Source organism: Chrysemys picta, chromosome 1 (assembly GCF_011386835.1).
Source record: "Chrysemys picta bellii isolate R12L10 chromosome 1, ASM1138683v2, whole genome shotgun sequence".
Classification (NCBI taxonomy): Eukaryota; Metazoa; Chordata; order Testudines; family Emydidae; genus Chrysemys; species Chrysemys picta.
In genome coordinates this window covers 95884913-96007663 of record NC_088791.1, presented here as the reverse complement: position 1 = coordinate 96007663, position 122751 = coordinate 95884913, and the positions used below count along the sequence as shown (strand labels likewise).

Sequence of the window (122751 nt, the reverse complement as noted above, 5' to 3'; positions counted from 1 at the left end):
ACCGGTCTGCAATAGACAGGATTGCCTCTGAAGTCTTATTAAAAAAGTTAATCTTCCAGTCATCTAGTACGGAGGCTGATTTAAGCAATAGGTTACATACCACAGTTAGTAGATATTTACCTCCTTTGTAAAGAGTTTTGAGATGCACTGATGAAAAGTGCTTAATAAGAGCTTATTATCAATGACCTTTCCTCCATCAACTTCCTGCAATATCTGGGTTTTCCTTAATTTTCTAATTATTCTTCCCACTACCTACACTACTGAATTCTTCAGAACAGTTCTTCCAGTACTTTAGAGGACATATGTTGATCTCCTTTCTCCTCCCAGTCTTACCTGCTGAAAGGAGTGGAGAATCTCCACATGGTATAAAAACCCATTGTTTATGTTGTGCAGGCACTTGGGATTATGCTCTAATTTATTCTGCTATTTTTGTATCCCTTGTCATAGCAATAAAGTTTATTTAATTTAAATCATTCTTTCCCTCTCCTCTTAGCTACTTGAAGGAAAATATGTGGGGGTCTGGCTTTTGACTAGTGCTCTAGTAGTAAATTAGTCCCATATATTCTTTATTATCTCTAAGGTGTTGGGCACTCTACCTGATCAGCACTCAGCTTACCCTCTGATCTCAAGAAGATTGCTTTTTGCACTGAGGCTTTTCTTTATAGTACCCAGGGCACCCTTTTCTGTTTAAAATCAAACAGAACAAAGAATGCTGATCCACTCTTCTTAATAAAATAAATATTTTATTTATTGTGTAACTTGTGTAACCCTTCTGCCCATCAGAGTTGGCAGCAACAAAGGCTGGGTTCAGTATCTAGGGGTTCCATTTCAGTAACACAATGCAAAACCGACTCAAGCCCCCACCCAATGACCTGGGACAATTACATACCCCCCCCCTCCAGGCGCCTCTAAAAGGCAATACTTCCTCTCTCTCAAGCACAGAGTCTGAGTGTAGCAAAAGCTTTTTAATAAAGAAGGGAAACAATGCAACATTATGTTGGGGAAACACCACAAACAGGATTCATAACACAAACCATGAGCAAAAGACCCACCCCCAAGTAAGTTTGGCAGTGTCCTTCTCTCCTCAGGGTCTTAAGTCCAGCAACCCAACAGTCACCCCACCCACAGTTTCTGACATTGGTCAGTGCAGCCCCAGAGGGGTTCTTGAGTCCAGCAACCCAAAAGTCACGCTCCCACAGTTTCTGTTCTTCATCAGTGCAGCCCCCAGAGTTCAGAAGTTCATCTGCAGAGTTTACCTCCCAGCCTGGGTGGAAGTATGGGGGCATCTTACATGCTCCCCTGCTCTGGTTGACAGCCAATTGCCACGCCTCTCCATGGGATTCAGCTGCAGTCTTCGCCACCAGCTGCCTCTCTACACTTGCCACGCCTCTCCACTAGCCATCCTGCTAGCATCTCACCAACTTGTCTTCAGGCCCCCCCTCCCTTAACACAGCTCTCAGTGATTTCAGCTCTTAGTAACTTCAGCTCTTAGTAGGGGGCCTCAGTGCTGGTACACTCAGAACCAATAGCCCAAAGTAGATCTAATGGTTAGACCTAGGAATCAGTGATGTCAGCTCTGCAGCACCTAATAAGACCCCTGACTGAATCAAAATTAGGTCTATTATTACACTATGGAGAGAGAAGCACTCAGAAGGGCAGTGACACCACTCCTACCAGATACACATACCTACACCCAGCCTCTCTCCATTTATTAGGTTTTGGAACCCATGTAGGGTGACCAGACGTCCCGATTTTATCGGGACTGTCCCGATATTTCCTTGTTTGTCCCGCGTCCCGACCAACGTGCGGTCGGGACACTGGACAAACAAGGAAATGTGCTGGAGCCCGGAAGGGGAAGCCCCCCCCGCTCCGACTCCACCCCCTCCTCCCCCGATTGGCTCCCTCCCCGAATCCCCGTCTCTTCCCCAGGCTCACCATTCCTCCTCCCTCCGCAAGCGCTGGAGGGAGGCCCAGGAGACTCAGAGGAAGCGTGGGGCTGGGGTGAGTAAGAGTCCGGCCTGGCCCCGAGCAGGCAGGACTCAGTTGGGTGGTAGGGAGAGTAGGGGGGCGGCCTGCGGGGCCAGGCGGCAGCTGTTCTCCCCACCGGGCAGCGGGACTCGGGAGCAGCCGCTGCTGCAGCTCCCACTGCCGCGGGGGGAGGAAGCGGCCATGGCGCTTGGCGTCTGCGGCTCTGGCGCCCCCGAACCCCCCGAGCCTGGGCCTGCTGCGGGGACCCAGCAGCGCGCACACTGCGCCCAGCCCCTGGCAAGTCGCATCTGGGCTGCTGCCCAGGTGGTGCAATCCCGCGGCGGCCCCGGGGCGGAGGCATTGGCAGCCCAGCCCCGTTCGTTCCCCTGCGGGACCCAAGCGGGACGGGGGGGCTGGGGCCTGCTGCCCCCACTCCGGGGCCGCCGCGGGATAGTACCAGCTGGGCAGCAGCCCAGACATGACTGGCCAGGGGCTGGGCGCGCGCAGCGTGCGCGCTGCTGGGTTCCCGCAGCAGGCCCAGGCTCAGGGGGTTCGGGCCCGGGCGCCAGAGCCGCAGCCGCCGAGCTTGGCCATCGGCCGCTTCCTCCCCCCGCGGCAGTGGGAGCTGCAGCAGCGGCTGCTCCCGAGTCCTGCTGCCCGGGGGGGAGAACAGCCGCCGCCTGGCACTGCGGGCCACCCCCCTCTTCTCCCTACCACCCAACTGAGTCCTGCCTGCTCGGGGCCAGGCCGGACTCTCACTCACCCCGGCCCCGCGCTTCCCCTGCGTCTCCCGGGCCTCCCTCCAGCGCTTGTGGAGGAAGGGTGTTTTTTTTTTGCCCCGCCCCCTGCCACACCCCCCCTGCGTCATCCTCCCCCCCTGCCCCCGCGTCCCGATATTTGACTTGGGTGATCTGGTCACCCTAAACCCATGTCCCTTGCCTAGTGAGTGCTACTTCGTTGAGGGCGAGTCCCTCCATCATAAAATACCAAGTACAGTTCTAATAACCAGGATAACAACACTTTATTACTCCTGCCCCAATAACAAAGAGACTGGGGATCCCACAGCAGCCAAAGTGACCATTTGGGCAAGCAGTCCATCATGCTAGGCAGGGTGGGTGTGTTCCCATGCAAATGAGATCAGCCCCTGAAGTCCTTTTCCACAGCTCACCACCAGATGTGCAGAGTGCAGAGAAGGGCTACTAGGATGATCAGAGGAATGGAAAACCTGTCGTATGAAAGGAGACTAGAGGAGCTTGGGTTGTTTAGTCTGACAAAGCGAAGGCTGAGGGGGGATATGATTGCTATCTTTAAATATGTCAGAAGGATAAATACAAGGGAGGGAGAGGAATTATTCCATCTTAGTACTAATGTGGACACGAGAACGAATGGATATAAACTGGCCGTGGGGAAGTTCAGGCTTGAAATTAGACTAAGGTTTCTGACCGTCAGAGGGGTGAAATATTGGAACGGCCTTCCGAGGGAAACGGTGGGGGCGACGGACCTGTCTGGTTTTAAGATTAAGTTAGATAAGTTTATGGAGGGAATGGTTTAATGGTAAAACATAGTAGCCAAGGAAAACCAAGCAATGGTACGTAAATAGTATAATGGCCAACAGGGGTCAGGCTGGAGACTCTTGCCTACATGCTCGGGGTCTTACTGATCGCCATATTTGGGGTCGGGAAGGAATTTTCCTGCAGGGTAGATTGGCTGAGCCTCTGGAGGTTTTTCGCCTTCCTCCGCAGCATGGGGCAGGGATCACTAGCAGGAGGGTCTCTGCCGATTGAAGTCACTGAAACACAGGATTGGGGACTTCAACGGCAGAGTCCAGGGAAGGGTTTTGTGGCCTGCAGCATGCAGGGGGTCAGACCAGATGATCATAATGGTCCCTTCTGACCTTAAAGTCTATGAGTCTATGAGATGTCAGGGTAGAACTCATTCTGACTCTGCTTACACTTGTATAGTGCTCTCTATCCAATTATCTCAAAGTACTTTACAAATAAGAATTAGGCTTCACAATGACCCTGCCAGGCAGGGAAATATTATCCCCATGTTATAAATAAAGAAAATCGAGGTATAGACAGGTTAGATTTCCAGCAGCTCACACAGTAAGTCTGTAGTACAGTGAGGAACAGAATGCTGGTCTCCTGACTACATGTGTATCATGCAGTGTTGTTGTAGTCCTCTTGGTCCCAGGATATTAGAGAGACAAGGTGGGTGAGGTAATATCTGTTATAGGACCAGCTTCTGTTGGTGAAAGAGACAAGTTTTCAACCTTATACAGAGCTCTTCTTCAGCCCAGACCTGAAGAAGAGCTCTGCGGAAACTCGAAAGCTTGTCTCTCTCACCAAGAGAAGTTGGTCCAATAACAGGTATTACCTCACCCAGCTTGTCTCTCTCCATGTGTATCAGGCAGGGCAGCATAGCAAGATAAGCAGGATGGTCTAAAGAAGTTTTTCTCAACCATTTGGGGCTGATGACCCCTTATTCAAAGTAAAAAAATTCTGTGACCCTCTAACATTTACTATAGAAGATATAAAAAAATCAATAATAACTCTAATCCTATTTAGTTTATCTGTGTGTGTGTCTTGAGAGGTTGACAGAATATTTGACCATGAAGGGTAAGCATGTGTGGACTGTTCTCTCAGGATGGACTTCACCTGAGTAAGAAGGGAAATAGTCTTCTAGGATGGAGGCTGGCACAACTGATTAAGAGAGCTTTAAACTAGGAATTTGGGGGAAGATGGTTGGGAGATGTCCAGGTAATCTCCACGCTGGAATTTAACATTGAGAAGGAAGAAAACAAAGTAAGAAAGGATACAGCTGTAGGTTTGAGAATGGACATAAGGAGGAAGGGTAGTGTAGATACCAGTCTAATAGGTGATACTGGTGGTAGAATGTCTGTGCCTAATCGGGTAAAGAATATCAGTGAAGCCAAACGGCAAAAATTAAGATGTTTGTACACTAATGCGAGGAGCCTAGGTAACAAAATGAAGGAACTAGAGCTACTGGTGCAGGAAGTGAAACCAGATATTATAGGGATAACAGAAACATGGTGGAATAGTAGCCATGACTGGAGTACAGGTATTGAAGGCTATGTGCTGTTTAGGAAAGAGAGAAATAAAGGCGAAGGTGGTGGAGTAGCATTGTATATCAATGATGAGGTAGACTGTAAAGAAATAAGAAGTGATGGAATGGATAAGACAGTCTGTCTGGGCAAAAATCACATTGGGAAAGAAAGCTACTACAGCATCCCCTGAGATAGTGCTTGGGGAGTGCTACAGACCGCCGGGATCCGATATGGATATGGATAGAGACCGCTTTAATCTTTTTAATGAAGTAAACACTAATGGGAATTGTATGATCATGGGAGACTTTAACTTCCCAGATATAGACTGGAGGACAAGTGCTAGCATAGAGCTCAAATTTTCCTGGATGTGATAGCTGATGGATTTCTTCCCAAAGTAGTTAAAGAACCAACAAGAGGGGATGCCATTTTAGATTTGGTTTTGGTGAGTAGTGAGGACCTCATAGAAGAAATGGTTGTAGGGGACAACCTTGGTTCGAATGATCATGAGCTAATTCAGTTCAAACTAGATGGAAGGATAAACAAAAATAAATCTGAGACTAGGATTTTTGATTTCAAAAGGGCTAACTTTAAAGAATTAAGGAAATTAGTTAGGGAAGTGGATTGGACTAAAGAACTTGTGGATCTAAAGGCGGAGGAGGCCTGGAATTACTTCAAGTCAAAGTTGCAGAAACTATCAGAAGCCTGCATCCCAAGAAAGGCTCCCCATCCATCTTGGAGCTGAACACCAGATGGGAGCTGATAGATTGTCCGTGGTGGGCCATCTTCTTGTGTGTGATGGAGCTGTGTGCCAGAGAGGGCCAGAAGCAGATGCACCACGCCTGGCCAGGACCGGGCTAAACAACCTGTAATGCTAGGTGAGTCAAACCATGGCCACAATACAGACCCCCTCGGCATCCATGGGGACTGAATCTGGGCCCTTCATCACCAAGAGCACAGTTCATTCCAACTTGAGTCATGACAGTGGTGACCCCTGCCAGCCCCTCTGAGGGGGGTCAGTATTATCCTTGTTCGCTGGGGCATAGGGATAGAAAGCAATTGGCTGCAAGGTCACACATAATGTCCCTGACAGAGTCAGGAAAGAAGCGTGGGACTGATACCAGTCCAACTCCCACCACTAGACTCCACCCACTTCCGAAGTCAGAGAACCCAGGAGCCCTGACTCTGGCACTAGGCCTTAAATGACAAGACCAACCTCCCTCCCACTCAGTAAGCCATAGAAGGGACCATCTGCTGAGCTCCCCTTGGCAATGCCGCTGTCAGAGACCATTGCTAGTGGGTGCCAAGTGACTGAGCAGGGAACTCCTTGAGAGCCTCCTAGAGACTCGCAGGTGTTTCACTGTGACCCTCAAGGAGCCGTGGCAAGAGACTCTCCGGCTCTAACAAAGAGTTTCTGTTCTCCTAGACAGTCAGCCCGTGAGGCCAGTTTGCAGAATGTGGAAGAGCCCTTTGGTGATGGGGTGGAGGATTCACCATGAAGGTGCAGTGCCTGGGTCCCCATGGGCCAAGCCTCCACTCCTGACTCTGCAGGCTAATCTCCCCCTGCTCTCAGCGGGGCTTGGCTTTAGCTGCTGGGCCTGTGAGCCTAAACCAGGGGTCTCAAACTCAAATGACCATGAGGGCCGCATGAGGACTAGTTCATTGGCCCAAGGGCTGCATCACTGAGACCCCCCCTCGCTGTCCCCGGCCCTGCCCCCAGAGGGGGCAGGAGGGGTGTGGCGGGGACTCAGGGTGGGAGTTGAGGTGCAGGGGGCTCAGGGCAGGGAGTTGGAGAGGTGAGGCAGGGGGTTGGGGGCAGGGTGCAGTAGGGGCCTCTGGGCAGGGGATAGGGGTGTGGCGTGCAGCAGGGGGCTCAGGATAGGGAGTTGGGGTGCAGGGTGCAGGAGGGAGTGTGAGGTGTGGCAGAGGGTTGGGGTTCAGATGGGGCTCAGGGCAGGAGGTTAGTGTGTAGAAGGGGTGGGGGATGCAGCAGGGGGCTCAGGGCAGGGAGTTGGGGTGCAGGAAGGATGTGGGATGCAGCAGGGGACTGAGGGCGGGAAGTTGGGGTGCAGTAAGGGGTTGAGGTGCAGGCAGGAGGCTCAGGGCAGGGGGTTGGGGTCTGGGGTGCAGGCAGGAGTGCAGGCAGGGGGCTCATGGCAGGGGGTTGGGGTGCAGGACAGCATTGGGCTCTGGCCCGGAGCCGATTACCTAGAGAAATAGCCCCACAGGCCGTGTGTTGGAGACCCCTGGCCTAGACAGAGCACTCAGGTATTTCCATCAGCCTGCTCAATGGCAAATGCAGCCACCCAAAGAAGTGAAGAAGAATGGAAGTGAAAGAGTAAAGCTGGACCATCCGCTGAGCTACTGCAATCAAGTGAGCAGAGCCAGGGACAGAAGAGGGAGAACTTGAAGGTGGCTGGCGGCAGTAGGGAGGAGAAGCAGTTTGGGAGCCAGGAGAGGAGAAATAAATAGTTAATAACAAATGCTGCCGGCTTTCTCTCGTGTGGTGAAGGGTTGAAAAGGGGTCTCTTTACTATCAGGCTAAACTTTAAAATAACTGTGTATGATTGGGGGGAGGGTCTATAAAGGTAAGAGGTCACTCTAGGGGTTTGAAGTCCCAGATTCCGGGGCTATTGCCTCCTTCTACCAGCTGATCTCAACCCAGCAACTCCCTCAGGTGGTAGCAGTAGTGAGCTCTTGTCCTCCTTTTCTGGACGAGCCACCAGAAAAAGGACACGATACATGTGGCCAAGGAAAGAGAGAGGCAGTGTTGCCTGTTAATATTGCTCTTGTGGGGGAGCACGGCAGGTTACTTTGGACTAGGTAGGAGCCACATGTCTGCACATTCCGAGGCTCCAGAGACCTCTCTCCAGATCCCAGAGCTTCCTCAGAGTCCTAAAGTGCCAGATGGGATCTGGCCTCTCTCCCCCCACCGCAGCAGTCCAGAAAAAGTTGTGTAGACATGTGTCCTCTCTCGCCACACTCCCCTGTTGGCGACTAATGCAGTCACAGAGTCCAGGCTCGGTGTCATGCATTCCTCTGGGCTGGGACAAGCAGGAGGACGTGAGCTGCAATGGATCCTCCTGTGCATGGGCTGAGTGGGCAACCTCTCTCCTGCCATCTCTGGTTTCCAGCCCACAGACAGTAAGGAGAAGGTGATGCACTTACCCCAAAGGTGGGGGTGGGAAGAAGCAGAGTGAAGAGGAGATCAGAGCGCCATCCCATAGCATTCCTCCTAGAGTCTCTCCAACCACCACCTGGCTCTTTCCTGCCATAGACCACAGCCCATAGGTTCCACAGGGAATTTCTGAATTAACCCTCTAGAAAGCTGCCTCTGGCTTCCTACAAGCTCTCACACGGCCCTGTCACGAGAGGTAAGGAATAAGGTCCTGCCTCCCCCAACTGCTCGGGGGAATCCTCTCCGAGAATCAGTGCAGGGCTTTATGCAGCTCAACAAACAGATCCCTTTGTGTGGTGTTGGCAAGAAGCTGCATCCCCCTTTTAGAGCAACATTAACTCCCACAGGGATTTCTGCTCTAAATGCTCCAGGCCTGAGGGAAGAATTCTGTGGAAAACAGGCCTTTCCCTTGCTCCAATCCAGGCTCTGTTGTTCTGATGCTGCAGAGCCTTGAGGGTTCCTGGAGAGCATGCTGCAACGCCAGCAATCCCATGGTGCCTCAGCCCTCGGGATATGTTCTCTTTCTCCCCCACCACCTTGCAATGGAGGGAAGAAAGGGACACGGGAGATGGAGTCTCTCACTGCAGGATGGGTGATTTGTAAGCCAGGAACACAAGTGTGGACGCAGGGGAATGCTGTGCTGCGGTGTATGTGCCCTGCAGGATAGAACTCGTGAAAGGAAGCAACACCGCTCTTGGCAGCAGAATCTGGGCAATAAGGAAGAGGAGTTGGAAATTCTCCCTGGGGAGGGGAAATGGGGAAACCCGGGGGGACGATGTGTATGACTGGAATGTTCGTGTCGCTGGTTACAGCCCACTGAGGTAGCGGAGAGAGGGTACAAAAAGTGGTGGGCAGGGAGGCGGTTCTCAAACTGTGGGTCAGGACCCCAAAGTGAGTTGCAACCCCATTTTAATGGGGTCACCAGGGCTGGCTTATCCTTGCTGGGGCCAAAGTTAAAGCCCGAGCCCCACTGACTGAGGCCTCAGCCAAAGCCTGAGGGCCTCAGCCCTAGGCAGTCAGGCTCAGGTTGCAAGCCCCTTGTCTGGGGCTGAAGCCCTTGGGCTTCAATTTTGGCCTCCCCAGGCAGGGTAGGGGGACTCGGGCTTTGGCTTTCCCGCCGCACCTGAGGTTCGAGAGGGCTCAGGCTTCGGTCCCCCCTCCTGGGGTCATGTAGTGATTTTTGTTGTCAGAAGGGGGTCAGAGTGCAGTGAAGTTTGAGAACCCCTGCATTAGACACATCATTACCTGTTTTACGTTCTTGAGAACCCCAGGACCTCAAGTGGATAGGGATCAATAAATTAAGTAACACAGCCCAGCAGGGGAACCGGTGGGGGGCTGGCACAGTTCACTGAATCCAAACCAGAGAGCAGGAAATGTTTCTCCTTTTGCACTTGTCTGTGACTTGTGGGAAGAAATGAGGTTAGCACGGGGCACTTCCTATTGGGAGACAGACGGGGGAGGTCTCCTGTAGCCAGGAGTAAATCATCCTTGGAGATTTTGAAAAATTATAGATACTTTTCTAATACCAAGTTTTGTACCCAACAGGGCCGGCTCCAGCATTTCTGCCGCCCCAAGCAAAAAAAAAAAGCCGCGATCGGCGGCAGATCCTTTGCTCCTAGAGGGAGTGAGGGACCTGCCGCCCCCGAATTGCCGCAGGTGCCGCCCCTCTCCCTTGGCCGCCCCAAGCACCTGCTTGTTAAGCTGGTGCCTGGAGCCGGCCCTGGTACCCAACTAGGGGTGACTCTATTGTGGTCCTCCTTGTGGTGGATAAAGATGAACTGGTCACTGGACTGGATGTCCGTGGCTGCTCTGGGGCCAGTGATCATGACTTGACTATTCAGTAAGGACCAGTAAGGAGGTTTTGGAACAAATTCATAAATTAAACAGCAATAAGTCACCTGTCCTTTAAATCAGCTTCCGTACTAGATGCCTGGAGTATAGCGAATATGACACCAATGCATAAAAAAGGCTCCAGAGATGCTCCTGGCAATTATAGGCCACTGAAGCTAACTTCAGTATCAGGCAAATTGGGTGAAATTATAAAGAGCACAATTATTAGACACATAGATAAACATAATTTGTTGGGGAAGAGTGAACATGATTTTTGTAAAGGGAAATCATGCCTCACGAATCTATTAGAATTCTTTGAGAGAGTCAACAAGCATGTGGATAAAGGTGATCCCATGAATATAGTTATGTCCAAAAGAGAGTGCAAAGTGTGACAAAGGGATCTCACCAAACTGAGTGACCGGGCAACAAAAAGGCAGATGAAATTCAATGGCGATAAATGCAAAGTAATGCACATTGAAAAACATGATCCCAACTCTACATCGAAAATGATGGGGTCTAAATTAGTTCTTACAACTTAAGAAAGAGATCTTTGAGTCACTGTGGATAGTTCTCTGAAAACGTCCACTCAATGTGCATCGGCAGTCAAAAAAGCGAACAAAATGTTGGGAAGTCATTAGGAAAGGGATAGATAGCAAGACTCAAATGTAATATTGCCTCTCTATAAATCCATGGTATGCCCACATCTTGAATACTGGAACTGGTCCCCCCATCTCAAAAAGTTGTATTGGAATGGGAAAAGGTACAGAAAAGGGAAATCAAAATGATTAGGGGTATGGAACAGCTTCCGTATGAGGTGAGATTAATAAGACTGAGGGGAGTTTTCAGCTTGGAAAAGAGAAGACTAAGGGGGGATAGGATAGAGGTCTATAAAATGATGACGGGTATGGAGAAAGTAAATAAGGAAGTGTTATTTACTCCTTCTCATAACACAAGAACTAGGGGTCACCAAATGAAATGAATAGGCAGCAGTTTTAAAACAAACAAAAGGAAGTATTTCTTCACACAACACAGTCAACCTGGGGAAACTCTTTGCCAGAGGATGTTGTGAGGGCCAAGCCTATAACAGGGTCCAACAACGAACTAGATAAGTTCATGGAGGACAGGTCCATCATTGGCTATTAGCCAGGATGGGCAGGGATACAGAACCATGCTCTTGAAGTGTCCCTAACCTCTGTTTGCCGGAAGTTGGGAAATGGGTGACAGGGGATGGATCACTTCATGATGACCTGTTCTGTTCATTCCCTCTGGGGCACCTGGCATTGGTCACTGTGGGAGGATAAGATTCTGGGCTGGCTGGACCATTGGTCTGGTCCAGTATGGCTGTTCTTATGACCAATAGAGGGGAGTCCCAACCAGCAATATTTATATTGGGTGCACTGAAAGGGCTAACTTTCCAAAGCTGACCAAAAGGATTAGTGAAAGTGTTTTGGAGAAAAACACTAAACAGAACAATGTGAATGAAAATTGGGAGCTATTGTTTAAGGAGCTTGTTAGATGGGGCATAAGCCACATTGCATAATTAGCTGAGCTTGCAATGGCCTTCCACTCAACTCGCTGACATTTCTCCATCTGCAAATGTGGGAACCGTTTTAAAATCTAGATCCAATCAATTACAACACGTCAAGGAAGATTCTAGGCATCAATGATCTGATCATTGGGTTGATGGCGATAAACAAGAGATTCCCATAAGGCTCCCTCTCTCCCTCTTCCCAAGAGCCACCCTCATCCTCTCTCCCCTTTCTGCTCCCACATCCTCTGCAAACTTTTGAAGACGGATGCCTCATGATGGCCTTCGCTCGTGGGGATGTTGCCTAGTGGTCAGGGTTTCGGCCAGGGGGGGAAGGGCGCAGCAGATTGTTGGGGAGCCCAGGGCCTCCCACTGGGCTCTGACCCTGGACACTCTGGGAGCAACACAAGGGGGTGACACTTCCTACCACCCCGCTATTGTCCAAAGTTCACAGTTTATCACAGGAAGCTCTGAAGGGTGCTTGGCACCTCTTCGCGGCCAGGCGTGGCATGGTAGCTCTCTCCTTCTTGGGGTGGCAGCTGCCTCTGTAACGCTGACAGATCCCGGTCGTCGGTGGGTGGGATCGAACCGGGGACCTCTGGAGCTTAGTGCATGGGCCTCTACGGCATGAGCTAAAAGCCACCTGACTGTTAGCTAAAGCTGTAGAGAAGTCTCGTTTTATCTCTCCCTCCAAGTGGTCTTGGTGCCACTAGCTGGGACAGACCACCACACCCAGAAGGCGTGTGGGTTACATACTTCCCCTAGCTGAGGAAGTGCGTCCTGAGCTTCAGAGACTTCCCAGTTGTAATCCCGGACAACCCCTGTAAAGATGCGGCCTCTGGCGGGACGCTACTGAGAGTATCAATTCAGGACAAATTGCTTGGAGCAGGGCAGTCACAGCCCAAGGCTGGGTGTCCTTTACTATTAAAGCAACGGGGAGTCATGCAATGGGGCTGGGGGTTGCAATAGGTGACGGGAGTCGTGCAGTGGGGCCGGGGGTTGCAATGGGGCGAGGGGGAGTCATACCATGGGTCCGGGGGTCGCAATGGACGAAGGGGGGTCATGCCATGGGTCCGGTCCTCCCCACGCACCTGGAGGTGAAGACCTTGGAGCAGCTGACGGAGGGGCTCAGGTTGCACATGGCCCAGTACCCGGAGTCCCACTCCCGTGAGCTCTCCATGTGCAGTGCGTACACGGAGAGCAACAGCCCCAGCGCGCAGAGCACAAGCCGCAGCGCCAGCTCCCAGCCCGGCGCCGCCATCGCCTGCTGCCACCGCGCGCCAGGCACGGGCTCGGCCCCACTGGCCCGCGCGCCTGCCAATCACCAACCAGCGCCGGACTACTGGTTGCCCCTTCAGGAGGTGGGATAGGGAAAGCAAAGAGTTCTGGGACTTGTAGTTTTATGTACCCAGTGGAGGAGAAGTGGGAGCTATGGGGCTTATGGAAGAGGGGTAGGGTCTAGTGGTTGGAGGAGGGGAAGTGGCTGGGAGCCAAATGCAAGGTCCTATACCTAGCAACAAGGCATGCTGGCCACACCTACAGAATGGAGACCTAGGGGCAGAGCCGGGAGTAGGATAGGGAGGTGTAACGATGCTGGTTCTGGCGGGACCCAACAGAGAGTGACAATTCAGGACACATTGCTTCAAGCAAGTCAGTTAGAGCCCAAAGCTGGGGGTTTTCCACCTCTAAGGCAAACCAAACCGGCCAAACAGAGAATACATCAGTTTTACCCCACTGGCCAACCACAAGTCACACAAGCAATTCCCGTGGACACTGCAGTTTCCCAGTATCACCGCCAGTGCCACTTGTTATGGGGATGAATGGTTATGAAAGCCAATACCCCAGTAAAAGACAAAAGGTTCTCTCAGAGGACCCCAAGTCTCTGGAGTACATCCACAGCTGGGATGGGGCAGTGCTTCGTATAGAGCTTCACTTTGTAGCAAAGATCCTCCAGAGGTATGAAGCAGGATTGAAGACAAGATGGAGATGAGGCTAGATAGTCTCTTGCCATCTGGGCTTTGCTTTCTTTGTCCCAAGGACACTCTATCCAGCACGTTGCATAGAAAAACCTTAGAGTTCTGTCCATAGGCAGGTCCCTGCATACCTTGCTGAGTCACAAGGTGTATCTGCCTTCTCTCAATGGGTCGATTGTATAGCTCATGGTCCTTAGTGGGCCATCAAGCAGACTAGGCAGAACTGACACCAACTTGTCTGGGGTGTTCCCTGGAAGCACAGCACAAGTTTGAAATACAGACAGTATAGAGCCAATATTCATAACATCAACTACAAAACTGATACACATATACAGATAGCATAATTATAATCAGCCAATCAGAACCTCTCCATAGACCCCTTACACAACAACCTTTATACAATATTGGCTGCAAATATATCACAGTGGTCGCAACGGTGATCTATACAGTTACAGATTATGTCAATAACATCACAGGAGGTGACACGGCATCAGTGAGACTGATATTGGAATACTGCATCCAGTTTTGGTGTCCTCATTTGAAAAAGATGTTGTGAAATTGGAGCTGGGGCAGCAAAGAGTCACCAAATGTTCTGAGGGCTGGAGAAAAATACCTTCTAGTGAGCGACTGAAAGAACTCAACCTGTTTAGCTTATCAAAAGAAGATTGAAAGGTGACTTCATTGAAGTGTTGAAGTGCCTTAATGGAGAGAAAAGATTGGGTATTAAAGGGCTCTTTAATCTAGCAGAGAAATGCATAACAAGACCCAGTGGCTGGAAGGTGAAAAGAGACAAATTCATATTACAAATAAAGCACAAATATTCAACAGCGAGAATGATTCACCACAGGAACAAGCTACCAAGGAAAGTGGTGGATTCTCCATCTCTTGATGTCATTTAATGAAGACTAGATGCCTTTCTGGAATGTGTTTGCCTCCAAAGTAGCTATTGTGTCATACAGGAGGCCTGTGACATGCAGGGGGTCAGATTAGATGCTCTAATGGTCTCTTCTGGCCATCAAGTCTACTAATTTCTGAAAAACTGAGTGTAGCATTGGGAGCAGCGTCTGAGGTTTTACTGTCTAGTTGGCTTGCTTCCTAAAATGAACACTCCTTGAGTGGGGTGATCCACAGGGAGTAGCTCAAACATCCAAAGTGCCTGGCCAGGGGCAGGACATTAGCACAGCAAGGGAGGGGTGTGGCAGTGACATCACAAAGGCCTTTTGCAGCACCTCAGACTATTGGTCAAAGGTGGTGACCTCACAGAGAGATGCTGACATCAGCCAGGCAGGACAGGGGCGAGGGGCCCGGGAAACCTCAGAGACTCCTGTGGCTTTGTTTCAGCAAGTCTCTGTCTCGAGGTCTCTCTTTGAGGACTGAGAGAATATTTGGGTTCACGTACGTGAGCGGCAGGAGGAACCTCTTTCGAGTTTTCTCCTTCCCTTTTCGTGATTGTACTAGAAAGCAGACGTCCCTGTGTAGAAGGTAAGAGCCTCCTCGAGGTTTGAAACCTGTTCAGTCTGATCCATCGGGTGACAGTTGAATTCTAGGCATGGAAAACACGAGCTCGAGGAGGCAGAATTTTATTCCGCACCTGGGATTTTGTCCCTTAGAATCACTGGGGACATGGGGGTTTGTCCTTTTTGTTTTCCCTTTTCCTCCATCCCTCCCTCCTTTCTCTTATTCTCTTGCTTCTTTTGTCCTTTCCCCTGTTCCCCTCCCAACACCAGGGTTTGTGTGTCACGGGGGGAGTGCTCTGCAGCTCCCACTGTGGGAGGTCCACCCAAAAATGTGGGGCTGAAATAGTGCTCCGGCAGTGATCCCCACCAGTAGCATAGCTAGGGGGCGTGCAGGAGAAGCAGTCACTTCCCCTCAGCACATTTTCCAAAAGCGGCGCCTTAGTTAGGGGTTACTATGGCGCCAGCGGGCGGGGCCCACGCTCCACTCTGAAGCTTGGCCTGCCCAGCCGGCGCTGACCTCCTGCAGGCAAAGGGGAGGCAGCACGGCTGGAGGAGCCATGGGGGCGTCACGGGCACGGCCAGAGGAGCCATGAGGGAGGACCGCGGGGGAGGCCGGCGCGGCTGGAGGAGCGAGGAGGGGGGCAGCATGGCAGCCCGCAGCGCGGATAGAGGAGCCATGGGGGACCACGGGGCACGGCATGGCCGGAGGAGCCATGGGGGGGCCGGCGTGGCCGGAGGAATGGGGGAGGGCACAGTATCGCAGCCCACAGCACGGATGGAGGAGCCATGGGGGGTCACGGGGGCGGCACGGCACGGCCGGAGGAGTCAAGGGAGAAGGCCGGCGCGGCCGGAGGAGCGAGGGGGGGCACAGCATGGCAGGGGCGGTATGGCACAGCCGGAGGAGCCACGGGGGGCTGCGGGGGCGGCACGGCCGGAGGAGCCATGCGGGGAGTGGCGCGGCATGGGCGGAGAAGCCAGCCAAGCGGAGGGCGTGGAGCGGCTGGAGGAGGAGCCAAGGGGGGCGTGGCCAGAGGAGGAGCCAAGGGGGGGCGCCTTTTTAATGTATGCTCCCCCTGCTCTTAGAACCTGGCTACGCCAATGATCCCCACTAGTGACCTGGGCCATCCTTTGAGCTCTCTGGTGAGAACCCTCAGCCTCCCGTCCTCAGCCTCTACTCTGATTGGCTGAGCAGGGGGTTATTGACAGGGAGGAGACTCAGGTCCTTGTTGTTCTCTTTTTATACCAATTAAATAAGTCATAAGCGGTTATATGTTTGAGGAATTATGCTGCTTCTCTGCATTAATTGTCTCTGAGCAGCTCATGATTCTCTCTAACATTGCAGTTCTCCTAAAATACCTGCTGAATAATTACTGTGCATTGTTGTTGGTCTGGAACTCATCTGAGAGCACTTTATTCAGGTCATTCAATGTATGAAATTCAAGATCCGATGGTTAGTTTGAAAATCAGCGCTCTTGGGTCCTAGTCCCAACTCTGCCACTGACTGGCTGTGTGACCTAAGACAAGTCAATTCTCCTTTCTCAGCCTTAGCTTCTCCCTCTTTCAAGTAGGGATAATAATGATCCGCTCCTACCTACCTCACGGTGGGTGGAGGATGGGGATCCATTGGAGAGTATCACTAGGAAGAGTGCATAATATGAGGTGTCCTATCACGTTTACTCAGATCAGATTGTGACATAATAGAATAGCTGAAATAGTCAATTTTATTTGTATTTTTTTATTTTGAAATTGATAAGAGCAGCAACTACTTAGCTCAAACTGAGGCATCTTATCTAATTTTCAAGATCTAAGTGTCTCCTCTTTCTGTGCGAGGAGACAATTTAACACACTGTGACAAAGAGGAGATGCTTTTGTTTTGCAACAAAATATTTTTGCAAAGAACTTTCATCCCACTTGTTATGAGTTCAAGAAACAAACTGGTTTAGTCTGAATGGGATTTTCTGACAGAAACGGTTTCAATGAAATTTCTCCACCATCTCGATTCTTGGGCTCTATCCCTGCCCAGGGGTGAAAGGAACTTAAAGGATTTACTGTTACGCCGGAGTCCTGAGCGGGGCTGTGGCCTCAACCGGAAGAGGCGGGGCCTTTCAAGATTTAAAAGGCCCTAGGGCTCCAGCTGTGGCTGGGAGCCCTAGGGTCTTTAAATCACCCCGGAGCTACCAGCTGCAGAGGCGGCTGGGAGCCCCAGGGCTCAGGGGCGAATTATAGGGCCCGGGGCTCCGGCCACTGCGGAGCTCTGGGCCCTTTAAATCACCGCGGGAGCCCGGCTGCCGGATCTCCAGCGGCGCTTTAAAGGGCCCGGAGCTATCCACAGTGGCCGGAGCACCAGCCCTTTAAATCACCGCGGGAGCCCGGCTGCCGGAGTTCCGGCGGCATTTTAAAGGGCCCGGGGCTCCCCGCAGCGGCTGGAGCACCGGCCCTTTAAATCACCACCGCGGAAGCTGGTCCAGTCCGGCACGGCGTACTGGCTCTTGCCGCTACGCCGTACCATACCGTACTGGCTTACTTTCACCTCTGCCATGACTCTGGGGGGTTTGTTTTCCATTAGAACAGGAGTCAGGACTGGTGGCTTCTCTTTCTGACTCTGTCACCGCCTTGCTGTGTAGGCCCTTGGGTAGGTCACTTCCTTTCTCTGTACCTCAGGCTCCTCCCCATCTGTCCAATGCGAACAGGGACAATTCTCGAACTCTGTGCGGTCATGAGCCTGAGTGAGATAAGGGGCCTTAAAGCCTCTGTGAAAGAGAAAGGGGAATTTCTCGGTGTTTAGTACCAAGGAATTCTAAAGTTTGCTAAAATATCTAATCTGTGGAAACAAGAAATGGTCGGGGCCAAATTTTTTAACCATTGTCTTTTTAAAAGCCCATTCAGGGATGTGAGTCCCTGTCTTTTAGGTACCTGGGGTTCTTTGCCAGCAGGAGAGAAGAGGTTCCTGTCTCCATTTTTGTGGCCTTAACAAACCAGGTGTTGTGCCCCAGTTCTCATCTGAGATCCCTGAAAAAGAACATCTTCCCATCCATTAACAAGACAGGACCTATCTTTAGAAGGGGAACAAAGAGAACCCTGGGATTTACAGACTAGCCAGCCTCACTTCCATAGCTGGAAAGATACTGGAATACATCATTAAACAATCCGTTTGTCAGCACCTACAGGATAATTTGGTTCTTAGGACTAGTGAGCATGGATTTGTCAAGAACAAATCATTCCAAACCAATCATAGCTCCTTCTTTGGCAGGGTTACAGGCCTAGTGGAGGTGGGTAAACAGTAGATGTGATCTCTCTTGGTGTTTCTAAGGCTTTTGACACAGTCCCATAGGACATTCTCACAAACGAACGAGGGAAATGTGGTCTAGATGCAATCAGTGTAATGTGGGTGCAGAGCTGGTTGAAAGCCCAGACTCCAAGAGCCCTTCTCCGTGTCTGACTGTCCAACGGAGAGGGTTTGCCTAGTGGGTCCGGCAGGGATCAGTCCGGGGGCCACTACTATTCAATATTTTCCTTAAGGATTTGGAAAATGGAGTGGAGAGCATGCTTCTACAATTTGCAAATGACACCAAGCACTTTGGAGCACAGGATTGGAATTCAAAACGCCCTTAACAAATTGGAGAATTGGCCTTCTTGAACCAAAGTGCATGGCTGGGCCTCTCTCTATAGACTGGGCTGAAGTGAAACCCCAGAGCCAAACACTCCTCCTCCTGGGCAGTGCGCTCCCACCTTCAATGGGCAGATGCTGCTTAACACTGTCAGAGCAGCTTTTGCTGGGGGCTTCTCCCAGCACTTTCCAATAGCGGGAAAGTATGAAATCCCCATTTGACTGCTGGGGACAGAGCCAGAGAGCGGGGAGCAATTTGCTCAAAGTCCCACAGGAAAAGGAAAACAACCAGCAATGGAACCAACAGGAAACCCAGCAATGGAACTCAGGAGTCCTGACTCCCAATCCCCCGGTCCAGTCACTCCAGCGGAGCACACTCCCTCTCAAAATAGGGGGAGCGGACATGGTGGCCTACTTGTAATTGTCAGCTGTGGGAGGGAGCGTGCAGCAGTGGTTAGCGAAGGGCCCTGGAAAGAAGGCCTGCTGGGTCTCATCCATACTTCTGACACTTGGTGTGACCCTGAGCCAGTAGCTTCCCCTCCCCAGGCCTGTTTCTCATCAGTGGGGTTGGGGTCGCAGTCCCGACAGCCCAGGGGGGTCTGGAGGCTCCAGGAAGGTGTGTAAAGTGCTGGGATGTCGGGATCCCGGAGGCGCTGTCACCCCCGCACTAGGGCGGTGTTCTGCACCCCCTGCCGCTGGCCAAGTTTCTCTGTCTCTTGACAATAAGACAGACTCTTGTTTTCACAATCGCCCCGTTCCATCACCCTGCCTGCTTGCTGGGCAGGGTAACTCCTCAGGTCACCACCACCCTCTCCAGCCTGCCTCGGGCTTGGGGAGTGAGGAGAAGGGCGAGGGACGACCCTGAACATCCTCCATCCATCGCTCAGTCACCAGAACAAGTGAGTGGCATTAGGGTTCCTCGGGGGCGTCCCCTGTCTGTCTGGGGAGAGGCAGAAAGAGGGGGAGAGAATCTCTCCCAAAGGAGATTGGATTTGCAAACAGCTCCCAGGAGCCCCTCGCTCTCAGACCAGGGAGGAGCTTCTCCAGAGCCATCTCCAGTGTGATTGGCAAGGTCCCAGCAATGGGGCTCCCAGCCCTTCCCTTGTGGGAGACTGTTCCCCAGGCTGAGAATCTCTGAGCTGGGCCAGACCCAGTGAGCTGCTGAGCATGGAAATCAATGGGAACCAAGGGGGCCCTGGCCTTGCTATGCCTAAGGACTTTGAAGTGGGGAATGGTTTCCCAGGAGAAGTCCGGACTCCTGGGTTCAGGGCCGGCTTTAGCAAGTGCGGGGCCCGATTCCTGGGGTGGCACTTCAGATTGCCGGCTAGGGGAGGTGGCCCCGCAGGGCTGCCGCGCTCCGGACAGCGCTCTGGCCAGGTATGCAGGGCCACGGGGCTTGCCGCACTCTGGCCGGCGGTCCGGCCAGGGTTGCGGAGCTGCAGGACTGCTGCGGTCCAGCCGGGGTGCAGGGCCGTGGGGCTGGCCAGAGCTCCAGCCGGGGTGGCGGAGCTGCTGTGGTCTGGTCGGAGCTCCAGCCGGGGTCACGGGGCTGCCGTGCTCAAGCCTGTGTTGCGGGGCTCCCGTGGTCCGGCCGGAGCTGCAGCCGGGAGAGCGGGGAAAAAATTCATAGGCAGGAGTTGTAGACCAAGCTGGATGAGCAAGCATCTCAGAGAGGTGATTAAGAAAAAGCCAAAAGCCTACAAGGAGTGGAAGATGGGAGGGATTAGCAAGGAAAGCTACCTTATTGAGGTCAGAACATGTAGGGATAAAGTGAGAAAGGCCAAAAGCCATGTAGAGTTGGACCTCGCAAAGGGAATTAAAACCAATAGTAAAAGGTTCTATAGCCACATAAATAAGAAGAAAACAAAGAAGAAGTGGGACTGCTAAACACTGAGGATGGAGTGGAGGTTAAGGATAATCTAGGCATGGCCCAATATCTAAACAAATACTTTGCCTCAGTCTTTAATGAGGAGCTTAGGGATAATGGTAGGATGACAAATGGGAATGAGGATATGGAGGTAGATATTACCACATCCGAGGAAGAAGCCAAACTCAAACAGTTTAATGGGACTAAATTGGGAAGCCCAGATAATCTTCATCCAAGAATATTAAAGGAACTGGCACATGAAATTGCAAGCCCATTAGCAAGAATTTTTAATGAATCAGTAAACTCAGGGGTTGTACCGTACGACTAGAGAATTGCTAACATAGTTCCTATTTTTAAGAAAGGAAAAAAAAGTGACCCGATTAACTATAGGCCTGTTAGTTTGACATCTGTAGTATGAAAGGTCTTGGAAAATTTTTTGAAGGAGAAAGTAGTTAAGGACATTGAGGTCAATGGTAATTGAGACAAAATACAACATGGTTTTACAAAAGGTAGATCATTCCAAACCAACCTGATCTCCTTCTTTGAGAAGGTAACAGATTTTTTAGGCAAAGGAAAAGCAGTGGATCTAATTTACCTCGATTTCAGTAAGGCATTTGATATGGTTCCACATGGGGAATTATTAGCTAAATCAATGGGGATCAATATGAAAATTGAAAGGTGGATAAGGAACTGGTTAAAGGGGAGACTACAACGGGTCATACTGAAAGGTGAACTGTCAGGCTGGAAGGAGGTTACTAGTGGAGTTCCTCAGGGATTGGTTTTGGGACCAATCTTATTTAATCTTTTTATTACTGACCTTGGCACAAAAAGTGGGAATGTGCTAATAAAGTTTGCGGATGACACAAAGCTGGGAGGTTTTGCTAATACAGAGAAGGACTGGGATATCATACAGGAAGATCTGGATGACCTTGTAAACTGGAGTAATAGTAATAGGATGAAATTTAATAGTGAAAAGTGCAAGGTCATGCATTTAGGGATTAACAACAAGAATTTTGGTTATAAATTGGGGACACATCAGTTGGAAGTAACAGAGGAGGAGAAGGACCTCGGAGTATTGGTTGATCGCAGGATGACTATGAGCCGCCAATGTGATATGGCTGTTAAAAAAGCTAATGAGGTTTTGGGATGCATCAGGCGAGGTATTTCCAGTCAAGATAAGGAGGTGTTAGTACTGTTATACAAGGCACTGGTGAAATTAGACAAAGGTTTCTAACCATTAGAGGAGTGACGTTCTGGAACAACCTTCCAAGGGGAGCAGTGGGGGCAAAAGACATATCTGGCTTCAAGACTAAGCTTGGTAAGTTTATGGAGGGGATGGTATGATGGGGTGGGATCTGAGTTACTACAGAGAATTCTTTCCTGGGTGCTGGCTGGTGAGTCTTGCCCACATGCTCAGGGTTTAACTGATCGCCATATTTGGGGTTGGGAAGGAATTTTCCTCCAGGGCAGATTGGCAGAGGCCCTGGAGGTTTTTCGCCTTCCTCTGCAGCGTGGGGCACGGGTCACTTGCTGGAGGATTCTCTGCACCTTGAGGTTTTTAAACCAGGATTTGAGGACTTCAGTAACTCAGGCATAGGTTAGGGGTTTGTTACAGGAGTGGGTGGTTGAGATTCTGTGGCCTGTATTGTGCAGGAGGTCAGACTAGATGATCATAATGGTCCCTTCTGACCTTAAAGTCTGTGAGTCTATGAGTCTATAAGAGGAGGAGCAAAATTTTCTTTGCTTTAGGATAAAATTTTGAAAGCTGATGGCACTCCGATTGCCTTTCCAGACCCTCTGGTTGAGCAACATTGGTCTAGTGGATAGGACACTGACCTCAAGAGACCTGGTTTCAATTCATGGTTCAACCACAGACTTCCTACAGAATCTTGGGCAAGTCACTTAATCTACCTTGTGACTCAGCTGCCCATTTGTAAAGTGGGGAGAGTACTTCTCTGCCTCAACAGATTTTGGGGATAAAATCTGTTAATGATTGTGAGGTGATTAGATAGAACAATGATAAAGGCCACAAGTACCTAAACAGATAGAGCAAGACCCAGTCCACTCAGGGCTGCAGCCCACAGGTTAAGATCCATTTCTTTTGAGATTTTCCACTGTAAGGTCACTTAAAAGATCCCTTAATTCAAGAAGAGTCCACACTAACAGCTTTATTCAGCCAGAGGCATGCAAAGTTTCTCCCCTACCTAATCCATCACTGCTAAATCCTTCCAGAGGAGAGGGAACAGAAGCCACATAAAAATAGGGTGACCAGACGTCCCAATTTTATCGGGACTGTCCCGATATTTCCTTGTTTGTCCCGCGTCCTGACCGACGTGCGGTCGGGACACTGGACAAACAAGGAAATGCGCTGGAGCCTGGAGCCCGGAAGTGCTCGCGCCCTCCCCCTCCGCCCCCGCCCCCTCCCCCTCCTCCCCCGATTGGCTCCCTCCCCGAATCCCCGCCTCTTCCCCGGGCTCACCATTCCTCCCCTCTCCACAAGCGCTGGAGGGAGGCCCGGGAGACTCAGGGGAAGCGAGTCACAGGGGAAGCGCGGGGCCGGGGTGAGTAAGAGTCTGGCCTGGTCCCCAGCAGGCAGGACTCAGTTGGGTGGTAGGGAGAGGAGGGGGGCGGCCCGCGGGGCCAGGCGGCGGCTGTTCTCCCCCCCGGGCAGCGGGACTCGGGAGCAGCCGCTGCTGCAGCTCCCACTGCCGCAGGGGGAGGAAGCGGCCATGGCGCTCGGCGCCTGCGGCTCTGGCGCCCCCGAACCTCCCGGGCCTGCTGCAGGGACCCAGCAGCGCGCACGCTGCGCCCAGCCCCTGGCCAGCGTCTGGGCTGCTGCCCAGCTGGTGCTATCGCGCGGCGGCCCCGGGGTGGAGGCATCGGCAGCCCAGCCCCGTTCGTTCCCCTGCGGGACGGGGGGGCTGGGGCCTGCTGCCCCCACTCCGGGGCCGCCGCGCGATAGCACCAGCTGGGCAGCAGCCCAGACGCGACTGGCCAGGGGCTGGGCTGGGCGCAGCGTGCGCGCTGCTGGCTCCCCGCAGCAGGCCCCGGCCCGGGGGGTTCGGGGGCGCCAGAGCCGCAGCTGCCAAGCGCCATGGCCGCTTCCTTCCCCTGCGGCAGTGGGAGCTGCAGCAGCGGCTGCTCCCGAGTCCCGCTGCCCGGGGGTGAGAACCGCCACCGCCTGGCCCCGTGGGCGGCCCCCCTCCTCTCCCTACCACCCAACTGAGTCCTGCCTGCTCGGGACCAGGCCGGACTCTTACTCACCCCGGCCCCGCGCTTCCCCTGAGTCTCGCTTCCCCTGAGTCTCCCGGGCCTCCCTCCAGCGCTTGCGGAGGATGTTTTTTTTTTTTTTGGCCACGCCCCCCGCCACGGCCCCCCCGCGTCCCGATATTTGACTTGGGTGATCTGGTCACCCTACATAAAAACCACAATATCCCCTCACCAGCCAGCAGCGAGATTACTACAACACCTGCTCAACCGTCAGATAATATGCCTATAGAAATCTATCCTATGAAACACAAGCAATCAGTAATTGTACTAGCCCAACAATCAAGCAGCCTTCACAGGACAAATGCAATGGGCAGATCCAGGGAACACATTTCAGTATGTTAGTAGTAACCCATTAACAGTTTGGTGGGAGTCTCACCAAGCCCAATTTCAGCTGTGCCATGGCAACTTTAATTACATACATTCTCTTGACTCTGCTAATGCACCCAATGAAGTCAATGGGAGTTTTGCCAACTGTCTTGAGCAGGAGCAGGCCCTACGGCTCTATGCAAGTGGCCTGATAATAATATAGCCCGTAACTAAGTTTTTTATTCCTATTAAGGATGAATGAATACACTTTACCTAACTTAATACTGTGGGCTAAAGTGGAACATTATTGGGTTGACATTCTGCATAGGAGAGAGAGTGGGGAAAAGAGCAAAGGGACGAGAGCCAAAGCAGAAAGACAGAGTGGGAAAAGGAGCAGAGAATGAGCAAAGCAAAAAAAGAAGAATGTGAAAAAGGAGCACAGAAGAAACAGCAATATCCTCTGTGTAGTGCTTAGGAGGGTGAAGCAATGATAATGGCTTCCCGTCATGAGAACAGAATGGGTGCATAATTTACTCCTGAGGGAATTCTGGGCCAAAAATTAAAAAAATTCTGTACACAATATTTAAAATTCTGCAAATTTTACTTGTCAATAAATAACATTGGAGGCTCCAGCACGGCAGTGGGGAGCACAGGCAACTGGCTGCACGAAGGTGGGAGATCACCCTGCAGCTCAGCCCCCCTAGCCCCACCCCCACCCCCGGGACATGGACTCAGCAGTGAGGCTGCACGCAACTCTTACACAGTGCAAGGACCAGGCCTGCCCCAGAAACACCCCGGGGGCCTGCCCCTCTATGCCAGGTGCACCAGGTGTGGGCAGGTAGGCTCAGCCTGGCAGGATCCAAGTTTGGAGGGGCTTAGTGTGGGGGGATCCAGGTGTGGGATGAGAGGGTTCTGTATGGGGCAAGCTGGGTGCAGGCAGCTCAGTGGGAGGTGTAGCGGGGATCTGGATGCACAGGGACTCATTGGGTGGGGGCTCCAGGTGCAGGTGCAATGGGACTTTGCAGGGGGGTCCAGGTGAAGGTGATTGGGGCTCTGCAGGGAGGGGTCTGGGTGTGGGGGGCTCAGCAAGGAGGTCTGGGTGCTGCGGGAGTGTGGCTTGGTGGGATGGGGGTCTGGGTGAGCTGGTTGGGGCTCAGTGGGGTGGGGTGTCCAGGTGTGTGGGGCTTGTTGGGGTGGTCCAGGTGCATAGGGGGTGGGGCTTGCTGGGGTAGGGATTCAGGTGGGGGGGGGTTCCAGATGCAGGAGGGTGAGGCTTGATAGAGGGTCTGGGGGGGGTCTGGATGCATGAGAGTGGGCAGATGAGGGGTGGGTGTGACCTGGTCCCGGATGGGTCTAACTCAGGACCGGCTGGTACGTCCCCAGCTTCTCCGCCAGCTGCTCCAGGTGCCCAAAAGGATGCACCCACACTGCTGTGGAGGGGCACATGACTGCTCTTGCGTCTTCCCTTTGCTTCCCCGTCAGAAAGTCATTTTTCTGTGGGGAAGCAAAGAAATCTGTGGGGGACATGAATTCTGTGCCTGCACAGTGGCACAGAATTCCCCCAGGAGTAATAATATAACCCAAATGAAAGAACGTGGAACTGAAAGAGCCCATTATACATGATGAATGTAGCTTGGGCTCCGCTACAACCTACGCATTTCCTGCTGCCAAGTCATTGTGGTTACATATCTTGCAGTACCAAGGAAATCTAAAGCCTCATCTGTTCTTGAAGAAAGTATGACTCCACCACCATCACCACATTTGGTGACCTGTTTACCCAGTACTCCATTTCTCCAAATGACTTGGGAACTCCTGATTGTCAACGTCCTCATTCAGGCTCTTTAGTCCCCTTGCAGGCCATGTCATTAGTACCATGTCAATGACATCTCAGGGTTATTCAGACTACAGAGTCACTTTCAACTGACATCAAAGCACACATGAGAAGAGCTGACATCATTTGATCCTTAGCTCCAAGTATGGCCCCATTGTTTCTTCCTAGAAGATGCTTATACATTCAGCAAGATTAAACTACTCAAGGGGTTTGTTTGCCTCCTTGTGGAATGCATCCTATACTTCTCTGGTTCCTGTTTCTCCATTTTTGGGGCTACAATGGCACTGACAAAGTCAGTGAAAGTAAAAAGTTTTGCTCCAGCACTCTGGGCACTGCTGCTCAATGATATACTTGTGGTCATAGTCTGTTATTCTCTTTGAAAGGCTCTCAGTCCTCCATGACAATTCCAGGGCTTGTACAAGAGCAACCGTTCTGCCAAACGGACTGTATGCCAAGAGGGCGTACACCATCAGGGCCGGTGGTCTTGCTGAGCTAAGTAGAATAAGGCAGTAACCATTAGAAGGTTACTTTGATTTTGTAACAGCCTCTTGAAGTTGTAGGCAATGACTCATCTCATTCACCTGATCCCTGACATCTTTTCAGGCTCCTTACCAGCACCCAATCACCGCTGTTGGGAGGCAAATGTCAGCTCTTCATCCCAGGAGGTCAACTCTGGACCACAGCAGAGAAACCACACTGGGATTAATCATCCACAAAAGAGGGCCCCCATAAAGTTCCATGGCTGACAACCAAAACGTAAGCAATGTAAATGCCTGAGCAGCCGCATCCCAGCTATCAGAGAAAGACTCTTTCCTTTGTGCCTTTTCTCACTCTCTGGTAGTTTCTCCCATCATTGTGGATGTACAATGCTGCTGAGAATCAGGCTTGAACAGAGGGAACAGAATCCAGCCTGACGAATCAGGCTTAACCTTGCCGTGCCTGTACGGCTCTTGTATCGAAGAATCATTCATTTCCCTTGACCTGATTGGAGACCACCTGGAAAGTTTTGGGTGAGGACCTGTTTCAGCCTTGAGGGCCACTAGTTCTCCGTGTACTCTTTCCCTTCATGGGGGAATGCTGATCTGACAGATGGGATGGAGTTGGAAGACTAGCCATCACATTACACAACCATGTTCCAACAGGTCCTTCCCCTCTTATTTTAAGAACTACATTAATAGCTGATTTTAAAAAAAGTAGACAACCCTCCTTCCTCCTGCTGAACATTTTCCGCCCATAGGGACTGTAATGCTGCTCATGTCTAACCTCTCATTCCTCTGCGCCTCTCTACAAGACCCAGAAACCAAGAAAAATAATCTTGATCTTAACTCCTCACCTCACCGCAACCCACCCCAAGTCCCATAACCATAGTATTTACAAAGTTACCCGGGTCATATTTCCTCCCAGCTCTCTTAAAAACAAAACTGCTGCCTCCCATGTTCCCAGTCCAGCCACTCTCTGCAATATACTCTCATGCCACAGGCCATGAGCCATCTGGCTGCTCAGCTGTCCACAAGCATTATAATCCACAAAACGTGCTCTGCAGCCAATGCCTCTTCGCTCTGCTGTTCATGGGCCGAAGCTACCCTCCACCGGCTTCGCAAATCAGTGCCTTCCCTGCCGCATCCCTCTGGTTGCAGCCGCTAACTGGCTACTCAGGATGTTTTGTCTGTGCTACATGCTTCCACTGCACTCTGATCTCCACTGCTGCATGGGGCCACCTTTTCCTACACCATCTGGAGCTGCCTGGATGGCTGCTGATCATCCTCCAGCTCCTTGAGCCACCAGCTTCCAGCTCCAAAGTTTAGCTCTACTGGCTGCCTCCCCAGCGCTGCTAGGACAAGGGGTCGCCCTTCCCGAGGATATGTAGCCCTGTGCAGTGTACAGGTTTCTCCTGCTGCTTATCTCACAGACTTGAGCTCCTCCTGACATCCTAGGCTTAAAACATCTTCCTTACCTTGGCCTGTACACCGTCCCCCGCGTCACACCAGCTAGAAAAAAGGTGGGCAGGAAGGTCCAGGCCCCATATGGGCTGGGACATGTGTCAACCCAACAAAACTTATCTCCTCCAGAATTAGTGCTCTCCACTTCCCTTCCCCTTACCTATTTTTATTTACAGTGGGCACCACGTAAGATCTCTCATGGGGATCTTTAACCTAAGAGGTAAGAGTCCAGACAATGTACATTATTCAGACAAAGCTTATCTAAACTCCTCTGTTCCTCAGCTGCTGAATTCTCCGCAGATTTCCAGAGCCTTCATCAGGGAACAGGGTCTGAACTTATTCACAACTCACTGCCCACAGACTCCTTGCTAGCTACCAGGAGGATCATTATTTTCAATCTGTACTATGCACTGTATTTTATTCCAGCAACCAGCAGGCTAATTACCCAAGTTTATAGCACATGGTTAAATTAGAAAACCAAGATAGGGATCCATGAAGCGACTTAGGTGTTGAAATGCTGATGCATCTCTAACTTTTAGAGGCCTAGAAAATCACAGGGAAAACACTGCAACCCACAAAGCCTGAGTTAGGTGCCCAGGCTCCTATACAATGAATGGGGAGAGACAGGCATCTTAGAATGTGATCCACAAAAGCTAGCCACCTAAGCTAGCCAATGGGAGACACCAACGTCAGGGTTGTGTGCTACGCCCCACCCCTCTCTTGGAAATAAGGTGCATATCTCTGCTTAGTGATCCACGAATGGGAACCAGTCTCTTGGAGCCAGGCAGCTTAGATGCTTGAGGGAATGAGTTAGGCGCCTGCCTCACTCCACATAAAACAGCTGGAGGAGGAGGTGTCCACTTGTAGCCCAGAGGCTAGAGCGCTCATCTGTGCTGTGAGAGACCCAGTCACTGGGCCAGAGAGGGCAAGAGAGTGGGAATGACTCTGTACTCCAGTGGTGAGGGCAGCCACCTGGCAGATGTGAGATCCAGTTCCATTCCTTCTGCTCCAGTCACTCTTTCATTATTTATCCACAGAGGAACAGCTTCAACAGGACAGACTGAGGGAGTCCCACATGAGAATATCCCATTGCTCAGTGGTTACAGCCAGAATTGCTTCTAGGCCATTGGGGGCAAGAATATTTTTGGGGCCACACAACAAAAAGTGAATGGGGGCCACCTTGAGCTGCTCAGGGTCCTAAGCAACTGCCTAGTTCTCGCCCCTCATTACACCATTCAGCTGAGAGGTAGGAAACCCCTGTTCAAATTCTTTCTCCCCCTCTGGCAAAGAGGGGAGAATTGAACCTGGGTCTCCCACATCCCAGACTTACTTACGTAGAATGTCGTATGCCTAGGGGCTCAAGGCAAGCCATTTTCCCCACTGCTGTCTGTCCAGAGCAACATGTTTGATTCCATTGTAAGTTGTCTCCAAGCTGGTCGCATCCATTTTGATTGTCCTGCAATAGGTCATTCTTTGTCCTCTATGCTTTCTCTTCCCTCCAGGTGAAATCCAATCTAGGACATACCTTGTGCTTCTGCCACTGGGTAACCCGATGACATGGCCAAACCACTATAGCCGTCTCTGTCTACTTATTGAGTCTGCAGTCTGCTGACCCATATGACACAGCATTTTCACATTTGTTATGCAATCTCTCCAATGAATTCCCAAGAGTCTTCTTAAATGCTAGTGGTGCATCCAGCTTCCTCCTATGTATTTCCACCAGCTGCCATGTTTCTGAGGCATACACTAGTGTGGAAGGACAATAGCATTGTACAATATCATTTAACTTTGTAGCTGGGTAGTCTTACTCTTCCAGATGTTTTGCAAATGGGAAAATAATCCACTGGCTTATTCTTGCCTTCACTTCTTTAGTGAGCTGGCCATTAGTGGATATCTAATTTCCAAGGTAAATGAAGTCATCAACTCTTTTGTACTCTTCTCCATCGTACATCTGCCAGGGTTGACAGCATTCACTCCTATCTCCATTATCTTGATCTTCTGCATACTCATGCGAAGTCCCCTTTAGCATAGGAAGAAACAATGGGGCTGTGATGTTTGCACTCCATATGATTTTATGAAAATATACTAATGGGTGACTATAATATAACTGGAATATGCTTCATGCAAAAGGTCTCTTGTAAGGTATCATTACAAAGCTTATAATCTACTGAGTGCGGTCATCCTATTTTTATAAATGTATCGTTCTTGTATCTGAAACTAGAAATATGAAATATAACTCTGAGGTCCTATTGTAATTGTGCAAAGTGTGGGCCATTAATGGTGGTTTGGAATCTTGATGGCTCCCATCAACTAGGACAATTGGTTGTAAATGGCTCTGTTTACTTGCAAGTCTTCCTGTGAGTCAGGCCAGGAAGAATGAAGGCTTGGGATCTCACAGGACGTGTGACCATGTCACCTGGTACTGGAATCCATCTTTAAACTGGTGCTTTTCCATTTAGAAGGAGGGGTGGGAACCCAGAGAGCAGGGCCGGATTAACTTTTTGTGGGCCCAGCGCCAAACATATTTGTGGGCCCCCCTGGGGAATGATTGTAAAAGGGGCCGGGGGTAAAAGCACAGTGGGGCAGGAGCTAGGGTTGGTCTCTGGAGCAAGGGAGGGGTCGGGGTAAACTGCAAGCCCAGCAGGGCTGGGGAGGAGGTAAACAGGATCCCCACCGCCCCTGCCCACATAGAGCAGGTACCTACCTGGTTCTAGCCCATTCTCTTTGTCTCTCTCTGCACTGAGCTGCCCCTCCTCCCACAGCAGCAGGACAGGTTCTCTGCCAGCCCTCTGGGGTGGGTGTTGGGAGTGAGAGGAGCAGAGGCTAATGTGGTTACTCCTATAACCGGACATTTAGTTTCCAGTCAGCACAGCTAACCAGACACTCAGGTCCCGTTTTCTACCGGAGTTTCCAGTCTAAAACTGGATACCTGGCAACAGGGCTGCCAGAAAACCCTGAGGGGGGAGAGGGGCAAGCAATCATTTTTAAAAGTAAGAGGGCTAAGCCTTAAAGGGGGGGGGTAGTAGTGGATGGGCTAGGGAGTGGAGAGGAGCTAGTGGGCAGGGCCATGTCTGCTGTACTGCCCAGGTAGGTTGGAGACTGTGGGGATCAGCTGACACAGTATCCAGGGCCGGTGCAAGGATATTTTGCACACTAGGCGAAATTTCCACCTTGCGCCCCACCCCCCTCCCCCCGGAGCATGGCTTATTATAAATTTTCAAAAACGAATACAGTGGAGTCACATCTTACGCAGGGGTTAGGTTCTAAGGTCAGCGCGTAAGAGGAAAATCACGTATGGTGAAAATTACCATAAAGTACAGTACACACAGTATACACTGTATACACTAGAACATGGGGTCCTCAACCTACAGCACGCGTGCCAAAGGTGGCACGCAAGCTGATTTTTTTTTTTTAATGGCAGGCTGCGGGTCCCGGCCACCGCTGAGCCTGCAGCTGGCCTGGGGTTCTGTTCACTAAGCTGCCAGCCGGGGTCCCCGCCGGCGGCTCTGCTCAGCCTCCTGCCATCACCCAGGCCAGCAGGAGACTGAGCGGGGCTGGTGGCCGAGACCCTGGCTGGCAAGGGGCTGACAGCTGGAACCCCAGATCATCAGCGGGCTGAGCAGGGCCAGTGGCCGGGATCCCAGACCGGCAGTGGGCTGAGCGGGGCCGGCGGCTGGCACCTCAGCCCGTTGCCAGTCGCCGGCTCCGCTCAGCCTCCTGCCGGCCTGCGTGAACGGAACCCTGGGTGAACGGAACCCCAGGCCATTCACCCAGGCCGGCAGAGGCTGAGCGGAGCTGGCTGGGATCCCAGCGGGCTGAGCAGGGCTGGTGGCTGGGACCCCAGCTGGCAGGAGCCGGCCCATTGCCGGCCCTGCTCAGCCTGCTGCTGACTGAGTGAATGGAACCCGAGGTCGGCAGCAGGCTCCGTGGCAGCCCGGACCTGTAGCCTGCCATTAAAAAAAAAAAAAAAAAAAAATCGGCTCACGTGCCACCTTTGGCATGCATGCCGTAGGTTGAGGGCCCCTGTTCTGGTGTATACTGTGTATACTGTACTTTATGGTAATTTTCACATACGTGATTTTCCTCTTACGCGGTGACTTTAGAACCTAACCCCCACATAAGAAGTGACTCCACTGTAGTGTAATAAAAAAATTTTGGGCACCGCTTTTTGGCGCCCCCAAATCTTGGCGCCCTAGCCGGCCACCTAGTTTGCCTAGTGGTTACACCGGCCCTGACAGTATCCCCAGCCCAGGTGACGTGACAGCCAGTGGTAGATTTATAGTTAGTGGGGCCCCCCAGCCCTGTGCTCAGCTTCATTTTTGGGGCTCCTCCTTGGGACCCAGCCAAGAAAAAGAACATTCTCTCTTATCTCCCCCTGCCCCCGTTTTTCATTCTTTTTTTCTTCATCCTCCTCCTATAAGTAATAGCAAGTAAATGAAAATAAAGTGAGGTACCTTGATTGTTTTTGTAGTCTAACTTATTTTTCCACAGACCACTTGAAAATCATAGAGAATCTCGACGGACCACTTAATGATCTTTCCAAATATTGTAAAAAAATGTTGGGGGAGGTGTGGGGGATGCAGGGGTCAGGGCTGTGGGAGTCTTTCTCAATAAGTTTTCTTGAGGTGAAAATCTGGTCTGAACACAACCTGAACCAATTTGTTCTTCCTTGAGTACTTTATCAGCAGCAGTTTTCATCCTATTCACAATTATAATGCAAAACATTTTTCCAGGTACAGATAGGAGTGTCATGCCTCTCTGGTTATCACAAATATGCTGACAGTTTTCAGAGTGGTAGCCATGTTAGTCTGTATCAGCAAAAAGAACGAGGAGTACAGTCTCTAAGGTGCCACAAGTACTCCTCGCTCTTTTTACAAATATGCTGGTCCCCCTTTTTAGGAATTTTACAGATGACACCTTCTCTCCAATCTTTAGGACAAATCTCCTTTTCCCAAACCTTTTTGTACAATCTGCACATGTAATTCACCAGCACTTCCACTCAAGCTTTTAACAGTTCAGTATCTATTTTATCATAGCCTGGTGCTTTACTACTCTTCAGTTGATATAGGGCCTCAGGTACTTCCTCAGAGCCGATTACTTCTAGTGAGATAGGTAGGTCCACTGTCTGCAGGGTTCAACCGGAGTTTTGGGGATCGCAGTGCAGCCCAAACTGGGATTTAGGTGCCAAGTACTTTAGTGAGCTGAGCCCAGGTACCTGCAGTGTTTCTATTGGCTAGGCACCTCTGAGAAACTAGGAGGGATGGTGCAGTGGTTAGGGCCCTAGCTTGGGACTCAGGAAACCCAGGTTTAATTCCCTGCTCTGCCACAGAGTTCCTGTGCGACCTTGAGTAAGTTGATTTCAGTGGGTGTTAGGAGCCTAAATATCTTTGAGGATGTGGGCCATATCCTCTATATGCCTCAGTTCCCCATCTGTGAATTGGGGATAATAGCACTCCCCTACCTCACAGAGGCATTGGGAGGAGAACTACATCAAAAGTAGTGCTGTGGTAATTGGGTGGCACATAATTATGTAAGAGGCACAAGATAGTAAGTGCTCTAACTAATGTTCTAGCCTGTACCTGTGTTTCATTAAGTACTCTGGAGACAGAGCTGTATAGAGAGGAGAGTGGTGGAAAGGCTGGTGATGTGATCCTTGCAATATTGTCTCTGTTTTAACAGAAGTTGGCCCTTTTGCTGTGGGAATCCAACCTGGTGCTCTGTGGTTCTTCAATACACAAGTTTACATCAAGTGATGTCTTGACCCTGCCTAGCTTGTGAGTGCTGATGGGATCACAGCATGATGTAATATGACTGCAGGCAATACTTGTAAGACACAGACTTTCCTGACTGAAACACCACCTGTCACAGAAGCATTCAACTGACCACACACATTTTTTCCCTTTATACCTTAGCATTAATCTCAGTAGTATTAACAGTAGCACCTAGAGGCCCCAGTCAAAAGCCAAGTCCCGTTGTGCTAGGTGCTGTACAAACACATGGTACGAGACAGCCCCTGCCACAAAGAGCTTACTCTTTAAATAGATGAGACAGACAAAGGGTGGCATAAAGGGAACAACATCCAAGCAGAAGATTGGAAACGGAGGCAGCGGGAGATGACATTTTTTACCTCAGGTCACAGAGGGAGTCTGTGGCAAAGCCAAGGATTGAATCCATATCTCCTAAGTCCCAGGCCAGTGCATGAACCTGCTTTCTGTACAGCTCTCTCTTCAGGATAATTACACAAACACAGGTTCAGGCTATAACATTAGTTGCAATACTTATCCTCTGCTGCGTAGTCCAAGTTGTTTCAACAGTGGTGTCATCCTCCTCCTCTCCCCCACCCCGTCCCACCTTCTGAATACCTTCCCTGCTGCCCAGTCTCATCATTCGCCTGAGAACGCACAGCTACTGCAGCACTTGCTAAGCCAGAGGTGGGTTCAAGAGTCTGTCTGGGGGAGGGTGAGGGGGGCCCCTCCATTTAACTCTAACCCTGCCCACCATTGCTCATCTCAGCTGGTGGTGCAACAAGCTTGTTGGCCTGAGTGAGGAAAAAGTGGAAAGAGGGTGCATAGACCCATACCAGCCAATGGGGCCCAGAACCCTGCCCTGAGAAGTTAGTGGAAGGAGTAGCCTGCTGCTTTGGGCCTGGGGGTGTACTAAGGCTTCAATGCATGTGGTTCTCAGGGCCTACAGCGTTCTGAGCCTCAGGGTCCCTTCTCTCCTCTTGAGCAGATTTCAGCACCATCTGCTCAGTTCCGTCTTTGGAGGAGTCACCCATGTGCTTTTGTCTCTTCTGGCAAAGCCTGACTACATATGTCCTCCATTAGGCCTCACACACCCTGAGGTAGCAGAAAAAGAGGAGACACATTCTCAGCCTTGCACTGCAGCAGCCCAAGACACAGCCCCCGTCTGGACTAACGCACTTCCCAAGGTCGCAGCTGATACTAGATAGAGGTCAGATCTGAGCTTTGCCTCTGAATTGAGACTACTTGCTCCCTGGACTGTACAGACAGCACCACGCAGGACAGCGCAGCGGGGGTGTCGATGGGCTTTAATATAGAGGGGATAAATTAGTCTGGGATGATGGAAAGGGGAGGTTTCCTGAACTCCCTGACGACTACAGCAGAACACCGCAATTGTGAAACATTGTGAGAGAGCAGCAGGGGTGGGGAAAGGCACGTGATCCCACATAGCTTCTAACCAGCAGAACTGGCGAGCGGGATTTTATTAGCATACTTGAAACGTCCCCAGACTGTGCTGTGCCTCCTGAACAAACCCCTCCCTCCTAGCCACCCCCTTTGGCCTAACAAGCTCAACATCTGCTGGGGATTGGAGCAGCTACAGCACTTAGTGGAGGGTGAGCTGGCTTGCTGTTGTGCTTGACTCTGCTTCTTAGGATACACCTGCCACCCAACAATTCCCCCACTGAGTTTAGCATAACAGTTTTGTGTCGGCTGTACTGCTGGCTGGCCAAACAGCAAACTTTAATTACTCATCAGAGTGCCCCTGCTAAACACCTGGCCTCCATTGCTAAAGCTGTACACGCTCACAGGCTGCCTGTATTGTGTCTTGTACAGCAGTGAGCACAACACATACGTAAATAAATAATATTAATTGTGTCCATGATGAGACCTCTTGCCGAGGGGAAGGGAGAATGCCAACAGCGAGCAGCTCCACTGGGAGAAGCTGGAAGGGAGAGCTGGGAGCCGTGCTTAACTGGAAAACATTCTTTGCAAATCTGATGGCAAATACAGGCTTCCCTCCTTCGTATGAGATAGTGTGGTCTAGTCAGTGAACAGGCACTGGACTGGGAGTCAGGAGATCTTGGTATATTCCCAGCTCTGACACTGACCTGCATTGTGACACTGGGCAAGAGGCTTCCCCGCTCTGTGCCTCAGTTTCCCTTCCCCTTTGTCTGTCTTGTCTATTTAGATTGTAAGCTGTCTGAGGCAGGGACTGACTCTGACTGTGTTTGTATGGTGCCTGGCACGATGGGGGCACTGAACTCAGTTGGTGCCTTTAGGTGCTACTGTAATAATAATTTTAATAAAATCTATTTCTTGCATTTCAGTTATTTACTTCTCCTCTTAATGACCTAAGGGTCATCTTAGATTGGAAGCTCTTCAGGGCTGTATCGCTAGCACCTGGCACATGGTGGGTGCTAGTGAAATATTGGGATGGGAGTCAGGAGGCCTGGGTTCTATTCTCAGCTCTGCCACAGGCCTCCTGGGTGACCTTGGGTAAGACAAATCCCTTATCTGTGCCTCAGTTTCCCCACCTGTAAAATAGGGATGATGGCACTGCCCTGCTTGGTAAAGCGCTTTGAGATCCATTGTTGAAATGCTGTAAGAACTAGGGGTTATTCGGGTAAGAGACGGATTGGAGAAGGGAAGCCTCTTCCTGCTATGCTGAGCTTATTCCACTGGATGGCACTGCCTCCTAAGGAATGAAAAGACCCAGCGCCCAACACTCTTTAAAGCAATCAATAAATACATTTAGAGAATTAAAAAAGAATGAAGAGAATGAAATGGTGGTGAAAGGTTCCGCTTGACTGGTCCCTGGAGAGTGAAGCCCTGTACTTTATTTCCAAGACTGGTACAGAAGGGGTAGGACCAGCCACAGAGCAAGCTTCCTACACACAGTCTCTCTTGCCAACCCCTTGCTACTGTCCTTGAGAATCCACCCCTAGGGGTGAGCTCATCTCCACAGCCACCTTAATCCTCGGCCTCTGTCCTGAAACTACCAGTGACAGGGCTACTTAGCGCCAGTGGCCGTAGGACTTTCCAAACCACCAGCACCCAATCAGTCCAGAGTGCACTGAGACCTCCCCACCCTCATTTTCCATAACAGTTCTCACTGTGATACAACTGGGACTGGGCCTCACTGGGACTGGGGACCTAGACGCTGAAGGCTCTGCACTCCATTCACACTCCCCTGCCACCCCAGCACTGCTGGGCACAGCACGTGCATTAATAAAGACCAGCAGGCTCAGACTGGGGTCACACACCCTTTGGTACCCAGGAAAGAGACCAGCTCCTCCCGTTGGCCTAAGAGTGAGACCTGCCAGCAGGATGACAGATCTCTCAAAAAGTTAACTAGTATCAACTCTGCTAGCGTCAGGAAATAGCTGGGCTCCACCCTAAACACAGGCTTGGCGAGAGCGCTGGCCTCATGATTAAAAGACCTCAGTTCAAGCTGATACGGGTCCAACGTCAAAGGCAGAGCTAGCCCTGATGAGCATGCGACAAAAGCCCATGCTGGAGACACACAGACAGCATGATCCCCAGCATGGGGGACAGATTCCAGACCCATCATTCTACTTCAAAACCAGAGTTCACTGTCTCTTGGTGAAAGAGAATCCGCATTCACTGACAACAGTAGCGGAGTTCTTACGATGCTATGTGAGGCAGTCACTAGAGGGCAACCTGACCCCGTGTTTAGCCAGTAGATTATAAATGCACTGCCTGAAGCAGCATCAAAACAGGCTTTAGGAAGTACTGCAGCAATAGCTGTGGGGTTGGCCTTTGTTGCTCACCTCTGGAAGAATGAGTTCCCTCTCTCTGTGATCCAACATCAGACATACTCAGCACAGTGGTGTTTAATGCCCTGGAATATTTTAATATCAAAGTCCCCAGGTTTCCCACATGCATGGCCGTTAGTGTAGATCACACAGAAATGAGAACAAACATTGCTCCAGGCTAACAGGACCACACTATGGAACATTCACACAGAGGGACATCTGAGGATGAGGAGAGTTAACATTAACATCAGACCCTTTGTAGCCAGAAGCAAACTCAGACACCACCCAGGGGCAGGTCTACAGCTGCTCACACTAACTTGCCTTAGTTGTGCATGCTCATATTGAAAGTGACCCTCAGTTCTCAGCTGCAGCTGCCTGGCTATTCAGGGAAGGCGATTGCTGCTTCTTCTTCCATTTGCACCCCCTACTAGAACTTGCCCTATATAACTTGGGGCATTGGAGTGGCTGCCTTTATGTGAGTCCTTCAGCTGGAAGGTCCATCCTGTTCCATGACCAGCTAGGAATGGTACACAGCACTGGGACAAGGGCACATTCGTTTTACATGGATTTTGTTTTCTCATGGTTTTGAGTGGGGCAGTGCCCCAGTGACATAGTTCCAGCTCCTCTTCCCTCCCCTACCCCAATTCAGAGCCCTTCCCACTTCCTCAAATTCCTCTGCCCACGTGATTGTACTGGGCAAGTGTAGCCTGGAGGCACTCAGGTGGTTCCCAGAGTTCCTCCTGTTAAAGGGCCTGTATGGCCCATGGCACCTAAAACTGAGGAAAAGAAATCCCCCCCTGACAAACCTTTCATATTGCAGTGCTGGGGGCATGGGAGCTCCCCATGACTATGTCCTATTGGGGTCAGGGTTAGCATATCACAGCTCCACTCCTCCTGAGTTATGAATGGTCTGCTAGCTCTTGACTCCCTGTTGGGGTGGGCCTTGAGACCTGCTGGGCTCACCAGCTGATACTACAGTACATTGATTGATCTCATAGTAAGGAGCCAGGCAGATTTATCCCTGCCTTGCTAGGCCAGGCATGTATCCTCAGAAGGGACTGCACCAAGCCTGCAGATGGAAGCTACCACGGGAAGAGGTAAGGAAAGCCGGGTAGATGAGGCCAATGCTTAGACAGAAAAATAAAGAGGAAGAGTAAAGCTGAGGACTTCCAGACCCACATGAGCAGCCACCAGTCATCTCCCCCAGGGCAATGCTGTCCCCTCAGCTTGGGCACCATTAACCCTTTGGGAGAGGCTGCAGGATCAGGACCCTGCATAGTGTGAGTCAGTGAGCAGCACACAGGGTAAAGCACAGCTGATTGCTGCCAGCTGGCCATCTGCTGCCAGCACAGGACCTAGAGAGGACATGCTTCCTAAATCCATGGTGCTCCCTCCTCCACTCCACTCCACAGATCACTTCACAACATGACCTGAGGGACAGCGGGGGCAGGCAGGCAGCATCTGGGAAGTGTGACTCTGATTAGGGTGGCAAGGGTAGCACACAGTGCCAGTGACTCAAGAATGTGGTGGTGGGGGGCCTTGGGGAGGGTGGTTTTGAGGGATCAAGTCCAATATAGTCTTAATCCACCCCTGAAAACAGGGGAAATGTGCTCACAGCCACCCATGAGCCATTTGCTTTCAGCTCTGCCCTTTTAAAACATTCCTTACTACGACATTCATTAGTTAATGTTTGGAAGTGCTTTGAACATGAACAGTGCAGTGTAAGTGCTCAGTTATTTATTATTATATAGAGCCTGCCCCTGTCTGCACCCCTTGAGGCCTGAACTGAATTCACAGTGTTTGGCCCCGGAACCTTATCCCTTCCCTGTCTCTCACTCTCAATCCCCTGTACCTTAAAAACACCTCTGGGGTTTGGGCAGAATAAGCATCCCACTCCAGAGTCCTAGGAGGGAACCACTGATCCACTGACCCCAGGCACGGAGATCTCTCCCTGGTAGAGAATCACGTATCCCTGCTGGACAGGCCACATCCCAAGGAGGAATCACTTTCTCCACAGTTCGGTAATGATGTGGCCTCCCACCACCATAGCATGAGTGCATCACACGCTGGAATGGATTTTAGCCTCCCAACACCTTGGGAGGTAGGGAAAGATTATCCCCATTTTATAGATGGGGACTTGAGGCAAAGGGTAGATCGGCCTGCCCAAGACCACGCAAGGAGTCTGTGGCCGAGCCAGGAACTGAACGCAGGTCTCGTGGGTCCCCATCCAGAGCCCTATTCACTGATCCATCCTTTCTTGCCATGATTGTCCCCTCTGGGAGCTGGTCCAGGGGCTATTTCACTCCTGACTCTACTTTCATATGACACTATTATTAATACCTAGCTCCTACCTGCTAGTGCTTTGCATAATTGCCTTCTTCTGTTCTCTTGCTCCAGGAGCGTTGCAAGGTGCTCCGCCACTCTGGTGATGAGGACCTTACAAGTCCCTAGCTTGGATGATGGCTTTTCCAGCCAGGGAGAATTCACCCCATCCTTCTCCCAGTCTGTCTCAGACCTGGCCATGCACAGCCATGAAGGAGAGGCCAGCAACTTCCGAGAGCTGCCCAGGGACGGGGCAACAATGCAGTGGGGATGGAGAGGCCACTGGCTCCTTCGGCACCTCCCAGTTGCATTCTTCAGTACTGGGGAGCTCAGGCCTCTGTGTCCTGGTGAGGCTGGCAGGAACCAGAAGGGGGAGGGGGACCATGTCTCACCCTAGAGGAGAAGCAGGTGGAGGGGAGAGTAGAATGGGAGGATGGTTATGCCCCAGAAAAGTAGGCCCATGTGCATGGCTGCCTTGTTCCTGGTACAGGTGTGTGTGTGATGCCCATTGTAGTAACAGGGCCCTCAGCTCTGAGCCTGTTCTCTGCTGAATGGGCTCCTGGCCTGCTCTGGAGCTCCATCCCTTCCTCGTGCCCTCGTTCTCCAGGCAGGCCCATTGCTGCTGCTTGTGGAAGGGGTCCCTGGAGGATGAGTGGAAATGGAACACCAGGCGTCTGTAATTATCTCTGGGATGAGGCGTCCCACTGGCTTGTTCTGGCAGCTTGAAACATGCAGATCAAAGGGCCAGTGCAGGCTTCCTCTGAGCTTTGATACCAGCCTGCAGGAGGCAGCAGTGCCCGCTGTGCACCATGCCAGCAAGGAGCAAAAAAAGGGAGAAGAGCAGCGGCCGAGAGGGAAAGGAAGAAAAAAGGAAAAGAGGAAGGATGAGGTCCTGGTGCCCTGCAATCAGCTCACTGCACTGCCAGGCCATTTCAGATCCCTGGCCCCATCCAATGCCAGGGTCCAACACAAGCTGAATGAGCTGTGAGATTAATGCTCCTGCCCTGCCATGTGGGACTTGGGAGATCTAGGTTTAGATCTCCAGATCCAGCCTCTTGTCTTCTGGGCTGGTGGGGGCCGGGCGTGTTATGGAGACAGCAGAGGGCACAGAAGGAAGTGAGCACCTATCTCCCATTGCTGACTAAGGAGTAGACAGCCTTGACTCCCCCAGACAGCTGCATCTGCTGGCTCTGTCCCCCACACTGGGAACCAAGGGGTAAGCTCTCTGCTATTCCAGCAGTGTCCTCTGCTCAGGGCATGGGGTGAGGAGCAGCACTCGGTCATACTCCCAAGCTCCAGGAGCCTGCTTCTTCACACCATGGGCTGCCATTGCCACCTGTTGCTAGGTGAATCCCATTTGGACTTGGTAGCGCCTTACACAGAAATGCCTGCAGGGCAATGGCTAGGCAGGCTCTGGAAATCTGGAGGATAGTTATTCAGCAGAAGGATCCTTGCTGGGATGAAAGGACAGGGCAAGTGGAAGGAGCTAGGCGGACAACTTTGATGGACTGCTGGGTGTCTGTTGAGAAGCAGATGTGAGGAGGTGGAAAGATGGGAGGAGGAACGGGACAGGCATGGATTGAGTGATGTCCAGAGCAGGAGGGAAAGCGAAAAGAGTTAAAGGGAAAAGAGTAAGGTAGAGGGGACAGATCTCACTGCCCTGGGGGTGAACCCAGAGAAGGTAAACTAGAGAAATGGCAATGGAAGCTCAGCAACCCCAGCTTGATACAACAGCTGTGACTCAACGTTGAATGAAGGGCCATATTCTATAGCTTGGTCATGTTCAGTCTCCCAGCACCCCAATGCAGCAATAGGGGGAAGGAAGAGGGTTGCGGTGCTGTAGCCTTTCTAACACAGCCATGCTGCATCACACCGTGGCTTTGTGTGTGTGGTGCTCCCTGGGGAGACACAAGCCATGCCCTTTGTACTTAATGGGAGTAAGTGACTTATATGCGGCAGGTTGGGGGAAAGCTTGGCGCCAGGAATGGGAAGTGGATGCTAATTAGGAAGACTGGAGGAGGGAAGAAAAGGAGTGTCAGAGAACTGGGGGGAGGGAGACAGATAGCTAGCGAACAGGAAGAGAGAAGAGAGCGCTGTGGCAGAGAGGGTGTTTACAAGTGACCAGAGGAGATAACTGTGGAATTTTAATGCAAGGCCCCAGTATTGATCAGTGCAAGATGCAGCAGGCGGGTGTGAGAGTCAGAGGCGAGAACTGCAGTGCTATTAATACAGAGGACATACTGTAATCCATCAGTGTCAGCCCGGGGAGAGCCAACCTGCTGCTTCAACCCCTTCATTCCCAGAGAGCCATTCTGCCTTTGGCCCAGTCGCACAGCAGATCGTGGCAGCTACAAAATAGAAGTACTGCAGCAGCAAGTGTCTTCTTTTGGGGGGGCTGCAACAAGGAAATTGGGGCTGGAGGGAAGTGTAATATTCCCTGCAGAAACCAGGAATTAGTCACCCTGGTGGCACCTACACTGTCAGGCACAGTGCACCGCCGACGCCAGCACGCTAACTCCTGTGCCGCCAGGTTGCGGGCACCGAAGCTCTGCAGTGTCCTGGCCATCCAGCCCCGAATCCATGAGCCTCCAGGTATGAGCCATGACAAGTCCCCTCTGCCCCCCCAGCGTTAAGGCTAGGACTAGGAGCAAATTTAATAGCCCCTTCACCTATGAGATCGTCTCTGGGTTTTTCTTACTGTCACTTTTTCTGCCATTTCCCCTGCCTGCCTGCCTTGCTACCCTTCCCCCCCCACAGCACATACATGTTGCTGTTAGGATCTGTTCCTCCCAGAGTACTGTTCCTCACCTCTCCCACCACAGGTGTCTGCAGCCCCCCCACTCCTCCTTGCAAGAACATTTCCTCCCCCCTCCCTGTGGGATTCTGAACCCCCTGCAAAGGCTTCCCCTTTGTTCATATGCTGCCATCCTGTGTCTGTGAGTCAGGGGTTCAGTTCCGCTCCTCCTGGTTGGGCTCTTCCACACAGTATGGCCTAGTGGTTAGAACAGGGGACTGGGAGCCAGGAGAACTGGGCTCTATTTCAGGGTCTGCCACTGCTTCACTGTGTGACCTTGAGCAAGTCACTTTCCTCATGTGCCTGTGGTTTCTTCTCTGATAAGGATCCTGACCTAGAGAGACTATGGCACAGGGAGGCTGGGAGTCTGTAGGTGTTACTCTTTGCAAAGTGTTTTCATGTCTTCAGATGGAAGGGGCCCGAGAAATGCAAAGTGTTGGTACCCAGCATCATCAGTTTAATATTAGCAGGGCTCTGGACGCACACTCCCTCCCCTCCCCATTGGTGCTATTCACGTACCTGAGGGGTTTTCACTGCTGCTCCTTCTGAGCCACCAGCACCATCATTATCCCTTGAACAGCAAACAGCAGGGATGTGGGCTTGCCCCCGCCTGCATGGCCTCTCAAGCCTGCCCTAACCCAGCATCTCCTTCACACCACCGTGCCTTTTTCATGCCGATGGATGTGCCGGATCTGCCCTCCGCTGACTTTGCTTTACCCACTCTGCCCTTTGTGTTGGAAGAGCAGGAACCCTGTGTCTCCTCCTCACACTTCTCACCACTGTCTGTTTAATTTCTCTGACTGGATTCTGCCCTTTACTGGGTTTTCTTCCCAGCTCTGGTATAATCTGGTATAACTCCCCACTACCTTTTGCTTCCATCCAGCTGCTCTCTATTTGCTTAATGCAGAGATTCTTCCTTCCTGTTCAGCTGTGTGTCACCTCGTTCCCTGGCAGCCCCTACTCAGCATCAGGCAAAGCTCCAGAAGGCTTGGTGGTAGTTCAGTCACTCAAAGCACCTCCTACTCTCCTGGCTGTGTCAAGTCCGGAACCCTCTTGTCAGGCCAGGTCCCCTCTCCATTACTTCCTGGTTCCAGCCAGGCCCCCGTTCCACAGACAACAACCTTTCCTTGCAGGGTTTTAAGCAGTGTTGCTTTTGGCTGGAACCAGGAAGCAAAACAGCCTGCAAAAGTGAAATTGAAAACAAATGACAACTAACTAGCCCCATCAAAGTTTTGTGTGTGTGTGTGTGCGTGGCAGGGGGAGGGAGATGTTGATGATATTGGGGGTTCCTTTGAGTTTAGGACAAAAGTTTGAGGATCCAGTTTGAGTTCTGGCTGCACATCAGGGAGCGGGGATGGGGTGAGTTTGAATTTTGGGCAAAGACTTGGTAACTCAGTTACGTTTCTGGTGTGCCAGTTCACCCCATCCTTGTTCCTCTGCCTCACTCCCCTCCAGCATGGAGTTTCTTCTCTATAGACACTGACTGCCAAAGGCAGCTGATTCCACTCACATGGGGATCCTCCCTCCTCTCAAATTGCCCACAAATATCTATCCCCATCTCTGCCCCAAATTTTCCAGTCATGCTTTGGACATCCAAAGGTGCCAGGATGTAACAGACCCAGACAATTAATACAAAGGGTGTATATCTGAGGAGGCTCCCCTTGAGGTCTGGTCCCAGCCCCATTTCCTAATTCCTTGAGCCTGCTTGCAGCAGCTTGAACCCTACTGCCTCTCTGCCAGCCTAGTATTGCCAGCTTCAAGCATTCAAAGATTATGAGTCAAGCACCCCAAAAATAATGAATGGTTTAAAATACATGAGATGTTTAAAAAAGTTGTGGTTTTTTTAATTTGCCTTCTGGTTTTGGGGCTGCATTAGCTTCATATTTGCAGACTTTTCTCCATAGCTACAAGAGCTAGAAACTTTTTATTTTGAAATGAAACCTGAGATTCTCCCCTGGACTCCAGGAGCTGGGGCTTTAAAATACATTACTAACATTCAAATATCAGAGGGGTAGCCATGTTAGTCTGAATCTGTAAAAAGCAACAGAGGGTCCTGTGGCACCTTTAAGACTTGCATCTGAAGAAGTGAGGTTCTTACCCACGAAAGCTTATGCTCCCAATACTTCTGTTAGTCTTAAAGGTGCCACAGGACCCTCTGTTGCTTATTACTAACATTGCGAGAGTTGGCAACATTGACAGATAACTGGCCTGTCATTGGGATGCTTCAGAAGAAGGGGGGAAAAGCCCACAATGCACCTTGTCTCATGGCTGCTATTCCAGAAAACAAACACACCAACAACTCCAGTTTAATTGCATTTAGTTCAAACATAAGGATGGCAAAACCTATTCCCCCTCAAGCCCCCCATGTCATCCTTTCTTCCTGGGCCGCAAACATGTGGGAAGACCAGACAAAGTGGCAACATCGGCTAGAACTCCTAACCGGACCAACGCTCCTCCAAACTACTCTGTGTCACTGTTCCCCCGACGGACTCCTCTGGCAGGCCAAGAATTCTTTTCTTCAAGACTTCCCAATAAAGCCACATAAACGAGGACCAAGTTATAAAAAAAAAAAATCTTTATTTCATGTACCAGGATTTTTTTTTTTGTAATTTTCTGTTTTTTAAATTTTTTTCTTTTTAACAGTCTGAAAAAAACCCCACAAAATAAAGAAAATGGAGGTTGGTTTCTTGAACTGGTTTGAGCTGGACATGAGCAATATCCTTAGAAAAAGCTTCCCCGCCAGTCCTAGTCCTCCCTCTTCTCTCCCCCTCTCTCACACCCAGGTGCTCACTCATCTTCTCGTTCCACTCTGCGAATGCTCAAGAACTTTGTGGGCATCAAGTTCTCGAAAGCAGCTTTGGATTTAACCCAAAACACCGTACTCTGTCTATGCCGGAGTTTGGGAAACCAATTTTAATTCAGTGCTTGGAGGTGGAGGGAGGGGGTTATTTTTCATCTATTCTTTTATATTTTCAAAGGCCTGGGGACCAGGTGGGGATGGCAGGCTGGGAGGTGACTGGAATTCAGCAGGAATCCCAGACACCCAGTACAGACTGAGGCATGCCACCTAGATGATCAGTTTCATCTAAGCTTTCTCTGTGCTTCTCCATCAGCGCCAGACCTTCCCCTCAAGACCTAGAGAGAATTAGTTTAACCTTGGACTTAAATTTCCCACATGCTGCTCCCCAACCCTGCCCTGGAAGGGACCCCACTTTCCTGTGCTGAGAGGGAAAGTAGGATAAAGCAGCAATATCTGGGGCCAGGAATCGTTTTAGGAACAGTGTCTACACTCCAGTGGGAGCTGAACCATGGGACTTAACAACCTTTAAAATTGGAACAGCAGGAATTGGAACAGAGTCAAGGGTGGGGCTGAGCAGCTGAAAGGGTCAACTGACCCACTCAATAAACCCACAGCCCTGGACCTGCCCCTGGATGCAACAGAAGGGATTCTGTTGTCCATACGTCCATGGAGAATTCTCTCAATCTGTGCTGGCCCTGGGCTGGTCTGTAGCTGACTGAGTGACACACGGCGGCATATTGATAACGCTCTCCTTCTGTTTGCTTTGCCCACTCTCCCCGCCATCCCTCTCTGTGTCCTGGTAGCAGCATTATAAAGGGAGCTGAATTACAAGTGGTTTCTAGGACCTCCTTGGCACATTGATTCTCCTCAGCGCAAAGCCTTGGCGCTAAATGTTAGGCCAAGTGCCCGGTGCGTGTGATAATTCCTGGGATGGATGGGTGCTGCAGGCATGGTGAGGAGGTTTGCAGGATTTACATTCTTGAAGGAAGTAGGGAAGGGAGGGCAGATGTCTGCAATGATGTGGTGGGACGAGTGCGCGTATGAGTGGGAGACTGTAGACCTGATTCTCCTCTCATGCGCACCAGTGTAAACCAGGAGTAACTGCAGGGGAGTTAACTGGGGTCAAACCAGCGGGAGAGGAGAATCAGGCCCAGAGTGTGTATGAGCAGGAAGAGGAGAGCATGTATATAGGAGTTCAAGGGCCTCACTGCCGTGCACCTGTTTTAGTCACTACCCTGGGACAGAATGAGAGTAAAATACTACCACTGGGGCAAGCAAATGGGGACCTCCAATCTGGTAGCACTTTGCACCTACCCTGCTGGATGTAAACGACTACACAGGGGCAAGGCAGTAGGGAATCAGGCCTTGTATGCGACGAGGTCCGTCCAAGCCTTGGGGCCCAATCCGATGCCCATTGAGGTCAATGGACAGACTCTCGTTGGTTTTAGTGGGGGTGGGGGTCAGGCTCTTGGTGACTAGGCAAAACTGACATTTGAAGATATATACAGCAGTAGGCATCCCATGTCTGCCTACCCCGGGGAGCATCCACTGCATGCATGATGGGAGTGCGCATGTGAATGCTAGTCTCCTTATTAGCATATAGTCCTTATGCTGTCTGTCACCCATCCCCCCAATAGCAGCATCTTTCTCTCCGCAGGGAGAGATGTGTGTCTAGCACAAAGCCCTGTGGCCAGCGGGGAGCCTCTCCCCTCCTGCCAGCCAGGTGAGCTCCGGCCTCTCAGCGATTTTCATTTTGTTAAAGGGATTCAATTTCCGTTTTCTCTTTACAAGCCCCCCCCTGCTAATTTGCATTTCCCTCCCTCCCTCCCCCCAACTCCCACGTTTTCACAGTTTAAAGCTGGAGAAAACAAAAATGAAAAGAAAAATACTATCTGGTTTTCTTGCAAGTAAATCCACTTACTGTATTTACATTTATTTATAGTTGGTTTGGTTTTATTAAAAAATTGCCACTTATTTTTTAGAAACTTTTTTTTTTTTTTGCAATGTTGCTGTTAACCACAGGATCCCCAGGGACTAGTGAGTCCAGGTTGGTCACCATTAACTCCCTGGGAGCCCTGGGGACCAGGGAATCAGCATTAACCCCTGGGATTCCCAAGGACAGGAAAGTCAATGTTAACCCTTCAAGGGCCCACAAGAGACACATGAATCACCTTTGATCTCAGGGTCTTGGCAAGTCTGAGCAGGTCACAAGTAACCCCAAGATCTCCAGGGTCATCACGAACCCCTAGAACTCCCACAGATACACTCATCACTGCTAATCCATCCCCCCACACTTCCTGGAGACCTCTCACCCCCGGAGCCTGTGAGTCCACGTCGGGTTAAAACTGAACAGAAAACAAACCAAAAAAATGAAAGAATGAAACCTGAAAAAATCCCAAGAGCTGCCTCCTCCTCCTCCTCCCACTTAATTTTTTGTTGTTTTTTGTTGTTGTTTCTTGGTTCCCTTTTTTAAATTTGTTTTTATTAAATGTTAAAATAATGGTACATGGGAAATCATGCATTTTCTTTTGAATTTATTTTCTATTTTTTTTAAATCTCTCTTGGTTTTTAAAGTTTTTTCTTTTTTTTCTTTTTTCTTATTTTTTTATACTTTTTTTGTCATTGTCGTTTCTTTTCTTTTGTTTCTTTTCTTGTTGTTGTTTTGTTTTTGTTTTTTGCTTTTGGAAGGTTTCCCCCATGGTTGCTTTCTCTTCTCCCTCCCCTGCCCGCCCTGGTGCCCCTGCTCCTCCTCTTCTGTTTCCTCCCCACCTCCCGCCTGCTCCTTTCCCATTTTCAGCTCCTGGCGGCGGCTTCATACCGGGGTGGTCCGGCGGTTGGCTGTGTTAGTGTGGATAGAGTCCTTGTTCTCTTTCTGGATACAGTTGTGAACCTGGAGGAAACTGTTATCCCTGTCGGAATTGTAGGTGGCGGTGGGGGTGGTAGCAGCCTTCAGGGGGTCCCTGGTCAGGGTATACATCGAGATCTCCGTTGATGGGAGGGTATTGAACCCTTTGATCCCGACGGGCGAGGCATCCCTGGAGTGTGAAGGCTCAGTGGAACGGGAGCTGGAGCGACTGCGTCTCTGATAGCGGTAGCGGTAGCTGGGGATGCGGGTGATGGCGGAGGACTGGAGGTAGTCCGTGGCACGAGCGTTGGCACGCAGCTGTTTGTGCCGGTCAATAAACATGTGGACGGCCAGAACTCCAACCATCTCAGCTATAATGAAGGACAGGGCCCCAAAGTAGAAGGACCAACCATAGGAGTAACTGTTCTTCTTGGAGTCGCTCTTGGAGGGGTCTCCAGCGTTGGCTGATATGTACACAATGATGCCAATTATATTACTCAGACCTGCGGGCGACGATAAGAGAGAGAGAGGAAAACATTAGAGTATCCTAGAGGGAAAGGACAGCAGGAGGTGCAAGGTTAAAGCCTAGGATCCCACCGGTCTTCCCAAGAGTAGTCCAGTGCTGGTGAGGGCCCGACTGCCTGTCTGCTCACAGCTCCCCAAACTAGCCTCCAACCCTGCCCTGCTTGGAGCCCTCTCTGGGGATTCTCAGGTGAGAGAGCAATTCATTCCACATGTTCACTGAATCCTAAACTTCACCCTGCTACTGGCACCCCAGTCAGTCCTGCCTGTCTCTGTGAGACCCGCTCCCTCAGCAGATGTAGAGAGGCGCTCAGTCTCCATGTACATCCAATTCTGAGATCCTGCCTTCCCAGCCCTGCACCCCAACACTGCTCTAACCTTGTCCTGGAGAAATTGATTTCCTATATTTCCTCCACCCAAGGTGGTTGCACCCTGTTGAGAAGTAGTCCAGGGACCCCGTGGCTCCATCTGTCTGATGTCAGAGTCTGTCCAGTGGTGGACGTAGCCATGTAACTGAAGGGAGCTGGGATTCTGTTTTCTGTTTACTGCGTTTGTACATGTAGAGGAATCTCTCTGCAGGGAGAAGCTGCCATTTGTGTGTCACTTCAGATGCAGAATGTCAGAGTGAGTCACTGTGTGCTCTCTCTCTCTCACACACAGAGAGACTTTATATTTACTCTTTCTGGTTGAATGTTTTCATTCATCTGAAATAAAGCTCATCTAGACTGAAAAATATATGTTGCCCTTCTTGCCTGTGCAAACATACCACCTCCTTTCCCTTCTGCCCCTGCTGCTCCATCACCTGGACAGCCTGTCACTCTCGTTCCCTGATGGCATCTTCCTCACTATTGCTCTTAGTCTTCCATCTCCCCAGCCCATTTGTCCCTCATCCCTTTACCTGCAGACACGAAGAAGATGCCGGCACTAAGGATGATGTTGTGTCGGGTTTTGTAGAACTCGCTGGCTGCAATGCAGAGTCCACCCATGAAAAGCAGAATCACACTCAGGATCGGGAAAATACTAGAGGCCCTTACAGCCCCTGTGAAAAAGAGAGGGAGAGGGGGAGAAATAACAGCACAGGTAGGAGACAGAGGAAAGGGAGAAGAGAAAACAACACAGGAGACAAAGAGATGGGGAGGGGAGGGAACAGATACAGAAGGAAAACAATAGCATGTATTGTGTGGGGGAGAAGGAGAGGAAACAGAGAAGGGAGAGAAACATGGAGAGGGCAGAGTGATTCAGGGAGGAATAAAGAGAAAGAAGGGGAGGGCGAGAGGAAACAGAAGGAGAGAGTGGTCACAAATGGATCACCCATGTGTTGGATTGTCATTGAGACTATCAGAAGCCAGTGGCATACTCAGGGGGCCTGGTGGCAGAAGTTTACCTGGGACTCTTTCATAACCTGGCTGAACCCTCTGCAAACCTCTCACTCCTGCTTTTGTTCACACCGTGTGCCTGAGTAGGGCCCTTCAGCTATTATTCCCACCTATAATGCAATGCAGTTTGGTTTTTAAAGAGCAGTGCCAGCGTCCCAAACGTTTCACCCCAAGAGTCAGTCAATTGCACATCATTTGGAAAGTGAACTCGCCTCCTAAGGAGAGATTTGTAGAGAGTTGGAAAGCAGTTACTGAGGCAGGGTGACAGACAGGGTGATAGGCTGAGGCTGCAGCCCTCACTGGCATTGGGAAATAAAACTCACAACCTAATCCTCTAGAAGCACAGGCGAGCTAAAGGTGCAACTTCACAACCTCATGCATATTCCATCCAGCAGAGAGCAGTGCACATGCGTGTGCAAACACACACACACACACACCGGGAGGAGCTCTCACTTATTTCAGCCACCAGATGGTGGTGGTGTGCGTTTGTGCCGCCCTCGCCCCTTCCCTCCATATTCTGTCCAGCAGAGAGCAGTGTTGTGGACTGGCACATGCTGCACAATACATCACAGCAGGTACAGTCAGTATTTTTATGAGAGAGGCCTGTCCTCTCTTCCCAGCAGAAAGAAAATGCTACAGAGTGAAACAAACACATGGCTGAGAAAGAACATGCCTCAATGCAAGAACAGCCCAATGCAAATCTTCTTTCAGTGCAAAGGTGGGAGAATCAACCTGAAAAAGCAAACAAAGGGGGTTTCCCTAGAAAGCAGGGACGGTTGGTTCACAGGCCCTGGGGGAGAATCTATCCCTCGTATCAGGCACTGAATTCTTGCTGGTGCTGACTCTAACACAATCCCTGCTTGCTATAAACCCAAAGGGGTGTGAGGAACCTCTCGCCTGTTCTCCAGTCCTACGTAGTTCTACTTCAGGGAATGGGATGGGAATAACCGTGCTAATGGTTTGGGGAAAGTAGGGGAAGATTGAACAGTGGGGAGCCAGGTGACAGCAAGCAAATGCCAAGTGGATGCCCGCTGTATGGAGGGGCCCTGTGGAAATTGTTAGCATCACATGCTGGGGAGAACACAAGGTCACAGTGTGAAATTGGGAGCAGAGGACACTTCAAGGGGTGCAACCAGGATTCTCTGGCCTTAATCTCAGCTCCGTTGCCTTATTCATTTCAGAAGTTCCACAGAGTCAAATGACCATGGAAGAGAGGGGCTGTCACTGAACCCATCGTACCCTTCCAGAGTCCAGTGCAGACCCAGGGCTGGCCTTACCATGAGGTGAACTGAGGCGGCTGCCTCAGGTGCCAGACTGTGTGTGTGTGTGTGTGCGGGGGGAGAGGGGCGCCACTAGTACCCAGAGTGTAGAAAATTGTGTCTGCTGCTGGTGCATATGTATTTTCTCTGCTCTAAATGCACAGAGATGGTGGAATGCTGTGCTGGAGGAAGGAGGGCACAAGAGACATAACAGGCAGGCAGGAGAAAAGGTGAGAGGGAATAATAGAAAGCAGCTGGAGCTGCAGGGAGAGAGAGGAGGAGGAGCCTCTTATGTACCTCTCTAGCACCCCCAGGAGCCTGAACTGATTAACACCAGCTTCTCAGGGAGCTTTCTGTTTCCTGCTGCTTCCCTGAACCCACTTGAGGAGAACAGGCAGTCAACTGAAGTAGTAGGAGCCAGTTAGGCCCTTAAGACGCTGATATCTTCCCTCACTCAGAGCCTGCTACCAGCCTGCTTATTTGTCCCCTTCAACTGAGTGTTGAGAGCCACTATAGCTGGCACAGAACAGCAGTCATGAGTGAAAGAAGAAAATGCCCCTCTGGGGCAGCATGCAGAAAAAGAAAGAAAGCAAAGGAAGCTTTTCTATCTAAGCAGGAAGGAGCTCTCCTGAGATACATAGACAAAAATGTTCATGGTGAGCTTTCCAGCCCCAGTGAGGATGTGAGTGGTGAGGAGATGCCTGATCTTCCAGTTAGTCAGAGTGCAGGTGACCTGGCAGCTACTGCAGCATCCATATCTCCATCTCCATGCACATTTCTGAAGAAAAGTGTAGATCAGAGAAGAGTGTGGTGGAGGCGCAAGAAACAGCTGCTGCTAAGTTTAGTTCCTTAAGTCTAGATGATCCAGGACTGTGGACCCACTTGAGCAGTAGCCTGAGGGACTTCCTTGTACTGCATGGGCCACAGCAAGTGAAAAACTTCATGTTTCCCCAAGACAATGAAAATAGAAGTTTCCATCTAACACATTACTGTTGTGAAATCCCCAATGGTGACGAAGTAGAGAGGCCATGGCTTATGTACTCAAAAATCCAGAATGCTGCATACTGCTTTTGTTGCAAACTCTTCCAGTCTAATGTTCCAGCCACATTGGGTTCTACAGGAACAAAGGACTGGAAAAATCTGGCTAGAAATCTAGCATGCCATGAGAAGGCAGCAAATCACCAGAAAGCATTCCATAAGTGGAAAGAACTTGAGATGAGACTAAGGTTAAAGGCCACCATAGATGATCAGCATCAAGAGAAGATTGCATCAGAGTCTCTTTACTAGCAAAATGTTCTGAAAAGGCTCATTGCCATTGTGAGAATGCTTGCTACCCAAAACCTAGCACTGTGTGGCACTTCAGGTCATTTGTATGTGCCAAACAATGCCATAGTTGCCATTATGGAGGATAATACTATGATAGGAACTGTTCATGGGAGAACAGTGTCAAGGGGAAATGGAATCACCAGAAACATACATAACTTCAAATTTCTGTTTGGCTTAGTGTTGTGGCATGACATACTGTTTGAAATAAATGTTGTAAGCAAAAGACTCCAAGGTGTTGACCTTGATATATCTGGAGCAATGGAACAACTGGATAAAGTCATACCTACAGTCTTACCGGCCAGATGAGGGATTTCAAAACGTTTTGAAGAGTGCACAGAAGTTGGCAGAGGAACTTCACACTGAAGCTATTTTCCCACACATTCAAGAATACAAGAGTCACCGAAGAAGAAGACATTCTGATTACAAGGCACAGGATAATCCCATAAGAGACCCCAAACAACAATTCAAAGTTGAATTATTTAACCAGGTGCTAGATTGTGCAATACAGTCAGTTGAAGAACGTTTCATGCAGCTCAAGGAATGCAGCAGTATATTTGGGATGTTGTGTGATATTCCAAAACTCCTCACTATACCTGAAGAAGACCTACACCAGCAATGCAGGGCACTAGAGACAGTGTTGACACATGATGACATGCGCAATATTGATGCGAATGATTTAGGTGATGAATTGAAAGCCCTTTCAAGATACATTTCAGCAGAATCAACTCCAAAGGCTGTTCTGGAATATATGTGCACAAATAAGAAGATCACCCTCTTTCCAAATGCTTTTGTTGCTCTGCGCATACTTCTAACACTTCCTGTAACAGTTGCCAGTGGAGAACGCAGCTTCTCCAAGCTGGAGTTAATAAAAACACATCTACGCTCCACAGTGACACAGGAGAGGCTGGTCGGCCTTGCAACCATCTCCATAGAACATGAGTTGGCCCAGACTGTGGACCTTCAGGAAGCAGTTCAAATCTCTGCAACCAAGAAGGCATGGAAAGCATCACTTCAATTATTCAAACAGATAAAAATGCCGGACAAGAAAAGTTACATTTGCTGTTCAGGCATTTGAAAGTTGTGTTACTTCAAATTTTTGAACAAGGCATTTTAAGTTGTTAGTTCTCCTTTATTGGGGTAGGTAGCAGAGCAGTACCATGAGAGGAGTAGAACAGGAAGAAGGCAGAATTGAGACCTTTCAAAGTTTTGGCCCCAGCGAGGGGGCATGGGGGCATCATTTGAGCTCCCTGCCTCAGGTGCCAAAATGTTGTTGGCCGGCCCTGTGCAGACCATGCCGTCTGAAGGGAAGGAGAGCTGGCAATGTGTTCGGAATGGCTTCTACCCAGCCTCAGAGTATTGTGGCAAAGAAACACACTGACATTCCCCCCCTTCCTCCTGACACCGGCCATTTGATTGCAAGGAACCCGAGCCATCTTATCTGAATGGTCAGCAAAACCAAACTGAGTTCTAATCAGGCTCCCTGCCATCCCAATCTCCTGCCCACTCTGATCGAGGCAACAATCTAATCTAAAGATCAGAAACAACCTCCTAGACAGTCATGCCAACACTACCAGCCCCAGCTCAGGTGAAGCCTCAACAAGCTCCAATTTGGCAGGAGTCCTGGGAGAACCTGTCCAAGTCAGGTCATCTCCAGTCAGGCCTAGCTCAGCATGAGGCTCCTTCTACCAGACATGACCCAGCAAGGATCTCATTAAGTCTGCCCAAACCCCAATATCCCGCTTCAGTTCATTGAACACTGCTCTTTCCTAAGGGATTCCACCTTGGGGATTTGCTTTGAAGGGAACATTGTCAAGGATAATAGACCTATCATTTGACCTACACTTGTCTCCTCTTGGAGGAGACAGTGATCTGGAGCCCTCTGTGGGCTCTTCCCCAAAACAAATGCTCCAAAGCTCTGTTTGCTAAAAAGAGACCAATGCCAGCAAACAAGTCTTCACTAGCAAACCTGTGCTCAGAGGTAACTCTACAGCAACAAACCAGTGTGCCCATCCCTCTGCTGATGAGTGTCACCCGCGTTTACAGCCCTGGCCCACAAGCTGTGTGGCAAGCAATGCAACAGAAATACATTTTAAGGAAACCTTCTCCAGGGGATTATTTAAAACCACAGCAGGTGGGCAAATATTTTAGAATTGATGATTAAATCCTATCACAGTTTCCCTCTTTCATCCACATAAATGATCTTGAAAGAATCCCAAATCTTTCTAACTCCACGGTGCTGCTGGGCCTCCAGCATGCTCCATACACGCACGAGTCGTAGTTGATGACTCCTAGAGATCCCCAGCCCTAGCAGATCCCTGATGCTTAGCCCACACAATTAAAAGCCACTTCTTTGGGGCTCCTTTAGAGCAAAGATCTCCTCTCATGATGTCAACAGGAACTGTGCTCAAGGAGTGACAACAGGACATAGAGGTAGAGATTAGCTGCTGGGACCTATGCATCTGTTGTAAAGGAAGACCGAGCCTCCGCTTTTGCACTGAACAAAAGTGTTCTCTTTTCATCAGTGAAGGTTTTACGGACCACACAGAACTGCACAGTTTTCCAGGCTGGCTCCATCTACCCATACATGGGAGTTGTGAACTCTGCCCTCATGTCCCAAGTAGGGCTCTGATCTCTGCTGTCTCTGCTTTCCACTTGTGTGCCCCTTCCAGAGACACACCATGCTCTAAGTGCAGCAAGTGGACCTGGTACATGCTCTTCAGTCTTTTCTGTGCTCCAAAGAGAAGTGTTAGCTCCAACAGGCTCTGTTCTTCCCATGCAGTTCCCTGTACCACCCGCTCTCCATCTCTTATCCACAGCCCACTTCAGTGAATGTTCTGTCAGCCAAAGGTGTCTGATCAACAACTCTGGTGACAGAAGCAGGAGCTCCTCAGAGCTTGCCCATCTAAGCACTGACCAGCACAAACCTACTCAGTTTTTGAAATCGGATATGATCACAGTATAAGAATTCAATATATGCAGCCCAACAGGGACAGCAGAAGCAGAAGAGGTGTAAACTTTTGTGCCCCTCTCCCCCAAGTGCACACACACACACTATCCCAGCCTCCCCACTAGTGTGCCTTCCGCCCCTCATGGAAGAGCTACTACATCTAAGGGAGGTTAGTCTTTATGGCCCATTCAGTCCTCGGTTGCTCTGCTGAGACTGCTACCAAGGCTACTAATTAGTGTCTCTCATGGTGATGGTTTCTGTGAGGTGACTACTTGCTCCAGAAATAGACTAAGACCACTGACTCATTTTATGTGGATTGACAATTATCAGAGGGTAGTGACTCCTGGTCACAAATGACCTGGCATGCATTAGATCCAGCGACTCAGAAGTGAAAGGCTTGCGACCCCATACTCAAACCCTCTAATCTCCTTGCCTGGGGATCAGATGGAACAAATGACCTGCAGTTTCTCTGCAAGTCTCGCTAACATACCCTCTATCCACAGGGTTACTCAGTCCCTCCCACCTGAGAGATGATTGCAACTGGTGACACAGTCAGTGCTTCTGTCGTTTCCCTTTCTCCTTAGAGTAATTTTCACTGGAAGCCTATTATCTGTTTTGCTTTATCTGAGAGCTAACGGGACACTCTCTTTGCATCTTGGAAATGCTTCCTTCTCCTTATCAATATTCTTCCAATGTATTTAGAGTTGGGGGTGAGGCTGAGGGGCTACAGAATTTTATCATAATTAAATACCTTTAATTAAAAAACCCTTTAATTGCCAGTGCAAGTTTGACTCTAGCAGGATCCGGTAGATTTGGTCTTGTGGAGGTGGGAGTGGATTCGTTAGTGGAAGGCAGGGGACCCACTGAGACAGATATTCAGAAGGTCTTAGGGATGCCCCCAGTCAATTCTTCCAGATTTTGCCTCATCTGGCATGTTAATCCTCAAGGGAACCAGACTTTGAACAGTGTCATCTACAGGAAGCAAAGGGCACCCAGCGCTCGCACCCACAATCAGTTCCAAGGAAAAGAGCCTGCAGACTTACGGAGGAAATATTCTGCTGTGTCAGCTTCATAATCTGTATCCTCAGGGAAGTGATCGATTTGCTTACACAGACCTTTAAAATTCCCTGCAAAACAAGAGAAGAAAGAACAAATGAGAACATCAGAAACCAGCCGAGGCAAACAACTCCCCTCTGGGTCATTCTTTCTGCCCTCTCTGCCTCCTTCGCAGGCAACACATACCCTCACGTTAAGCTCTTGGGCATTCTCTCCTATCCTACACACACACACACCTTCACATCCCCATATGCACATGGGAACATAGGAATTGCTGTGTCAGACCTAAGAGCCATCTAGCTCAGTATCCTGTCTGAGGCAGTGGCCAGCACCAGATGCTTCAGAGGAAAGGGTCAGAACTACAAAGTAGGCAGGTGTGGGATAATCTTCCCCTCACATTAGGTCTCATCCTGGTCCCTTACAGAGACTGGCTGAAACCTTGAAGCATGAGGTTATAGTCCCCTTCAAAATTTTTTGTTAGCATTAACTATGCTAACTGTGGATATTCTTGGTATCATATAAATGTCCACTCCCTTTCTGAATCTTGCTAAAGTCTGGCCTCAATGACTTCCTGTGGCAGTGAGTTCCACAGTTTATGTACACATTGTGTGAAAAAGTATTTCCTGTTATCAGTTTTGAGTTTGCCATTTCATATCCCCTTGTTCTTGTGTTACAAGTCAGGGAGAACGGACATTCCAGCTCCACCTTCTCTAGATCATACATTATTTAATGTATTTCTATCATGTCTGCTCCCATTTGTCCCTTTTCTAAGCTGAACGATCCCAGTCTTTTCAATCTCTCATCATAGGAGAGTTTTTCCAGGCCTTTCGTCATTCTTGTCAATCTTCTCTGACCCCCCCTCTAATTCTTCAATAGCACCCAATTACACATAAATGGAAAGGAATCTGGGAGCTACATCCAGATCTAACGGGCATTGGTTAAACTGCACACATGCAGCTTTGGGATGTACAGCGTGTGACCTTCAGCTTCAAAAACCTCAGGATTTTAGCACTTGAGCTAAAGGAGATCCACCCTTTACTGTCAATAATAGTAGGGCTCTTACCCTCGCTAGGCCAGCCATGAAGCAGCAGTGGTACAAGTAAGCCCTGGCCAATACATTACAACATGCACATGCACATGCACACACAGCTATCAGCACGTCCTCATACTTCCAACCACACACACTACATTTCGGTAGGTGGCGGTGGCAGTCCAGCTCCCTGACCCCTGCTGACACCTTGGAACAGAGTGAAAGCTGGGGCAGACTAGAAGAACCGTGGTTACAACACAGAATTGGGATCACTCAGCCCCTATCTTCTGGTATCAGGACATTCACCCGATTGCAAAACAAGACCACGCAGAAAACAATCTCATTAATCTCCATGGGTTCCCCACCCCCCAATGCAGTGTCCCTCTCTTTTCCTGGAATTTACCCTTACAGTGGTATCATCAAGGTAAAACTAATTGCCCTTGACTAGCCCAGAAGGGAAGTTGCTGTGTCTGCACAGAGACTGAGGCAATTGGGTTTGGGGGCACCTGTCCCTAGGGCTCCAGAGCAGGAGTTCAGCCAGTGCAGAGGCGTTTGTGTAGGAGACCTGGGCCCAGATTCTTTGACTTTATGGATTAGATGCTCTTGGGGGTTACGCTCCTGGCATTGGCACCCCCAAATTGGGATGGGCTGAAGGGAGGAGAGCTTTCACAGTGATCGTGGAGAGTGAGGAATCCTGGGAGAAGCTGGGGAACTACACTGCCTTACAAGGAACAATCCTAACAATGCCCAGAACACAGCGTCAGGAATGGAGGATGCGGGGTCCCTACAGCCACCGCAGCCCTAGCTGTTGCACAGAGGGAATGGTGTTGGTTGTGAGGAGCACCCAGCACACTTCAGCCCCAGCCTTTCCATCAAGAGGCCATGCAAGGAACAATGCAGGTGTCCTGGTTAGAGGAATATCCTGGGAAGATTCTCTCGTATTCCTGGACAGGACTTTGGGACATTTGAAGAAGAGACCAAGCACAAAGAATCCATCCCAGGTTTTACTCTGAGCCCAGACTCTGCCTGAGCAGAACTTAGGGCATTTAATGCAAGTTATTACCCTGTAACTGTCCATGCAGTACTGATAGTTATACTCCTCACTATCAAATCTCCCTGCTTTGACCCTATCTATCTGATCTGCTGATCTTTGGTATTTTTTAAGGCACCATGGTATCTAACAACCAATTCAAGAAGCTCCCAAGAAGCTGGGACACAGCAGAGGTGAGTCTAAGACCTGAGAATATTAGGAGATAGGAACAAAATATCTTTGGGTGCCTCCGAAGTTTTCAAGCCTCACGAATCCATATTCAGAGCAGTTGATTCCCTTCTGCAGGGGGGAGCCACTAAGCCCTCTCACCACACCGAGCCCCACATTCAGGAAGTACCTGCTCTGCAGCCACGGTTCTCCTAGAAAGAATGCCTCACGGCCAAGAAAATCTGCTGTATCTCCCTCCCCACGCCACTACCTGCACACACATCATCTGCATGGAAGGCAGGTAAAGCTTAAGGCTCTTGAGATGCCTTTGCCCAGGTGTGGCACAAACCCTTCCCTCTTGTTTTTATAGATGCCTGGACATAGTCCGTGAATGGCCAGGTTCCGCTGATTCACCCTTTACTTCTCTCCATGTGATGTGCTCCCGTTTGCCATGGGAGGGGCGTCCTTTCCTCTCCTTGCTCCTGACTGCTTGTGATAGCCAGCAGTCTATGAAAGAGGAGCACCTCTGGCCTAGAACCTGTCTGTTGGGCCTGTGGCTGGGGCTGACTTCTCTACAGCCCCCAACTCCCCTGTTTTCCCAAACTCCAGAAAAGCAACTCTCACCCACCACAAGTGACATCATTTTGCCCACAGAATTGCAGGAGACCAAGACTATGTTGTCCCCACTATAGTTATGTCTCTACTACCCCTTTCCATTTCCCTTGGTCTTAAATTGCCCACCTTCCACCTCTCGTTAGCTTGCAGCTCTAAACCCTTTAGCATGGCCATGCTCAGTGGCACCTCAGCTGGCCGTCCCCTTTCACTTGGTGGCACCAGAAAAGCCTCCAGCCGTAGCTTTCACATTTCCCACCTGGGATGGAACCGCCTCCTCGACAGGGAATGCCCCCTCCCACCACATGCAGTGGGGACAGCAGACAGAGTCAGTGCCCCAGCAAATGAGGAATAACAGATGGCCAGGAAAGAGCCCGAGACACTGTGTGCTTGTGTGTGGGGTGTGTGTGTATGTGTGTGTGCGGAGAGAACCCTATGCTTCCTGGCACACTTAGGCAGTTATGATTCCCTGCCCCTCCTCCCCACTCCATAACACCTTCCTGTCTTTTAGCTTGGTTAATCCCTGTGTGAAAATCAGGCTGCTTGTGACTGATGCTGCATCTTGTGTATGACAGTTTTCATATGACCTCCTTTGGGTACCCCACAGAGATTCTGGGCACTCAGAGTCTGTCTACACACTACAATTAGACACCTGTGGCTGGCCCACGCCAGCTGATTCGGGCTCGCAGGGCTCGGGCTCAGGGGCTGTTTAATTGTGGTGTAGCTGTTCGGGCTCCAGCTGCAGCCTGAGCTCTGGGACCCTCCCACCTTGCAGGGTCCTAGAGCTTGGGCTCCAGTCCAAGCCCAAACGTCTACATCTCAATTAAACAGCCCCTTAGCCTGAGTCCCACGAGCCCGAGTCAGCCATAGGTTTTTAATTGCACTGTCGACATACCCTCAGACAACAAGGGCAAACTTCAGTGCACCACATGGGGCAATACTTATTCTTTGAAAATCCACTTCCAGTAATGGGTGCCCAAGGTGTCTGGGTGCTCAGGGTCAGCAGGTGCCCAGCCACTGGGATTTTCAAACCTTCCCTGCTGAATGACACTATGCCCCCTCCAGGCACTGCTGTTCACGCTGTGTCTGCACCAGGCTTTAGTCTGAAAAATGCCTATGACTGCTGCCATTGGTCTAGCTCCACCACTGGCAGCAAAGCTGGGAGTGCTGGTGCACACAGGGCTCCAGGTGTTTGCTGTCATTTTAACCACTGTGCTGTCTAACCCTGCTCAGAGCATATCGACATGCCAAGGTGGTAAGAACGTTGCTGGCCATCACAACTTTGTCTTCCCTAGCACCGGCGGCGTATTATCGCCTAGGCCGACAAGGCCTAGGGCGGCAAATTTGCAGGGGCCGCAAATTTGAGCACCCATGGAGAAGCTCCCCTGCTCCAGCTCGCCTCCTCCACGAGCGCGCTGCCGTGTCCTGTTTCTCTCCTCTCCCCTCCCTCCCAGTGCTTGCACCGCTGTTTCGCGGGGCAGGGAGGGAGGAGGGAGGAGGGGGAACGTGGTGCGCTGGGGGAAGAGGCAGGGCTGGGGCGGGAATTTGGGGAAGGGATCCAATAGGGACAGGGAGAGGGCGGAGTTGGGGAGGGACTTTGGGGAAGGGGTTGGAATGGGGGCGGGGCCAGGGGCGGGCAGGGCGGCAATTATTTCAGGGCCTAGGGGCGGCAAAATCATTAATCCGCCACTGCCCAGCACCCCAGCTGCTAACACATCTGGAGCCCAGCCAGACGAAAGGAAGGATTCTGCCATGGTCAGGGCACAAACCTGGAGTCAGGAGACCCAGGTTCAATTTCCTGCTCTGCTACAGACTTCCTGTGCGACCAAGTCACTTAGGGTTTGCCTACACTGCAGTAAAACACCTGCGGCTGGCCTGGGTCAGTTGGCTTGGGCTGCGGGGCTATAAAATTTAAGTGTAGACATTCAGACTTGGGCTGGTGCCTGGGCTCTGGGACCCTCACCCCTTGCAGAGGTCCATGACCCTAGGGTACGTCTATAATGCAATGTAAACCCAGGATTTGAACGCAGGCTCAAACCTAATCCCCCTTCTCTCTACACACAAATTGTGCTAACCTAGAGCTTGAACCCAGGGTCTCAGAACCCCACAAGGGTGGAGGGGCCACGCCTGAGTCAAACTGGAATCCAGGGTTCACACCCTATTGCTTTGCAGTGTAGATGCAGCCTTACTGGACTCGTGCTCCAAGTATTCCAACAATCCCATGGGCTGGTTTTCTTAGTTCTCTGGACAGTCAAGTTTGGTGGACAGTCAAGTTTTTCCACACTGCACCACAAAGGGCTATAGCAACTACATTTTGGAAGGGTGCTAAGAAGTGTGGTCTACGGGTGGTTGGACGCAGGCCTGCATAGTGCAGTATAGATGTTGGATCTCCAGGTTGGGACCCAGGGTTCAATAATGCCTAACATGAGGTTACAAATGAGTGTAGATCAGGGATCGGCAACCTTTGGCATGCGGTCTGCCAGGGTAAGCCCCCTGCCGGGACAATTTGTTTACCTCACAGCTCCCACTGGCCGCGGCTCGCAGCTCCAGGCCAATGGGGGCTGTGGGAAGCGGCGGCCAGCACATCCCTCGGCCCACGCCGCTTCCCGCAGCCCCCATTGGCCTGGACTGGCGAACTACGACCAGTGGTAGCTGTGATTGGCTGAACCTGCAGACGCGGCAGGTAAACAAACCAGCCCGGTCCGCCAGGGGACTTACCCTGGCAGGCTGCGTGCCAAAGGTTGTCGATCCCTGGTGTAGATGCTCAAGCCCTAGGTAACAAACCCAGGGTTTGCTAACTCGAGTTCTACTAACTCTGTACTTATATTGCAGTTTAGACATTCACATAGGCCCACTAAGCCCAGCTCTGACTCAGGTTTGAATCCAAGCTCCCCTTCTGTCCACACACAAATCAGTCTGACTTGGGTCAGCAAGCACTCTGGTCCGGAGTCCTAGGACCCTGCTAGGGGGTTGATCAGAGGCCAGTCCTGCTGTGACTCGGGTCCAAGCCCTGTCATTTTGTAATATGGATACACACAGCTCAAGCCACAGACTCGAGTCAGAAGGTCTGCGTAATGCAGTATGGATGTGTTAGCACAGCTGTGAGACCTGGATCCAGCAGTTGTAAGCCCAGGTTTACAATGCAGTTTGGATGCTCAAGCATGGGCTTGGAAACAGCCATGACACAAGTCGGGTCCCACAGACCTGGGTTTACAACACAGTACAGACACACCCTTGCGGTGAGTGTCACAAAGACACGTAGGTGCCTAACTCCCATTGGTTTCACTAAGAGCGAGGTGCCGACATAACTGTGCAAATCCCTCCCTTAGTCCCTCTGTGCCTCAGGTCCCATCGGTAAAATGTACTCTGCCCTCTCTGACTGGGGCATTGCAAGGATCAACACATTACAGACTGTGAGGTGCTCAGAACGATTGGAATGGGGGCCAGATGGGTGCCTGAGATGGACTAGCAATGGTGGGAAATCTTTCAAAAAAAGCCTGGTGTGGAGAAGGCGTATCTGTCCCCTCCATTGCTCCAAGGTCACTCAGCGATTCTCTAATGGGGCACCTGTGGCCTGCTGAGACAGGAGAATGACCTCCCCTGCACCTGCATTGATAGCAAAGCCTCCAGTACACGTGGGGTGGGGGAGGGAATTGGTCACCAGTCTTCCCGAGTGCTGTTCAAACAGCCTTCCCCATTCTGCACTTAGGGGCTGCAGGAGTGGGATGCGAAGCAGTGAAGGGACCATTTCTCAACCCTGTGGCCAACACTTTCTGAAGGTACAAATAGCCATTTGGGTGCCTATCTGTGGGTCCAAGACCCTGTTAGAAGGACAAAGGCAACTTCTCCTCTGAGCCTGGCATTCCCTTGCCTACCACTTCCCTTCCCTGAGTTGTTGCATGAGAAGCAACCCTAAAGTACTGCCTCCTGTCTTCAGTGCTGTCTCCCTGTTCCCCAACCCCCCAGTCACCTGCCCCTTCTGAAGCCGTGCTGTGTGAGCCCCAACACTTTCCATGCCCCCCCCATTTCCTATTGGTCATGTCCCAATCCTGCCTCTCCTCTTCCTTTCTAATGTGAATCCTGTACACCGTCAATATATCCTGTCTGTCTCCCTTCTCCAGCCAAGGTCTTGTCCCTAAGAGATAAGTGTGGGGATCTTTATTCTGCACTGCCTGCCTTCAGGTGCACAGGCTGTGGCACAGCCAATGAGGGGCTCCTTCAACACCTAAACCCGCCCATCCTGGGCTAGTCAAACTTCTGATTTGACTTACTCTGGAGCCCCTGGAGCAGGCCTGGATTGCTCCTGGGCCTTTCTGGAAACGTTCCTTGGCCCAGACCATGCCCCCATCCCTGTCCCCACTCTGCCCCCTTACAGGATTCAAGTGACTGGGCTCTCATACAGCTTGGGCACAACCAAACACCAGCTTGGAATATCACCTGGGTTCCCACAGCAACGCAAATGGCTACTTTGCACCTGCTCAAGCTTCTGAAAATGGCGGCCCGAAGAACTAAGACTAGCACTCCAGGGCACCCCCAAAACGCACGGACCAAAGGGATAATATTTTCCAGTTGGGACAGGCAGGGTGGAGATAGTACGTGAGGCTGAGATTTGCAATGCTGCCTAAGGGTTTTGGATGGCCAATTCACATTGAAATTAATGGGAACTGGGCAGCCAACCCCCCACCCCTGATGGTTTGAAATATTCTACCCTTACTATATGGTATGAAATCAGTGGAGTTACACTGGTTTACACCAACTGAGAAGCTGGCCCTATGTTGTTAGTAACACAGTTTACTTCTGTACCACTTTGTATGGCCATGTCTGTTTAAAAGTCCTCCGTGGCTGCAGGAGGAGCTCCATTGAATAACAGTGAGTTCCTGGGAAAGAAACACCCCTTTCCTGCAGGGGAGGAGGAATTTTGAGTGGCCAAGACTGTACATCTGGATACAGAGAGCCTGAGGTAGAGGGAAAGACATCTGAGAGCAACAAGCAGACAGAGGTGGAGCCAGGGATGAAAAGCCTCCTTTCCCAGAATGCTTTTGGATATTTCCTTCTCAGCACAGGTTTTGGGGAAGAGGGCTTCTGGGGAGATGTACAAAGGGAGCTGGATGAGACTGCTTTCTTCACCAGAGAGGAAGGATGGATGCAGTGGTTAGGATGCCAGTCGTGGTTCACTTCCCTGTTCTGCAACAGATGCCCTGTGTGATGTTGGGCAAGTAATTTATTCTCTGTGCCTCAGTTCCTTATCTGTAAAATGGAGATAACAGCCCTGTCCTACCTCACAGGGGTGTTGTGAGGATAAATACATTGTGAGAATCTCAGATACTATGGTAGCAGAGGACATAGAAGCAAAATAAATAAAACCAACCAGGTTTAGACTTCCTGTTTTATTAGTAATCCTGATCTCTGATGAAACTGGTATTTAATATTTACCCACGAGAAAGCTGCCAGAAACAAAGTGTGAAAGGGGTAGGTAAATCATGTTGTGAGAGAGAGAGACATACACATTTCTGTCTGTTCCAAGTCCCCATCTCAGAGCTGAGTCTGTTTGGGACCAGCTGGCGAAGCGAGGCTCGGAGCCAAAGTCTAAATCTGCTTTCTGAAAATCAGGCCCCTTTAAGGCGTCTCAAATTGGGCAGCCCAGAATGAGGCACTCAAAGCCGCTAGTCACTTTTGAAAATCTTGGCTTCAGTTCCTAAATTAATATTCAGTCACCTAAATGAGTGGCTGGATTTTCAAGTGTTGACTGTCCATTAGCTCTCATTGACCTTTATGGGAGCTGTTGGGTGCTGTGCACTTTTGAAAATTAGGCCACTTATTTAGCTGTTTCAATATGGATTTAGAAGCCTAACTTTAGGGTTCTATTGTGGAAGGTCTTGGCCCTGGTGCTAGAGGGGGCTGAGCTGCAAGAAGTAATGTTGGGGATTCAGCAGTTGCGGCTCGAACATCTGAGTGAGAACCAATGTTCCAGCACGGTGCAAAGGGTTGCTATACTAGCGGAGGTACCACCTTTTAGGTGAAAGGTAGGTGAGGTGCTGCCCATGTAGTCCACAACTCTGCTCCTCAGGCACAATGGAACTTTCTGTCATAAGGAAAAGCTCATCTGGACAGGAGACAAAGCTTGGGAGTGGGTGGGGGGATGAGCCAAGACTGAGAAACAAGCTCCGACAGGAACCAAGGCCTGCGACAAATCTCACCGCCTTCCACTTCCAGTGCAAGGTGCACTTCTTCAACCTGGCCTTCTCTAACATAAACACACAGTAGTGTAGACATTCAAAACAAAACTAAACCCTACCAAACCAGGCAATACACTGCACACACAAATTCTCCCTCCAGGGATAGGATGAAAGAAGGAATGAACCAAATGTGACAGATATTAGTCACATCGCTAAATGCCATACTGGAAGGGGCTCAGATACAACAATGGTTAGCGCAATATAAAAACCTATAAAGGATAAAAATAGAACTTGTGATTATTAAGTGCACCCCATCCCCGGTAGGACTATTAGCCTGATTCTCCTTGCCACATTACAGCTGGACTAATAACATTCCACCACCCTAAAATTCAGTCATTCATTGGATATGGTATTCTTCTTTACTTCCTATCCTAAACTGTACAGTAATGTTGCTGTGAGTTGTTAAATAGGTGATGCATTCTACCTCAGAACTGGCTACAGTTATTTCTGTATGTACACGTATAGTATCCCTGGTAGCAAAACCTATCATTAACATATAGATGGAAATTTTCATATAAAAACACCCTCTTTCATAGGATCATAACTTTCTAAAACGAAAACGTCTTTGCTTGAAATTTCCCATCATTCGTCTCAGCCAACAGATAGATTTGTCTAGAAAAGTTGCACAAAATCTGTACATCCGTTTCTGATGTTTTAACTCTAAAAATAATTTAACTCAGAAATGTTTGAACTTTACAACTGCTAGTCTTCAGTCTGATTTAAAATATTAACAAGTAGCATGACAATAGAAGCAACAGAAAAATCCATGTTACACATGAACAGGACAAACTTTCGGCTCTGTGTAGGGTCATGACACTCTTTCTGGAGCATTATTCATCAAGCCTGGAGATGAATCTCATTTGAAAAAGCAGTGTAGAACCAAAAGGATTAGTAGGTTCACCAAAAGACATGTAGGACTGTTGCCCTTCATTCTGTATATGGTGCATTGACACAACGGTGATGGGCATACTGGAATTAGAGGTAGATTTCAAAGAAGGAGAGAAGAGCTATTAGATAGGTAGGTCTGGTTTTCTGCTGCTATTTCACTATGGAATTCCAAAGTTGTGACTATGCAATTGTGGAGGTACTCAGGGAAAAATCAGCAGAGAACTTAGCTATTATTTCTACAGCATTATAATGTTCTCGGCTTTTTACAGACATAAAAGGGAAGGTCCTGGAGTGGTTTGTGAGAAGACGAGAGAAGCAGACATCAAGGTGTGTTTTGAAAAGATAGGGTACATGGGAGAAAACACGGGCAACTAGAGAGAAGATGTAAGCAGGGGCAAAGCTATGCAAGGCCTTGAAGGTGAGACTGGAACCAGGCCAAATATTCAAGAAGTGGGGTGGCATAGCTAGATGGAGTGTAAGGAGGAGGATTTTAACAGCAGCATGTTGAATAGATTCCAGGGAAACAACATGAGAGCTGGGGAGGCCAGGGAGCAGCTTGCAGTAGTTAAGGCAAAAGATGACCAGGGCACGGAGAAAAGTTTCAGCAGTATAGATAGAGTAAATGAAGAATTTCAGAGATATTACAGAGGAAGTACACGCAAGATTTAGCAACAGCCTTCGTATGTGTGGGAGGGGAATCAAATGTGACACCAAAACTGTGAGGCTAGTAACTGGAAGGGTGGTGTAATTATCTGTAGTGAGAGAAATGAAGTGGGTAGGGTGTGGGGAGGAGATAAGCAGTGCTATTTCCACCATGTGTAGTTTGAGTTGGTGGCTGGACTTCCAGGAACAGATATCTGGGGGCGGGGAAATGCAGATGGCAGACTGGAGGGCAAGAGTTAGTATTTAAATGCTTTTCTTTTTCTTCTTTTTTAATTAAAAACAATAATACAATCAAGGAAATCATATTCATGTAACCATGTTAAGGTTACAATATTCAACCCTCAAAAGTTAGGAAATGCAAAAATTCTCATATGGTTATTATTAAGGCTCTGTGACTTCTGCAGCGGCCGGTGCTGGCTCAGGGCTGCCACAGCCGGGCATCTCATGGGCCAACAGCAGCAGCAGCAGTTTGGGTGTGTGGGAGGAGGCTCAGGGCTAGGGGCAGGGGGTTGGGGTGTAAGGTGGCACCTACCTTAGGGTGGGAGGCTTCTCGGCTCCTACCGGCATGTCCCTTCAGCTCCTAGGCGGAGGGGCCGGGTGGCTCTGCCTGCTGCCCGTGCGCACAGGCCCCGCCCCTGCAGCTCCCATTGCTGTGGTTCCTGGCCAATGGGACTGTGGAGCCGGTGCTTGTGGTGGGAGCAGCACACGGAGATCCCCATGGCGCCTCTCCCCCAGGAGCTGCAGGGACATGTGGAGTCGGGTAGGGAGCTTGCCAGGCCCGCCAACCCTTCCCCCCCAGCACCAGTGGGGATCCCAGGCCACGCACCACCACCCGCCCCCCACCCCAGCAACAGCGGGGGTCCCGGGCTGTGTGCCACCCACCTCTCCTCCAGCACCAGCAGGGTCTCTGGCCATCCCCCAGCAACCGCAGCACCCCACACTGCCCCCCCCGAACACTACGGCTCCCCCGCCCAAGTTTTAGTTAGGGGTATATAGTAAAAGTCATGAATAGGTCACTGGTGGTGAATTTTTGTTTACTGCCCATGACCTGTCCATGATTTTTACTAAAAATACCTGTGACTAAAACGTAGCCTTAGTTATTATTCATCCATACTATGATAGTTCTCAAAAGCCCCAATGAATAGAGCTGTGCTAGACTCTGGAAAAATGCGAGTTAGAGACCCCCAAAGAGTTTATACCATATTAGACTAAATTTTCTCCTCAGATCTATCTGTGCAACTCATCTGGGGTATATTTGAGAACAGAATTGGACCCACTCTATAGAACAGGGAGTATTTGAAGGACTTCATGTCACTATGGGTGACTGAAGATTGCTGTGAGAACTTTAGCTTTTCTGTTTCCCAACTTTTGAGGGTTTAAATTTGCAACCCTAACATTATGTTCTTGTCACTTTTCATATGAAATCTCCTTGATTGTTTTTTAAATTAGACAGGGAAAAGGAGATTAAAATGCTCATCTCCTCCATCCAGTCCCACATCTGCATCTCTCTCTCTCTCTCTCTTTCTCTCTGACCAGGGCCGGCTCTGGCTTTTTGGCCGCCCCAAGCAAAAAAAAAAAACAAAAAAAAAACGGGGCAGCCAGAACGGCAAAGCAAAAAAAAAAAAACCTGCAGCGCGGCGGGAGCGCAGGTGCAGGGGGACTGGCTGGGGGGGGGCGGGAGGGGGAGGGAAGGAGGAGGGAGCGGGCGGGAGAGAGAGAGAAGGGGACGGCCAGGGCTACAGCAGGGGCGCTGCCACGCGGCCCCTCTCGCTGCGCCGCCTCCTGCCGCGAGGGCTCCGCTCCGGTCGGCGGGGAGGGAAGGAAGAGGACTGCCCTGCAGGGCGCTCTGGTTCTCCACGCCACCGCCCCCTACAGGGCGGCCGGAGTGGAACAAAAAAAAAAGCAGCCGTGCCGCCCTAGGATTGGGCAAAATGCCGCCTCGAACAATCTGCCGCCCCAAGCACCAGCTTGCTCAGCTGGTGCCTGGAGCCGGCCCTGACTCTGACATATCCTTTTGGGTCTAGAGAGAGAGATTCTGGCCTTAGTTATACTGGCACCATTCTGGTGTAACTTCGTCTGTGGAATTCCTTTACATTTACATCGGGGTAACCCACAGCAGAATTGGGCCCATAGTAATTAGTTTATAAATTATGTAAAGTGCTTTGGGGTCCTTCAGGATAGAAGGTGCTATATTAAAGTTATTTGTTATTAATAATTAAAAAAATACCCCAGAGCCCATGGGAAATAATCCAGAGAGTGGAGCAAGCCAATTATACAAGCATCATTCAATCCAGTCCTCCCGTCCTCTTCTGAGCCACCTTACCGCTCCTCCCTCCATCCAGTCACAGTATGAAGAGATCCTGCTCAGTGGTATCTACTGATCTTGGGTGCACGATCTATGATTACGCAGGACTGTCAGCATGATGGTGGGGTCGACACAATTTGGGAACATCAGGGCATTTGAATTCCTAATTTCCTCTCCCCTCCACCCCAAGATGACCCTTCCCACAGCAGATGCTGGCCCCTTTCATCTCATTGCCCTCACGTCCTGGGGAAAAGGACAAAGCAGCTAGGGATTGCCTGGCTGCTCTAATGTTTTCTGGGTGGGTGTGGTGGGAGTGGCTGCAGGTAAGGAGCAGAGTGAGATGAGGTGACTCTCCTCACAGAGACTCCGAAGCTGGTCTTGCTATTTCATACAGCACGTCTGTGTCTGGACTTTATTTTGGGAAGAATCAGAGTTGGGATTCCTTGAGCACTTTTCATACTCCAGGGAACTCAAGGCCCTTCATGCTACGCTAAGGAAGGTCCCCTGGTGCAGCAACTCCACAGATGAACATGGCAGCCATTATGTGCTCAGTGATCACTCACGCACACCCCCTCTGAGAACAGACCCAGGTTTACTGAGACAGGGAATATTGGTTATCCCTTACTCTGTTCCAAAAGCGCTCTGGGAGCTTTAACAACCCCCTTGGCAGCCCACCACAGATGGCCAGAGGGGAACTCGGTTTATTATTTTTTTGACAGGATGCTCCGCCAACAGTGCAGCATTGCAGATGAGCCCAACTCCTCGGGTTGAACTTTAATCCACAGTGCACTGGCCCAGAGACAAGAATGGTGCTTGCTACACTGTTCTCTCTTAGTGCCCACTGAATACCCGAGTTGGACCACGTGGAGTGGGATATGCACAATAACATTATTTAAAACGCAATGGTATGGATTTATTGCTTTAATTTTGCAGTTACGTCTAGCAACTCCTGACACATCTCATTCTGTGCCATAGCCAGTACTCAGCAAGAACTCTACACCAAACCAGCATTCCAGAACTCGATTACATTAACACACTAAACAAGCCCAGGACTCCTGAATGTCCCCACACTAATGTCAGCATGCAACACCGGTCCTCAGGAGAGACCCTAGAATAACAAACTGCAGGTACAGACCCACTGTTCAGCAAATCAGTGTGTGCAGCCCCAGTGCTCACAAGCAATTGGACTGCAGTAAGCTTTTGCCCACAGCCCAGGACCAAAGGATAATCACCAGTATACTCCCTGGATGGAACAGTATTACTAAGGTAACAGCTGTTCCAGATGGGAACGTTTGGGTTTCTGGATGGTGCCTACGAGAAAAGGTCGAGGTCAGTGATGGAAGGCTGGCCAAAGGGAATGAGATTTGGAGGACAGAGGTCTGAGGTTTCCTGGTTGCACAGGAGGAGGAAGGATATTACTTGGAATAGAGCGGAGGCTGATTACTGCAGTTGGGTAATAATAACCCCTTGGAAGTTTGATTCTAAAATATTTTATCTTTCCAGTATTTTTTCCATCCATTGAGCACATTGGTTTGATATTATAGAGTGGGTCCAGAGGCTAGGACTACGCAGAAAAGCTAATCACAACAGGGTTGTTTGCTGCTCTATGCACTGGTTTGTTACTGTAGGGTCACTCATGGGGATGATGCTGCACATACTGGGGTGAAGTTTACATGAGACACTAGTCTAGGGCATAGTTTTCCTCACGTGGCTTGATCCATCGTCTTCTAGACCTGCCAGCACAGCTGTGGAGGCTAAGCATACAGCTGGCCAGCTGCTCCTCAGGGACTTCTTCGCTCAGCTCTCTCAGCTGCTGCTGCTCCTCTGTCTGTCTGTTTCTTCAAAATGGAACTTATAGAATCACTGCACCCTGCAGTCTGGACCTCAGGGGCCTCTTGGTTAACATAGCCTTGACCACTGCTGGGTTTGATTTTGGAAAGCCACAACTAGACAGTCTCCAACCAAACCTCCAGATTCAATCATCCCTATCTTTGGGAAGGTTTGAATCCAGCACCAAACTTTGCATCTTGGGTCAATCTCTAGTAAAAACCCCAAGTGAAATTTGGCCAAACTAGAACCAAAACCACTTTGTTCACCTCTCCTCCCAGCTGCCATAACAGATTCATGGTGCAAATGAATCTTCAGGGCTGGCTCCTGTCCCTACTGAAGTGCTCCTGTTTCAGTGAAATGCCATAGCAGCCTGCAGCAGCACAGAGGCAGTTAAACACCTCAGCTGAACAATGAGAGACTTTGCTTAAACCACCGGGATTCTGTAACAAACCCAGCACTGGAAGATCTCCTGCAGGGGGCAGAGGAGAGCGCGTTGGTTGCTTCGCTGGGAGTGCTGTGTGTAGAATACCTGCCAAGACAGGCAGAGAGAGACAGAGAGCAGAGACTGGATACAGTCCAAAATGTCAAAGGAAAACTGAGCCGCACTGTGGAGGATGCTAAATTTTGACAATGGGAGAGAGGCAGATACACAAAGGGAGAGTAGGAGGGGAGAGTGGGAGAGACTTTCCCTGCTAATGCTGTATCCTCAGAAGGTGAAGCATTATTATGCATTTCTACAATGACAGGTGTGTGCATGGCACTTTAAAGGCAGTTACAAAGACAGGAGCTTACCACAGGGCTCTTACAATATTAGGACCCCAAATTGTGAGGTGCGGAGTACCTGAAACTCAGTAGGAATTGAGGATGTTTTGCATTTCGCATGAGGCACTCAGCCTCTTGCAGAATCAGGACCTTAGTTAGCCATAGAACAGCAAATGATGAGAAATAGAAGTTTGGATCTTGCTGCTATTAAAGTCAGTGGGAAAACACCAATTAACTTTAAGAGGAACAGGATTGGGACCAAGAGGTTGGGGGCTAGAGTAAGGAACGGATAGAGGTTGTGATGGAAAAGCATCTTGAGATGAGCTATTGTATGTTCACATCTTGTTTGTTCCTGGTTTGAGTTGTGTATCTTTTCTGGCATTGTTTCTCATTCTAAAAATACAATATGCTAAATTCACTGAAGAGCAAAGTCTGTCAAGAGCAGAGGCGTGGCGGAGGGACATTAGGATAGGAAAGCCAGCTGAAATACGTGAGTGCACAAAGGGGTGCACAAGGAGGCCATTCCAGAGAGAGAGGGTGGCATGGGAGATGGTGCAGAGTCATGGCTGGAGGGAGAAGGCGCTCAGGGACGTGCTGAGGCATGCTAAGTTATCACAGTAAAGGATAGGAGCTGAGAGAGGAGCTGTAGGGACTAACAGAGCAGTGCAAGGCCTTGAAGATGAAAATGAGGAGTTGGAAGTTGATGTAGAAAGAGATCGGAAGCCAGTGCAGGGATTCAAGGAGAGATGATGACACCAGTGGAACAGTAGGCACGGAAGATAATTTAGCTGCCGCGTGTTGGATATATTCATGCAAGCATTAAGCATACTCCAGAGTCCCACTGGGCTTCTCTATTCCTGAGCATTGCTTGTGTGATCTAGTCTATATTGCAAGAAATCAATAACACATGAGGAGACTTCATTTTATACAACAGGGCCCTGCCCGAGGGAGCGGACCACCTTACCAGTCAGTGACTGTAGTACAGGTTCCACTGGTACAGGAACACCACACTGAGAGGGTGACGGCTTCTCACTGTCCCAGACACAGGCGCTCTGTCACAGATCCTCCCTATAGGAGCGGCAAACGGTGGTGGAGCCCCTGCTGTCCCAGCGCCTCCCCATAAAGGCAGTAAGGAAGGCATTGTCACAGACACTGGCTGTCCTCCACACTCTGCTGATTCCTGAGCAGATTATGCTACTATCTGTAGTGTTACTGGGGCTATGTCCTTCCAAAGGAACCCTCCATCAGCCCAGGGCTAGTGCTGGCTGCCAAACCGAGAAAGAAACCCAGCTAGCTTGGTGATCTATTCCCCACAAAGAATCCCTTCATCCTTCCTCACCCTCTGCCACTGGGAGAAAGTTCTAGATCTGCTGCATGGATAAGCAGCACTGAACAACTCACAGCTGTTTTTAGATATGGAAAGAGACGAAATTACAGATCTAATGCCTGAACCAACAGGGAGCCTCTCCCTGGTGCAGAGAAGGTGACAGCCAGCTGCAGGAGTGGCTCCAGGGAAGGCAGGAATGGAGATTATAGTCATATGAGATCAATGCAGGGGAAGAGCCTGACTCGGACATATACGTTTGAAATTTATTTCTATGCACAATTATCTCATTGTGCGAGGGAGGTCATTTTCTCAAGATGGCATCAGAACTCTTAGGATATGAAACAAGATGGACCCAGATACTGGAATTGTGACTGGATCCTTCTTTCAAATTCTCTTCTCTCTCCTTAGAGTACATCTGAATCTCTCCTCCTTCACCTCCCCTATTCTGTCAGTCTTTTACGGTCTGTGGTTTTTTGCCACTTCTCTACTTCAAGTGTGACTCTCCCCTGATTAATCTCTTCTCCTTTGACTTCACTGTGCACCTTGATGTCCTTAATTTTGTCTCCTTTAACTTCCTTGACTCCTCTAATGCTGTCTAATGTTCCCCTTTTCTCATCCATACCCATGGCTACATCACTTGATTTTATAATCCCCCTTTCCTCTTTCCGATTCTTCTCATGATCTCACCTCCACTGACCATTCTTTGGTTGTATGAACATTCTCTCTATTGCCCCATCTATGATACCCACAATACTGTCTTATTCCCTACTCTTCGCTAACTTCCTATATTCTCCCACATGACAGTCTACCCTATTTCCATAATTTCAAGCTTTTCTTATATACAGACCAGCTACAGATCCTCAATCACACAGGTTAACATTTCATCGGCACTTCAAAAAACAGTGGTGCATGTCCCATTTCCATGTCCACTATGAGATCTGGGAAGCTATTCAGCTACTCTAACAGAGATACTCTTATTTCGAAAGGTCCTAGTAATCTTTGCTCCCTTTTTCTATACCATTAATTCTCTTCCAGCACACCCAGATTGTCTTTGCCTTCTGGTCTTTCTCCAGACAAGCACGAGAAATTTGCTTCCTTTTTTCAATGTAAAATGGACCCAATATATGATAATAGTTTGTGTAGGCTCAACACCTCCCTCCACTGGTCCTTCCTCAGGCACCTGAGGCACTCAGCCTCTTGCAGAATCAGGACCTTAGTTAGCCATAGAACAGCAAATGATGAGAAATAGAAGTTTGGATCTTGCTGCTATTAAAGTCAGTGGGAAAACACCAATTAACTTTAAGAGGAACAGGATTGGGACCAAGAGGTTGGGGGCTAGAGTAAGGAACGGATAGAGGTTGTGATGGAAAAGCATCTTGAGATGAGCTATTGTATGTTCACATCTTGTTTGTTCCTGGTTTGAGTTGTGTATCTTTTCTGGCATTGTTTCTCATTCTAAAAATACAATATGCTAAATTCACTGAAGAGCAAAGTCTGTCAAGAGCAGAGGCGCGGCGGAGGGACATTAGGATAGGAAAGCCAGCTGAAATACGTGAGTGCACAAAGGGGTGCACAAGGAGGCCATTCCAGAGAGAGAGGGTGGCATGGGAGATGGTGCAGAGTCTCTCCTCCCACTCACTTTAAGATCTTTGAAAGCTTCTGACATAAGTCTCCTCTCAAGACTTCTCTCTCACACAGCGGGCGGATTGATTTAAACTGAAGCAATTTAAATCACCGATTTAAATTATCAAACACAGAAACCCTTGATTTAAATAATCGATTCTGATCAAGTTTTGTATTTGTACTTTTTAGTTATTTTTCTAAAAAGAAGTTGATTCTCATTGGTTGGTAATCATTAAAACATATTGATTTGCAACTAAATACAGCCTTTACACTAAATTTAATGCTTCTTTGTGCTAACCAAGAGGATACACTATATCTATACCCATTTATTTAAGCAATTATATAGTTTAACTTACATTTGTTCAGATTCTTAATTTTTACATTTTTAAAATATTTTAGAAAATGGTGACTGATGCATTTATTTACTAAATGATTCATTTTTTACTTGTGATTTTTGACAAATTCCATTTGGATAGAAATTCAAATTCAATTTAAAATGCACAAATCCAGCATTTTTAAAATTAAGCAAAACTACCTTAAATGTGTTGGAAAGTAGAAGGAAAAAAATGTATCAAAACAGGTTTTGCATTTGAAACGGATTAATTGAACAAAGGAAGTATTATCTGTAGTTAGTGAAATGAACTGATTATTTCTGGTCACCATATCCTTCAAGATTAGACTAGTAGATCTCATCCTCCCACACCTAGTTTTTATTCAGAGATTGGAAGAGGAAAACAAGCTATCCTGCTTCTTCAGTTTCCAGTTGGTTTTTTAACTTTGAATGAAGTGTTGATTGAACTGTACTAGTTGAATAAACTGAATTGAAAAAAATAGTTTCCCCGCCTGTAGAAGAGGCTACTGTTATCGAAAAAACTGGTTTAGCACATCAACCAACTTTGGTTCCAGTGCTTAGCCAGTGACTTCCACCAGTTCTGTTGTCTGACTTTCTTTAAAATGTTGGTAGTAAATATGTACTACTTAATATTTATTTTGTATTTAAGTGAAATAACTTTGATAGCTTATAATAAGTTTAGCCTTAACATAGGTTGTCAATTTCAAATTTAATTTTAAATGGGTTTATTTTTAAAAATAAACCTGTATTTAATTTATATAAAAAAACTACAATTTCAATAAAAGCAAATTTTAAAGTCATCCATTTTTATCTAGCCTGCTCACAAATGTTATCTTTGCCACTTTTGAGTCTGGGTTCACCCTGACCACAGTACTGAAATCTCATAATCTCCTTCTATGAAGCCTCCCTACATTCTCCTGGGCTTCATGATGGAAGCCTTTGATACAGTGGATGTGGACCATTCCATCCTTCTGGCGTGTATCAATAGTTATGAAGGTATCTTTGGTTTCTTAACAACCTTTCACCTGTCTAACAGTACTTATGGTGGAGACTCCTCCTCTGTGCCAAGAGCCCACCTCCATGAAGTAAAGGTCTTTCTGATTTTTTTCTAATAAAAATAATAATCACACATAGCACTTGTATGGTTCTTTTCATCCACAGAGCTCAGAGCATCTTACAGGAGTGGGTAAGTATTATTATCCCCATTGTATGGATGGGAAAACCGAGTCAGAGGAAGAGTAAGGTCAGCATTTTCAGAATGTTCACTAATTTTGTGTGCCTCCATTTTTGGGTGCCAAACCCGAGGGGCTTGATTTTCAGTCTGACTTCAGTTGGGTCTTCAGCACCCTTGCAAGTCAGATGCAAGGTATCTCAAGTTGGGCACCCAACAATGAAGCCACACAAAGCTAGAGAGCACTTTTGAAAATTTGGCTGTATGTGACCTGCCCAAGGCCGGGCACAGTGAGTCAGTACCATAACTGGGAACAGAATCAAGGCCTGCTCATGCTTAGTCCACTAAACCACACGTGTCCCCTCGTCCCCATCTTCTTCCTACCTTAAACCTTAGCTACCACCTTTATGTCGATAATCCTCAAGTGTAAATATTTTTAACACCTTTATTGGCTCTTCCCTGCTCACCTTCTGTCTCTCTTGCCCATGTAAATTTGTGGCTTTGTCTCAACTTTATTCAGTTGGATGCTTCAAATCTTATATCTTAATCAAATATATCTGTATCCCTTCTATGTCCATCCCCGACAAAGACCTCTTTTGCCTCCTCTATCTGTAACCTGAGCCTCATCCTTGACTGTACATTTTCCTTCTCCTCCCTCATCTCCTGTGACTCCAAATCTGCCTATCACCGCTTCTGCACAATTGCCTATGAATGCAGCTGTTTTGGCGTTCCCTCTGATGAACTCCTCATCCCTCCCTTTCTTTCCTCTTACCTTGACCTTTGCCACTTCCTTTTACAGCCTCCCAAATCCCAGCTCTCCAGACTCACATGATGTCCATCTTCTCACACATACAACAAAACATGACAATATCACCCACTCCACCTCCATTCTCAGACACCTCTCCTGGCTTCCCATGCATTTCAAGGTCAAGTTTCAAATTCCCGTCTTTCATTTTTAAAACCTTACATGAACTTGTTCCAGCCTGCATTACAGATCTTACTTCAGCCCATCGTTCAGAGAGTCCAACTTGCACCAGTCTCCTTACTATCCCCTCTCATAACATTGCCACAGGTGGCAGGAGACCCTTCTCGGCAGCTTCCCAGGCTCAGAATAATTTCCCTGTAACTCTCTTCTTCTTTGACTCCCCAGATCTTTTCAAATCTTATCTGAAAACATCCGTTTTACCAATCAATGCCCCTTAATTTATCTCAACTGCTATCTTTTTATTTAAAATGTTGACTTTGTTCCTGCACTGTTTTCTCTGTTGTGTTTTGAGCTACAGGTTGCTTTAGAGCTTCTATACTAAATACAGTTGTATTGTATTTTCTGTCAGTCCAATCTGGGTTCTTCAAATAGAGATGCATCAAATACCCCAGGCAAGAGATTACAGGAATTAAAATGTTGAGCAACACAGAAACACACTATTGTGTAAGATCAACAGAAAATAAATTTTCTGGATACTTTCAGCTAGAGATGAGGGAATTGTCCACCATAAGAAATTTATTCGCCATATTTAACCCTTATTCCCTTCTGTTTTCAAATTGTCTACAAAGAAAAATCGCAATCTCCTCAAATTGGTTGAAATTGTTCTAAGAACGTTTTATGCAAACATAGTTGAGCATATGAATTGTTTTCAAACCATTTGCTGATAGTATTGTTTTAAGTGTTTGAGACTGGAAATTCAGTTCTGATTTGATTGGACACATAGGCCAAATGGTACTGGAACTGGTCAGAAAAATGTTTATTTTTATATGGAAAATGTTGACATTTTGTTGAAAAAAAATTCTGAAAACCATTTTTTTTTCTATTTTCAGCAACCGAAAACTGAAAATGTTCAGTTTCCTGAAACATTTTGATCTTCCAATGAAATTCTGAAAATATTTGAGGAAACCTTTCCACAAAAATTTTCAATATTTTAAAAACCTAGTTTTTCATCGAGAAAAAAAGTTTTGAGTGAAAATTTTCAATCCGCTCTAATCATAACTGTTAGTATCAGATTTCCCAAGGAAATATCTGTGATTATTAATTCAACCTTAGCTCTCTGCAGATATATACACTGTAAATCTTCTGTTTCAGTGAAAATTCCTGCCAGTAAGTTTGTTTGCTAGAATATTCACAAAAAGCAAACAGAAACGGGGTCTGAACACAACTGAAGTAAATTTGTTGAAAAGTTTGTTGAATATTTGATGTCATATTTTCTGGATTTTACCCCCTTGCACATTCAGTAACAACAGCTCACTTTTCTCGCAAAGCCTGATACCGCATCCTGACACCCACCCCATCTCGCTGGGACCCCACTCTTCAAATGGTAGAATGGGAAGGATGGGGTTTAACATGACAAGTATGCAGGGTTACTGGCCTAGTGGATTGGGGGAGGCAGTAGATGTGATATGTCTTGATTTTAATAAGGCTTTTGACACAGACCCACATGACCCTCTCATCAGCAAACTGGGCAAATGTGGTCTAAATGAAATTACTATAAAGTGGTATACAAATGGTTGAAAAACCATACTCAAAGAGTAGTGATCAATGATTCACTGTCAAACTGGGAGGATGTTTCTAGTGGGGTCCTGCAGGGGTCTTTCCTGGGTCCGCTACTATTCAATATTTTCATTAATGACATGGATAATGAGGTGGAGAGTAGACTTATAAAATTTGCGGATTACACCAAGCTGGGAGGGGTTGCAAATACTTTGGAGGGCAGGATTAGAATTCAAAGGGATCATGATAAATTGGAGAACTGGTCTGAAACTTACAAGATGAAATTAAATTAAGACAAGTGCAAAGTACTTCACTTACGAAGGAAAAAAAAATCAAATGCACAGACACGAAGTGGAGAATAACTGGCTAGGTGATATTACTGCTGAAAAGAAGCTGAAGCTATAGTGGGGCACAAATTGAATATGAGTCAACAATATCATCCAGTTGCTAAAAAGGCAAATGTTATTCTGGGGTGTATTGACAGGAGTGTCGTATGTCAGAGATTGGAGGTAATTGTCCCACTCTACTCAGCACTGGTGAGGCCTCAGCTGGAGTACTGTGTCCAGTTTTGTGCACCACACTTTGAGAAAGACATGGACAAGTTGTAGAGAATCCAGAGGAGAGCAACACAAATTATAAGGTTTAAAAAACTCGACCTAAGAGTAACAAAGATCTCTGGATCTAGAACCTGGGGTGGGGAGGGTCCTGGTCGACCAATGACTCTACATTACCACTGAGGAACCAGCACCCAAAAACTACTGAAGTGTTCGGCATCACAGGAAGTATCACCTGAAGAGGCCAGAGTGGCAGAACCACATGCCAACCATTTAAACCAGGAAGTTATCCCAGGGAGCCTCTGAGCAACGATGCTGACTCTGGCTTGCTCCTGATTCTTGCCTTTGACCTGGCCCGGCTTGACCTTGGTACCTGTTTTCTGACTCAGCTTGCTAACTAGTCTCAACTACTGCCTTTGACCCCAGCCCAGCAGACACTACTGGTTTGGCTGCTTATGCCCGGGCCAATACAGGAGGAAAGATTTTTTTTAAATGGGCATGTTTAGTTTTGAGAAAAAAAAGACTGAGGGGGACCTGATAGTCTTCAAATATCATAGACTCATAGGACTGGAAGAGACCTCGAGAGATCATCTAGTCCAGGCCCCTGCTAAGCGCTGTAATAAAGAGGATGGCAGTAATAAATTGTTCTCCATGGCCACTAAATAATCAGCTTAATCTTCAGCAAGGAAGATTTAGGTTAGATATTAGAAAAAAACTTTGATTATAAGGGAGGTTGTGAAATCCCCATCATGTGAGGTTTTTAAGAATAGGCTGGACAAACACCTAATGGGATGGTCTAGGTTTAGTTGGTCCTGCCACACCACAGGGGGCTGAACTATATGACCTCTTGAGGTCCCTTCCAGCCCTACATTTCTATGATGCTATGATTAAAGAAGTTGTCTTCACTCTTCAGAACTACTCCAAAATTTAACCCTAACACATTTCACTCCAAAAAAAGGTGCAGAAATTCTGCCCTAGTTTGAGCGCAACCACAGAATGTTCCTCTGATGAAGCAACCCTTTCAAACTAGAAAATAAGTGTCTGGAGAATCATTACGTCAGTATAACAGGGTACAGGGTGTGAATCGCTGCCCTCTACTGAAGGGAATATATCAGCTCTGGCTCACTTCTCAGTTTGTGTATGATTTTCCTCTCCTGGCTGATCTAGGCATGCTACACTTTTAGGTATGGGATAGTCTTGTGTGTGTGGTCAGGGCCGGCTCCAGGTACCAGCCCACCAAGCATGTGCTTGGGGCAGCGCCTGGAGGGGAGTGGCGCGGCGGGGCGCTCCGGCCCGAGAGCGGGGCCGCGACTCGGCTCACCGCCCTCCCCGCGGCGCTCCAGCTGCCGGGGAGAGCGGAGCCGCAGCGGGCTCGCCGCCCTCCCCCCGGCCCTCTGGCCGCCGGGGGCTCTCTTCCCTCCTCCTAGCACTCTGGCCGCCGGGGAGAGCGGAGAGCACCGGCCGGGCTCGCCGCCCTTCTCCCGGCGCTCTGGCCGCCGGGGAGAGCGGAGAGCCCCAGTCGGGCTCTCCGCCCTGCTCCTGGCACTCTGGCCCCCGGGGAGAGCGGAGAACCTCGGCCGGGCTCTCTGCCCTCCTCCTGGCGCTCCGGCCGGTCAGGGATTGCGGGCCCGCAGCCGGGCTCGGCGCCCTCCCCTGCCGCGCTGGGGGACGGCGGGTGGCTTTTTTGCCTAGGGCGGCAAAAAAGCCAGAGCCGGCCCTGTGTGTGGTGTATCTGAGCATGTGCACCACTATCCTCTACAGGGTAACATGAACCAGATTCAGATGGGAGTTTAAGTGCCCCTCTGATGTGAATTGCATGCTGACAGAATAAAGAAAGGTGCAAATGACACCTGCTCAGATTGCCTTTGGTTCACTTAGACTCACCTCCTAATTCAGCCTGATATGTAAGACCTATTGGTATTAACATCAAATATAAAGTTCCCTCTCTCCTGTCAGAGACAGTGAAGCTGCTCTTTTATCTCCTCAGCTAAAGGCCTGGGTTTCTAGAGGAGAAAATGCTGAAGTTTGATTCCCTGATGACATGTGTGTGATAAACATGACCACTGTGTAGAGACATGGCTGGGGATTATTGCAATGGTAATGAAGCCTATCTTGCAAACTTCTGGGAGAACCCTTTAACAGCAAGAGAAGACACTGTCAACACAACTAGTTACAGATCAATCAAACTACCGTATGCAATGAAATAATTAGTACACAGATCAGAAACCAGCCGTGAAACGGGGAAAACCCTGAGAACCAGTAATGGACCCCTAGGATCCTACACACACTTAAAAAGCATATTAAATCCATAAATGTTACATAATCTGCCATATGTAACAAAGCAACTATGTTCTGCCAGAGGGCATAATAGAGAATATGAGAGTGCTGCTTAGTCTGCCCAGTGTGCATTGCATTGGGTCTGGTTCAGGCAACTTTGGGGCCATCTGCAAAGCCATTTGACTGGGCTCCTGGTTGCAAAGCTCAAGCTTCAGAGTACAGTATTACCCTCCTTCAGCATGCCGGAAATTCCTATCCCATGCCAGCTGGAGCGGGTACTCAGCTCCATCAGAGTGGAACAAGGTAACAGAGAACTGGTATGTGTTTGTGAAGGGAGTATAGAAAACAGTGATGTGCACCTAGGCAGGGCTGCAAAGGGGGAGAAATCTTGAGCCTACAGGACGCCCTAGCTACCCCCAGAGAGCTCGGTTAGCATGAAGCCATTTGCACTCCACAACACATGGCTCTGGAGCGTCAGCTGTAAAGCTCACACCAGAAGTTCAGCCTGTCCCTGGAGAAGGGGGGAACCAATGACCCAGAGGCGAACTGCAGCAGCAGGTTTTGGCAGCCCTGTCTGAACTGGCCCGAAGAGGCTGGCCTGAGCCGTGTTTATCTAACACAAGCCCCGATGGGAGAGATTACTTTATGAAATATTTATTGTATATAATTAACCCTTAAATTACCCAACACAATCCAATTGATTGATACAGGGTCATGTGACCTCAAATCATTTAGTACTATTGCTATCGCTCCCCTAGCTGGCCAATGGACTATTGACCTGCATTGGCTGAGACCGTCACATGTCCCTGTGACATACAGCAACAGATCCTTAGCACATGGTAACTCTGATGCCATAGCACAGTTAGGGCAAAAAGACCCTTTTATCTGAGAGATCTAAGCATGTTGCTGTTGTTAACCCTTTCTAGCTCAGTAACAGTCAGTATAAATTTAAATTTATACCTTTTTATCGCTTCCTGCACAACCTGAGTATTGCTACTATTATGCCTGCACTCTCTTGGTTTGGAAACTGGTGCAGACGTGTATTGCATGATGGGACTAACAATTTCCAATCCCCGTTGTCCAATGGGAGCCAATCAGATCTGACAGCATAGATCTCTCCCTCTCTCTGAAATCATCATGGAACTACATGCAGATGCAGGAATTCCAAACCAATATCTGAGCTGACTCAAGACTAGGTGTTGCTTTTTCCATTCCAACCCTTCCTAGGTTTTTTTTAAAAGGGCATGGTGATCCCTCCAACCTAACCATGAAGAACCTGTCCTACAGGAAGACATGGATTTTTGAAAAGTCATCGAGTTCAGTCCCCTGCCTTCACTAGCAGGACCAAGTACAACCCCTGACAGATAGGTTTTTTTGTTGTTTTTTTTGGTCACAGATCCCTATATGGCCCCCCTCAAGGATTGAGCTCACAACCCTGGGTTTAGCAGGCCAATGCTCAAACCACTGAGCTATCCCTCCCCCTCTATGGAAGAGGGAGACCCCCATGTACACTTGGTGGCAGGAACCAGAGGCAGGCTGGTTGGCGTTGTCACACAAGTAGCTGAGAGCAGCATGCAAGAGGTGGTTCCCCTGGGAAAGTGCTTTGTACGTACATTGCAGCCCAAAACACCCTGCTGCTTCAATTCACGCCGCCTCCCCCCATTTTCCTATGTTCCAGCCCCACTGGCTGCTCTCTGCCACATGTGATAAGGCTGCTGAGCTGCCCCCCTGACCTTACTCCTAAAGCCCAGAACTGAGAGGTCATCTCTCGAGCACTGTACACACCCCAGGGCTCTCTCTGGACTCAGCCTCTTCCACTTTCTCTTTGCTCCATTGTGCTGCTTTCAATAATGCCACTTACTGTGGCTTGCTTGTTACATATATACAGCCTGTGCAGTGTTTGAAAATTATACTCGTCTGAGATCTAGGACTTGCTAGCTTCAGTCACGGGTCAGTACCTGCTAAACACTGCTAATATGAGGAACCAGAGGAAGTTTTAAAGGCCTGATGCTCAAACCACCAAAACTAAAAAACGAATTTTGTGTAAGCTGTGGAAATTCGGGAATCTTTGCTCTCCAGTGACATAGAGCATTCATTTCTAGTTCTGAAGGGACATATCAGACCTTACTAGCACAACATTCTGTTGTTTCTTTCCCAACGTCAACTTCTCTGTTTCAGTTTGAGCACAACTGGAGCTAGAAGTCAATACTCTGCCCTCAGAAAGCTTAGAAAGCAAACTTGAAAAGTATATCCCAGGATGATGAGTAGACCATAAATACCACCGATAGTTATAAAACAAACAACTTTACAAATTCAGGATACATCAGCTGCTAAATTCATGTTGCAGCTAAAATGAAAAAAGGGAAGATAGTAATCAGAATGAGATAAATCTAGGGGCAAATATCTTATGACTTTCCACAGCTAGAGATTGGTTGTTGGAGCATTACAAATGCTTTCCTTACCAATAAAGAAAATCATCCAGATTAGCCCAAATGCTCATGTAATAAGGTGACATAACTCTGGTGTTGATCCACCCCAGAGGCAGTGGACAGAGCCTTGCATAAAGCTGCGGAGGTCTTGCTGCCATGCCATGTTATGTTATGGCAGCAATAGCACATTATAATGGAGAGAAGGTGGTTTTCTGGGGAAAGAGGACTGGGGAGCCAAGATGGAAGCTCTTGGAGAGAAACCCAAGGCACAGCCAAGCTTGGACTGAGGTTTATGAAGTGTTACTGTTTTTGAGTTACCAACAGAGCCATAGCACAGGAAGGGGGTGAATTAGAGCACTAACTCAGGGTCCATGTGCTCTGTTGAAGACGGGGTGAGGACTCTGGCTGGTGCCAGAAGCCAGATTTTTCAGTAACCCTGTGACAAAGGAGGAAAATGGAATTCCTGAAAAGGCTGGTGGAACAATATTTACAGCAGAGCAGACTGCCGTTCTCCAGCAGCAGCAAGCAGGCAAGGCTATAACCCACTAGACCTTGCAGCAATTTATAAAGAAGAAGCAAGCCCTACTTGCGGTTCAACAGGATGGGCAGCAACAGTTCAAAAACCAGCTGATTCAGAAACTTATTAATCTGGTAGCACTTCCTAGGCTGCCAGTAAGTCCCAGCCCTTCCCTGTCCTCGCTGTGATCAGAAGCTGTCCCACAAGCAGGTAGCTCCTGCAGATCAGTGGGCCTGGCTTATTGGTTTAGTACCTTTTCTGATGGCAGAGGCACAAACTGCATTCCAGTCCCTCAGTGAAGATGTTACTACAGGCCATGAAAGTAGCTATCTTGGGCCAGCTGAGGGTGTTGGGAGAAGTATTCCAGTGATGGTTTGGAGGTCAGCCCTTGGCTCCCAGGAATGTGGCTGCACACCTTCATCTTGATTTACTAGATCACTTGTCTCAAATCCAAGACCTTCACAGGAGGGGAACGAATGGCCTTCATAATATTGGAGCAGTACACAGAAAGTCTCCCTGGGAGGGTGCAGACTGGGGTGCACTGGCACTGTCCTGCCACACTGGTGGAGGCTGTACAGCAAAGGGAGGAATATCTGGTGATGGAGCCACTGACGATGTCATCATGGCCATAGCTGCATTCTAAATCGGAGGGACACTCCGTTAGACAGGCAGGGGAGAGATCAAAAAACATTAATGGACAAGAGAAGAAGCCAAAAATAGACCCTGGTCCCAAATTTATGGGGAAATCACCAGCTCTTTTGTGTCTTTCTTGTGTGGAAAAACTGAGGTACAAGAAGAAATTTTGCTCCAATAATAATTGTGACTAAGGAGAGACATGGGTCTGGTTCAAGACTCAGAGACCAAGAAGTGTACTGTGCCCAGGCAGCTAGAAAGTGGAGACTGTGTCCAGCCTAGTAGACTTGGGACACACCCACATATTAGTATGGGAATGTTAAGTTAGAGATGAGCTGCTACAGATGCCAAATCTTATTCTGGTAACCTATGTCCGTGAGGATTCCTGGACTTATCCCTGGGCTGCAATCTTCCAGTGAGCAAGGGGAAATGTATGCCAACTCCACATGGGAGGAGGGTCAGGCTCATTACCTGGTGAGGGAAGAGACTGAGAGCACTTCCCACCATCCTAGATTCCAAAGTTTGGTCATGGACCTAACCCTGTGCTGTAGCCTTGGAAAAGCTGTAGGCAGCAAGGAGACTAGGTCTCCTAGGAGTTATATGATAGTTTAGGAGCTGAGTGGGTTGCACAGGGAAAAAAGCAGGTGGGTGTTGATTGGTGGGGAGGAAAGGGGATGTACCAGGTTCTCCAGCTGACACCCCCTCCCACCACTGCCAGTAGGTGTTAGAATCCTGCGTACAGCTGCGAAAGCACTGCTGACTCGTTGTGGCAGGGGCAGCTTGTTAACTTGACCCTGGATATAAGGGAGGTGGGAGTGCTCCTCTGGGAAAGGGATAGTAGAGAAGAGACATACAGAAAGTCTTGGAGGGAAACTCTAGGAATAGCCAAGATCAGGGAGGGGGCTTAAGCGAGATTTACACTGTGTCATAGTTTTGAGTTGCCAATAAAGCCAGACCCCAGGAAGGGCCTGGGTTTGAGCGCTAGCCAAAGGTCTGTGTGCTCTGGTGAGGATGCAGTAGGGACCCAGCTTATTTATATCATTGAAAAGGTTAAATTAAATCAAATGGATTCACTTGGTTCCTCCCCACCCCGTGTAAGGTCTCTAAATCAACCACCTCTGAAGCCAGCCTCCCTCATCCATGCGGTCTGTGATGAGGAGAAGCTGTGCCCTACATAATCATCAGGAAATGTCACAAATGGAGCTGGCGGGGAGAGCACAAAGGAGCTGTGGCAGCCTTTCATCCAAACCAGAGCGGTGAAGAAAGCTAATCCCTGTTCAGGACACAACGACAGCTTCAGAATTAGACAGACAGAAGAAGATGGGATGGACTGAGTGATTGCTCATTTGCCCACTGCAACTGAAAGGGACTGATCCTGGGGAATATACCCTCCTGAACCACAATTACAGTCTCTGCTCTGTGCTTGACGGGAAAGTAAAAGACCCCAAGGTCCTTGTCCAAATGTCTCAGGGTGAACAGATTCCTTCCCAAACTTAAACCCGGGGGTCAGTTCCACCCCGTGCCTGTGAGCAAGCATTGAAGTGATGAAGTAAAGCTGTCATCAGAAGGAGTGAGAAAAGTCTCAGGGACTGACTTTCTCATCAAATCTCTCAGGGAGAAGATCTCGGGGAAAATCAACTGTATAAATAAAAACCAACTGGAGCCTGATAGGAAGGTAACTCTTCTCTCTTCATCATGGTTTGGAAGGCAGGGACTTATGGAAATACGCCATCTGCGTAAGCACCTCTAGGGGCATTGGCCTCCCTCCTATGAGCTGTGACATGCACACATCTTTTGAGGATTCATGCTTCTCTCAGGGCCCAGCGTGCACTTGGCTTCTCAGATTGCTGAAGGCCATTATTGGAAGACCAGCAAGCCCATATTACTGGAATCTGCTGTGTACTGGACAAGAACAAAAGAACACTGACACCGATCTTATCCTCAGGCAGCAAGGGAGCCAGAGAAGTGGAAGGAAAATTCAGGTCACCAGCCCTAATCACATGCACCTATTCTAACCAAGTCACCAGTGTACTACAGAGAGTGTGGGGAGGATGGACATGGAAATTCTCACAATGGGATAAACTGCCTAGTCCAGAGGACGGCATCAAGAAAATCCTGGGGAAAGTCCTTCCCAAATCATTAAAACAGGTCGCACTAAATAAACAGCACCCTAGAGTATAATAATCTCCATTACACACAGCCTACTCCTCTACCCTGGGGCACACTCTTTATTAATTGTACATCGTATGCCCCTTGTTCCCCTGAAGAGCAGAAAAGACATGCATTGTCAGAGCTGGGTAGGTGCTCTGGAACTGGGAGAGTAGGGGGCGCTATGCCTACTCTACATTTTTTCACCTGAAACTTTTTTTCCACCAAAAAATGCAGATTTGGGTTGACTGAAACGTTTTGTGCATTGGTGATGATTTGGGCAAATTGTTTCAGTGTAAAAAAAATAAAGAAAGTGGAAAAATGGAAGCAAACCTTTTTGATCTTTCCAAAATGTCTCCTTTTGCTTTTAGGGATAAATTCACACCCCAAAACAGGGAGGAGGTGGCTGTGCCCCCCTCATAACATTTAACCGCTTGGTTAGTGCACTCACACGGGGTGTGGGAGACCCAAGTTTGAATCCCTGCCCAAGGACTATTCAAGTATTTCACACAAAGTGGAACAATTTCAATGGCAGAGATTGAGAGAGGCCCATCCTGGAATACCTAATATCCTTGGGGTTAGGGCATTTGCCTTGAAGGGGGAATGGGGGAGAGATCTGAATTCAAGTGCCTGCTCCAGAGCAGCGATATGAACTGGTAAGTCTCCCACATCACAGGGGAGTGCCCAACCACTGGACCAAAGGGCAAACAGGAGCTTCTCTTCCTCCTCCATTTTGTCACTCTAGCCCTTCACTCCATTTGCTTTTATTAAAAAATAGCTGAAACAAACTGTTTCCAACTTTTCCAACTGAATGAACATTCTGAAAAAAGTGGGTTTCGGTATTTAAAAGCAAAAAGAGGGCAAAGCTCAGCAGTGGGGGAGAATACAGGAATCAGAAACTCAGCAAATGAGGAAAGAGCTGAGGAAAGAGCAGCTATAGCATGTGGGTGTCCATCTGTTCCTCATTAGCCAGATGTCTTCCACCCACCCCAGGAAGTCCCATTGACTGGGCACTGTCCTGACAAGAAAGGGGTGGGGGTGGGGAATGCCACCATGGAGCAGACATCCGTTTAGCAATAGAAGTCCTGCCACACAGCCTTCCCTCCATTTTCCTTCCAAACTGAACCACACTCCCTTCTCCTAAGCTGATTTTAAATAGTTACATCTTCACAGAGTTTCTTGCTTTATAATCACTGTGTGATTGACTCAGCTGTGTAAATGACACGTCATTACAGCCTTATATACCACAGTACAGTGTTTACTTCCTGTTAGTGTGCCATCACTTCCTGCAACAACCCGCTGTTTAACTAGGGGAGCTTGAATTTTTGGTTCAGTTATTCTTCACTTGCTAAACTTCACCATATTAAGAGCCAGAGTGTTCTTGGATTCACACCACTACCCCAAGAACAGAGGGGAGGACTTTACAGAGGATTCAACCCACAAAAGTTTATCCAGAAGGGCAGAAAAAATTACAAAAACTTTGCTCGCCATTGCGAACCAAGGATTGTTTATAATAAAACCACACTCAAACTGTCCACCTTCCAAGAGTGTATTTCATGTGCGTATTTGTGAGGTGGAGTTTTGTCTGGTAGCTTAAACTTGACACCAGAAGCCTCCCCCTGCCTCCTATGTCTCTGATAGACCCCCAGCCCTCTATTCTTCAGCACCTAAGTCAAGCTTTCACAATGCCTCAGAAACTGGAGTAAGCGAATGGAACATTAACTAAGCCACAACATCTGCTGACAGTAAAGTCTTCATATTTCCTTTTTTTAAATTTGCATGTTACACTGTCCTCCCGGATCCTATACCCCCCTTGTTTCCTTGCCTCTTTGCCAGAATAGAATCCAGTCTGTGTCTTCGCCCCACCCTTTCCCACTACCAACGCCACTCTGAAAGAGTTGGAGCTGGTAGAAGAATTTCAGGCAGACAAGTGCTGACCTCTAAAAGTAGCATAAGTTCCAGTAGGCAATGCTAGCCAAGTAGCCAACAACTACTAGTGTAGTAATGGGGCTACAGGTCGCTTCCCTGTGCACTGTAGCTGTTAGACCTACACTATGACTAGAATAGTGTTTGGACTGGCATGGTGCATAGGCCAGTCCTATATGGCTCTTTTCCAGGTGTGGCACTTTTGAGCACTTGGTCCTGATGCTGCGCAGTCATATTCTGTTCAGTCATATTCAGTAGGTGCCTTTTTAGCTCTACAGCTGACAATGGAAACGATCTGGGATATGCTTGAGAACTAAAGGCACCCACGGTGCATGAATGAGTAGAATGAGAAGACATGCAGACATGGGACCAGGTGGGTTGTTGGTTCAGTGTGTGGGAGAAAGAGAGCGGTGATCGGAGATGCCAAATCCTGTCTTCATCTAAGCTGTGCAATGCACCTACAGCCAGACCTTTGTGGCCGGATAATCTTGATGCCCTTTTGTGTCTTGCTGGTGCAGCAAAAGATCACATGTGGAAGCCTCCTTATGAAGTTCAATACTCCTGTGAGAAGAGCGAGGTGGAAAATTGGGCCTAACATTTCATGCAAAGGTACACCTCTGGTAACTGTTCTTACCAGACCCTGCAGAAAAGACAAGCTGAGTCACCGAAGAGTGGTGTAGTTTTGTGTTGCCAGTCAAGCCAAACCCCCCCAATTCACCCTGGCACTGTCACCCATTTATCCTGGCAATACCTGCAAGCCAAATCCTGCTCACATCACAAAGGCCAAATGAGAGCTACTGGATCAGATCCTCAACTGGTGTAAACAGGAGTAGCGCCTGTAAAGTCCCCAGCGTTACACTTGTGATGGGTTGGGTCACAGAAACTCCCTCAAGACTGTCACTAGATGTGCTGGGATACCACTGAGAACAAACCCTCCTGTCAGAAAAGGCTTCCCTCCACTCCTGTCTTGCTGAGCTAGACACACCAGTTGGCTCCAGCACAGACCAAGAGGTTGGGCCATGCCCCCGCAGTTCAGAGAAACTAAGATTCATTTAGCCCAGGGACTTCTCAGTTAACAGGGACTTTCCCAGCACCCAGTAGTCAGTCTTTCTGGGAACCTAAACCCCAAATAAATCCGTTTTACTATGTATAAAGCTTATACAGGGTAAACTCATAAATTGTCTGCCCTCTAGAACACTGCTAGAGAGAGATGCACAGCTGTTTCTCCCCCAGGTATTAATTACTTACTCTGGGTTCATTAATAAGCAAAAGTGATTTTATTAAGTATAAAAAGTAGGATTTAAGTGGTTTTAAGTAATAACAGACAGAACAAATTAAGTTACCAAGCAAAATAAAACAAAACAGGCAAGTCTAAGCCTAAAACATTTAAGAAACTGAATACAGGTAAATCTCACCCTCAGAGATGGTCCAATACACTTCTTTCACAGACTAGACTCCTTTCTAGTCTGGGCCCAATCCTTTCCCCTGGTACAGTTCTTGTTCCAGCTCAGGTGATAACTAGGGGATTTCTCATGACTGCAGCCCCTTTGTTCTGTTCCACTCCCTTTTATAGCTTTGGCACAAGGCGGGAACCCTTTGTCTCTCTGGGTTCCCACTTCTCCTTCTAAATGGAAAAGCACCAGGTTAAAAATAGATTCCAGTCTTAGGTGATATGGTCACAGGTCACTGTAAGACCTCATTCTTCGTTACCCACAGATTGGCCCCCACATCCACAAGAAGGCTTGCAGGTAAATAAACCATCTACAGCCAATTGTCCTAGTCAATGGGTGCCATCAAGATTCTAAACCACCATTAATGGCCCACACTTTGCATAATTACAATAGGACCTCTGAGTTAACTTCATATTTCTAGTTTTAGATACAAGATAGGATGACCACACTCAGTAGATTATAAGATTTGTAATGATACCTTACAAGAGACCTTTTACATAAAGCATATTCCAGTTACATTATATTTACACTTCTAACCATATTTCCATAAACATATGGAGTGCAACGTCACAACACACATTTATGCTAGCTGAGGATCTGACCCATTCCGTCAATTGCAGGTTTAACTTCTCTGCTAGTGCTAGAAAACCCCACTACCCTAGACTTCAAGGGGAAGGATTCTCTCTCTCTCTTTCTCTCTTTTCTTTTTGGCTTCTTCTAATGTGAAATGTTTGGTGTTTTTATTACAAGACATAAAATCTTTTCCTAGCCCCAAATATGTCTGAATTTGCAGGAAGAATAATACCCCAGTGTCCTCTCTTCCCGCTTTGGTTCTAGCAACCTCTGAGTATCAAACAGTCTTTGCTTTGGAGAGCAAAAAGATAATGAATGACTTAAAATAGCTCTGCTGAAGAAAATGTGGGTTTGATTTGAATCGCAGAGGGAATAACTTCTTTCTGGCTGTTTCCTAGAGAAGGCCAGCAGTATCTGCTGCGGTTCCTACAGAGTCCTTCTATGTTCAGACAATCTAGGCCCTTGCGAGAAGTACTGTAAAACCCAAATGTGATCTAATAAGCGAATGATTGTGATCCGTGACATTCCTGGAGCACTTTATAGACTATCTATATACATCTCATATATCGTGTTGATAGGCAGGCAATACATTGATAAACTGCAGAACCAGGTGACATAATGCAGCATAGCATGTTAGGAAGGCTGGTGCACTGATCAGAGTGTTAGCTTGAGACTTGGGCAACCTGGGTTCAAGTCCTTGTTCTATCACTGACTTCCTGTGTAAGTCACTTTTAGTCTCTCTGTGACACGTCTATAAGACGAGGCTGATAAAACTTCCCTATCTCAGAGAGGTAAATAACTAAAAATGGTGAGGTGCGCAGATACCATGGTAAGGAGGGCCATATAAGAAGATGGCTGTATGAGCATGAGTGGCAGGCAGCTGCAGCATTCACAGGGATAATTAGCTAAAACATTTTCAATGAAATTTGTGATGTCAAATGGGCCATTTATTTCAGAAAATCATATTTCAGTCTTTGTTTTTCCTTGTTCTGACCAGGTGTATTAGAGGGATCATCCTAATTGGTGCCAGTGAAACCTTTATACTCCCCCCCCCCTTTGTCATTCTCTATTCATGCGTTTTGCAGGGGGAAAAAACCTGTTTTATCAGAGTTTTAAGAATGTTATTGGAACTCTTTTTGTATCCCTCCAAACTGGGTATCTTAGTTCCTCTGAATCCAACCATACAGGCTTCAGAGGAAGCCATAAATACCTCTAAAAGTGACGTAACCTCACTTTCATATACATATAAATATCACAATTTTAAATTCCATCATCTTAAGTGGGTGCTGGGTCCTATGAGGAAACTAGGAACCTCCAGCCTCTCACCTGGCCCTAATTGTCAGGTGTGGCTGAGCTGTACTTGGAACAGCACTGATGGTGTGGTGGTTTAAAGGTATCTTTATGCTGCCTCTGTGTTTTTCTGATCATTGGAAAAGCAGGGGCTGGTTTGGTCCATAGTTCACTTAGAGTAACCACAGGGCTGCTCTAAATTGGGCCAGGTTACTTATGGCCCGAACAAGCTGTTGCAGCTGCTAGGGATCATTGTAGAACTATGGCACTCTGGCAACACTCTTCCCTTGCTCATGTCTCCTAAACTAGGGGAAGCCAAGTGGGTGTGGTTATGCACCTCTATGCCACCCAGGAATTCCTCTACACCACGGCAATCTCCAGGTAGCCAGTTAAACTAACAATGTAGAGCAGCCTTATCAGGGGACAGATTCTCGGCCCCTGTTTTTAACTCTGTGGAGTCACATGGCAATGTAATGAACTTTAAACTCATGCCCTTTTTAGTTATAAGAAGGTCACTGGCCCAGGACTGTATTTTACCCATCCTGGGCCTTGGGCAAATTTAATTTATGGGGTGGGGGTGGGGGGGGGAGGGACAAATTTACTCTTTGAAGAGGAAGGAGAAAATATCTCTTTGGCTGGTTAAGGTTTTTTTTTTTAAATGGTGGCTATTTGATGCTGCCCAGGGATTTAGAGTGTTCGAATGAGAGATGTAGTGAGTGAGCGGGCAGAGGCCGGATGAAACAGTCAAAGGTGCATGATAACTTCATTTATCACATTGCTGTTCAGTCAGCACACAGCTACATAATTTATCACATGGATATCATCTTCATGTGTGCAATGCACACACAGCGGATGCGCTTAGGACCATGCTGTTTCCTACATTTATCATTTTTAGAGTACTGATAGGATTCGCTATATGTACAATGGAGAATTACTGCAGCTATTTAAACGATTAAATGAGGTAAATGCACATTTGTAAGGGTACGCAACAGACATAGGGCCACACATCCCTGAAAAGCTACTGCATCCAGGGTAGGAAGCAGCAACCGGTTTGAGCTAGACATGCTACACAACATACCATTATCATTATCCCCTTGAGATAGTCCAACAAAATTCCTGACATTTTCAGTTCAACCCTGAAGAAGTAGTATCTCAGGGGAATATGAATAGACCATCTAGATAACCTAGCATGACCAAATGACCCAGCATAAACCAAGACATGACACAACAGTACCTGATATAATCAGGGCAAAATTACCAGTATAACCCAGCGTGACCCATTAGAATGACCCCGTGACAACGATTATTGCCTATGATACAGAGTTAATCATTCTCACCAGAGGATGCTGAATGACGCAGCAGAGTGTTGCTCACTATAGCTTTATTGAACTGTCCCTCTGTGATTGGCTTCTGGAAGACACCCATTAAGTGATTCAGCCAATTAGAGAGCAGCTAATCCACCAAAGTGTAATTAAATAATCTCTATTTTATTGTAGCATTTTCTGTCAACCCATTTACATTTTTCCACTGCACTCATCACCCTGGTGTATGAGCATATCATTCTTGGTAGATTGGCTGCTCTTTGGTGAGCTGCAGTTTTATTAGAAAATAGCTTTTTCCTAGTTTCCTTGATTTTTTTTTATCAGGATATAAATGTTCTATCATCCAGCAACTGGACTGGCTGACTACAGGTTGGGTGTTTCAGTTATAATTTAAGTTGACACTTTTAAGAGGGCTGTCTGATAAGACAACAGTTGTAACAGGGTAGTGTGAGGTTATAGGGACCTTCTTTATAATGGTCTGCAGAACATAGGACAGACACTCAAAAATTGTCATGAGACAATTTGGCAACCCCCCCATTAGAATCCCACGGATATTAATGTAAACCAGCTGATACTCAAATTTAGGGCCAAATCTTCTGGTTCACTCCAGTTGCTCTGGGCCACTTGGTACAATGGAGAATTACTGCAGCTATTTAAACGATTACAAGTGGCCCAGAGCAGCCATAAAACTTGAATAACTTGCAACCTGAGGATTCCTCCAGTATGGGGGAATCCCTAAATGGCTTAAGCCATCCTAGCAGCTCCCTGTGCCACCCCCCACTGCAGAGGAGATGGTCAAGGAAAAGGGAAAAACAATGATCCCCTGGCCACCAGAATGGTTCCTTGGTGCCCAGAGGCAGCTAGGTTACCCCCCAGCCAACTTCAGGATCAGAGGAACATAAAGGTAGCTTAAAGCCATTTCTGCTCCTCCTTTTCGGTCCTAGATCAAGTGCAACTCTGCTAGACCAGAGTCCATACGGTGAAGGGACTCAGCAAACTAACGGGATCTGTTGTGAACAAACCTATCTCAATCCCACAATTCCAACCCGTACACCTGATCTAGTTACTCCTCCTCCAGCCACTCCTGACACTCCCTTCCCAAATTCTGCTACCTTCCCTTCCATGCCCCAATACTCTGCTCATCCGTCCTCTCACATATAACCTAAACCTCCCTTTATCCCCATGGTCATGCCCATTTTCTGCCCTTGTGCTTTCTTTAACCCAATCCTAATCCCCCATCATTCCTGCTCCTATGTGCTCTAATCTTAATTTCCCCATTATCCTCTCCCTGCCACACACCTGAACTCCCTCCCTCATTCTCATACGCCCCCACACATATCTGAACCAACTCCTCTTTGATCTCGCCCTCTTCTCCTATATATACACAACCCAGTTCTTAAGACCTAGGTTAGTGTGGCCTCAGCCAGTAACTCATGAAAAGTTGATGAGTGACCCAGGCACCGCAAATCAGTAGTCTGGGAAAAGGAGATATTACAATATTCTTAAATTAGGTCCTGAAAAGAACAGGAGATCCCATCCTGTTAACAAGTGGAAGATCAAGGGTCGCTCCAGGGAGTGTTGGCAGATAGAAAAAGTCACAACATTGAAGGCAAAGTTCCCTGTTGATCACCTATCAAGTGTTTGCAAAAAGAACAGGAGTACTTGTGGCACCTTAGAGACTAACCAATTTATTAGAGCATAAGCTTTCGTGGACTACAGCCCACTTCTTCGGATGCATACAGAGTGGAATAAATATATCTCCTCAATATTTATTCCACTCTGTATGCATCCGAAGAAGTGGGCTGTAGTCCACGAAAGCTTATGCTCTAATAAATTGGTTAGTCTCTAAGGTGCCACAAGTACTCCTGTTCTTTTTGCGGATACAGACTAACACGGCTGCTACTCTGAAACCTATCAAGTGTTTATCACTCTCCCAATGATTACCAACCAAGACATTCTCACTTTATAGTTCAGTTCATAAAACACAAGCAGTGCCCTTCACTGTTCCTTCCAAATGGCTGACCTGATACTCCATTGCCACCTATTTTTAGTATTCCTGATGAGTACATTACTTGGGAAAAGCTACTGCAGTGGAGGCCCAGTTCCTCACGCCAAGTCCAGAGGAAGAGCCGGCCGGGCTGGAACCCACGGCCCATTCTCTGGGTGAGTGCAGCACCCTCCCTGATGGAATGATGTGGTGGCATCTCCATGAGGGGTTCGCCCTGGGGATTTCCTCTCTTTGAGCCCCTTCCCTGGATTTATCACTGGAGAGGGGCCAACTGGCTCATGAGTCTAATTCCACCCTTTCCTCAAAGAAACAATGATGTCAGTGCCGTGGCATCAAGAGCCACGGCAGATCCAGCATGCTCAATGAGAATGAGCAAGGAGACGCAGAATAACCGCTGTCGTGAACAGCTGAACAGGCGGCTGTGTCCGGCTCAGAGTTTTGTTTCTTTTCACAGAAAAGCATTTCTTTGCCAGTAACTCCTGCACTGTTTAGTTTTCATAAACGGAATGAGTTTACACAGGTCAATCGTGCTGTATTGACAGCCCTAGAGACTGCAGTTCTCAATTTATCCCCACAGCAGCAACAGCCCGGGCAGCAGCACTGCAGCGCTGCCTCTCCAATGACCCTCGGCCCTGACCCGGAGGGACAATGTCTAGAGGCGATATGGGAGCCTGGGCTCTATGGCTCATTCAGTCCTTGGCCTCTCTCTGCTGAGACGGCAAATGAGAGATCCAGTTGTGATGGTGGATTGACATCCCATGGGGCCCAATTTTCCAAGTGCTCAGCACTCAGGAGTGGGGACAGATTTTCAAAAGCGCTCAGCTCCCTTTTAGGCTCCTCACTAAGAGACCTGTCCATTAGGAACTAAAATGAGAGCTGTCAATTCATTTCACACAGGGCACCAAACAGCTGTCAAATGGGAACAACTTGAAGCACAATCAATCTTGGGAAAGGGATCAGAGAGTAACTAGTGACCTATGATTATTTTCTCAGATTTAAGGTAGGAAAAGATTCTGCATCTCGTTCTCCACTACCCCACAGGAAGAGGGGTAGTCAGTTGTTGTTGAAATACTCTTTTTATTGATGTAGAAAACAACAGTGTATATAAATATGTATATGGTGTCTATCAGAGTTGTACATATGTTGGTTGTATCCTGCTTTGACACCTGTGGTATGGTGCTTGTCATCTTAGATTGTAACCTCTTTGGGGTAGGGTCCATGTCTCCCTGTATGTTTGTACAACACCTAGTACAAAGGTGTGCCGACCGCGTTTGGGGCATGCTGCAATAGAGATAAAAGTAGCAATAATAATGATACTATAATCATAATAATGAGCCCTCTGGTCCTTAAGGAGCAGCACATGAAGGGGAACATCAAGCTTTGCTTCCCCTGTTTAATTGACACTGCATGATCAAAGTCCTAAGTAGCTGCCACTGAAGTTACATCCCAGTCTCCCAGCACAAAACTATACAGAATGACACCAGAACGAATCAGGGGAGAGCCCAGGCAAGAGGTGGCTATGTTTGTATGAAGTTTGCTTACATGGACATGTATGCAAAAGGAATGATTTGGGGGCAGTTCTATGGCCTGCGTTATACAGGAAGTCAGACTAAATGATCTAAGGGGTCCCTTCTGGCCTTGGAATCTATGGATCCTGCAAATGTCCCTGTCCCCCATTTCCCTGTCTGCTCCACTCCGATCTCCTCTCTTTCCTCTCCCTTCACACTCTCCCTCCCCACTTGGACTATTTCTCCTTTACAAAAGGGAAGGGATGAGAAATAAAGAGTTTGCCGCTTTATACTCCAGGTTCTGAGGCTGGGGATGTGTCTGGTAAATGTCCTCTAGGAAAAAGGTAGGACCTAAATATTTTAACTTCAACTCCTGTGATTTACTTTTCCTCCCTGCCACTCTCTGGTCTTTCCTGTTCTTGTAACAGGCACCTAGGGGCAATGACAGCCCCACCCATTAGAGCACAATCTCCAAAATCTCCTTGCCCATGGCAGACTCCAGTAAGAGGATAGATCCTGCTGCCTTGGGCATGTTTTATGTGTCTAAATGAAGTGCCTCTCCTCTCCCCCACAGTGAACTGGACCTGGGGCACAGCCTCCTTCCCATTGTTTCTCTCTGATCATGGTGTCTTCCTGTCCCATTATGCCACCTGCCTCCTAAAGGGACCATCACTCTGCCAAGGTTTCCCCCTGCTGTTTCAGCCAATCCAGCTCTAGAAAAGTCTGATCTACTCAGTGGGTGGGGAGTTGGGGGAAACTCTCTCCATGTCTGGGCTTGCTTCTCCATACACACAGTGTTCTTGGAAGTTTTGGTTCTCTCGTAACATTCTCCCCTTGTTGTCCTTGTCATGTGCACCTACTTATAATCACGCTGCACAAAGAAACACACCTGTCCTGTGATCTCACTCCAGCTCCTGAGATTAACTCCTGGAAAACCATGTCTGTCCTTCCACAATCACATATTCCTGTTGCTACAGGAACAAAGTGGCAGTTCATACAGTAGAACGGGGAGGGTGCAACGGTCAGGGCATGAGGCTATGACTTAGAAGCCCTGAGTTTAAGTCCCTGCTCCACCACCGACTTCCTGGGTGACCTTGGACATGTCATTCAGTCTCCCTGTGCCTCAGTTCTCCATCTGTAAAATGGGGCTAATAGCATTGCCCTACCTCACAGGGCTGTTGTGAGGAGAAATCCATTAAGAACTGTGAGGTGGTCAGATACTACAGAAATGGAGGCCATAGCAATACCCCTGGTAGATAGAACAAATGGCCCTTCTTTCAGCTTCTCTAATCTTCAAATCCCACCCGGATCTATTACATGATCCTGAGCCCTTGATCTCCCAGACACACACCCTCGCTGTCTTTGCCTTCCCTCAGTTTAATCACAGTCTTTACTCTGAACTCTCACTGATCTGGCCTGTGAAATTCCTCTTCATTTAAAGGGATAAATGCTTCCCTCTCCGGAAGACACTGGCAGAGCAAGGGGGGGGGGAATTGGGGGACTGGGATGCTGTTAAACCCTGTCGTGTCTGGCAGACATGCAAGTGGCCGGCTCTAGTAGGTTGTTGCGGGAAGAGGTACATCTCTCCATCTCTGACAGTTTGGGGCCAACCTCGCAAGTGCCCTATGCCTGGCTCCCTTGGGCTAATTGTGCAGATACAGGAGGGCCACTGGACAGGTACTTCTGTGCCAAGCTGTGCTGTTTCCTCAGAAGCACTAGGGTCTTCTGCAGCTGGCTGGAATAGGCTGGGGTGCATCAAAGACAGGAGGGGACATGACTGGGATGGTCCTGTGGCCAGAGCCCCTTGGTCTCTCCTGAATTTCCCCCTTTCTCAGGCTGTGTTTCCAGAACTTTTTTTTTTTTTGGGGGGGGGGGGGTGTCTTTCCCTCACTCAGCTGCTTCCTCTCCACATCCCTGTGGGCTGAGCCTCAGCTACAATCCTTGCCTCACACCCCCGACTTAGCTGTTTCTTCTGAGAGTCAAAGTCACTTCCCAAAGGCAAGGGAACCTTCCAGTCCCACCATTGCATCTGCCTTTTAAGGGGGCAGTCATCTAATGAGGCACTGCCAGGCTGTTTTAGCCACTTCCCATTACAATATATCCTCTCTCTAAACCACTCCTCCTGTCCCTAGCTTCTTCCAGTTCTGCCGCCCCTTCTTCTTTCCCCCTTTTCTCTCTCTCTTTGCCCAGGGGGACCATTATTTATACATTCTTTTTGCCGAGATCCCCTGACCTCCAGCATCCCCATTCCAACACCTGTCTTTGTGCTGGTGTTGGTGACACCTTAAGGGACAGAGCCAGCTGCCCGTAGAAGACGACTGCCTCTCTTTTCCCTGCCACCTTCCCACGCAGCTCTGGCGATGTACAGAACCCGGCTGAACATTTATCACAGTTCATTCACTCTCCCGCTCAGAAATAAGCATGGAGAAAAAATGTCTCCCACCCTCCCTCTGCTATTGACCTTCAAAAAGCCATGACGGTACTAATGCCCAAACAGTTTCTCCTTGGACTAAGGGAAAAGGTAATGCTCGGGATCTAAATGAAGCAGCGGTAATTATTTCTGACTGACTTCTTAGAACCCACCCATGCTGGGTGCAGTTCTTAGGGGGCGTGTGCACTAAGAAATGAGGGCAATCCTCAGCCCCCAAGCCCTCCACCTTAATAGCAGGGCAGTCAACTCATTTGCATTTTGGAAGAGGACTCCCCCCCCAAATACACGCTGTCACCCACTCATTCTAATCAGCTGCATTTGGAGGGTGAACAGGACCTAGCTCTGACCCCCACCCTAAAAGGACCAAAGGGTTAGAAATGTTGGGTCAAGAGGACCAAAGTTGTGTGTGTGTGTGTGGGAGGGTATGTATCAGAGATGTGGGGGAGAGAGTGGGACAGAGAGAACAAACAGTTAAATTTAAATTAGTTGTGGATTGGTGGTTGTGGTGGTGGGAGTAGAGAAAAGTTGATTCAGAAAAGAACAAGTCTTAGGCACTGTCTTCAGTCGGAAATAGCCCGTTTCAACGGCTGGGTCTCAGCAATTGATTTAGCTGCCCCGGGGTCAGCAAGCTGTGGTTTACCCCTGGTTTAGCTGAACTGGTGCTGCCCAGGGTGTGTCCTTGTCTACATTCACAGTTAAACTGTGATCAATCCCAGTGCAGCTAAACTGCTACAAGCGCAAACAAGGCCTTAGAAAGAGAAAGGGTCTCTGAGAAAGAGCAAGTTTAGGAAGAATGAAAATGTGGAGACAAATTGGTAGGAAGGAAACACAGACACTGAAAAAAGGCACATGGGTATGGAGAAGAGAAAGTGAGGAATGGGAAGAGAAAAATGAAAGGAAAAAACCATCCAGGGGAGGTAGCCAGCTAGTGTTATTTTTTTATTTGACAGAGTGTTTGCTTTATACAACATTTTGAATCTTTGATTTATTGGTGGTTTGGCTGCTTCTAGCAAAAATAAACAAATCCCTAGCTTTGGACAGGAAAAGAGGTGACACTGTGGGCCCAAATCTGACCCCTTTTGGATACCGCAGTCCACAGATCATCCTCATTTTGTGTTTTGAAAAGCTGGCAGGTATCAGTATACGGCCCCAGGGTTGTGAGGTTTAGGATAAAGCCCATAATGCTTCTGAGGGGTATTTGCTTACAGATTTGGTGGGGGGCTGGGGTATGAACTTCAGTCAGCATATTCTACTGATTCTGATTCCTGCCTCTCCTAAGCCGGGCGCTGTTGTGAAAACACGTGCCGTGTGAGGGCTCTGTGCGCACGGGGTGGAAAATGAGAGGAGACTGTGCTCTTAAGAGAAAGAGTGTAACAGGAGATGGGGAGGGATGGCAGTGAAGAAAGGAGAATGAAACACAGAAGGCTCCAAAGGAAGGAAGGAGACAGACAGAATGGTGGAGCGTTCGTGGTCAGACACTCAAAGCCAGACTGTCCCATCTGCCATTTTGCATATTCTCAAAATCAAGCTGCTGATCTAGTGAAGGAATCTGCGCCTGAGAGAAGCCAGTTTGTTCTAGTCTCCTTCTGAATTCTCTAGACAGGGTGATGGGCATAAAAATAGAAGTAGCTCCCAGAAAGTGGTAGTGGGAGTCCAATTCACTGCTGGTATAAGGGGCTGTGCAACTCCATTGACTTTACTGGTGTTGCAGCCACTTACACCCGCATCGAATTTAGCTCTGGGTCCCTAAGGTGTGCTGGAAAGGGAAGGGCACAGAAAGACAGTGGCGGAGATCCCCGTTTCACTCACTAAACACAAGTACTGCATTGTATGAGCCTGATTCTCCTGCCACTTGCATCTGGTGTAAAAAGCAATACAGCTCCAGTAAGTTCAGTGGAGTTACTCCAGAGTTACTTCAGGGTAAGTGAGAGGAGAATCAGGCCCTTTGCTGTTGGGTATGAAAACAGTATGGCGTTGTACGGCATCGAATGCCAGTTCAGTAATCATTCTCACTGAGGCAAGAGAAAGGAGACAACCTCATTTCTAGTTCAGTCATGATGGCATCAAAGAGGCCCAAAGCCTACTGCTTTCTCTTGCAGCCAGGAGTCTGATAGGAATAATTCTTTGCACATATCTAGCATCTTCGTTGCTGACTACTCATTTTATTCAATAGGGTACAAAGGAAAAGACTCGCCTTAATTCCATATACTCTCAATTGCCCTCGATCCCTGGATCCTACCCAGGGAAATATGATAAAAATGACCTAGTCTCACTATCAGTTTGTGAAATTAGGGCAATCATTGACAGTAGCAGAAACACAGGCTACTTCAAAGCCTATGGGTGCAATTGAGCAGGGCTAGCATTTAGAAACATAGGAATTTCCAGACTGAAATAGACCTGTGGCCCACCTAGTCTAGTATCCTGTCTCTGACAGCGAGCAGCACCAATGCTTCAGAGGAAGGTGTAAGAACACCACGGCAAGAAAATGTGGCATAATCTCTCCTCATAAAGACCTCATTCTAGTTTCCAACAGTGAGAGATTGGCTTAAGACTTGAAGCAAGAGGTTTTAGACCCCGTGGAAAATGGTTATCATAATTAATTATGACAACTCTGGATATTCCCGTTATCCGCATTAATGTCCATTCACTCATTGAATCTTACAAGTTCTTCAACAACTTCCTGTGGCAGTGAGTTCCACAGTCTAATTACACACTGAGTGAAAAAGTATTTCCTGTTATCTGTTTTCATTTTGCTACCTTTCAATTTCATTGCATGGTCCCTCGTTGTGTCACAACAGGGAGAACAGACGCTCCCGACCTATCTTATCTAGACAAATCATTATTTCATGTACTTTAATCATATCCCCTCTCATCCATCTCCTTTCTAAGGTGAACAATCCCAATCTTTTCAAACTCTCTTCATATGGGAGTTTTTTTCATGCCCCTAATAATATTTGTCATCCTTCTCTAAATCCCGTCTAGTTCTGCAATAACCTTAGTGAGATGAGGTGACCAGCACTGCACAGTATTCCAGAGAAGGCCGCCCCATTGATTTATATAAAAGCATTATCATTTCCATATTATTCTCCATCCTGTACTTTATGCATCTTAACATCTTGTTTGCTTTTTTTGACTGCAACTGCGCACTGAGCAGAGGTTTTCACTGAGCTATCTACCATGATTACCCAGTCCCTTTCCTGAGCTGATGCTGTTAATTTAGAACACTGTAAAGGTGTATGAGTGGTCCTGTTTCTTTCCCCCCAAAATGTGCATTACTTTGCATTTATCCTCACTGAATTTCATTTGTCATCACGTTGTCCTTTCATTTAGCTATTCATTTGGGGCTCAAGCAGCAGCCTGCAGGCATTGCCTCTGTAGGGTAACCAGACAGTAAATGTGAAAAATCGGGACTTGGATGGGGGGTAAAAGGAGCCTATATAAGAAAAAGTCCCAAATATCGGGACTGTCCCTATAAAATCAGGACATCTGGTCACCCTATGCCCCTGCCCCCAAATCCTTTAAATGTCAGTGCTAATCTCAGCTTTCATTTCCTTTCTTGCAAAGAAAACCTCCCCAATATAAACAGATTGCCGGGAATGAATGTTTGCCATGGCACTTCTCCCTGACAGTCACAGATTAGTCACAGCACAACAGTTGCCCAGGGCTGTGGCCACAGCACCCTTTATTTTTTGGTAGGACCCTGGACTAACTCATGTCGGAAGGCTGCCGTGAGCTCCTTCTGGCCCACTGGCGGGCTGCCTGCAGCTGAGCCCGATCCTCTGCCGAGCTGCCAATGAGGCCTCCAGTCACAAAGGGCTGGAGGCAGCAAAGTGGAGGAACTGGCTCAACTGCAGGCAACTATCAGAGGGGGGACTCATGTCTCAGACAGCCCCAGTGGTGGCAGCATTCCCCCTGAGGGAAGAAGAGGAGGCAATGGGGGAAGGAGGGCAGGAAAGTGTGGACTCTGGCTTCCCCTTCACAACAGCAACAGCTGTCAAATTCCTTAGTGGAGGAAGGGAGGATAGCAAGAGCTGATGAGGGTGAAAGGAAGAGGGAGGGGAGAGGGAAAAAAGAGACAGTTTATAAAGCTGGGGGGAGCTGGGACAATTCAGAAGTGGAAAAGGAGGAACAGATTTCAAAAGGGTTGGGATCCTTCAGTGAGGAGAGATAGAGAAGAGCCAGAGATGGGGGATAATGGAATAGAGGAGAGGAGAGAGGACAGAAAGAGGAAAATGCAGGAGCAAAGGGGATGAAGAACAGAGCAAGGAAAGCAAGAGGACAAGATCATGTAACAAGAGAGGGGGCAAGGGGGATGGACAACAGAGAACCGGGAGTGAAGATGAGAGAAGCAACGAAGGGAAAGGACAGCTGCTTTTGAAAGAAAGAACAGAAGGGAGATGAAGATGAAAAAGAAAATAAAAAGGGAAAACAATGGAGAGAAACGAGAACAAAATAAAATGGGGATGGCTAGAATGAATCAAAGATGGAGAGAGAGGAAAAAGCTGGGAACAGAGATGTAGAGGTAAGGTCACATACGCAAGGAAAACCCCCCTAACTTTGAGGTGAATTTTCTGTAATGTCAGTTCTATGATCCCCCTGACACACCCTAAATCGCTGAATGTTTGGGGGAAGGAAAGGGGTGGGCAGGAGCTGAATTCTCTAGCGAAACACACTTTCTTCTGTGACCCCTTTGGAATGGGCAGGACCTCATGTGTGATGTGCGGGAGCACAGTTCCTGTCAACTACCGTAGCGCAATCTGGAGGGCAGAAATGGCACAGAATGGAGGAGTGATGGCTTCCCCCAGGGATGAAAAGGGCATGTTCAGTTGGGAATCTGTTCTTAAAACAGGGGCAGTGATCGGAGATTCTGAAGGGTTCCCTGCTCCCAGGCTTACCATTGCTTTTGGGTTCTGTTTTAGAATAGGATGGTGCTGATGTAAAACCTCACCAACACCCCTGCCTACTGTCCCCACTCCCCACTAAAAAACTCTGGATTAGACTATACCAAACTGGAATGGGTAAAGGGGTGCACGGAGAAATGCATGGGTTAAAATGGAAACATCAAACAGAAATAGCTCTCTGTCTCCCTGGAAAAGAGAACATTTATCGTATCCCCCATGTAATTTCTTTATGCGTTACTGCTGCCATACTACATCTTTGTGTCCCTCCCACTACATTTCCCACCCACTCCCTTCAACAAGGCAATTCCTAGTGCATTTCAGGACAATATTAACTCATTGCTCCCTCTCTCTCTGTAGGAGGATTCATATTTGCTCTTTTAGAGCTATTTAGAAGTCAGTTCCCAGCCGTTCACCATTGTAGATGTGCACTAAACCTGTCATAGCTCACAAATGAAATGAGTTTGCTGGTCTCAGCCTGTTGGATATTCACCCACATCATAAAAGCTCTGCACAACTTGCCATGATTTACAGACAGCTATGAATTAAGCCTAGAGGAGGACCGAAACCACCAAAGCTTTAGGGCTACCTAGGCAAACTTCCTATCTGCTGTCCCTCACACTAATGAAATGTGAGCTTTCCCTCACTTTTGAGTCCTTGATCTTTTTCACGATGAAGAAGCAGCCAGCCAGACCAGACCCTCCCTCCCCTTAGCAGGTGGAAAGCCAGCAGCAATCAGCTATGCGCTGGGCCATCGCCTGTTGCTCTGATTCAGGCTAAGCACTGCATCTAGGCCTCCTGTGATCCTGGACCTTGAAGGTACAAGGACCCTGAGTTAATTTGTTGCTGCTTACAACATGTGCTCAGAGGAGGTCCAGGAGTAGAACAGCCAGGGGTACTACTAGTCAGGACTGGGGGGGTACTGGCAAAGCTGTGTGAGCCAAGGTCTAGAGTAACAGGCAGTTCTGCAGGGCTGAACTGAAGTGCATTGGCAGAGCTGTGGGGGGCGGTACTGGGACCAGGACCAGAACAGGAGATTGAGGGGCCGATCATGATCAAGGTACAATGACAAAGCTGCGAGACTGAAACAACAGGGGGTCTATGCAGGTCAAGGATGAGGTATGTTGCCAGAACTGTGTGGAGAAAGCTTACCCAATGTCTGCCTGCACCCTGCTTTATTTTGCTGTCAACCCTTCCTTTTCACGAACGCTGAAATTGCACTAAACTCCTATGCACTGTTCAGATATAACAAGCTGGAAAGAGAAACAGCTCAGCTCATTAATTTTCCTCAGGAAGGGTCTCTAGGCAGGAATTATTTTCTGCACCAACATCCATTCAATTACTTGTCTTCACACCAGTGAGATCTACAGGGATGTCTAACCCTGCGCACATCACTCATGCCTTCTCTCACTGGACTATTTTCTCCCTCCTCTCCAGTATAAAAAGCCTCTTAGAGCTGTCCCTTTTCTAATAATAATGACATGACAGAGCCAATAACAATACAGAAATACAAAATACAGTTCATTTCTATTTAAGAACATAAGAGCTGTCAGACTGGGTCAGACCAGGGTCCATCTTACCCAGTATCTGTACTAGAGCTTCAGGGGGACTGCACAGAACAGGGCAATTATGATCCATCCATCTTCCACTTCTGGCTTCTGATAATCAGAGGCTTAGGGTCAGTCCGAGCATGGGATTACATTGTTGACCATCTTGGCGAATGGCCATTGATAAACCTATTTTCCATGTATTTATCTTGTTCTTTTGTGAATCCAGTTATACTTTTAGCTATCACAACATCCCAAGGTGATGAGTTCTACAGGTGAGTTGTGCGTTGTGTGAAAAAGTACTTCCTCTGGTTTGTATTAAACCTGCTACCTCTTAATTTCATCAGGTGACCTCTGTTTTTTGTATTGTGTGAAAGGGTAAATAACACTTCTCAATTCACTTTTTCCACATCATTCAGGACTTTGTAGGCCTCTATCATATCCCCCAGTTCTCTCTTTTCTAAGCTGAACAACCCTAATTTTTTTAAGTCTCTCCTGATATGGAAGCCATTCCACAGCCCTTATCTGAACCTTTTCCAGTTCCACTATATCCTTTTTGAGATGGGGTGACCAGACCTGCACACAGTATTCAAGGTGTGGGTACAGTCTGGATTTATACAGTGGCATTGTGATATTTCTGTCTTATTTTCTAGCTCTTTCCTAATAGTTCTTAACATACTGTTAACCTTCATAAGGCCCCAATAAACGACTGTCTTTCAGTTTTTAAGATTCTATAAGAGGAGATTCAACTTAGTCCCTAGTAATGGAAATCTACAGTTAGACCAGAAGTATCATTCATAATAATAAATATACAAAAGGTTCCATGCAAAGAGGGAAATGGTTTGGAGGATCAGCAACTTTCTTAAAGGCAGAAAAGGCGTAGAGTAGCAGATCCATGGGTGCAGTGAGTTTACAGATCTGAGCTGTTTGGTGGGTGGGTGAGCAATTAAAAAAGAGTGCCGTTTTTTATATTAAAAGAGCCAGTCTCTGCCCTTTTAAGAAAAACGGCAGAAAGATTCTTGAGTGACATGAGAAATTGCTTAGACAGTGCAGCTCGATGAGAGAGAGGTACCTGGAGGCAGATCAGAAAACATCGCTAGTTTGGTACTTAACATGAGCAGAGACTACATTTCTCCTCTTACCCTAGTGTAGGACTGGAGCTCATTGGTGGGCTGGAGGAAGAGGGAAAAGGACCCTCTGCCATGAAAGAGCATTGAGACTGGAATCCTTATTCACTTCAGCACAGAAGGTCCTCCAGTATAAGGTTGGAAGTCCACTGTGGGGAGCCAAGCTACCGTCTGAAAGAAGTGGAACCCTCACAAAGAAGGAACGGGGGGGCCCAGATTTCCAAAAGGGACTAGTGACTTTGAGTGCTTGAATGTATTGGTGCCTAACTTGAGGCACCTTAAAGGGACCTGATTTTCAGAAAGTGCCCCTGAAAAACATGCTCCCCCTTCCCCCATATAACTAATCACTTTTGGAAATCTTGGCTGAGATACTAAATTTCCCTCTTACTGCAGGAGGGGGACTGAGGAGGTGGATCACCGCAGGGAACAGAATGGGTGGAGAGAGCCAAAAGCAGAATAAACATGGAGGCTGACAGGATGGTAACTGGGGCCAGATAAGTACCTGAGAGATAGATGGGGCCAGGGAAGGAGAGAGCTCTAGGTGATAACTGAGACTGATTGGTGAAGCAGAAGGAACCCTGAATAGAGGCATCTATCAGGGTGCCCAGCAACACCTGGCCTATATAAAGGTAAATAATTACAAAACTATTTCTAAAAGAAAAACCCAATTTCAAATGATTACTACATGACTCATCCACCACTCTCCAACACCAGCCCAGATTTCACTGAGTCCTTGGAGGACCAAGGCAACCCCCCATGCTAGTGGCCTGGACAGTGTCTTCCTACCAATAGGCCAAGAACAAACATTGACTACTTCCTCAGTTCTTTTCCAACAGTATAGCTTCTCACACACTAATGGCCCCTCCTCACCTCACAGGCCTGACCCAAAGCCCACTGAAGTTGATGGAAAAACTCCAACCTATCGCCACCCTGCAGACGTGGGGGATTTCAGGTGGAGGGCCCTCTTTGCCATTTCCACTCATTGTGCACTTCACAGAATCATGAGGTTAGAAGGGACTGCAAGGGGGTCATCTAGCCGAGCCCCCAGGTGAGATCTCAGCTTTCTGTCCTTCCAGGTGCCAGGCCACTGGTGAACTCTGTGGGGAAGGGAGGAACAGGTCCTGGCCCCCAAGCAGCCAGCTTTCAAATAGGGTGCCTGAGATAAGTGTTTCTGATTCTCTCTCCAGAAAGGACTGGGGGGAGGGAGGGAAGCCAAACGCACTAATAAAAACCCCAGAGAGATGAGATGCAAACACAAAGTTGCTTTTCATTTGCAACCATTAGACAGCAGCTTGACAAAGAGATTTGAAATATGGTCAGCTAGGGAAGGGGAATGAAAAGAAATCCAACCCCACAGAAATCCCTGCTGGGAAGGCCCGTGCCAGGGAAGCATGAGGCAATGCTGACTTGTCCCAGCAACAAAGGCCAATCCCGCTTAGTGTTAATGCCCTAAAATCCCCCCCTTGCACACACCCTTGGCCAGTAAGCTGTGCTGCCACGCGAAAACTCCTTCACCAGCCCACCGTCAAAGTTTTAGTGCAAACTCTACCTGGCCTTGCCGCTCGGGAGAGGCCGATTTTAGCAGCTGGGCTAGTTAATTAGCAGCAGAGCAGTAGCTGTGCCCTCCACCCTCCTCCCTCTTGCCTCCGCATTCCCCCGTAGTGGGATGGGAAGCCTCGTCTCCCGCGGAAGGTTCACACGGCTTGGCGGCAGAGCAATTAAACAAAGGGGGGTGGGAGGGGGGAGCTGGGTATTGCGGGGGGGCCGCTGAGCCCTTCCAGCGCAGGCTGAGGGGGAGAGGGTCCTGCAGGGGCAAGTCAGCTGTCTGTCTGCATCTCAGGGCTGCTATTCCCAACCCTTGGAGCTCATTCCCGGAGCGAGGGAGAGAGCCCCGGAGCGCGTTAGCAAGGGAGTGCAAGGGGCTGATGGCTCCTTGGGGGAGGGGGACCGGATAGCAAGTGTGAAAAATCGGGACGCTTTTCCGGGTGGGGGGGGGGGGTAGTTGCCTATACAAGACAAAGCCCCTAATAGCCGCAGCTCTGGTCACCCTAGAGGGGGGCAATTCTGACCTTTTAATGTAAATATTCCAGCGCTTGGAATCTAGGGGTGGTCCCAGCTGAGGCCATGTCCGTCCCTGTGCCTTTAGGGGCCGGTCCAATGTGGGGGAGAAGGAATGCAACCTCTCCCCCCCCCGCCCCATTGTAGCCATAGCTACGTGCCTGTGGGTAGACACACAATCGGAATGCACAATATTCCCTACATTAATGTCCTTTCCCCCCTCTTATCTCTCGCCTGCATCTCCCCGCTAGGTCTCCAAGCCTAGGGACACAGCTCACCGAGAGGCTGTTTGCCCCCAAAGCTCCCCTACTCATTTCGCTTTGCTTTGCTTTTCCCATGAAGGGCTCTTATCAATGTTTAATGAAGTCGCTGTCTCGTTCCCCGAGTCGGCTGAAAGCTGCCTGAGAGGCTCTTCATGCTGGGGTGGTGGGTTTGGTTTTTGTGTGTGGAAGGTGTGTGTTTAAAACCTCCCCGCTTAATTTACTGATATTGATTTTCTGGCTTGGAGCTAGCATCGAGTATTCAGCGGAGAGCTCCTCTGCAGAATATGTGAAAAAGGCAGCGGTTTGGATAGAGAAAGGGCACCAAATGCAGTATGCGTCAAACAGACCATCGCTCAATGAAGTCACTTAGCTATTCAAAACATGTTCAGCCATCACTCAACCGTTTGCACCAAGAACTGGGGAGGAGGGGGTGGGGTGGGGGGACAATTCGCGCTTCTTCCCGGACCACAACCATTTCCAAACAGCCTGCTTTGGTGAGAGACGTTAGGACAGAACACAGTTTATTCCCTCCCCGCCTCCACCCCACCCCCAAACCTCCAGGGCTGGTTTTAGAAAACCAATTCTGCGGTATCCACTTCCCGTTCCTCCTCATCAGAGCGATCAAGGCTAATTCGGTTAAGGTGGACCCATGGAGACATGGACATACATGCACATTATCTGTGAATGTCCCCACCCCACCCCCAATCGACCCTCCTGCTTAGAGTCTCGTCTTGAACACCGATTTTACGATCCGCGGAAATGCTGTGTGTGTGTGTGTCTCCATAAACCAGACATTTGCATCCGTGCCCTCTCCTTCCAGGACGTGATTTGAAGACCACCCTCCCCCCCACCCCATGCACACATACAGCAATAGCAATACTAAACAACACAGATTTAAAAGCAAATTGCCGGCCCCCTCTCCCCCCAACGTCTGAGTCCAGTGGCTGGCTGCATCGCTGGTTCTCCAGTGGCCATCAGACATGTCACTGTAGGTGGGAGCTGAGTTGCTGCTCAGTTTCACCACATTATACCTACGCTGGTTTTCTGTTCAAAGACTTATTTATTTTTAGACTTTGCAGTAACCCTTTAAAGAGAACAAACACTCAGAAGGGGTGGGGGAACCCGCAAAAACAAAACCCACCCCAGCAGCGTGTGGTTGCTCAGAGACATTACGAAATGCTCTTGAACTCTGCTTGAGCTGACTGGAATCATTCGGATTTTCCAAATAAGGCTGCTTAGACAGAACAAGATTGGGGGTTAGGTGTGTTCCCCCCCATAAAGGGAACTTGATATTTACATATGAAGTGTTTTGCCGTTTTTCTCAGTTTCCAGACTTATGATCATCAAAGCAATTTGCAAAGGAGAGCAATTATTTTACTCTGTTATTATAGCCAACCGTGCACCAGTTATGTAGCATTTCGCTTGCTTTCCCAGGCAATAATGATCCGGAAAGAGGCGGATCACACAATTGCTTTTAACGGGGTCTCTGGATGTTTACACAATGCATAGATTACTCCAATTAGGAGGGGTTTTTTTGGAAGGGGGAAAAAGGAAAGGATAAAGGAACATATTAGAAAGCATATTTTACCCCTCTTATTGCCTTTTCTTTCCTCAGCAACTAACCCAACCACCCTTGTTCCATGGTGGAAGTGAGAAAATGGTGGAATGTGGAGAGATTTATTTGGGGAGGGGTGAGGAGATCCGGAATCAAATACCTTCCAGGCAGCAGGTTCTCCATAATCCAGAATGGGTCATGACTTCCTCGTTCTTTTTGCTGGTTTCGTTCTCACTGACACTTTTAGTCTTGCAAACCCCTCTGGAGTAAAGCCAGTAGTCGGTCCCCACAGCTATGGTCATCAGGCTGAAGGCAGCGAAAGCACCAACGGTGGTTAAAAGCATCTGAACACCTCTGTCAAAGAGCCCCATAATTCTTCATTATACAAATACCCAACCGCCTTCTGATTCTTGGGGTGTATGTGTTAATAAAATAATAATTCCACTACTAATATAATGGGTATATATATAGAGAGAGAGATATCAAAAAGGGAGGTAAGAAAGCCCACGGAAAACAGTGTAAATTATAAAGACCACACGGGAAGAGGCTTGCCTTTTAAATCAGAAACGTTCCGGTTGTAATATAAAAAAGAAAGAAAAAGAAAAGCAAAAGAAAAGAACAAAAAAGACTAAAGCGAGAACCCCCCCCAAAATGAGATGCCTTAATCCCTTTTTCTAAAATTCTGGTCTCCAGTTTCCATATGTAATGGCTAATTTGGAGATGGCTTCCACAGTGAACAGGGGAGCAGCGGCATCCTCAGCACAATCTCTCATTCTCTGGACCTAGACAGTTAGAGATTGTAAGAGCAGAGATGCAACCTTCAGGCGTCTTGCTTAGCTCTGCAGCCTGCGCCATGAAAATCCTTTTTCTTCTCGGTGATCTTCCTGGGATTTGGGGGGTTGGCTTTTTGGGGGGGTTCAAATTCTTCCTTCCTTTTCGTCCTTTCTTTTTTCCTACCACCAAACCAGACTTCCCAGTATACTGTGAGCCCTTGATTTCAGCGGCACAGGTGCTGAGGTCTTGCCTTCCATGGCTTTCCCCACAGCAGCAGTAGCAGTTGTTGTTGTTGGTAAAGTGGGCAAGGGAGGGGGGGTTTCTCCCAGAGACTCGAGACGGATTTCCCTCCTCCTCTTGGCAAAGCTTCTGAAAAGAAGGGAACCGGTGCCTTGCTGCAGGATTTGCTGCCTCTGTCTCTCTTCCCTTGTTAGTTCCTTTCCCACCTACTGCATTAACGTGGTGGTGCTGATCTGGACAGCTCCCCTGCACCGATTTCTCCGCGGTGCTGAAGAACAGCTCCTGTGCCTCTTGCCCGGGATGCTGACGGGAAACTGGGGGGCAAGCGCTTCGTCTTCCTATATCCTCTTTCCCCCAGCGTCTACAAATGCGAGTGACCCTGCTCTGCTCGGAGGAGCAGGGAGGGCTGGGGAGGGGGTTGATTAGCCTTCCCACTTGTCCTTTCCTGTTTTTACCCCTCTTCTTCCAAACCCTGAAACGATAACTCCCCTAGGCTTCAGGAGCTGAGAGAAAGGCGTAGCTGGATCTCGCTCGCTCGCTCTCAGCCCAGCCTCCTTCGCATTCCAGCTATACGTGCCCAGAGCTCCAAATACAACCCTCACATCACAATTAGACCAGCACAAAACTTCAATCAGCCGTTTCTCTTCCCGGGAGACGGGGGAAATGTAACGTGGAAGGGTAATTTAAAAATAAATAAATATATATATATTAAAAAGCACTTGATCTCCATTATTCTCGGGCTGGCTACAAGTTACATAGTGGGGTTTCCCCCCTCTCTCCTCTCATTTCTTTGTCTCTTCCTATCCAATAGTGTATGAATCTCTGGGTGTCTTTCTCTCTCTTTGTAGCTTTCCTTGAAATCCCAAATGCTGCTCCAACAAGCAGACATTTTGAAAAGATTAGTAATGAAAAGGGTTTTTTTTTTAAAAAAAGAGTTGCTGCAAATTGAATTCTCTCCGCTCAAAAAATAATGCTCCTTTCATGTCTACACTTGAAACCGAAAAGAGCGTTGATTGAATCCATTCGAATCAAAGTCGGAATAGTTAATTGTATTTAAAGTTTCCTGTGTCAGACATAACTCGTTAGTACCGAATCCGAAATCATGTACATAACATTGTACATTGCTGACATCAAATCATGTCATAATCCTCTCCCCCTTTCCGAGCAGTATCATTACACTCGGTTAATTACATTATTCACCTCGCTCGTCATTCTACATGTGTAGCTGTTCTTTAATCTAACGCCAGTAAAGAGAAAAATGACTTCATCTAATTCCTGATGCTACAGATTTAATTTATCTCTGATCAGCTTCATAGTTCAGAGAACAAGAGACCAGAAGGGCTGCTTTGGGTTCACTGTTTTTCTGCCAGAGGGGGGTGCAGGGAAGTTGAATCAGTTGGAGCGTTTGAGACACGTTGCAATTTCATAACTCTCCCCTTCCCCCCCTTCCCCTCTGAGTTCATGCTTAGAAGACAAACTCTCAGAGGTCTGCTGAACGCTAAAGAGTTTGTAAAAAAAAAAAAAATGAATTACAAACCACTTTGCACCAGGTATAAATTCATCTCTAAAGGTTGCCTTCTGCTATCGAATTGACTGACCTACAATAAAACACCCGCTTCTCAGCTTTGCAAGTCAATTACCAAACTACCTGGGTTTTAGCCTAATTTTCTAGACTAACCATTTCTGCCCACACGGGCAATGACAGGTTTGCTGTAGTGTGAAGATTACACATTCTCTCTTCCTTTGTCTTCTGCTTTTTTTCTTTTTCTTCTTTCCCTCTTAACAGTGTGGCTTCCTTGCCCACGACCTCTAATTGTCTTCTTGGTCCCAATAAGCACATTTAAACCCAGGAAAGTCTACAAACGACTTTCAGTGCACTAAACAGCCTGGCCAAGCAGGGAAACAAAGTTTATTGACGGGGCAGCCACATGGCTACATTGGGGGTATGGGTGGGACCAGGAGACTCCCACTTTCCCTACCAAAAAGCTAGTGTCTCGCAGCACAACAAAACGTGTGCAGGGCAAGCTCCTTCGGGCTGGGCAGGAGAACGCCCAAACCCCAGCTTTTCCCAGCCCTCCTCCAAGAGTCTTTATGATCCCACCCCGCCCCAATCCTATTTATTCCTGTAAATTGCTAACCCAGCCACAGCAGAGCAGCCCTCGCTGTCTCGCCCCCGAATTCCCACCTGGCCCTGCCCCTCAGAGCACAGAACTGTAACCCAAGACGGAGTAAAATGGCAAACACCCTCAGGAGGTTTTGTTTGTCAACAACTGAATGCTGATGTCTGGCCATAGCAGCAGTTGCTCTGTTCCGCAGCAGCCGCCGTTCCTCCTGGCGGGGGCGAGGGGGAGGATCGGAGGACCGAGTGTGGTTTCATGACTTCGTTTTGGACCCCTTCGCCTGTCCAGTGAGACCCCCCCTCCCCAGCCTGCCAGGATCGGTCCCGTGCCTGACACGCGGCATGGGCTGCAGCGGTTCCACGCACAGCTGGGCGCAGCGGGCATCTGTCTGGAACACACGTGCTTGATGTGGGATGTGTTAACCAGGGCGTGTTGGGTTTGCTTGTTGGAGGTTGGGAATGACACCGTAAAGCGAAGGAGGCGAGCCAGAGAGTGTTCTCTGCTCAGTTCTTAGTCTCAGCGACGGAACTGGTGACCCTGCTCTCTCCCTACTGGGGGGAGGGGAATTGGGGGTTTCTTTCTGCACAAAAGGGGGTTCCCCTGAGCAAAGAGCTTGTTTTGCTGGCTACAGGTGGTACCACCCCCCGGCTGCTTTTTCTGCACTGTCTTCAGCAGGGGATGGATGGGGCTGTTCCCCTCCCCCTTGGTTTTCTCTTGTTCTATTACTAAATAGATACTGGAAAGGCCAATAGCCTTAGAGACCCCTTCCTCCAACCTCGAGTCCAGGGGAGTCACTAGAATTATACAGGAGAGGGATCCCTCCAGAGAGATTGCGTCTGCCAGAAAGGGATCTTTGGAGAGGGGCTATAACTGTGAGGAAAGTCCTGGGGGGCTTGAAGCTCCAAGACTAAGACTACTTAGGAACTAGTGTTGGTGGGATTATCAAAGAGGTTTTTTCCCTTCCCCCAAGGTGGTTCCATTACTGTGACAGGGAGAGGTTCTAGGAGAGGGAGGATGGTGGTGGCTCTGACCCATTTCCTCTCTGTCAGTGCATTCATTTTTAATTCCTTTCTCCTCCGGGGATCTCAGCCCATCATGGACTGTTCAGTTACACCCAGAATCCTCAATCGCTCTGTACAGGAGGTAGGAGAGAACAGAGCAGATGGCTGTACAAAGGGCTCTGAGGCAGGAGCTCTGATGAAGAAAGATGACTAAAGTTAAAGGTGTAGTTTAACACACAATCCCTGGGGCACTCAGACACCACAGAACATGCTCAGAGGAGAAAGTCCTACACACTTAACACACTTAAACCTGCCTTCACCAAGCAAGGACACTCCATCAGAGTGGACTGTGTAATGGAACAGGCCAGCAGATACCCTGAGAGAACCTGCTTCAATATGGGGGAAAACCCCACTGATCACACCCCCTATGTGTCACTACCATCCCACACTGGAACCTATACAGGGCATCATCAAACAGTTACAACCCATGTTTGATGGGGACCACATCCTGAAAGAAATCTTTACTGAACCCTCTCTTCTAGCCTTCAAACAACCCCCCAGCCTCTCCAAGCTCATCATCAGAAGTAAGCTCCCCTCAGGCCAGGACACACTAACTCAAAGCAGCACCAGACCCTGCCAGAACAACAGATGCAAAACCTGCGGATATATCTCTACTGATACAATGATCAATACCCTCCACAACACACCTTTTAAGATCCATGGATCCTACGCATGCCTATCACAACATGTGCTGTACCTCATCCTGTGCATCAAATGCCCCAACAACAGCTATGTGGGTGAAGCCAGCCAATCACTATGCTCTCAAATGAACTCACACAGAAAAATGATAAAAGAGAAAAAACACCCTATCACCTGTGGAAGAACACTTTTCACAAAGCTATCACTCTATATCTGACATATCAGTCCTCGTCCTCAAAGGAAACCCACATGCCTTCAAAAAATGAGCTAGGGAACTTAAATTTATAACTCTGCTAGACACTAAAAATCATGGTTGCAACACAGACTCTGGTTTTATGACTCATTACAACATTTTGTAACCTAGTAAACCTTCTTTGTCCTATAATTGGAGGGGTTTTAATTGTCTACTTCATTTGAAGTGGTTTCTTGCAACTCCTTATGCTTAACAATCTGTCCCACCTTGTACTCAGCTGTGACACTCTGGCTACCTTTTCCAGATCTGAAGAAGGACTCAGTGAAGCTTGAAAGCTTGTCTCTTCCACCAAGAGCAGCTGGTCTATAAGAGACATTACTTCACCCACCTTGTCTCTCTCATATCCTGGGACCAACTTGGTTACAACAACACTGAAAATCCATGGGGATGTGATTCTGGAATATTAGGGAAATTAGGTAAAATTTAAAAAGCACCTAAAATGACTTTGTATCCTAAGTCATATTTTCAAAAATTATAGTCACTTAGGAGCCTTAAATGTCATTGACTTTCAATGAGACTTAAGTGCCTATGTCACTTGGTGCTTTTGAAAATTTTACTTCTGTGCTTTAGAAATGCTGAGCACTTCTAGCTCCAGATGAAGTCAATGGGAGCTGCAGCTGTCAGCACCTCTGCAAATTAGGCTCTCATTACAGAAAGGGGTGGTTTAATGAGGAGCAGAAAAGATAGTCTGGTGCTATGATTGTTTTTTAGGGCCCAGTTGTACAACCCTTATTATTTGTATGACAAGCCCTAGCAGCCCTACTCATGGACTAGGACCCCATCATGCTAGGTGCTATACATACAGAACAAAAAGACAGGCCCCACCCCAAGGAGCTTAGGCCCAGATCCTCAAAGGTATTTAGGTACCTAACTTCTACTGATTTCAATGGGATCTGGGCCCTGTTCATACAAGTGAGCATTTGACTCCAATGGGACTACTTGGCTAAGTGCTAACCATTGTAAGTGTTGCACATCTGGGACCACAGTATATAACTAGAGGACCAGAAAAAACAACAACAAAACAGAACCATCCCCTCTCCCCCAAAACCAAACAAACTCAAAACATAGATTTAAACTGAAACAAGAACAATGCAGTTGAAACAACAGAATTATGTTTCTAATTATATTGATATTAGAAGAATCATAGAAGTCAGAGACAGAAGAGACCTACCAGGTCATCTAGGCAATTCCCTACATCAGCAAAGGATTGTTCCCTTCATTGCATTTTCTAGAGCTTTGACCAGTATAGTTTCAAATTACACAAGCAATAGGAGATCCTTCCCCAGGGAGACTATTCCACAATTTACTAGAGCCCACTCCTGCACGATGACAAGCACCCTAAATTCCCATGGACTGCAATGGGAATTAAGTGTGCTCGGGACCTAATATAGCTTCTTACCAACTTTTTCCTGAAATTCAGACACAATTTTCCTTTCCCACTATCCTAGTAATATGCCTTTGGACAATTCTGAATAATTCCTCTACCATCCGCAGTGATGTGATAGAGAAATGGAACCATTTACAGCAAAGAGGCAAAGGAAACAAAATCACATAATCACTCAAAATCTTCAATGTGCATGCAGCTGCTGGGTGAGATACAGTGTAGAGTTCATCTTTTATACAAAGAATCATTTTTATACAAAAATGCATTACAGACTAACAACAGTCGCAGATTTTTATAACAGAGCTACAATAAGATACTACTATATGCTTTAAACAGAACTATGCAATACAACTACAGAGCAGTGGGAGAGAAAGCAATAGGCTATGGGAGAAAAAGGAGATCTGAATGCTATTTGAAATGAAATGGAGAGTGATAAAACAGAAAGATATAGGAAATCTGTTTAAGGTGGCAGAAGCAGAAGACAAGAAGGTTCTTGCGCCAGAAGTGATGTGATTTGGGGAGGAGAGAGAAAGGGATCATACTTTGTTAGTGAAGGATGTGGGGAAAGTGTAAAGAAAGAGATGAAGTGGGCTGAAGCAAGTTCACAGGAGAGCATTAAAAGCAGAGAGTGCAACTCTGAATTAGATTACGAAAGGGATGAGGAGGTGCTTGAGGACTGGGTGATGCAGTGGAGCTTTTTGGTAGGTGTGAGAAGGCAGACAGTGATATTCTGCATATGCTGGAATCTAAGGATCCGGGAAAGCCATAGAGGGAGGAGTTGCAACAGTCAAAGTTGAGAGGAGATGTAAACTTGGAGTTGTGATGGAGCTGAGGCAGTTGTATTCATAGGCAACGTGGAGATGGTAGTAGGCAGCAGCACAGATATAGGAGATGTGGGAAAAGTAGAATTCAGAGTCATGGATGATGCCAAGTGGACAGCGGAGACAAGAGGGAGATCTGAGTTGTGGAAGGGGATGAGTTCTTAAGAGGGCTCCTTTTATCCCAAAGATGCACTGCAGTCTGAGATATTTAGCTGGAGGTTAGGAAAAAAGCCATAAAAGGATATGGGTGAGACAAGCAGAGAGGGTGAACAGAGCAGTTAGTAACAGTATCAAAAGCTATCTACAGTCCATAAGTAACAACACTTCATTAATGTCTTTCATCTGAAGATCTCACAGTGTTTTACAACCATCAGTCTCACAACATCTAAATGAGGTTGGGACTGTTATACACATTTTACAAATGAGTGAGCTGAGGAAAGAAAAGTTAAGTGTGCTTTTGCCAGGACCACACAGTGAATCACTGATACAGCTGGGAGAACCCACGATTCCTGACTCCCAGCCTCCTTGTCTAACCATAAAAGTGACTTAAGATTAAACATACATATAAAAGGCCAAATTTGTCTGTAGTGTAACTCCATGGGCCAATATGACCTGGAAGAAGAAGGTGGGTAGGAAAGAGGTCAAGAATTAAAACTTGTAGGGCTCCATAGCGGAGTGATATTGGTGCAGAAGAAGAGCCATCTCCAGAGGCAGAGGAAAAGGTAATTTGTTAGGAAGGAGTGGAACCATGACAGAGGCAACTAGGTATCTCAGCAAAGGAAGGTGGCGTAGATAACCCGCTCCCTCACTAGGTTTTCATATGGCCTCCATCACCATAGTATCTAAGTACCCCACACACATTAATGCATTTATGCTCATACCACTCTTATAAAGTATTATTACTCACATTTCGCAGATAGGGGCCTGACGCAAAGCCCATTGAAGTCAATGGGAGTCTTTCCATTGATTTCAGTGGGATTTGGATGAGGTTCTAAGTGACTAGCTCAAGGTCACACAGGAAGTCCGTGGCAGAGCTGGAACTGAAACTAGGAGCATGTCTACACTAGAAATGCTACAGTGGCACAGCTGCAGTGCTGTAGCTGCTCTGTAGTGTAGACAGTGACAGAAAGTGTTGCTGTAGTAAATTCATCTGAATTCTTCTGGCGACCCCACAGTGTCTACCCCGGGGCTTAGGTTGACTTAATTACATTGCAGGGCATGACATTTTTCATAGCTCTGAGCAATGTAGGTAAGCCGTCCTAACTTTGTCGTGCAGACCAGCTGCCAATCTCCTGAACCCCAACTTCCATGCTTTAACTCCAAGACCATCCTTGCTCTCCAAAGTTTAAGTGGGGTCTTTTGAAACCCTCACTGATCTGTGATTTTAGGATTCTATTCTGTTTGTTCTACCGGATCACAGAACAAAATAAATCTCCAAGGAAAAGATGAGTATTATGAAAACAACAACGAGTCTGGTGGCACCTTAAAGTCTAACAGATTTATTTGGGCATAAGCTTTCATGGGTAAAAAACCTCACTTCTTCAGATGCATGAGTTCTATGGTGCACAAACAGCACCTAGGACTTCTGGATGGGATAAAGCCTGTACTGTCTTCCTCCCTTTATCTAATCACCTCCTCCCTCTCATCTTCGCCCTCATTTCACCTCCCTTGTCCTCTCCTAGTCATTGTCCCTCTTCTCCATGACCATTAAATCTTGAATTTTTTGCCTCCATCTGATTCTTTCCAGTCAACCCCGCCCTGTCCTGTCCTGTCTTTTCCCAGAGTAAGAGGGGAATTCAGTCTCCAAGTTAAATTAATGCCAGTATCCCCTCAATACACACAAACAAATACATGCAAACACACACATTCCTTTCTTTGGTGGATTCTCCACTTTTCTTGGGATGAGATTTAAAAAAAAAATTGGTCTAAATGGTCCCTCAGTCCTGGAATTTCCCGAAGTGCACACACGCTGCTCCCCCAATAGACCTTTCTGTGTTGTATTCATTCTAACCCCTTTTTAATCACATGCTGCTAAATGTCACCTCTTGGACCTTGTGGGTGGATTTCTTCCAACAGGGAAATACTGTCCCTCCTCTGGGTGAGACAGGCAGTGGAGATGGACAGGGTTTCCATGGCAAATTCTCCACAGCGCTGGCTTTCTGGGATGTGAACTGTTTTACCTCTCTCCCTCTTTCCATGCTGTGGTGGGTGTTGTATGTTCAGCAACTGCCTGATCAATAGGAATAGGAAAGAAATCAATGCATGTAACCCATTAGCTCTAACAGAGGGCAGGCTGCTGCTAAGTCACTCCAGCCAGAATTACTAAAGTATCCTTACTGAGGCACACACACAGATTTATTGCATGGGACTCGTGAAGACAATCGGGGAGAACACTTCCCTCACTCCCACCAGCACATTTAACCCTCCCCACACTGTTGCACAAACAAAGCACATGCCATGAACCCCACACGTCTCTAATCCTCCTTATGCTTCCACCCCAGAGTACCCAGCTTTGCACACCTCCCTGCACAACCCCATCTGCCTGCTCTTTCACACCCATACATGTACCTAATCCCTCCACCCACATACAGACCAATATCCCATAGAAATCCACTTGTCATAGCCACTTCTAGCCCCTACTCTTCTGACCTAATCCTCCATAAACACCTGCCCTTCCCCACACATCCACCCACAAGCACACAGACACATGCAATCCTGGAAGTAAATTCCAGAACCAGGTGTCATGCAGAACGGCTTGGGGAGGCTGCAGACAAGGGTGAGCTAATGTCTGAATTGCAGAGCTAGAAACAGCAAAGAAGGAAAAGCCATTTGCCCATTGTTGGCAGAGGTTTGTGAATGGGATGTGGAATTATCTTGAGGTCAGGAACTGCTTTGAGTAGAAGGCACAAGGATGGGGCTTCACTGGGGGAGCAGCTAGGGTGACCAGACAGAATACGTGAAAAATCGGGACGGGGGTGGGGGGTAATAGGAGCTTATATAAGAAAAAGACCCCCAAATCGGGACTGTCCCTATAAAATTGGGACATCTGGTCACCCTAGGAGCAGCGTATATGTATGTAAGGCTAGAACTGAACAAAATTCAGAGACAGAAGGCTTAACCTCATTCCCACTGAAGCCAATGCCAAAACTCCCATTGATTACAATAAGAACATTCTCTAGCCCTGGATTCTTTTCACACTTCAGGAGGAGGGGCTGGTCGCTGGTCCCTTCAGGTCAGGTTTGGGGTCCACTGGTGAACTAATGATTTCATAGGAAAAAATCTGTGAAACTTCAGTAGGGAAATACATCGCAGGAGTGGACTGGCTGTTAAGGAAACACGGTCCCTGTTTTCATGCAAATATACCAGTAATCAAGAGGAAGAGAGAAAAACAGAGAATATGAGCGAGGAGAGAGGGAGACAAATCTAATTGTACCTAAATGGAAGGATTTTGAAAGGCTTCCTGGCAGCATAAGCAGGAAAATGAATGGCAAGGGAAAGTGAGGCCTACAATGGGGATTATTCACTCTGACATTGAACAATATTTATTGGTAGCAGACCTTCTCCCTGTGTACAAGGCAGAGAAGAACAGGTTAAAGAATATTTAGATAAGTTAGAGTTATTTAAGTCAGCAGGGCGAGATGAAATTCATAGTAGGGTACTTAAGGAACAAGTCATGTCCATTGAAGGTAGGACAAGGAGTAATGGGTTTAATCTGCAGCCAGGGAGATTTAGATTAGATATTAGGAAAAACTTTCTAACTGTAAGGGTTGCTAAGCTCTGAAACAGGCTTCCAAGGGAAGTTGTGGAATCCCCCCTATTGGAAACTTTTAAAAACAAGCTGGACAAACACCTGTCAGGGATGGTCTAGGTTTACTTGGG

General features: G+C 48.4%; 1 protein-coding gene across 3 annotated transcripts; it reads right to left on the bottom strand.

The window, feature by feature from the left end:
- Positions 1-47720: 47720 nt before the first annotated feature.
- CACNG2 (calcium voltage-gated channel auxiliary subunit gamma 2) lies at positions 47721-113173 on the bottom strand. 3 transcript variants are annotated; one of them, XM_005302428.5, is made up of 5 exons: positions 112399-113142; positions 111741-111886; positions 56574-56657; positions 49521-49661; positions 47777-48603 (listed from the first exon to the last, which is right to left on the bottom strand). In XM_005302428.5, the coding sequence occupies exons 2-5, from the start codon at positions 111880-111882 to the stop codon at positions 48068-48070; spliced, it is 903 nt and encodes a 300-aa protein (XP_005302485.1). In that variant the 5' UTR covers positions 111883-111886; positions 112399-113142; the 3' UTR covers positions 47777-48067. The 3 variants fall into 3 exon arrangements, with proteins under 3 accessions (XP_005302483.1, XP_005302485.1, XP_042699528.1); XM_005302426.4 differs by having other exon boundaries at positions 47721-48603; positions 111741-113173; XM_042843594.2 differs by lacking the exon at positions 49521-49661 and having other exon boundaries at positions 47789-48603; positions 111741-113163.
- Between the last annotated feature and the right edge of the window lie 9578 nt (positions 113174-122751).

Bases quoted from the DNA above. Each gene is read 5' to 3' on its own strand.
- CACNG2 (XM_005302426.4), bottom strand. From the start codon at position 111,951: ATGGGGCTCTTTGACAGAGGTGTTCAGATGCTTTTAACCACCGTTGGT. The intron at 56,658-111,740 runs GTATTTGATTCC...CTTGTTTTGCAG, and splicing joins GAGAACCTGCTGCCTGGAAG to GGAATTTTAAAGGTCTGTGT. The intron at 49,662-56,573 runs GTAAGTCTGCAG...TCTTTTTCACAG, and splicing joins CACAGCAGAATATTTCCTCC to GGGCTGTAAGGGCCTCTAGT.